At 32.3% G+C, this 144179-nt stretch overlaps 2 protein-coding genes across 3 annotated transcripts in view; one reads left to right on the forward strand and one right to left on the reverse strand.

Moving 5' to 3' along the window:
• The first annotated feature begins 12627 nt into the window (after positions 1 to 12627).
• LOC139525460 (amyloid-beta precursor-like protein) lies at positions 12628 to 65010 on the forward strand. 2 transcript variants are annotated; one of them, XM_071320810.1, is made up of 12 exons: positions 12628 to 12833; positions 23548 to 23715; positions 25550 to 25664; positions 40329 to 40550; positions 44379 to 44590; positions 49599 to 49694; positions 50809 to 50967; positions 54373 to 54601; positions 55827 to 55943; positions 57691 to 57857; positions 58884 to 59709; positions 60608 to 65010. In XM_071320810.1, the coding sequence occupies exons 1-11, from the start codon at positions 12780 to 12782 to the stop codon at positions 59154 to 59156; spliced, it is 1812 nt and encodes a 603-aa protein (XP_071176911.1). In that variant the 5' UTR covers positions 12628 to 12779; the 3' UTR covers positions 59157 to 59709; positions 60608 to 65010. The 2 variants fall into 2 exon arrangements, with proteins under 2 accessions (XP_071176911.1, XP_071176910.1); XM_071320809.1 differs by having other exon boundaries at positions 12642 to 12854.
• A 23126-nt stretch (positions 65011 to 88136) lies between these two features.
• The window catches only part of LOC139523878 (protein sel-1 homolog 3-like), a gene marked incomplete in the record, with an annotated part of 87896 nt that continues 31853 nt past the window's right edge, over positions 88137 to 144179 (reverse strand). The window contains 13 exon segments of the mRNA XM_071318248.1: positions 88137 to 89846; positions 94185 to 94287; positions 102085 to 102212; positions 109460 to 109566; positions 111734 to 111824; positions 115128 to 115218; positions 120702 to 120785; positions 127088 to 127212; positions 129422 to 129595; positions 133534 to 133596; positions 135223 to 135360; positions 139539 to 139720; positions 141737 to 141854. Of these exon segments, the coding sequence (XP_071174349.1) occupies positions 89742 to 89846; positions 94185 to 94287; positions 102085 to 102212; positions 109460 to 109566; positions 111734 to 111824; positions 115128 to 115218; positions 120702 to 120785; positions 127088 to 127212; positions 129422 to 129595; positions 133534 to 133596; positions 135223 to 135360; positions 139539 to 139720; positions 141737 to 141854 (1509 nt within the window).

Consider the following 144179-nt stretch of genomic DNA (forward strand, 5'->3'; position numbering starts at 1 on the left):
GTTCCATTATAGACTGTTCTAGAATCTTCCATGACAACTATATATATATAGACACTAAAGTTAAACACGTACTCTTGTACTTGGATCTAGACATCGATAGACATTAGTATTCACTTCATTTGGATTGACACTTTAATTCTACAAACAACATCATACTGGATTGTGACCGTAGTAGTGAACGTAATATTCAGATTGGATTCCTAGAAGATTTCCTGATACAAAAGTGAACAAAAATGTTATCTAGTAAAAATTCAAGGGCATATATAGTATCAAAGCATGTCCAATTAACATAGTTTTTTTGTTTATTGCTACTAAAAAATGACGCTTACTATAGTGTCTCGCCTACTTTTGCTATTAATCGCAGACTCAACAAAAAAATGAGGAAAAAATCAATAAAAATATTCCTCTTGATCTTATCTTTTGAATGAAAGAAGCTTCTGTCCAAGTTTGGTAGAATCTAGGATAGTTTAAGAAAATTATTAGAATTTCAAAAACTACAAAGTGAATATTTGTCGAAGTTATAAAAATTTCAAAAACCACATAGTGAATATTTGTGGACGCCGCAGACGACGACGACGGAATATAGATCGCTATGTCTCGCCTTTTCGACAAAAGTCGAAGGCTCGACAAAAAGCATCCAAACAGCTAAATGTATTAAAAAGAATAGGAAAAAGACCTCACTAAACTCGGAAATTAACAATTTATTATTCTTTCATAATGTCCAACTTTAATTACTGCATGCCCACTAGTTTGGCACGAACTTTTGTGGGGAGTTTAATACAAAAAAGATAGAGAGAAGAGAAGGAAGAGAGAGCACAAAGGTTTATCTATGAAGACTATATATATATATACAGTAAGTTATGAAGATCTACTCTGCAAATCGAAACAACCATCTTTAAAAATAAGAAAAATGCGTGCGACCCTTGGCTATTGAAGTTTTCAAATTTATCAATAAAGACTGTCCTGTATAGCTCCATGATTTAATACACTTACTCTTTTAGATACCAGAATACAACCGAGCAACCACATGTAAGAACAACGGCATACGGCTTTCAATCTTTAAGGTATGCGGGTGCTAGGCTTTGGAATGAGTACCAGATGAGCTACGTAAGCAATCATCTTTAAATCAATTCAAGAACTTGATAAATTCTTGGTCTGGTAGCCCATGCCAATGTTTTGCCTGCAAAACCAGTTAATTTCTGTTCATTATTTTTGGTTTAATCAGAGACATATAATACAATTGTATTATATGTCTAATTGTATTATATGTCTCTGGTTTATTGCATGACAAATATATTTTGTTATCTTTACTATAGTGCTTCTGCTGCTTTGTTCTAATTTTAGTAACTGGGTCATTATATAAAAAGGGTAAATTTCGAGGAGGTAATATTTTGAAAAATGATGTCATTGTTTAAAACATTTAAATGTGTCCCGCTATTCTATAGTATGGTAGCAACGATATTCAGAAATATGCAATGGGAAAAATGAAGAGTTCCTTCAATTTTAACAATTTTTGGTCAACATTTGATAGAATCGTGTCAATTGTGTTACCAATTTTAAGCATACATTTAGGTAATAAGTATTATTGTTTAACATCAAACAACTGTTCCAATTTGTTTAGGTTTAAATTACGACTTACCATATAGCTGTGCATTCTATTCAAACATAAATTTCAGAATACATTGTCGTAAAAAAGTTGGCTGTCCTATTATGGCCATTGTAAATACTAAAAAATACACTTAAACTGAATATATGTGAATTGTGTAAGATTAAATGATAATAATATACCTAATCCTTCGTACACGACCTAAAACACTTTCATTTATGAATAAAAAATTTTAAAAATGTCGCATTTTTATATAGTAACACCACTGACCCTTCAGTAACTTCAATGACACAAAAATATCACCATTGACATCACATTTCAAATTTTACCTTTATTAAGTACTGAACACAAAACCAAGAACACCGAGCAAAAGAAAAAGATGAAAAAATAATTCTTAGGCTAAAATATCTCAAATTATTCTCGACTCCTAGAGTCGAGATTAAGAATTGAACGATGGACAGTTAGGGCGTGAATTTTTCTTGCTACCTGATTGGAAGATATTACGAGACGTGAATAATCAAAATTTATTGATTGGTTAGGACAATCCAAACCAAGTAAATGTCCTTCAATCCCGTAGAGTATCGGATTTGTCCTCTCTATTTTAGCAATTAGATTTTACACAGGTAACCTTTATCTATAAATAGTCTAATCTTCTGGAGTAAACAACAAGTAATAGCTTTTCTAAATAGCTTGCCGTATTTTAGCTGATTATAGTGAGGGTTTAGAAGTATTATAGGTTTTGGTTTTTTTTTTGGAATATTGCACTCCAAGCAATATGAATGCATAGCGCTTTTTTCTACTAATTTGTGATTTTAGTTGTATTATTGGTGGACCAGAGTTATAATGGAAGGAGACTTAATAATAATTGAGAATGGAAATTGGGAATGATATTATAATAAAATGCATACTGTGTCTATAATCAACTTGATAAAAAAAAGCATTATAAAATACATGTACTTTTGAGGATTACAACTTGACAAAATGGACTTCTACAGAAGGTCTTTCAAATTTGAGAATGTTACATCTTACATGTATATCTTCATGTATAGAAGTGATTGATATCTTATCTGACTTTTGTCTTAGAAAATGCAATTAGTTTTGACTGTAAAAGTTAAGTGTTGTTATTACTAATTTTTAGATGTAATAATACTTGAAAAAGATGTTTTTATGGCTATTGGATTTGGAATGAAATGTTAATTGCAAATAATTTTCTTCAACATGTTGTAACCTGCCTTCATATATGTTTTAATATATCACTTTGTGATTTGTAATCTTGACAATTATTTTTTGAAGTTCCAGTGGCGGATTCAGGGGAGAGGGTCCGGGTTGGAAGTTCCCCTTTTTTCGGCCGATCAATGAATTTGAAATGGGGCATATAGTTGGAAGCCCTCCCCCTTTTGTCCTGGGTTGGAACCTCCCCTTTTTAAAATGGCCGAATCTGCCCCGAGACCTGAAAATGAGAGCTTCATATTAGTATTAGCCTTTTATAGTGCTTTATATTTGGTTGCACGTGTTATCAAGCTTTTGTGACATTGAATATTTATACTTTCATTTATAATGGCAAACATTTCATGTAATATATATTGTCAGGATTATTAGTTAGTTTTACTTGTTAATGTTTATTGTCATAATCGGAAAGTGAGTGGCAGATCCAGAAATTTTCACAAGTGGAGACAAGCTCTCACGTGTGTGGTAAAATTTGTTCATTGATGCACGTGGCTATTCTAGTAAATGAATTAATCTACAAAGCGAGAGCACTTTCCATTTTCATCAGCTAAGAGTCGAATAGCCCTTTTTGAAAGGCTAACGCTTGTATAACATAACATCAATAACTAAAAATGTCAATAGTGTTACCAAATAGTGTCATTGGTGTTAACAGCATACATCAGTTTGTGAAAACTTTGTATATTTAATACATGATATTGTTAAAACATTGTTAAATAAGTATTGTTGTTTCATAAATAATATGATGTTTCGCTTGTTAAAAGCATGAAAGAAACACAAAACAATGCTGATTGTCATGATATCTTCAGTTGTGTTACTTAACTGGTCAATGGTGTTATTTTTATCAAAATGGATTCACCATTGACAGTAACACCAATGATTTAAGGTGTATTTTAAGATTTGGTTACGAAATAAGTGCTCCATTCCCCTATTATATATGCTGTTACTGGTGCATATCTTGACTTACATCTAGAAATTGACAATGAGGGTCGGTTGAAAACAAAACTTTACGACAAAAGAGATGATTTCAGCTTCCCAATCGTGAACTTTCCATTTCTAAGTAGCAACATTCCAGCAGCACCTGCATACGGGGTATATATCTCCCAATTAATACAATATTCCCATGCTTGTATTTCCTATCATGATTTTCTTGATAGAGGGTTGCTGCTCACAAGGAAGCTATTAAACCAAGAGTTCCAAATGGTGAAGTTGAAATCATCCCTTCGTAAATTTTACGGACGCCATCACGAGTTGGTTGACCGTTATGGAATAACTGTTTCAAAAATGATATCGGATATGTTCCTTACCTCGTAACTACAATCCCCTTCCCTTTCATGAATGTGACTTACCGAATTAGACTATTTAGCGGATTTGTTATCACATAAGCAACACGACGGGTGCCACATGTGGAGCAGGATCTGCCAACCCTTCCGGAGCACCTGAGATCATCCCTTGTTTTTGGTGGGGTTCGTGTTGTTTATTCTTTAGTTTTCTATGTTGTGTCATGTGTACTATTGTTTGTCTGTTTGTCTTTTTTATTTTTAGCCATGGCGTTGTCAGTTTATTTTCGATTTATGAGTTTGACTGTCCCTTTGGTATCTTTCGTCCCTCTCTTCAATAATCAACATATTTCATAATTCAAAGTTCAGGAAATGTTTTCAAAAAATGATAATTATAAGGGTACACCATTTTCAATTATGATGTAGCTTTTACTTACTTTTGAGATTTTTTCACTAAATTTTCAACATAAATGTTTGTTTTCTTTTGCATAACATGCTTACAGGTAACATTGCTAAGACGAAACTATTGCAAATGCTGAAATCTTGAGAAAGATAACTTTTACCCTACCCATTTGTCTTTTGGTTACACCAGTGACTTTAAAAATGAGACATTTCCATTTGGTGATTTTTTTTTATCATAAAACCAACATATACCTCCCAAATCATTAAAAAATGTTTGTATGTATCAAAATGCAATAAAAAGTGATAAATCCTAATAACAAATGGTATAAATAATAGTCCTATTTCAGGTCTGAAAGGATTTAGAATGAAATTCAAAACAGTGTGGCTGTGGCCATTGATTGACACATTAAATTCATCCATGGACTGGGACAATTCACGTGAACATTTGTCTGTAACGACCACTGTTCGCGACGTACCTACGATAGACATTTAAACTGTGGGGTCACCAAAGGTTTCTTAACGCCTTTAATTATAAAATAACTCGAAAAATTAATCAGGAATAACCTTTATGTTTTGATTTATATAATTGATATAAATCAAAACATCGTGTTATTTCTGATTAATTTTTCGAATTACTTTATTAAGGTGTTGAGAACCTTTGGTGACCCCATAGTTTAAGTGTCTTTAAAAAGTACATAGTGAGCAGTGGTCGTTACATACAAACGTTCACATAAATTGTCCCAGTCAATGGATGAATTTAATTTGTCAATCAATGACCACAGCCACACTGTTTTGAATTTCATTCTATAGTAAAAAAATAACAGTTGATTCTGACTATATCCAAGGGTTTAAGAAAACATTAATACTAACAATGACCACTGCCCTTTCCTCGATCTTGATATCTATATCACTAACGTAACCCTAGTTACGACCCTGCTTTTGTTTTTAAATCTTTGCACATTTATGATTAATTATTGTTATCTATAATTGTTCATTCAATTACTAAATTAGTACCTTAAATATGTTTACCGCTTGGCATTAATTCTCGGTGTGGTAGGAAACGATTATTACATATAGATTATATTATTTGGATGAGGATTTGAGCTAGCCTAAAAAAACACATTAATTAGTTAACATACATTCGAGACCAAAGGATAATTCAATTCACTTTTACTCACATATTTTTTCTCTTATGATTTGTGCGTGCTTGTTTCTATAGGACAGTGTATGTATAGTCCAAAAATTAATCATAAAATCATAACTAACTAGAGGCTCTAAAGAGCCTGTGTCGCTCACCTTGGTCTATGTGAATATTAAACAATGGACACGGATGGATTCATGACAAAATTGTGTTTTGGTGATGATGATGTGTTCGTAGATCTTACTTTACTAAACATTCTTGCTGCTTACAATTATCTCTATCTATAATAGTACTTTCTGTGGAAAATCTTCAAATTTTAAGAAAATTGTTAAAAATTGACTATGAAGGGCAATAACTCCTTAGGGGGTCAATTGACTATTTTGGTCATACTGGCTTATTTTTAGTTCTTACTTTGCTGTACATTATTGCTGTTTACAGTTTATCTCTATCTATAATAATATTCAAGATAATAACAAAAAAACACCAAAATTTCCTCAAAATTACCAATTCAGGGGCAGCAACCTAACAACTAATTATCCGATTCATCTGAAAATTCCAGGGCAGTTAGATCGTGACCTGATCAACAATTTTAATTCCTGTCAGATTTGCTCTTGATGCTTTGGTTTTTGAGTTATAAGCCAAAAACTGCATTTTATCCCCATGTTCTATTTTTAGCCATGGCAGCCATCTTGGTTTGTTGGCCCAGTTACCGGACACATTTTTTTAACTAGATACCCCAATGATGATTATGGCTAAATTTGGTTAAATTTGGTTCAGTAGTTTCAGAGGAGAAGATTTTTCTAAAAGATTACTAAGATTTACGAAAAATGGTTAAAAATTGACTATAAAGGGCAATAACTCCTAAAGTGGTCAACTGACCATTTTGGTCATGTTGACTTATTTGTAGATCTTTCTTTGCTGAACATTATTGTTGTTTACAGTTTATCTCTATCTATAATAATATTCAAGATAATAACCAAAAACAGCAAAATTTCCTTAAAATTACCGATTCAGGGGCAGCAACCCAACAACGGGTTGTCCGATTCATCTGAAAATTTCAGGGCAGATAGATCTTAACCTGATCAACAATATTACCCCATTCAGATTTGCTCTAAATGCTTTGGTTTTTTAGTTATAAGCCAAAAACTGTATTTTACCCCTATGTTCTATTTTTAGCCATGGCGGCCATCTTGGTTGGTTGGCCGGGTCACCAGACACATTTTTTAAACTAGATACCCCAATGATGATTGTGGCCAAGTTTGGTTAAATTTGGCCCAGTAGTTTCAGAGGAGAAGATTTTTGTAAAAGTTAACGCAGGACGACGACGACGCCGGACGCCAAGTGATGAGAAAAGCTGACTTGGCCTTTTGGTCAGGTGAGCTAAAAATGTCTTGTTCGGAGAATGATAGTACTAACAGTGGTTCCAGTCTGTCAAGAGAGGCAGATTTTGATCGAGTATGGTCAATTAGGGTACGCACTAGAGCCAGAGTATACCGAAGAAGAGCTCCATGAAATGGAAGCTGCAGAAAGTTCCCGAAATCAAGATATCCTTAACAACCCTCGCCAGTTTAACACAGATTGGTGTTCGTGTACTAAATGCATAGTTTTGCCGTTATTGACGGAATGTCTTTGTTGCCACGAATTTACTCTCTTTGATGGTAATATTGAATTGGTGACAATATAGATTTTAGAACAGTTTGTCTGAACCCGGTTGTTCTTCAAACCAGCTATATTCAATTCAAAATATTTTATTCTTCAAGTATCAAATGTACATTTAAACAAAGGGATTGGACAAAAGGCAGCTATATAAGTTTTTTTTAGGTACAAGCGCCATATAGAAGGAGAGCTCCAGACGTACTAACTCACAGCCAAAGCCGACTAATGGCTTATCGTCAGTTTGTTTGTTGGGTCAGAAAAGGGCACTGAACGGTTCACACTTGGCAAGAGAAACAGAGTGACTATTCCAGCTTGTGTTGTTAACATTATTAGGGAAGCATTTCCGTCACAAGATGGTGTTTATGAAGGCTTCAAAGAATGTGAAAGTGACACGTCAGACTCGGAATAGTTGTAAAATAGACATGTTTGATTTGAGGCTCAAAGTATTCTTTTGTATATGTATAGATAAAATATATATGTCTGCTTTAATTCTTTCATGTTCACATTTAGTTGAATTATACAATATTCTTTTACTATTGTTCACTTTTGAAGGCCATACCGTGACTTATATAGCTGCTTAAGTCCACTTTATTTCGGTACGTGTCTCCCAAGAAAACAAACCACAACTTCTTATTTAATCAAATGACTTATCTTTTTGCGAAAGTTTGGTATGCAAAAGTACAAAGTTATAAATGAGTGTCTTGCAATATCGAAGTGATAATCTATTTGTCAGATCTCTTATATCTTTTGACGAAGGCACTGGCTACGGTTACATGGAAATGTAACCATAATAAAAAAATTCATTTGTTACATTGGAGACTAATTGCCGGAATGCAAAGTTGGGTAAGGAACCGATTAATTACGAATGTAATAATAATTATTGAGGCTACGGTTACATTGCGTTATTGTTACATGCAAAACAGCAATGTACGCTAGATTTATTAAACTTAAATCTTCTATAGAATTGTTGCTTAATTCTTTCATAGAATGAAATTCAAAACAGTGTGGCTGTGGCCATTGATTGACACATTAAATTCATCCATTGACTGGGACAATTTACGTGAACGTTTGTCTGTAACGACCACTGTTCACGACGTACCTACGATAGACATTTAAACTGTGGGGTTACCAAAGGTTTCTTAACGCCTTTAATTATAAAATAATTCGAAAAAATAATCAGGAATAACCTTTATGTTTTGATTTATATAATTGATATAAATCAAAACATCGTGTTATTTCTGATTAATTTTTCGAATTACTTTATTAAGGTGTTGAGAACCTTTGATGACCCCATAGTTTAAGTGTCTTTAAAAGGTACATAGTGAGCAGTGGTCGTTACATACAAACGTTCACGTAAATTGTCCCAGTCAATGGATGAATTTAATTTGTCAATCAATGACCACAGCCACACTGTTTTGAATTTCATTCTATATACATGTACTAAATAATACTTGTAATAATGATAAATAATAAATATTGTTATTCAACAAATGGTGTTTAAATAGTTTTACGTAGACGACCAAAGGAAAAAAGAAGAAGGTATTACAATAACTTTAAAAAAAAATTGGGCCAGTGAATATTTCCCCAGTTTTTGATGGGGTTCATGTTGCTTAGTCTTTAGTTTTCTATGTTGTGCTTGTTTGCTGTTATTTTTCTGTTTGTCTTTTTACTTTTTAGCCATGACGTTGTCAGTTTGAAAAATGGAAATAGAAATGGAAAATATTTCAACGGCACTATTTATTAATGCCTGATGAACTTTTGACAATTGACTTGCATTTTTATGATTTTTTTTCCCATGCAGCTATGCTAAGTTGGATACTGAAATCTTAGGTAAACCAAAAATCCCTAACCAACGGCAATGCGATCATAATAAAAGACGACATGAAACAACACCACATGCTTCCAACCAAAATTTTGGATGAGAATATCAACATTGTTAGAGTAATAAAGTATTTCTCACCAGAAGCATGGCAAACATTAAAGGTTGCCTTATCCCCTAAAAGGGATATTGCACAGTATGTGATATGGACGTTCACAGTACGGCATATATCACTGGCGTGAAAAGGCTGCTTGGAGTGGTTTCATCAAAAATGTGTCCAAAAACCACTTACTGGATATGTAGAAACTGTCATTGTAAATATAAAATAAATGACTTCAACTTTTATTATTTAGTACATGCATAATACGAGTCCCATCGTACATTACTGTTTTTCATGAAACAATAACGCAATGTAACCGTAGCCTCAATAATTATTGTTACATTCGTAATTAATCAGGTCCTTACCCAACCATGCATTCCGGTATTTAGTCTCCAATGTAACAATAATATTTTTATTATGGTTTCATTTCCATGTAACCGTAGCCAGTGCCTTTGACGAAATCAAACCATCATGGTATATTCTGCATTTGTATAGACTGAAGTGTACTAAATGATATTCATATTATACATGTTAAATAAATGAACAAATATTAAACCTATCTTTTTATTGTTTTCCGCCCATGTCTGCTCATCGCCAGAAATAAAGTATCTCGCACGAAAAAATGGTATTAATTCCAGAGTCAAAATTTAAAGAACTTATTTTCCATGTTTTCTGGTATTGTACGAAAAAGAATTGACCTAACAAAAGAATTGCTATCTCAGGCTGTTAGTAACACATGTAGAGCAGTGGGTCGTTGTTGGACATATTAATCTTAGAAAGTGTATCATCTGTTAAATTTGCAGGTCACTGAAAGAGGAAGTCCCATAAGGAATTAGGTGTTGAGGATGATTTTTTTTTATATCCAGTGACACATATTACATGCGTATTCTTGAACGTTTGATACATCATTTACTCTCAAATTGCAAAAACGAAAACTTCCACAAGAACTTTTGTATTTATAGTATTTGTATTTTTATCCATCTGACGAGTTAAGGTTTTTTCAACTGATTTGTATAGTTCGTTCATATGTTGTACTGTGACACCACTGTCCAAGGTTATGGGAGGGTTGGGATCCCACTAACATGTTTAACATGCCACATTATCTATGTATGTGCCTGTTCCAAGTCAGTGGTCTGTAATTCAGTGGTTGTCGTTTATTGATGTGTTACCTATTTGTTTTTCGTTCATTTTCTTTAAAATAAATTAGTTTTTTTTGTTTTTTTTTCGTTTAAATTGTTTTACATTGTCAATTAGCTGACTTTGCGGTAGGGGCTTTGCTTGTATTGGATGGTCGTACGGTGCAATTATATAATTTAAACACAAAAGACAACGAATTTAATGTCATCTTTCCCTATTTTTGAATGTAATGATAAGTCTGTTCAACTGGCAAGAATACCCCTAAAGCGGACAAGCAGTTTATTCTTTAAATTGCTGTCATTGAATATCAAGAACGAAAATAAATCCCAAAATTGATTTGAAACTTTAATACTCAATAGTTTTCCTAGAACATATTCACATCCCTTGCATACCCGTAGCCAGGGGGGTCCGAACCCCCCCCCCCTTGAAATTAAATAAGCACTGTTAAAGTCAACGTTTTGTTCAAATTGTGACTGTTAAAGTCGAGTTCAGGAGTCCAACGAACCCCCCCTTGGAAATTCCTGGCTACGGGCGGCTTGGGGACTATTATTGTACGTCCCGTTGCATATATATTACATGAATGTCGGAACAATTGTGATGATGACGAATTTCTTACTTTATTCGAGAACAATCTAATTGATATATAAAATCTGTTATTTTACTATGTTCATAACTTCGATGAACCAAAGCAAGTTATATATCGACCTGTATTTAAATCAAATTGGTTCTCATCTTCTTTTTCTTCTTCTTTTGGTATACAATAGTCTATCGAATTCGTTGATTACATACTGATGGCATACGTGGACTAGTCTATTTACACAACTTTTACCCCAATTTACACAAAATGTATGTTTCTTTCTTATGTTCAATGTATACATGTATATATTTTAAATTGCGCTATAGTTCCGTAACTTTCTATCCAGGCGTATAAACGAATCGTCGACAAGTGCGTACATTTTTTAAATAAATTTAAATATTTATGGTATGTCCCAATCTGTCCTTTACTATTGACAACGAGTATATATTACATTTTCCCAAATTAACCCTCGGAAAAAATATGTAAATAGATTTTTATTTCTTCAATTTTTCTTTTTTTTGGGGTATTATTTATATTTTTATAAAAATATTCTTTACACCAGAAATGTTATTTATAAACAAGCGTCACGGTATGAGTTAAGTAATGACTAGTGATTATATCACTTTCGGACACGCAAGACAGAGATGTATATTATACACCTGATAGTTCAAAATGGAAAGTTATAAGTTATCGGCCGTGTACACTGATCAATACCTACAGAAGTGAAACGATGCATGAACTTGCAAGCCCGACAGGAAATCGCTTGAATACCTGGACGTGTCACCTCACACCCCTCACAATACCTTTGGGAGTAATACCTTTAGCCATGCTGGTGACCAGATGAGGGACGATCCGAATTTATTTGAATAAAGTTTATTACAGTAAAGAATTATCAACCGGAATAAGATTTTCGAAAAAAAAATTCACGGAACACTTATTTAAGATTTGAACTTTGATTTTTTTTTTAACTAATTCCAATATTAACAGTTTAAAAATAACAGACTATGGTTATTTAAAAAACAATAAGAACATTTTCCGTATCAAGTTAATTAGTCAGATAAAACAACAGTACGATTGACAAGATTTCGACACGCAATTACGACTACATCGGTTACTGTAGTTTTAGTTCTTTGTGGTTTATAGACATATCGTGATTTTTAATCGTAGAAGATGACAAAATGGCGGAACGCAGAGAATTGATACTCAAAATTTAAAATCGATGGTGATCTGTTATCTAGCGGAATAAAACTTTAATATCTATAAATTTGAGAATTTTTATACAGAATGGACATAATAAAGTTTCCCTTTAATATCGATATTTCTTTTTTTAAAGTAGGGCGAACTAACCCAGGGTGAACGGACACAGGGCGAATATGTTATTAGGGCGAATGGACCCGATACCATGTCTTACCCGCGGAGGTGTGCCGAATATTTTTTATCTGTCCTTGATTTATTTACCTTTAGGTCTTTAGTGTAACCTGAGACTCAGGTGTAACACGGACTTACGTTCAGCACATATCGACCGTGAGACCCTCATTGATTAATTAATGTTCGAAAACAACACCCGTAGTAGAACACCAACCGATTGTATCGTTACTGGAGGGTATCGGAATCAGCAGAGGTTACTTAGATGAAAGTATTGGTACAATGTTTAACGATTTCGTTCTCAGTGTGTCGTTCGTCTGTCGGCAACTAGTTATGAAAATAAGATACAAAATTTAGACCAACCATAAGCACCTTTCCAGAATTAATGAATGAATGACGTCATGTCATCTACCAGACATATTTGTCATTGTTAGTAAAAATATCAGAGGAATTTATACATTTACCAGTGAAAATGCGGACTGTAAACGGTCAATCAGTGTTCATATTGTTCGTTGTACTTACAAAGGTCAGTCTTGCATACATTGAGGTAATTCTCTTTCGTTTTTATCCCTCAAATGACATGTCAAAATTATGCAGGATTTATGCTGCACTCTCAGGGTCCAGACAAGATTCTTATTGACCTGAAATACACGTTAACAGCGCAAGAAAATACCCGTTAATTGGCGGATTATACCTCAAATTATAATCCACCATTTGACATATAGTGCAGATAACCAATTTGTGGTAAAAAAAATGTCACAAAAGGTTTTTGAGTGATATTTTTGAGCATCTTATTGGAAATACATATACTACACCTAGCAGTGGCGGATCCAGAATTTTTCTTAAGGGGGGGGGGGGGGGGGGTGCTGACCGACCTAAGGGGAGCCCGCTCCAGTCATGCTTCAATGATTCCCTATATAATCAACCAAATTTTTCCCACGAAAGGGGATGCCCCGCCCCCTCCCCCTGGATCCACTTATAGCTAGCGCCTGTGACTAACAGTAACAGTAATATTGTTTAATAGTACCAGCAGAAACTACTTTCAGCAACAGCATGAAAACCAAGAAACATCAAGAGACAAGTTGTGTTCAGTCCTTAGGATAAGAATTGGATATTCATAAACAGTCAGGGGACTTACTTAAATGAGTGATTTTCTAAATCACTGATTCAAGTAACATTATTTCCACAAAGGTTGGAAGTGAGAGTTGTCTTTCTTTAATAATCACCTATTTAAGTAGTACAAATTGTAAATCACTAGAAGAAGTGATTTAATTACATTGTACATATGTAGCTTTAAATATAGAATGGTAATGGTCCAGGACTAATTATGTTTCTAAAATTATCAGAACCAACATCTGTGTTGATAGGATGACCAGGTCATTTCAGGTGATGACCTTGTACTGAATCTAGGATAATGACATAAAAATTACTTGTTTACATAGGCGGATCCAGGGGGGCCTTTCATGGGAAAAATTTGGTTGATTATATAGTGAATCATTGAAGCATGACTGGAGCGGTCCCCCCTTAGGTCAGTCAGTGCCCCCCCCTTAAGAAAAGTTCTGGATCAGCCACTGGTTAGGCCAAAAAAAAATATATGTCTGTTTCCTGTTTCCCGACCGACCCTGACTCAAAGCCCCCCGACCCTAGATCTATTTATTCAATTCTGGAAAAAAATCGTTTCATGTCCGGAAAAATTCGTTTCCGGTCCGATCCAGATGCATATTTTACTATACCCAAACAATCAAAATGGCTGCTCCCAGCACAAATGTGATACAATTAAGGTTAAAAAAATGTCGGCACTGGGAGGATTATTCAATTAAAGCTTTATTAAAGAGATTAAATGATTTTAGGGTACAGGACCCTAACTAACCATGACATTTAACCATCTGCAAATCTGACAGGGAGTGCAAAAAAAAAAAACAAAAAAAAAATCCTGACCTACCGACCCTGATTTTTTTGCCTTGGCAGCAGGAAACAGACATATATTTTTTTTTGGCCTTAAAGGCCTAAAAAAATAATCTTGTGTTTCCGATCACCCCCTTGAAATTTGAAGGGACTGTAGGTAGGTTTTTTTGTTTTTTTTTATAATATTATGCCTCATTGCTGTCTCGGTTTTGTTTAAAGGCATGGACACTAGTTTGGGATTTAATAGAAAGAGATTGATTACCTACTTTAAAAATCTCCTCGAGATACAATGTAACTTTTAGTTTACCCCTTTTAAAATCCCCCTGAAATAACTTTTAGTTTACCCCCTTTTAAAATACCCCTGAAAAAAAACTAAGTCCAAACCTAAAAAAAATTTGGGCAGCACTTCCCCTAGGAAATTAGCTTTTTAAACCCAATTCCCCTATTTCAGGACCAAAAGTTTGGGATTGTCAGAGAAAGAAATTGAGAAGATGTGGGGCAGATTCATTTATAGGAACATGAACCACACATCATCCCAAACCTACAGATAGACAAATATATTATATACACTGTACCTGGCAGGACACTTTCTTTTGGCAAAGCATCTGTGGCTTTTCATCAGAATGTCTAAAGCGTTGATTGGCTGACCAGTTTCAGATGGATTAATATCATGTACATTTTGAAGAAGGGTCTTGCATGAAAATTTGATAAATTTAATTCCAAAAGATTGCATTGTTCCAACAGTTGTGTTATTGTCATCAATCCCCAGTCATTTTTGCCAGTGGCCGAGCACAAAATTTGTGTTGTGTATTTTTTTCGATGTTAGACATTGGATGAATTTCATTGCTAATGTAAAAAAAGGTGTTACTTTCTGTAAAATTTAGAAATATTTTTTTCTCCGCGAAATGGTCATACTTTCCACGTTGAACATTGAATAGGGCGCGTTGTGTTGCCATGTTCAAACACTGACAAATGAAAATAACTACTGTGCATGCTCCCGCATATATAATTAGCCAAGAAGATTCCACTTTCAAGTACATTCTAAAAATAAGCCTCAAGTTTAAAATTAGCGTTGTTTTCTTTTGGGGCGATAAAAAGATCGAGGGACTTAGAATTTTTTATTTTCTTTCAGAAAAAACGGTCGGCAGGTATAAAAATTATTTTTATTCCCACATCAGCTTTAAAAACTTTTGAGTCGGGGGGGTCTGAAGGACGGTCGGTCGTGTGACCGAAAACACAACATTTTTTTTTTTAGGCCTAAGTATCATACATTTGTTCCTCAATTTACTTCCCAAATATCACTTCTTTAAGTATCATTATTTTAATAACCCCCACTAATTTCAACACCCCCCCGAAAACAGTGAAATTTTTATCAGCGAACAGGAGAATTTTATTACATAATCTGAAAGATGAAACCTTGAACTTAACAGGAAAAATACTGCCACTGCTGGGGAAAATCTGTTAGAAAAGTATCAGTTCATTATGTAAAGCCATTATTATAGCATTTTTATACGACCGCAAAAAATTTTATTTTTCGTCGTATATTGCTATCACGTTGGCGTCGTCGTCTGCATTGTCGTCGTCGTCCGAATACTTTTAGTTTTCGCACTCTAACTTTAGTAAAAGTGAATAGAAATCAATGACAAGGTTTATGACCACAAAAGGAAGGTTGGGATTGATTTTGGGAGTTGAGGTCCCAACAGTTTAGGAATTAGGGGCCAAAAAGGGGCCCAAATAAGCATTATTCTTGGTTTTCACACCATAACTTAAGTATAAGTAAATAGAAATCTATGAAATTTAAACACAAGGTTTATGACCATAAAAGGAAGGTTTGGTTTGATTTTGGGAATTTTGGTCTCAACAGTTTAGGAATAAGGGGCTCAAAGGGTCCAAAATTGAACTTTGTTTGATTTCATCAAAAATTGAATCATTGGGGTTCTTTGATATGCCAAATCTAACTGTGTATGTAGATTCTTAATTTTTGGTCCCGTTTTCCAATTGGTCTACATTAAGGTCCAAAGGGTCCAAAATTAAACTTAGTTTGATTTTAACAAAAATTGAATCCTTGGGGTTCTTTAATATTGAATCTAAAAATGCACTTAGATTTTTGATTATGGGCCCAGTTTTCAAGTTGGTCCAAATCAGGGTCCTAAATTAAACTTTGTTTGATTTCATCAAAAATTGAATAATTGGGGTTCTTTGATATGCCATTTCTAACTGTGTATGTAGATTCTTAATTTTTGGTCCCGTTTTCAAATTGGTCTACATTAAAGTCCAAAGGGTCCAAAATTAAACTAAATTTGATGTTAACAAAAATTGAATTCTTGGGCTTTTTTGATATGCTGAATCTAAACATGTACTTAGATTTTTGTTTATGGGCCCAGTTTTCAAGTTGGTTCAAATCAGGATCCAAAATGCAATAGCAAGAAATTTTCAATTGCACAGTATTCAGCAATAACAAGAAATCTTCAATTGCACAGTATTGTGCAATAGCAAGAAATTTTCAATTGCTCAATATTGCGCAATAGCAAGAAATCTTCAATTGCACAGTATTGTGCAATAGCAAATATTTTCAATTGCACAGTATTGCAAAATAGCCAGAAATATCTAATTGCACAATACTGTGCAATAGCAAGAAATTTTTCAATTGATTGGAGTTATCTTTTTTTGTCCAGAATAGTAGTTGAGTCAACTTAAATCATTGTTTTATACAATATACAATGTATATTCACTTTTACTACCAACTGATAAATTATAACAATCTTTACCATTCAGTGATAACAAGCACCTTTTGTTACATTTTAATATTTTATGATGTATTTAAATGAGTAGTTATTGTTGCAAACTCCATTAGAAATTTGAAATGAGATCAGTTTTGGAAAAAGGGAAAGGGGGATGTGAAAAAAAATGGGGGGGGGGGGGGGGGGTTAAATTTTTCTCATTTCAGATTTCATTAAATAAAAAGAAAATTTCTTCAAACATTTTTTTGAGAGGATTAATATTCAACAGCATCTAAGTGAATTGCTGAAAGGCAAAACAAATATTTTAAGTTCATTAGACCATGATAATACATTCATTCTGTGTCAGAAACCTATGCTGTGTCAACTATTTAATCACAATCCAAATTTAGAGCTGTATCCAGCTTGAATGTTGTGTCCATATACTTGCCCCAAACGTTCAGGGTTCAACCTCTGCGGTTGTATAAAGCTGTGCCCTGCGGAGCATCTGGTTTCAACTAAAATAGAATTTGCAGTTAAATGATAGCATTAAAGGCTTAAACCTTGCTACTTTTGAAAAAGAAGCAAAAAGGTCATTTTTAGCTCACCTGGCCCAACATGGGGGTAAAATGCAGTTTTTTGCTTATAACTCAAAAACCAAAGCATTTAGAGCAAATCTGACAGGGTAAAATTGTTTATCAGGTCAAGAACTATCTGCCCTGAAATTTTCAGATGAATCGGACAACTCGTTGTTGGGTTGCTGCCCCTAAATTGGTAATTTTAAGGAAATTTTACTGTTTTGGGTTATTATCTTGAATATTATTATAGATAGAGATAAACTGTTAACAGCAATAATGTACAGCAAAGTAAGATTTACAAATAATTCAACATGACTGAAATGGTCAATTGACCCCCTAAGGAGTTATTGTCCTTTAAAGTCAATTTTTAACAATTTTTATAAAATTTGTAAATTTTTACTAACATTTTCCACTGAAACTACTGGGCCAAGTTCATTATAGATAGAGATAACTGTAAGCAGCAAGAATGTTCAGTAAAGTAAGACTTACAAACGCATCACCATCACCAAAACACAATTTTGTCATGAATCCATCTGCTTCCTTTGTTTAATATTCACATAGACCAAGGTGAGCGCTAGTTTTTAATTATACTAATAAAAAGATATTATTTAAACCTGTGTTTAAAATTTTGGTAAAACTACAAAATCACAATTTGTGACAAAACTTTGAATTTGCTACTTAAATAAGTGATTTAAAAATCATTTATTTAAGTAAGTCCCCTGACTGATGAATATATAGTTATTTCATACCAACTTATTTAAATGCACTCAATATATGGTCTACGAAAGCTTTATTTCAGCCTATTGTTCTTTATAGACATCATGCTGCATACTAATGAAATAGACAGTAATCTAGTTTAAAATATCACAATTAAAAATATTTAAGCACAAAAATAAATATACGTCTGTTTGCAGTTACCTGACCTGTTTGCAGTTACCTGACCAACCCTTCTTTTAAGAGCTGACACTCAGCATGCTCAGTCATTATATTCTGTTGTAAAGTAAAAAATTAACTGAACTTGTGTCAAAAGCAAAGGTAGAATTGTCAATAAAATTAATTTATTGCTTAAGCTTGATATCATCAATGATCATACAATGTACATGTATATCTAAATATTCACAATTGCATGTGAATACGACACCTGTTAAGAATCTTCCAATACAAATGTATGTGTGATGATACAAAATTGAGAATGGAAGTGGGTAATATGTCAAAGAGACAACAACCCAACCAGAGAGCAAAAAACAGCCAAAGGCCTACAATGGGTCTTGAACCGCTAGAAAATTTCGCAATCAGAAGAGGGCTTCAGCTTGCCTCTAAACAATAAGTGCACTAGTTCATGGACCGCAAAAATTGAAAATTTTTTGGTCATATATTTGTATGACGTTGACGTCGTCGTCATCTTTGTCCAAAGACATTTGGTTTTCCCACTCTAACTTGAGTATAAGTAAATAGAAATCGGTGAAATTTAAACACAAGGGTTATGACCATGAAAGGAAGGTTGGGATTGATTTTGGGAGTTTTGGTCCCAACAGTTTAGGAATTAGGGGCCAAAATAAGCATTTTTCTTGGTTTTCGCACAATACATGTACCTTTAGTATAAGTAAACAGAAATCTATGTAATTTTAACATAAGGTTTATGACCACAAAAGGAAGGTTGGGAATGATTTTCAGGAGTTTTGGTCCCTACAGTTTAGGAATTAGGGGCCCAAAAAAAGGTCCTAGATAAGTATTTTTCTTGTTTTTTCTTCATCCAAAGACATTTGGTTTTCGCACTCTAACTTGAGTATAAGTAAATAGAAATCTATGAAATTTTAACTCAAGGTTTATGACCACAAAAGGAAGGTTGGGATTAATTTTAGGAGTTTTGGTCCCAACAGTTTAGGAATTAGGGGACAAAAGGGTCCAAAATTAAACTTTGTTTGATTTCATCAAATATTGAACTATTGGGGTTCTTTGATATGCCGAATCTAACCGTGTATTTAGATTCTTAATTTTTGGTTCTGTTTTCAAATTGGTCTACATTAAAATATAAGGTCCAAAGGGTCCAAAATTAAACTTAGTTTGATTTTGACAAAAAATGAACTCTTGGGGTTCTTTGATATGCTGAATCTAAACATGTACTTAGTTTTTTATACGACCGCAAAATTTTTCGTTGTATATTGCTATCATGTTGGCGTCGGCGTCGTCGTCGTCGTCGTCGTCGTCGTCCGGCGTCCGAATACTTTTAGTTTTCGCACTCTTAACTTTAGTAAAAGTGAATGGAAATCTATGAAATTTTAACACAAGGTTTATGACCACAAAAGGAAGGTTGGTATTGATTTTGGGAGTTTTGGTCCCAACATTTTAGGAATTAGGGGCCAAAAAGGGCCCAAAGAAGCATTTTCTTGGTTTTCGCACTATAACTTTAGTTTAAGTGAATAGAAATCTATGAAATTTTGACACAAGGTTTATGACCACAAAAGGAAGGTTGGGATTGATTTTGGGGGTTTTGGTTCCAACAGTTTAGGAATTAAGGGCCAAAAAAGGGCCCAAATAAGCATTATTCTTGGTTTTCGCACAATAACTTTAGTATAAGTAAATAGAAATCAATGAAATTTTAGCACAAGGTTTATGACCACAAAAGGAAGGTTGGGATTGATTTTTGGAGTTGAGGTCACAACAGTTTATGAATTAGGGGCCAAAAAGGGGCCCTATTAAGCATTATTTTTGGTTTTTGCACCATAACTTTAGTATGGGTTTGATTTTGGGAGTTTTGGTCCTAACAGTTTAGGAATAAGGGGCCCAAAGGGTCCAAAATTGAACTTTGTGTGATTTCATCAAAAATTGAATAATTGGGGTTCTTTGATATGCCGAATCTAACTATGTATGTAGATTCTTAATTTTTGGTCCCGTTTTCAAATTGGTCTACATTAAGGTCCAAAGGGTCCAAAATTAAACTTAGTTTGATTTTAACAAAAATTGAATCCTTGGGGTTCTTTGATATGCTGAATTTAAAAATGTACTTAGATTTTTAATTATTGGCCTAGTTTTCAAGTTGGTCCAAATGGGGGTCCAAAATTAAACTTTGTTTGATTTCTTCAAAAATTGAATAAATGGGTTCTTTGATATGCCAAATCTAACTGTGTATGTAGATTCTTAATTTTTGGTCCAGTTTTCAAATTGGTCTACATTAAGGTCCAAAGGGTCCAAATTAAACTAAGTTTGATTTTAACAAAAATTAAATTCTTGGGCTTATTTGATATGCTTTATCTAAATATGTACTTTGATTTTTGATTATGGGCCCAGTTTTCAAGTTGGTCCAAATCAGGATTCCATATCAAGTATTGTGCAATAGCAAGAAATTTTCAATTGCACAGTATTGCACAATAGCAAGAAATATCTAATTGCACAATATTGTGCAATAGCAATTAATTTTCAATTGGAGTTATCTTTCTTTGTATAGAATAGTAGTTGATAATATATGTTGGAAATTTGCCAGACATGACTATGATGTCATTTTCTATTTTTATTTGCCAATAACTTTATGTAAATAACTTCATTGGAAATTTGCCAATATAAAATGTTGCTGATGAAGCTTTTTTTCCTTATCTTATCTAAAATGTTTTAGATAATGTATGTTGGAAATTTGCCAGACATGACTATGATGTCATTTTCTATTTTTATTTGCCAATAACTTTATGTAAATAACTTCATTGGAAATTTGCCAATATAAAATGTTGCTGATGAAGTTTTTTTTATTGTTTTATACAATAAACAATGTATATTCACTTTTACTACCAACCAATCTTTACCATTCAGTGATAACAAGCACTTTATTTTACATTTTAATATTTTATGATGTATTTAAAAGAGTAGTTATTGTTGCAAACTCCATTAGAAATTTGAATTGATATCAGTTTTGGAAAAAGGGAAACGGGGATGTGAAAAAAAGGGGGGGGGGTTAAATTTTTCTCATTTCAGATTTCATAAATAAAAAGAAAATTTCTTCAAACATTTTTTTGAGAGGATTAATATTCAACAGCATAGTGAATTGCTCAAAGGCAAAAAAAAACTTTTAAGTTCATTAGACCACATTCATTCTGTGTCAGAAACCTATGCTGTGTCAACTATTTAATTTTAGATTTAAATAAGAAGAAATCTTTAATTGATTTGTAAAATCTTGACATTTGTTTTGTGTAAAAAAACCCATGTAATGTCAAAAATTTGATCACAATCCAAATTCAGAGCTGTATCACGCTTGAATGTTTTGTCCATCCTTGCCCCAACTGTTCAGGGTTCGACCTCTGCGGTCGTATAAAGCTGCGCCCTGCGGAGCACCTGGTTTTATTATGGGCCCAGTTTTCAAGTTGGTCCAAATAGGGGTCCAAAATTAAACTTTTTTTTGTTTCAATTTCAACAAAAAATTGAATATATGGGTTAATAGATATGACGAATCTAACCATGTATTTAGATTTATGATATTTGGGCTCGGTTATCAAATTGGTCCACAGTGAGGTCTAAAGGGTCCAAAATTGAACTTTATTTGATTTCATCAAAAATTGAATTCTTGGGGTTCTTTGATATGCTGAATCTAACCATGTATTTAGATTTTGGATATTGGAATACCACAAAGGGATGGTAAGAAGTGTCTTTGGGAGTTATGGCTCAAACTGTTAAGGAATAAGGTGCAAAAAAGGTGGGGAAAAGGGTTTCCAGGTTAATGTACATTTACTTAAGCACAAAAAATAATTTAAAAGCAGTGTTAGGTTGGAAATTGAAACTCATTAGAATATCTCACCTAAACTGCTGTTAAAGTATATTGGAAATTTGCCAAAAACTTTATTATTAATAAATTCCATTGGAAATTTGCCAATACATGTAACTTAGTTTAATGAACTTCATTGAACATTTGCCAATATAAATGGTTTTTTGTTTATCACCTTAAACCAACGCTTTATGAAATATTCTTTGAAAATTGGAGTTATCTTTCTTTGTCCAGAATAGTAGTTGAATCAACTTAAATCATTGCTTTATACAATATACAATGTATATTCACTTTAACTACCAACTAATAAATTAAAACAATCTTTACCATTCAGTGATTACATACACTTTTTTGACATTTTACTATTTTATGATCTGTTTAAATGAGTAGTTATTGTTGCAAACTCTATTAGAAATTTGAATTGAGATCAGTTTTGAAATAAGGGAAAGGGGGATGTGAAAAAAAATTGGGGGGGGGGGGGGGGGGTTCAATTTTTCTCAATTCAGATTTTAGAAATAAAAAGAAAGAGAGGATTAATATTCCACAGCAAAGTTAATTGCTCAAAGGCAAAATTTTTTTTTTTATTTTAAGTTCATTAGACCACCTTCATTCTGTGTCAGAAACCTATGCTGTGTCAACTGTTTAATCACAATCCAAATTTAGAGCTGAATCCAGCTTGAATGTTGTGTCCATACTTGCCCCAACTTTTCAGGGTTCAACCTCTGCGGTTGTATAAAGATGTGCCCTGCAGAGCATTTGGTTCTATGTTGAAACTTATACATGTTATATAATGTATTTAAATGGGTACTTTTTGTAACTATGGTTGCAAACTGCATTGGAAATTTGAATTGAGATATTTATGACCATATATTGTGTGAAAGAATTTTTTTCTGCAAAAAGGGAGGGGGGTGATTGTGTGGTTGTGGGACAATGTTTTCTCCTCAAGATTTCAGAAATTAGAAAGAAAATTTCTTTCATATTTTTTTTGGGCCAAAAAATTGGAGGAGGTGGTTAAACACTATTTTTTTTTTGGGGGGGGGGGTCAATTCACACTGAATTTGATGAAATTTACCTATGTATTACATACTGGTACAAAAATGATTGTGGTACTGTTCTGTTATTATTATTTTTTGCGAAAAAGATAATTTTTGACATAAATGTATAACTATGCACACTAAAACTTTCATCTAGGATATCTTGTTTTCCCAATTTTATTGGAAAACTCATAGATAATAAAAATACATGTTTGTTTATATTTTTAAAATTGATAATTTCTTTTTGTGAATCTTTCAGGCACTTGCAGCTAATATTGATAATGATATACCTGCATCAAAATTTGTTCCATCTGTTGCATTTAAATGTGGAAGACCAGCAATGCACAAAACAAGCACAGGGTGGCAGAAGGATATCAATACAGACTGTAAAGAGGATAAACTAGACATTCTTAAATACTGTCAAAGTGTGAGTAATGTTAATTACTTCCAGATCAAATGGAAAAATTATTTCTTCAATATGCCGATACAAGACAACTATCCCAAGAATGTACATGTTGATATGACTAATTTGTCTTGTGGTTTACAAATAACTGACAACTGCTATACTACACATTATCAAAATAAGGAGATATGGTATGATGCAAATGAATTGTTCACCAGAGCTGAAATGACAAAAGCAATTAAAGGTCACTGTACAGTTTCAACAATGAAAATTGTATAGTCATCAAACAAAAACTCACCCTACAAAACTCAACATAGGGATAATGATGCGGTGGCGGCGGTGTTAACTAGCTAACTTCTTAAAAACTTTAAAAATATTTAAGAAGGTGGAAGACCTGTATGCTTCATACTTTGTATATAGATGCCTCAAGTTACGAAGTTTCCGTCTGTCATATGTCCAGTGTCCTTGACCTCATTTTCATGGTTCAGTGACTATTTGAAAAAAATGTTAATTTCTCTCTTATTATGAGTAAAAGGAAAACTATATTTGGCATGTGCCTACCTTGCAAGGTCCTCATGTCCGTCAGATGATATTCTGCTGTACATGTCTGTCTGGCATGGTTCATCTGATCTTGACCTTATTTTCATTGTTCATTTGCCAATGTTTACGTGTAGTTTTCTTGGTTAAGTCTGTTTCTTAGAAACTATAAGCAGTAGCTATATAGGTCAACTATATTTAGAGTATTGAATGATTGTAAGGTGTTCATGTACATGCATTTTTTGTTTGGTTTATATCACCTTGACCTCATTTTCTTGGAGTTTATGTGATAGTTGTAGGTTGTAGTAAAGCTTTATCATGTTTATATTTAAAACTATCAACATAATATCAATGATTAGTAATGATTAGTAAGGAATGTGAGACATTTCAGCGTGTGCAATCTTGATAGTACAATCTAAAGTTTTTATTGTTTACTTACCAATGTACAAATGTGCTTTGATTGTTGAAATATACAATGTCATGTGGTAGCCTATCCAGAGAGGGACCATATAAATGATCCGAGAATCTTGATTACGAGGATATCCTATGGACACTTCCCAAAACTCACCAATATATGAGAGAATCCTTTAAAGGGGGAAAAACTGAAAATGTAGAAATATTACTCACAGTTATTTCTGTGTCAGATTTTTTGCTGTGCACTTGTTAGTTTAGATAAACTAATTCAAGTGCATCAGGTTAATCATGTTAATAGTAGGAAAAGAAGGGACCTCTCAATTTAAGGGTCAGATGGTCAATAGTCAAAAGTTACACATGCTAAGAAACATGAGGAAAACTAATAGGTGAGTCAACTGTTTTCTGGCTAAAAAATATCCAAGGTCTCAGAAGGAATTTTCTGTATTTCAAGACTATATATATATATATACTGGCAAATTTCACTCACATCAATTTCACATGAATTTAAATTCATTTGAATCTCACATAAAATTCACGTGAATTTCACCTCAACAATGCTCAAACAAACTGATACCTGAAACTCATGTAAAATCAATTTATGTGAGTTTCACGTGAATCTCATGTAAAACTCAAGTGAATTTTATGTGAAAATCACATGATGTTTTTTTTACGTGAAATTCACATGAAAATTTATAATAATGTAATTCAAATAACATCTTAATTTTTAAATTCAATTAAAATCATGAAAAAAACTCATTTATTTTTTTAAAAGATCATGTGAAAAATTTCATGTGAGATTCATAAGAATCTTGAATCTTGAATATCATTTCATGTGGAATTCACATTTAACATGTTTAACATCCCTCTACTGTTAATTAGATAATAAGTGTATTTTCAATTCTTGCAGGTGTTCAAAAATTTTTCTATAACTAACATTGTTGAAGATCATGAAGTTACAATTAATTGGCCAGACAAATTTGGGAAAACTGAGGAAATAGCAGTTACACCCTACAGATGTATAGGTAAGATATTTATCTCCTGAAAACTGTGATGACAATGCATTTTTGGAAAGAAGAAGAATGTTATATCCCATATCAAAGAGTGTTGAATATATTATAATCACCTTCTTTGTACAACACAAACATTTGGTCAGCAGCTTGAAAGTAATCAGTTCAGCACTTTTCTCAGACATTGCTTCTTGCTTGGCTAAACTGAATTTTTGAAAATATTTGTTGTATCAAAATGCTTTTTTTCATAGCTCTTGAGCTTCCTGTTCATGGAATACTTTTACAATTATGGACTTTTGACAAGATCAATACTTCAAATATTGACCTGTTCAGACTATATTGAATGAGGACAAAGTCCCAGTATAATATAACATTGACCATATTTAACTTATTGACTGAGTTAAAATCCTTAATTTTTATATTATATATATATATATATATATTATATATACAACTCGTCTTAACATCAACCCAACAATGTTAGATCTGTAAATTTGCTATTATAAGCCCAGGTGGTCGTGTGGTCTAGCGGGATGGCTGCAGTGCAGGCGATTTGGTGTCACGGTATCTCAGTAGCATGGGTTCGAATCCCGGCGAGGGAAGAACAAAAAATTTGCGAAAGCAAATTTACAGATCTAACATTGTTGGGTTGATGTTTAGACGAGTTGTATATACATTATGTACACAGCCATGTATCACCTTCATTGCTGGTGATCCGATGGATAAATCTGTTGTAGAGTTAACGTTGTCACTGACTCAGACGTACTTATAAATATAATTATTTTCTGTGACTGTATCTTACATTAATTTGTAGGATCCTTTACTATATATAATTGAGCTGATCTGTAACAATAACATCTCCATGCCTTGTATATCATGTACTGTAGTACGACGCTAGATTAAAACTGACGAGGAAAGGTAAAACACGGCCACCGAAAGCTTTATTATTGTGAAGCCCAGGTGGTCCTGTGGTCTAGCTGAAACGGCTACAGTGCAGGCGATTTGGTGTCACAGTATTTCAGTAGCATGGGTTCGAATCCCGGCGAGGGAAGAACAAAAAATTTGCGAAAGCAAATTTACAGATCTAACATTGTTGGGTTGATGTTTAGACGTATATATATATATATATATATATCAAACGTCTGAATAATAGTCAACGATTTTTCCCACGTGGGAGCTGGATCGTTACAAGTAACGATACATGTACACAATAAAATAAATTATATAAACGCCTAAAAAGTGTACATAACAACACCAATGATATAAAAAGGAACTATAAATGTAATTATTTATAAATATTTCGGATAACAGATATCCTTCGTCAGTCAGATTCTGATGTTAAATGAATCATCTTTAAGTCTTCTTAGATTAAACTTTTACTAAATCTTGAAATTTATACAATAAAAAAGGCAAACCGAACATCAGTTAAGACGCTTGCACCATTCTAAAAATTTGTTGAATATGACATAGGTTATATGACTAATTACATCAGAGAGTTCACATATATGCTTTAAATAAAAATAATAATGTGCGATGTGAACTAGCACAATTTTAAAGCTTTAACGGTGTCGATATTATGATGTTACAAGAAAGATTGCGTCAATAAGAATTCCAAATAAACAGCACTGAACGGTCTAAATTTCTAAATATTTCAGATTTGACAACTGTAGTGTAGTTACATTAGAGTCTGCGATGTTTAAAACAAACGGCCGTTAAAATATAATAACAAATTTTGACTAAAGTAAAATAGTTGGACGTGGCTTGGTACTTATACATCCCTCAAAAAATTAAGCAATTTAAATTGTTATATTCAACAGATTTATTTTAGAGATGAGTAAGGTAAAGAAATAGAAACGGAGACTGTAATAATAAGTAATATAACCCAGATGTGAAGCACTGCATGGTGTCGAACTACATCTTTTCATTTATCCCATTTGGTGCCAAAGTTGTTAATTTTCTAATCCAAAATCTTTCCCGAGTAAGTCTATCCTCCCTAGACCAAGCAGAGTTGTGGTCAATGATAGTAATGGTCAGTCGATTGAGATCTGCCTTAGTGTGGCCAGGGGATCTCAAATGTCGACTAAGAGGCTTGCATTGGTAGTCGCTACGATGACCGTTCATTCGTTTGTGAAACGGCTGTTCTGACTCGCCTACATACTGTTTACCACATTTACACTGTAGGAGATACACAACATTTGTAGTCTTGCAATTAACATTGCAAAATATGGTGTATTCTGTACCAGTGGAGTGACTGTTAAAAGTCTGGGTATCCAGTATTTGTTTGCAAGTCAGACATCGTTTGTTTCCACAACCCTTACAAGAGCCCACTGACGAAGAGCCTGCTTGAGAGGATAACTCAGCTCTCACCAGCAAGTCTTTAAGGCTTTTGGGCCTGCGGAAAGCCATTACAGGTGGCTCGGGAAAGATCTTGGATAGTTTAGGATGTTTTTCGATATCTTTCCAACTTTCGCGGATAAGGTGAGACAAGTTGTCAAATTTTGGATTGTAAGTCAACACAAAAGGCACCCTCCTGTTGACCTTTTTGACTTTATATTGTAAAAGTTCATCTCGGCTGATGTTGCTAGCACGAGAAAAACCTTTATCAATGTCTTTCCTTTTGTAGCCTCGATGTTTTAGGTGACCGCGAAGTTCTTGTAGTCGTTTTTTGGCAACATCGTTGGTGGAGCAAATCCTTTTTATTCGTATGGCCTGGCTGTAGGGAATGCTCTTGGTGCAATGTTTAGGGTGACAACTTGAAGGAGACAGATATTGATGTTTGTCTGTGGGCTTGCAATACAGATCTGTAAATATGTTTCCATCCCTCACTTGCGTTGTAGTGTCAAGAAATGTGATCTTAGAGTCAGAGATTTCATATGTGAATTTTATTGAGGGATGGGCATCGTTGGCATGTTGAATAAACAAATCTAGTGCTTGTTCAGTATTATCCCACTTCATGTCAATATCGTCAATAAATCGGAACCAAGAGAGGGGTTGATAAAGATAAGAATTGAGAATTCTCTGTTCTAATTTCCCCATAAAAATATTGGCATAAGACGGGGCCATGTTTGTTCCCATTGCTGTTCCATTAACTTGGAGAAAGTGTTCACCATTGAATGTGAAGTTATTGCATTTTAAAACCAAAGTTAGAAGCTGGATGAGACATTCAGTTGGTGGATGTAAGGTGTTACGAGAGTTCCAGACTTCCCTACAGGCTTCAATACCATCATCATGGGGGATATTAGTATAGAGGGAGGTAACATCAAGCGAGACAAGGATCGTTTCAGGTGGGAGAGGGTTCAAAGATTCCATTTTTTTAAGATAATGTGTTGTGTCTTGTATATATGATGGTAAATTTTCTACGTGTGGTCGGAGATGAAAGTCAATAAATTCTGATATTTTCTCTGTAGGGTGGTCATTGGCGGAAACAATTGGTCTACCTGGATTATTGACTTTATGTATTTTGGGCAGAAGATAGAAACGCCCCGGCTTTGATTTTTCCGGTTTTAGATATTTAAATGTGGTTTCATCAATATGTCCCTGTTCACACATGTTTTTCAGGTTTGTGGTGATCTCTTTGTTAAATTGAGGGGTGGGGTCAGAGTCTAATTTCTTATAGAATCTCTCATCAGAGAGTTGACGTTCCGCCTCTTGAATGTAGTCACATCTGTCCATGACGACAACAGCACTACCTTTATCTGCTGGTTTAATTATAATGTCGTCTCTGTTTTTAAGTAACCGCACAGCTTCGTTTTCTTCAGAAGATAAATTGTTGAATGTTTGGGAAGTAGTAGTGGACAGATGTGTTACGTCAGATTTAATTTTGTCAATAATATGTTCTAAAGTAGCACATTTACTGGGTTTAGGAATCCATGAACTTTTTTTCCTGAATCTGGGAATATCAACATCTTCTTGGTCGTCATCTGAGTCGAGATCACTTGTGTCACTATCAGTGGAACTTTTTGTGGTGTCCTTAGAAAAATATTCCTTGATTCTGAGGGATCTTGCTAACTTGTCTAGGTCATCTTCCAAAAGTATAGAATCTATTTTGCCCGGCGTGGGGCAAAAATTAAGACCTTTTGACAGTACCTTAGTTTCGGTCTCCGACAAAGCTACTGAAGACAAATTGACTACAGTGTTTGTAGAGTTCATGCAGCCTTGTTTTTTTCTCTTGAATCGGCAATTCCGGGATTTTTTCCCGGTTATGATGGTACGATTGAGAGTTAAGGTGGTCTGCTCTCTAACAACAGTGTCTAAAAGTACGCCGTCTCGTTTAAATTTATTAACTTGTTTTTTGTGTAATTTCCGGGATTCAATGCGCAAGATGTCATGGAGGCGCTCGTTGATGGTGAGCAATTCAGGACCGGAAAGTTCTTGGCATGCTTTATTGTAAAGATGGTTATAACTAGTTTGTAAATTTAAATGTTTATGAGACGCCTCAGCGTGTAATAGATCCATCAATTGCCTAGAATATATATATAAAATAAGCTAGAGTTAGAGGAGGGGATAAGGTCTCTGCGCAATGCTAGGGGGTGTTGTCGTAGAAATAAGAAATAAAAAGAACAGAATCAGATCTACTCTAACATCGTTAGGTTGATTTTCTAAGCACTAAATGTAATATATATATATATGTGTTGTGTACAAGATGTACAAGGGACTCCAACGAAATGATTCACACAGGCGTTGGCTCACCACAAGAAATTTAAGATGTAAGTTTGTACAAATTATAATTTGTACAGGGTTTTGTACAAGTTATAAGTTTTTTTACACCTACCTTCCTGCGACAGGTGATACAGGTGTATCTTATAAAATGTACCAGTGTAATGTTTTGAATTAAAAAAAAAATCAACCTAACATTTAATCCTATTCTCCTAGTCTTCAATCTTGAAATGAGGATACCTGAATGGTTTAAATTCTAATTTAATTGTTTTCCTTATACCATATTCATATCCATACAAAATCTTTGTGTGGTCTTATAATGTTTTTGTATCAATGCTCAGTATTAGACTGTATTATGTAGTTGTGAAAATATGACAGAAATATGCGAAGCAAAAGACTGTGTGCTTGCATCATCCATTTTTGTTCAGCAGATCATAAAAAACTGATAACTTGTACAAAAAATCTGTACAAATTATAATTTGTACAACATTACAATTTGTACACAACATATATATAAAAACGAAGGCTCGACAAAAATAAACAAACAAATAAATAAATAAGAGAAAACAGTTAAAGAAAAATAATACCCGACAATTGAAAAAACAATCCCAGACTTACTAACTCAAAGAAAGGTGTTTTTCAATGAAACATTTGGTTTAAAGCAAAAGTAGAAGAACATACAAGTCAAAGATATTGTGTTGTACAAGTTATTATCTTTTTCTCAACAAAAATTGTACAAGTAATTACTGGTACAATTATATTTGTACAGATAACAACTTGTATGATGGCATCATACAAGTAGTTAGTATTACTCATACATAGTTATTGTACAAGTAATAACCTGTACAAAATAATAAAATGTACACGACATATACATTATATACATTATCCAATTTATATATTAGCATGTGACACTTGTGGCATTCAGTATGTGGGAGAAACAATGGACAAATTCAATGTTCGGCTCAATAACCATCTTTTGTGGTACAAAACCAACAAAAACTATCCTCTCACAAGACATTTTTGTTCAAAGAAACATCCTTTTGATAATGTTACCTTCCAAATCATAAAAGTCAACACCTAGTGGGACACCACGTCGAGAAGGAGAAGAGAAAACTTTTGGATCCACCAGCTTCACACTTTAGAACCTAATGGTCATAACGAAAAAGACAAGAAAAGATACAGGAAAGATAAAGAACAATTTAATACCCAGCACCGTCCTTTTTGGGGAAAGACGGCTTCAAGCCGTCAATTCCCTAATGGGGTTGGCCAGAGTATCGTTCCCTCACGTCAATCATTTTGTTTTGATAGTTTGGAAACCCCCTCAAAATGTTATACTGAAATTGATGACAAGGAGAACAGATTGACTTTAAATACATTTTTTACACATTTCCCTTCTGTTTCTCATGAAATTATTGTATATTGAGCTTTCCCTTACACTATAAACGTTTCTTTTACAGTCCGGAAAAATCAGTATTACGAAATATTCGAAATATATCTAACCTAGTGACATCATTGTTGGAATGCCACACTACACAGGGATATCCTTTATTCAGAATCATTATAAAAATCATTCACAGTACTTGTATACTAATTTAAAATCCGTATTTGTTAAATATATAAAACCTGATGATGTTTGCTGTAGTGTAGATGATTCACACACCAACATGAAATGCTTGAATCTGATGCTATAATCAGATAATATGTAGGTCAACCATGGCGGTAAACAATGTCAGTGGGGATACATGAGATTGGGGAGAGAAACGGCAGTTTTCATTGTTTCTGTAAAGTTCTGTTTTTAGAATCTTCCTCCAATTCAGGAGCACCTCAATTGATGAGTAATTTTACACTAAAATCAAAGTAAATGTTTCTGAACATTTAAAATGTGACATTTAGTATATGATAAGTAGTCTTCTATATAAACAAAAATGTGTACCAACATAATTATTGAAATGGTTAAAAAAAAAAAAAAAAAAAAAAAAATGTTGCTTTTTGTCGTTATTGAGATTGGGGAGAGCAACTGCAGTTTTCATTCTTTCTGTAAAGTTATCTTTTTAGAATCTTTCTCCAATTAAGGAGCACCTCAATTGATGAGTAATTACCCACTAAAATGAAAGTTAATGTATATGAACACTAAAAATGTCACATTAAGTATATATATGATAAGTAGTCATCAATTATTAAAAATAATTTTGCATACCAACATAATTATTGTAATGGTCATTTTTTTTTCTCATTTTTTTTTTAAATATTGTTTTTTGTAGTTTAAAGCTATTTATCCATGAATTTTACAGATATATCAAAATGTGGGATCTGGAAACAAACTTCACACAGCTTTTATATCAATCATATTTGATTTTATAAGTACATGTATCCCTGTGATGAGAGTTGTAACTGGGAACTTTATCAATGGAAAATTAAAACTGAATAGATTTTTTAGTCCTCACTTTCTTGAGAATATTGTCACAACAAATTGAGAATAGTCTTAGCCTGCCCTTCAGTTGTTCATAATTAAAATTTTAAAATATAATGTAATAGTTGTTAAATTCAATTGAATTTTAGATAATTAACTCCCAACTTAAATCAAATGTTTTGATTTAGAAGGTGCAGATCTCATTGGTCCAAATTGTCTCTATAATGAATTCTTGACTAAGGAAATGAAATAACATTAAACAACAATTAGTTTCATTATTGTCAGCCTTTCTATATGTTCTAGCTGTTCTTTTGCTCATTCTTTGTATGTAGACTATCAAAAGATACCCCCCCTAAAAATTGGAACAATGGCCGTCTTTTCCCTTCAGAGCTCTTCAGCTCTTTGATTATCCTGTAATATTGGCTAATGGACGTTGCAAACTTCAACCACAAATTTTTTAAATTATCTTGAAATTCATCTAAATTTAGTATTATTTAAAAGGCAGCTAAATTCAAGTGCATCATGTACATTGAGCTTCAAAAGTTTCTTATCATCTACATCCAATTTTACCTGGATAGATGCAACCTTGATAAGGCTAGTTTGTCTAGCAAAATATTGGGTTTACTTTTATCATTATGTAAATATTTTAAACATTCTAATATTTTCATACTAAAAAGTGTGTTAAAATAACATTGTTAGGCAATCTACATATACATTGTGATATATGTAATTATTGCAATTAGAAAAATGGACTTTGTACATGTTGTACAATTGTAATTTAGCCAGATTTCCACTGCCTGTCAACTGTCACAGAGCTCTTCTAAGGCACTGGTGATAAATCCGTGTTTTACTTGCTCGGATTATTAATATTAGAAACAGTATTTTTGTATCTATTCTGTATTCTCAAAGCTACATATGTACAGTTGGACTACAAATCTGCAACTCCCAGTTTATGACTACACATGCTGATCTTATCTATAAAGGAGTGTGTATATTTTGCTGGTTGCGGGTTGCGATGAATAGTCAGTTGAACAATAACATGAATAAAGAGAGAGGAAAATAAATCACCAAAATATTAGTATATATAGATAAATATTCATATCTTCTGTATAAATTTCAAATGGTAGAGCAAAATATAAACACTTCCAGTTGTAAAGTTATATTGTCGGAGTTCAAGAGGTTAGATAGAATTGTAAAATCAGAGTGGACTAGTAACGAAAAAAATTATGTTTTTGTTCTAAAATCATCAAAGGAAAAACTGAAGCTCTTGACAGAAATAATGAAATTAGACGATATAATGGGGGAAGAATATGTATATGTAGACTTTAAGGAAAACAGAATTAAAGGAAAAGGTAAAAATTTAAAAACTCTTGGTTTATCAGTGTACCATGTCATATTAAAAGAGGTAGTTTGGCTTGTTAGAATGGACTGCGAAAAAGAAGATAAGGAAACTGTTTTGCTGTTCCTAAAAGGTATTGACGAAATGCTAAAACAATATTCCGATCAAAAAATAAATGAATTCAGACCTGCCTCAGGGTGGATGATGGATGAAGGAGGTGGTCTCCATTCAGCACTGGAAACCAAATATGGAGCAATTTACTGTCAGGACAAAGTTGTTACCTGCCAACTACATTTAAACATGTGCAGAAATAGACACACATCTTCTGTTTTTATAGGAAATGATGACAAAGAACAGAAAATAGTTGAATTATGAAAGAAGATAAATGACATGGTGCATTCAACAACTGTTAATCAGTACAATTCACAGTACAATGAGGTTAAAAGATTTATCACGGAAAACAATAAATCGTCTCTACTTAAATGGCTACAATGGTGGGACAAAAGGCGAAACCATGTTATGGATGCGTATAGGGATGTTTCAGCTCCCAATACCAACTTAGCCGAGGTGTCACATGCATCTACAACCAATTGTGGTGGTTCCAATCTTAATTTAATACAAACAGCAGTTTTTGATATATCAGATTGCTTTAAGTACGCACAGGCTGTGAAAGGTTACTTTTCAGGTGTAGTAAAAGCTGGATCTGGTCCATCATACCAGCGAAAACAAATGATTTTGGAGCAAAGGGCCGATAATCGCGCAGAAAGTCTTTTACATGAGCTAAATGGTCAGTTCAAAGGTGGTAAGGCTCCACAATTACCGAAAAATTCAACTTTCATGGCTGAACCAAGTGCATCGCACAGGGCAGACAAAAGTTCTGATAAAGACAAACGACCAATAGGAAAGACAAGGACTAATAATTCAAAAGAGTTTAACCTCAGAATAGAAAAAGCTAGGGCAATGGGAGATTATAGGTGCATTGAGGTAAATATTCATTCGCTAATGCAAGCTACTGTGAGCCTTGTTTCACCCGCAGGAGAAACATATTCAGTTTATTTTGACCAGAAAGCTACTTGTTCGTGTCCATTTTCCAAACTTCAGAGTACTGAAAAATTGAGGAAAGTGGCATGTAAACACAGACTCTTTATACTGATTTGCTTGGACTTTTCACAAACCTGCAACATGATAAAACAGTATAGCTACACTCTAACTGAAGTGGGGGATATAGTAATCAGACTTGATGCATTTGCCTTAGAACCAAACTTGTAAAAACTGAACATTCCTTCAACATCTAATTATTCAGATTTAAAAAAAACAGATATTGGCATTTAACTGCAAGTGACCCTTTTGAACTGACCTATCTTCATGGCATTATCTCTAAATGCTATGGTTGGGATAAAAAATACACAGATATAAACAGAAAAACCTCATTTGATGTAATAATAAAACATTTGGAAGTACGTCCTCGTTTCAATAAAGACAAAAAGGAGTGGTACATTTCAGCAAATAAAGAAAAGTCAAACGCTTATTATCATTTACAGACTGACTGTGTGCAAAAAGTGCATCCAAATTTTAAGGCTGGTGATATAATTATCACAAATGAATTGGAGACAAACATTGTCAGAAGAGCACATGCATTATCTCACAAATTTAGGAATTGAACTTTAGTGTGTGTTTTGCTTTTGCATACTAGTATGTTATTTCATCAGACGCATCCTTGTATATTACTTTACTGATAAATGTTTGCAATTTGCGCACTTGAAAGGACAAGAAACATTCTCTGCATTCTTTTCATTTTCATAGAATGAAATTCAAAACAGTGTGGCTGTGGCCATTGATTGACACATTAAATTCATCCATTGACTGGGACAATTTACATGAACATTTGTCTGTAACGACCACTGTTCACGACATACCTACGATAGACATTTAAACTGTGGGGTCACCAAAGGTTTCTTAACGCCTTTAATTATAAAATAATTCGAAAAATTAATCAGAAATAACCTTTATGTTTTGATTTATATAATTGATATAAATCAAAACATCGTGTTATTTCTGATTAATTTTTCGAATTACTTTATTAAGGTTGAGAACCTTTGGTGACCCCATAGTTTAAGTGTCATTAAAAAGTACATAGTGAGCAGTGGTCGTTACATACAAACGTTCACCTAAATTGTCCCAGTCAATGGATGAATTTAATGTGTCAATCAATGGCCACAGCCACACTGTTTTGAATTTCATTCTTCCCATATGTATTTGAAGAACAAACATTGTAGGTTCTGAATATTTTATTGCAAGTCAAATACTAATACTATCAAGACAAACTAAGAGATGCATGAATGTAGTTGTACTGTATTATTAAAATATAGATATGTTTGTTGATACTTTGAACTGACTTTGTCTTCCAAAGTAAAAGTTTTCGTTATGCTGAATAAAGTCAATTTATCATTATTAACAAAACTGTTATAAAAAGTTAGTATATTAAGCTATGGATTTATTCATTGTCAGATTAAAAATTAATGAGTATGTTTGTTGAGAAAATTCAAGATAGAGAAAAATGAGTAGCCCGCAACCCGCAGCCCGCAACCCGCAGCCCGCAACCCGCAACCCGCACCCCGCAAAATAGTGCTACTGTCTAATAAAGTCATGAATATTTATTAGCTATGTAGGTGTGTCAAAATTGTATCATACACGATAATGACCAGCCAGTACACTGTAATGATTTCATCAACCAGTATTAAAAAGATAAACATAACACTGGCTATAAAAACTAGTTTTCATATATGGACCATAATTTGGTATTCAGCCTTTGGTTTCTTTTTGTATCCTTTTTTATAAGTTCTAAACCTTTAACTTTTATTCTGTGGGTTGTGTTGGTGTTAGAATAGTATTAATGGAACAATTGAGTTTTTCAAGAAAAAATTAATACATTTTGATTCACTGTTTAAGTGACAGGAAACCAAACAGGAAACCAATCTTTATTTTCTTTATTTTGCACAATATATTTCAAAAGACATAAATGAACACCATTACTAGTGTTACTTGCTTCATGTTAATATTTAAAATCTATTTTCAATGTTGAATTAAAGTTTTTTTTAAACGCGACAGGAAACCATAAGAAACAGAAAGCATTTTTTTAGTTTTATTTTATTGCAAAATCTGCTTAAAATAATCTGAACAGTATACTTTTTCTTAAAATCCATCTTAAATGTAACAGTATTATAAAACTCCTAAATATGTGCTTGTTTTGAAAACAATTAGTACAATTTATTCAGAAATTTCAATATTTTCTTCATTGATACAGGATACCATAATCGTTGTATCTTGATGTTTTAGCCAAAAAAATGTATTTATATTTGGTTTTGAAATTCCAGTTATTTACAATTTATTCCAAATCATTGGCTATGTAAAATTCTTTAAATCCAGTAAAGAAAAAAACTTTTAACTTGGAATTAAAATCTTTAAAATAGGCACCATGTGATATTTGTGACCTGTACACCATCTACATGGTTTCCACATTTTAACCTACTTTAGTGGGCTAAAATCAATAAAGTACTTCCTTTCAAATCATGCATGGTAAAAGTTTACTTCTCCTTTGACAAGTTTATTGCAGTTTCTGAAAAGTGTTTGCAGAACATGAATAAAAAAAAATAATTAAAAATTGTGACAAAGAAACCAACTTTGTACATTCCAAGTGTAACGGTATATTAAGGTGGTATGGGAGTCTAAAATAAAAATAATAGAATTTGTTCATACTTTGCCAAAACGTAGTATCTATTGATATATGTTGAAATATATAATAAAAATAATAGGTCACCGTGCATTTTCTCAAGCTACAGGACGCGACAAAATGACACATTTTGTAAGGATTATACAGGAAAAAACACCATTTTGTGGTTAGAAACTAAACAAAATGATAGAATTGTTAAATACTTAAGGAAAAGATAGCTTTCAGACAATGCTTTGAGAATTTCAAAAGAAAAGATAGGGTCACCGTGAGTTTTTTCCGGCTAAAATACAAAAATGGAAAATTCCATGTAGAATCCTTCAGAAAATGCACTATTTTAGAGTTATCTCCCCTTAAAATGGCAATTTAAAAAAAATAAACAAACAAACAAAAATAATCAACATTTGCAAAAATATTAATATTTATAAGTTATATTCTTATAAATTGGTTCTTTTAAATTAAAATTCATATTAAATATCTGCATTCCTGCATCAAATTTTGCTAACTTGATAGAACATCTGGACCTTTGGTTCACTGTTTTTTACAATCCAAGATGGAGGAAGACACCCATACCACCTTAACATGTATTTTTTATTAAATTATCTTTATTCACCTAAAATATCCAGCAATATTTACTGCTGAAGCAAAATCAATCCAACAAGCATCGGCACAATGATAAGGGACGTAACTCGATTGAATTTTCAAAGGACCCTTTACATCTTTATCTGGAAAGGAAGTATGTTATAACGTCTGTCAAATCTGAAATCGATTTTGTCAAGTCATTGGGCATTTATTTTCACACAAGATCGTATGTAACATTATGCATATAGGAAAATTAATAGACCCCGGCGCAATCTCTTTGAATATTGTATTTTCCTTTTTTAAACATGACGAAACAAGTCTACAGATTATGTTTGCTAACAACCCATTGAAAACAAAACAATGTTTAGACCTAGTATTTCATATATCCGGCTGTAAGGGCGTGATCACATGTTAGTCACATGTTTGACGTATGACCGGAAATGATTAGAACTTAACGACAAAAACAATTTTAATAAAACATAAAAGGAAATAACTGGACTTCTGTTTCGTGTGAAATGTAACGCATAACGATAACGTCATTTTCTAACTTAATTATTACGAAGAACAAAACTAGAATGTAAATCATCACTGATTTACCTGTTTTAACATCTCGCGAGAGTTCATATTTGCTAGTGTTCTTACACCTGCTACAGAAATACTTATAGTTCTCGTCATTTTCTTCTTACTATTCTTATTGGTCGATGTTCTTTATTATTTGAAAGCAAAAGTTACAAATTTGCCGGTGACGATTATCTATAAATCAGTCAGCGTTATGCACTTCGGAAGCGAAAAGTAACGAGAGAAACGACACAAAAACATGGTCGTATAATTTTTGAAATTTGTTAATTTCAATTTTTTTTCTAGGGAAGAGTAGCATACACTTGTATGTTGATAAAAATAAAGGCATCTTTAGATGTAGTTACAACTTTTCTTACAGTAATACACATTTTTATCACTTTTCTATCGTTATAGGAAACGAGCCCAATAGCAAATTATGGTCCATATATATATACATATTTATTATGTACAAGTTCATATATATACACTTTCAATATATTACATTGTTCAATAAAGAGACACATCCATTCTCTATCACTAACTATATTCAACATGTTCAAGTTTCCCCACATCTCAATATTCACTCACTTTTATCATTGTAAAGGACTTTACTACTTTCATAACTTTCTCACACATTAAATCAATATTCATCTCCATATCACACAAGTATAGGTACAGAATATAAACAAACAGCAACATAAATTATGTGCTTCTAATTAGTAATGATTACAGTTAAATTAAAACACAGCTGCATCATGCATTAAATTTAACAGTCAATCAGACAGTCTGCTAAAGTTCATAAAAACAATAAATCTACAAATACTTAAAATTTTAAGCATGCTTGACCATAGTAAATTAATGTGGGCAATTATATACTGATCTGGAATAAGAAATAAATGTGCAAAGTTTCAGTCTATGTCACAACCAACATGGCAGACATGGCAAAAATGTTCAGCAAAGTAAGATTTACAAAAAATTTTATGACCAAAATTGTCAATTAAGGAGTTATTGCCCTTTAAGGACAATTTTACACAAGTTGTTTATTTTTTTTAGCTTTGAAAATCTTCTCCATTGAATCTAGTATAGATTTTGTATTTTATTTCCTTGTACATCAAGAAACATAGACAGTATATCTAAAATAGAACATATGGGTAAAATGCATTTATTTGCTTTTGAAGCAAATATGACAGATACATGAGATGCAATGAACATTTAAATGACATTTTTAAGCCACTCATTAATATATATTGAAAAGCAAAAAAGCTCATTGATGAAATTTAAACCAAAAAAAGATACAGGTGAGAGATTCAATTCAGGCTCTTGAGAGCCTCTTGTTTATATTCATAACAATAATTCTAATATTGATCAATAGACACATGACATGTATTTAAACTTTTTTCATAGTGGGACGTTTCGAGAGTGATGCTTTATTGGTACCTAGACACTGTAAATTTGAACATGAACATGGCTTACCTGTAGTATGTGAAGGCTATCAATATTGGGCAGATGTAGCAGACAAGAAATGCAAGGCACAAAATATGAAGAGAAATGATTTTGCAATGCTACTTGACTGTGATATTGGCAAATTCAATGGAGTTGAATATGTTTGCTGCCCCGATGAACAAGGTACATTTTTGTTTGATTTATAGACATGTCATTGTTTTCTTGTAAAAGTCTTAAGTTTGATTAAGGTCAGGAAAAGAAGAGTTCTTTGATTTCAGAATATAAGAGGGGCGACAGCTACCAGAGGGACAGCCAAAAAGGATGGGGGATATTTTTCAAATTAAATAGGTCAACTATATTTAGTGTATTGAATGATTGTAAGGTGTACATGTATTTCTTGGTTAATGGTTGGTTTATCTGACCTTGATCTCATTTTCTTGATCATGTTTTGTTTATGTGATATTGTAATAAAGGTTTATAGTTAGTAAAGAAGGCAAGACATTTCAATGTGTGATTTCTTGTATTTAAACTTGAAAAAAATTATGGTGACCCTATATTTTCTTTTGATATTCTCAAAGCATTTTTATGCCCCTGACTTGGTGGAGTTGGCATTAGGTTTTACCGTTGTCTCTCTGTTTGTAGGATCCTCCCAAAGTTGGTTTCCATTCTTTAGTTTGCCTCAACCAATTGTTTTAAAACTTATACACAATGCTAATTACTACTGTGTCACTTTAACCGTTCTAGAGTTATGCCCATTTACAATTAGAAAGTTGCTAACTTTTTATATGACCACAAAAATTGAAAAACTTTTTGGTCGTATATTGGTATCACGTTGGCGTCGTCGTCGTCCGAAGACATTTGGTTTTTGCATTTTAACTTTAATATAAGTAAAAAGAAATCTATGAAATTTTGACACAAGGTTTATGACCACAAAAGGAAGGTTGGGATTGATTTTGGGAGTTGAGGTCCCAACAGTTTAGGAATAAGGGGCCAAAAAGGGGCCCAAATAAGGTTTTTCTTGGTTTTTGCACCATAACTTTAATATTTATAAGTGAATAGAAATCAATGAAATTTAAACACAAGGTTTATGACCATAAAAGAAAGGTTGGGATTGATTTTGGGAGTTTTGGTCCCAACAGTTAGGAATAAGGGGCCCAAAGGGTCCAAAATTAAACTTTGTTTGATTTCATCAAAAATTGAATAATTTGGGTTCTTTGATATGCCGAATCTAACTGTGTATGTAGATTCTTAATTTTTGGTCCTTCGTCGTTAACTTTTACAAAAATCTTCTCCTCTGAAACTACTGGGCCAAATTAAACCAAACTTGGCCACTATCATCATTGGGGTATCTAGGTTAAAAAATGTGTGGCGTGACCCGGCCAACCAACCAAGATGGCCGCCATGCCTAAAAATAGAACATAGGGGTGAAATGCAGTTTTTGGCTTATAACTCAAAAACCAAAGCATTTAGAGCAAATCTGACAGGGGTAAAATTGTTTATCAGGTCAAGATCTATCTGCCCTCAAATTTTTAGATGAATCCGACAACCTGTTATTGGGTTGCTGCCCCTGAACGTAATTTTAGGGAATTTTTGCTGTTTTTGGCTATTATCTTGAATATTATTATAGATAGAGATAAACTGTAAACAGCAATAATGTACAGCAAAGTTAGAGTTACAAATAAGTCAACATGACCAAAATAGTCAATTGACCCCTTAAGGAGTTATTGCCCTTTATAGATAATTTTTAGCATTTTTCATAAATTTTTGTAAATTTTTAGAAAATATTTTCCACTGTAATTACTGGGCCAAGTTCATTATAGATAAAGATAATTGTAGCAACAAGAATGTTCAGTAAAGTAAGATCTACAAACACATCACCATCACCAAAACACAATTATGTCATGAATTTATCTGTGTCCATTGTTTAATATGCACATAGACCAAGGTGAACGACACAGGCTCTTGAGAGCCTCTAGTTATTTTTTGTCAACTTATTAATTAGTTTACTCATCTAAAGTCTGAAAAAAGTAATGAATACAACAAACTGTTTACTGTTGTCATTGAAATCTCTTGTAAATAGTCATTTACCAGGTAAAATGAGTCATATAATATGTGTATCAAAAATGGATAAGCTATTGATTTTCCTGTTTTATATCAGTGAACATGTTGTTTTGTATTCATCACTATATAGGCTCCAATATTGATTTCTGTCAATGTTAATTGATCCAGTATATGCTACAGTGCACATGGTCAACTCATGAGCTAATAGTTTAAGCTCACTTTTCTTGTTTCAATGTTTTTTATTAAGATATGTTTTTCATGATATATTAACCTTTAAGTTAGTATCAATTGACATCTGTACACATTCGTGTATTATTTTACACAACAAAAGTATAGAGGGATAAACAATTCATTTTTTGTCTCACCTAAAACAAAAGTTGTAGTCTGAAATATTATAAAGAGATAAGCATCCAACTGTGACAGCCTTATGAACTATTTCTATACTATAGCTATAAAGCTTTGAATTTTTATTTCAGAAGGAAGAATGCTTCATGCAGATGACTCATTTTACACATTTTTAGAGTGGTCTAGCACATCTTGCATAGTGTAAGGCGATTTGGTGCGACCATATCTCAGTAGCACAAATTCGAATCCTGGCCAGGGAAGAACAAAAAAATTGCTTCCGCTTTATTGGGCTGATATTTAGACATACTATATAAACAGAATGTGTTTTCAGCTTTGTTACTATAATCACCATCACTGGTGACCCAATGGAAAAAATATATTTAGTGTATTGAATGATTGTAAGGTGTACATGTATTTCTTTTATATGGTTTATATGACCTTGACCTCATTTATTTATCATTTTAAGTTTATGTGATAGATATATATTTTAGACTATTAACATAATATCAATGGTTAATAAAGAAGGCGAGACATTTCAGCAGGTGCACTCTTGTTTCATCATGCTTGAAGATATTGACTTAATATTTTTATGTTGTTTACACCATGACAAGTTATAGATCAAGTTAGAATTTCATTCTATACAATGAATTTTAACCAGTATGTATGTATTGCCATGCAATAGTCACAGAATGCTTGTCTTAAGGAAATTTTGCAGTTTTTAACAGGATTTTCGAAAATATCAGTTACTGATTGGGGGATGTAAGCAAGCGTGTCGGTGGATGGTCGGGTGGATTCTGCCAAACAGTGTCCCTTCAATAACATGAAAACCCTTTGACCAATTTTATCAAATTTAGATATGTTGAAGCTTGCTAATTAATATATGAAGGTCAAGTTCAATTTTCATGAGTTTCGCTCTTCTCGTTGTTGAGTTATTGCCCTTTATAATATCCAAAAGAGGTATTTATAATGTGATTGAGTCGTTTCTCTTTGTTTAGAAATGGTTAATTATATACTTAATCATTGATAAAGTTTGATTACACTAAGCCTTCATAAATAATGTCCAACTGTTATCAGTTTACTAAGCATATGGTTAATTTCTTATTTGACAATTATAATTGAAGCGACAGATTTATTTGAATATTTTCTGTTTCTAAGTGTTGGTGATGATAAACATGATATAGGATTTGTATAAATATAGTTATAAATTTACTGTTCATTATAAGGCATTTTTAAGATCTAGTTTAAAACCCACTTTGTAACCCAAAGTCAATGCTGAAACTCTGTCACATTCTACATCAGGATTTATCCTAATAACTTGTGTGTGATCATTCACTCTTGGGACAGCTGCTTATTTTGCAGTTATCATTGAAATACAGTCTGGCTGTTAAAGAATCAAGTCTCTTGGAACTCCTGTTGATCCTATAGCAATGATGCTGTCAAATTATTTCAAGGATGTAATAAGAACATGTATAATTATATTCCCTTTTGATATGATACTTCTACCATAAAATATCATACCATAAAACTTAATAAACTTTTTTTCAAAGAAAGGCAGTTAGTGAATTCTTTCTTTCAAGTAATGTTTTTTTTTCTTCTTTTTTTTAGCTGAAAAACCACTGGATGTGCCAGTAGAATTGACTCCAGTAAAGACGAAGCCACAAGAAATACTTCTTGGTGGAGATGACAACAAAGAAGATGCTTACATTGCATACCTCAGAGCTGATGACTCTTTCCTAAGTAAATATGAGAATGAACATGACAAATTTCTAGCTGCAGAAAGTGCAATGGATTCTCACCACCATGAAAGAATTACAAAGGTACGAACTTTATATGTAATTGTATAGTTATAAGCTACAGTCAATGCAATGACAGTACAGAAGTTAATACTGCTTGAATACTACTAGCCAAAAAAGTATCTGTTATTGATGTAAGTTAAATCTATCAAACATATTTATCAAAAAGGGTATGGCTATTTGTTTATTTGTAGGTAAAAAAAGGGGTTATTATGGTGGGGGCATTAAGTTTTTATACGACCGCAAAATTTGAAAAATTTTTCGTCGTATATTGCTATCACGTTGGCGTCGTCGTCGTCGTCCGAATACTTTTAGTTTTCGCACTCTAACTTTAGTAAAAGTGAATGGAAATCTATGAAATTTTAACACAAGGTTTATGACCACAAAAGGAAGGTTGGTATTGATTTTGGGAGTTTTGGTCCCAACATTTTAGGAATTAGGGGCCAAAAAGGGCCCAAATAAGCATTTTCTTGGTTTTCGCACTATAACTTTAGTTTAAGTTAATAGAAATCTATGAAATTTTGACACAAGGTTCATGACCACAAAAGAACGGTTGAGATTGATTTTGGGAGTTTTGGTTTCAACAGTTTAGGAATTAGGGGCCAAAAAAGGGCCCAAATAAGCATTATTCTTGGTTTTCGCACAATAACTTTAGTTTAAGTAAATAGAAATCAATGAAATTTAAACACAATGTTAATGACTACAAAAGGAAGGTTGGTATTGATTTTGGGAGTTTAGGTCCCAACAGTTTAGGAATTAGGGGCCAAAAAGGGACCCAAATAAGCATTTTTCTTGGTTTTCGCACCATAACGTTAGTATAAGTAAATAGAAATCTATGAAATTTAAACACAAGGTTTATGACCATAAAAGGAAGGTTGGTATTGATTTTGGGAGTTTTGGTTCCAACAGAATAAGGGGCCCAAAGGGTCCAAAATTAAACTTTGTTTGATTTCATCCAAATTGAATAATTGGGGTTCTTTGATATGCCGAATCTAACTGTCATGACTGTGTATGTAGATTCTTAACTTTTGGTCCCGTTTTCAAATTGGTCTACATTAAGGTCCAAAGGGTCCAAAATTAAACTTAGTTTGATTTTGACAAAAAATGAATCAGTTAGGTTCTTTGATATGCTGAATCTAAAAATGTACTTAGATTCTTGATTATTGGCCCAGTTTTCAAGTTGGTCCAAATCGGGGTCCAAAATTAAACTTTGTTTGATTTCATCAAAAATTGAATAAATGGGGTTCTTTGATATACCAAATCTAACTGTGTATGTAGATTCTTCATTTTTGGTCCTGTTTTCAAATTGGTCTACACTAAAGTCCAAAGGGTCCAAAATTAAACTTAGTCTGATTTTAACAAAAATTGAAATCTTGCATGGGTTCTTTGATATGCTGAATCCAAAAATGTACTTAGATTTTTTATTATGGGCCCAGTTTTCAAGTTGGTCCAAATCAGGATCTAAAATTATTATATTAAGTATTGTGCAATAGCAAGTCTTTTCAATTGCACAGTATTGCGCAATGGCAAGAAATATCTAATTGCACAATATTGTGAAATAGCAAATTTTTTTTTAATTAGAGTTATCTTTTTTTGTCCAGAATAGTAAGCAAGAAATATCTAATTGCAAAATATTGTGCAATAGCAAGATTTTTTTTTAATTGGAGTTATCTTTCTTTGTCCAGAATCAACTTAAATCTTTGTTATATACAATATACAATGTATATTCACTTTTTACTACCAACTGATAAATTAAAATAATCTTTACCATTCAGTGATAACAAGCAGTTTTTTTACATCTTAATATTTTATGATGTATTTAAATGAGTAGTTATTGTTGCAAACTCCATTAGAAATTTTAATTGAGATTAGTTTTGGAATAAGGGAAAGGGGGGTGTGATTAAAAAAATTGGGTTCAATTTTTCTCATTTGAAATTAATTTCATAAATAAAAAAGAAAATTTCTTCAAACATTTTTTTGAGAGGATTAATATTTAACAGCATAGTGAATTGCTCTAAGAGAAAACAAAAAATTTAAGTTCATTAGAACACATTCATTCTGTGTCAGAAACCTATGCTGTGTCAACTATTTAATCACAATCCAAATTTAGAGCTGAATCCAGCTTGAATGTTGTGTCCATACTTGCCCCAACCGTTCAGGGTTCAACCTCTGCGGTTGTATAAAGCTACGCCCTGCGGAGCATCTGGTTCTGTTGTTGGTTTGTATGTCTGTTTTTATGTCCTGAAATTGGTTTCCATTCTCTAACTGTAGTTGGCCTCAACCAAATGTTATGAAAAATTATATATATACAATGCTCTTTATACGCTCCTCATTATAGGATGTATTATGGTATACTGTTGTCCTTCCGTCCTCAACATGTCGGACATTAAATTAAAAAACGCTTTCACCAATTTGCATAAAACTTTGGTGAATTGTTTATAACTATTGATGTGAGCTCCCTTGTGAGTTTTATTAATTTTAGATTTGAGGTTTACGAGTTATGGGGTTTTATTCATTTAAAAAAAGGGTATTTTCCAGTTTTCAGACAAAAACTCTAAAATGCTTTCACCAATTTGCAAGAAATTTTGGTGAATTGTTTATATATATTGACATTAGCTCCCTTTTGATTTTTATAAATTTAAGATTATACTTTACTGAGTTACATGGTTTTATTCATTAAAAAAAGGTGAATTTTCCAGTTTTGGGATAGTAACTCTAAAAAGCTTTCTGCAGGTCTCATGGAACATTGTTGAATAGTTTATATCTATAAAGGTAAGCTCCCTTCATATTTTTATAAATTTTAGATGTTACCTTTCTCAGTTATGGGTTTCATTTATTAAGAAAGGGGTGATTTTTCAGTTTTCTGACAATAACTAAACTTGCTTAATTGTTTATATCTATTGATGTAAGCATCCTGTCGATTTTTGTAATTTTCTGATATGACGTTGAGAAAATATTCTTTGTAAACTTGACGGGCCTATCATGCGCTCATATTGCAGCTGTTTTTTTTACAGCAAAACAGATCAAGTTTGATGTGTCACTAGTACTTTTCAAGAGTTATGCCCGTTTCAAATGTTTTTTTTTTCATTGTACTTGAACAAAATGCTAACTTTATCTATAATTTCTCATAATTTAAACTATATAACAAGTCATTATATTCAAGCATGACAAAAAAATTGTGGAATTTGAGTGAATTTTCTAAGTCAAAGGACCATAACTCTGAACAAAATGATCAAACCTTAACAAAATTCGAACTTGATCTACATGTATCACTTGTCTCGATAAAACAATATAGCAATTATTGAATCAATATCTTCAAGACTAACAAAAAAAAGTGGAAAACTGATTAATTTGAGTGAATTTTTAAAGTCCAAGGACCATAACTCTGTACAAAATCATCAGACCGGAACAAAATTTTAACTTGATCTGTAACTTGTCATGATAAAACCAACCAAATATCAAATCAATATCTTCAAGCATGTAGAAAAACATGTGGAAAACTAATTTGCCATACTGACGGATGGACAGACCGAAGGATGGAGTGCAATTCTGAGTCCCTTTCGACTTTGTTGGAATGGGAGCTATTAATCAATTTTCAACATTTTTTGGCATGCATGAAGTTATTGACTTGTCACTTGGTATTTGTTATGTAGTTTAACTACACTTGATATGACAAGAAATAGATCAAGTTGGAATTTTGTTCCAATACAATGATTTTTTAACCAGTAGGGGACAATATTTTCTCGTGGGTTTGAACCCACCCCAACTGAAAAATGGTTCCAACAGTTTAGGAGTTAGGGGCCAAAAAAGGGCCCAAATAAGCATTATTCTTGGTTTTCATACAATAACTTTAGTATAAGTAAATAGAAATCAATGAAATTTAAACACAGAATAGTTTTATACAATATACAATGTATATACACTTTTACTACCAACTGATAAATTAAAATAATCTTTACCATTCAGTGATAACAAGCACTTTATTTTACATTTTAATATTTTATGATGTATTTAAATGAGTAGTTATTGTTGCAAACTCCATTAGGAATTTGAATTGAGATCAGTTTTGGAAAAAGGGAAAGGGGGATGTGAAAAAAAATGGGGGGGGGGGGGTTAATTTTTCTCATTTCAGATTTCATAAATAAAAAGAAAATTTCTTCAAACATTTTTTTGAGAGGAACAGCATAGTGAATTGCTCAAAGGCAAAAAAAATATTTTAAGTTCATTAGACCACATTCATTCTGTGTCAGAAACCTATGCTGTGTCAACTATTTAATCACAATCCAAATTTAGAGCTGAATCAAGCTTAAATGTTGTGTCCATGCTTGCCCCAACTGTTCAGTGTTCAACCTCTGCGGTGGTATATAGCTGCGCCCTGCGGAGCATCTGGTTACTGATTTCTGACAAAACGGTGACCTAGATTTTACAGACTAGATTCCTATTGGCCATCTTATACCTTGTTGTGTTCGTTCCTGTACCACGTATGCATTCATTTATGATAATAGTTTATACCTACAGTAACTTCCAGTTATGTAGTGGCCATCAAAAGATGCCCATCCCCACCTGATTTTGGCTACTTTTCACGTCTTTCCGATTTTAAACTCTTCAACGGCTTTTAAAGTGTCATATTTTCAGACACCTGAGAAGAGTTTATGGACCATGAACTGCTATTTGAAGTCCCTGCTGTCATGACAGTTCAGCTGGGCTAGTTAAAAAAAAAGTATGTAGAGTCATACGAGCCATCAAAGAATGATTGTCACCATTACGCCTGAAAGGGTTAAGAACTTTGTGGTAGGGGTGTTTGTTATTCTGTATAAATTAACTTTCCGAGTGCTATATATATAATTTTTGTTGATGTGTGTGCAAATTATAATTTTTATTTCATCCTGTTTAAGGCATCGGTGTACTTTGGACACATTCTTGTTAACTGCTGAGACCCTTTATTTTTAGTGGACCTTTGAATGTTTGATATGCCACCTTTTAGCTGTAGATGATACTCAGAAGCTGCAAAAAATATTGTTTCCATTTTCAGATGATGAAAGAATGGCAAGAAGCAAGAACCAATGTAAACAAATTAAAGGAGTCAAATCCAAAGGGTGCTGAAAAACTCAACAAAGATATTATGCAGGTATTTTAAATCATCTGTAAATTTATCATTTGAATCAGATAAATAAAACTAGAATCATGAATAATGAATGTTGAAGAAAAACAAATATATATTGGACTTGAAAATATAGAAAACAGTCATTTCCCATTCCCATTCTCTATTATCATAACTATGAAATATACACATTCAAATAAATTTTGGGGTGGTACAATGCTATCACTTTGTCAGCTTTGTCGTCATCATTGCCATGCAGTGTTTTCCATTCTTCATTTAAGCCGGTTGTGCCGACCACCTTTTTTTGAAAGCTGACCACTTTCCATTTTAGGAGGTGGATTTTTTTCTGTTCTGCACCATAAAAATTTAAATACTTATCACCTCTCGAAGATAAAAAACTTGGGAACAGGACTTTTAACTACTGTTCTGTGTGTCAAAAGCACTCAAGGGGAGGAAAAGGACAGAAACTTGTATCGATAGGCTATGCATTGGCAGGAGGAGGGAGTCCTGTAAAATCCATCTGCTAACTGAGATACATAAAATAGTGAATGAAAGAAGAGAAAAATCAAGAAAGGAATAAAATTATTGAAAAGAAATAAATCAGAATAGAATATTTGACAGTTTTTTCAATTCCATTAAATGTGAATACAATACTAATTCTTCTTTTTGTGACCCCCACCAACAGTAAAAAAAAACCAACCAGTTGGAAATGTTTTTTTTTTTTTAAACCACCTGGTTGCAAGTGTTTTTTTCAAAAATACCTCCTTACATTAGTGAAAAAAGGAGAATACTGTCATCTTTGTCGTCCAAAGACATTTAGTTTCCAGACAATAACTTAAGTTTAAGTGGTTGGATCTCTATGAAATTTAATCAAAAGGTTCAATACCACAAAAGTAAGGTTGGGAGGTTTTTTGGGGGGTTATGGTGATAGGAATTAGGGGCCAAAAAGGGGTCCAAAACAAGCATTTTTTAGTTTCAGAACAATAACTTGTGTACAAATTCAGACCTGTATCAAGCGCTAGTATTGTGTCTATTTACCCAACTGTTCAGTGTTGGACCTCTTCAGTTGTATCCAGATGCGATCAGCGAAGCAATTTATATGATATTGATTTCAATCTAATATATAGAAAAAAATATTCAGAGATTTCAGAGGTTGTACAGTGGATATGAGCAAGCTGACCAAGCTGAAAAGAAACAGTTAGTGGCCCTGCATATGCAACACAGACAAGCTGAATTGAATAAGAGAAAACGCATCAACTTGGAAAAGTATATGGCAGAATTACAGAAACAACCCCCAAAGGTAAGGTCATTATGCATCTTTTACTGTCTGAATTAATCATTTTGTTTCTTACCAATGCTCGAAGCCTTTAGTCACAGGGATAGGAGTGGAGTTACAGCCATATATTCTTTCATGAACTCAGATTATTCCAAAGATTTTTTGCATCATTTGATTTCATTTTTATGGCCCTGTCACTAAGTGGTCGGGGACATATAGTTTTACCCTTGTCTGAAATTCCGAAATTCCGTAATTCCATCATTCCGTCATTCCACAACAAACCATTATACGGAGTTTTTTCAAAACCGCTTCAGATATATGGAATGTGAGTTCTCCATGATGAGTTACAGATCAAGTTTAAGTTTCGTACCGCTCCGCTAATTTTAGCCTAGATTACGGGCTTTTGGACTTTGATAAATTGTTGAAAATCACAGTTATACAGACTTTTTTTCTAAACACTTCAGATATTGGGATGATTTTTGGCATGTAAGTTAACCAAGATGAGTTACAAGTCAAGTTTAAATTTTGTTCTGCTCAGCTAAATTTTGCCAAAATTACGGGCTTTGGACTTTGATAAATTGATGAAAATGTACTGAAATTAGAAAAACAAATCTTAATTTTAAATTTAAAGGCAAAACAAAAAAAACGTTACTCTGAATGATTTTAAAATTTTACAATATATATATAATTCATCGAAACATCAGCCGAACAATGTAAGATCTGAAAATTTGCATTTGTAAATTTTTTGTTTTTCCCTCGCCAGGATTCGAACTCACGCTACTGATATATCGTGACATCAAATCGCCTGCACTGTACTCGACTCGTAGGACCACCTTGGCTTCACAATAATAGAGCTTTCGGTATCCAGGTGTTACCATTCCTCATCAGTTTTAATCTAGCGTTGTAATACAGTACATGATATATAAGGCATGAAGATGGAATATATATGTTACAGGCATTTTCTAAATTTAGGCATTTTGTAAAATGACTGAAATTTTTAGGCATTTTCTAAAATGCCTGGATGATTTAGGCATTTTACAAATTGACTATTTTTTTCAGGCATTTTATAAAATGCCTGAAAAAATTGTAAGGCATTTTACAAAATGCCTAAAAGACTAAAACTGAATGGAATGTACTCAAAATTTAATGACTAGAAATATCAAATAAATAATTTTATTCTATCATTAGATATTGCATGAAACTTAAACAGTAAAAGTGTTATAATTGTAATTTAATCATTTACATAAACACTGAAGATGACAATTATTTGTTGCTACATGTAATGTTTGGATGACAGCGACTGTTACACATTTGTCCTGACTTTTTGCAAAGGCAACGTTTAGTGTTACATCTAGTCTTACCACTAGCACTACAGCTACATTTTGTGTAACCCTGACCATCACACAAAGAAACTTTACTGACAGCTTTTCTAAAGGATATTTCATTATCATAATTTACACAATGAATAGCAATAAAACTACTGTCAGATAGTTCAAACTGATTCCTGGTGTAAAGTCCACGTAGTATTCCATCTTTAATTCCAAGTTTATAACCATGCTCTTCCTTTCCAGTAACAACAGCCATAAGATTACGCGGGTCTCCTTTCCCTCGATCCACATGGGGAATTGCAAGTTATACATTTGCTCCAACATCCACCTCTGTTAAAACTCTTTCCGATAGATTTTTCATCCTGACAGCTTGTTTTGTCATTGAGTCTGATGCATGCTTTCTCTCATTTCTGATGACCTCTTCGTTTGAACACAGGTGACAAGTAATAGTATCAGATATGTTTCCTTTTGAACACAGCTCATGTTTGTACTGTGCACAAGTAGAACACTGGATATTCGAAAAATATTTTTCACACACAGCACACACATGAACATCTAATTCTGTTTCCTGAGTTTCAGATAGATTTAATGCTGCATTAAGCCGGCTTTCCTCGTCAAGTTCGTTTGGTTTATCAGAGCTTAACTCATTTGGCCTGACATTGCTTATCTCATCTGGCTTATCAGAGCTTTGAAAATGCTGAATCAGATCATCCTCAGTCTGTAAAGAACCAAGAATCTCTTGAGGTAGTGATGATGACGATAGTCCTATCTATTAGAATCAGAATTTTCAATTAATTGGTTTTTAAATCTTTGTTCTGGTGTAAGAACAACATACCCTTCTGCCATGATGAAAAGAAGATCATTAATGAAATACAGAGTGAGTACTTACTCAAAGTTGTTGCTCTAAGGAGTTTCTAATTATAGACACTAAAACTAGTAAAACATAAAAACTTAACCTGCAGACTAGATTTATTAAGAATAATCTTAAATTTATTTTAATCTACACTTTTTTGTAGGTTTACAATATATTTCTATCATCTAATTCATATATTGCATATTTACACAATTTGCCTGAAACAGGCCAGGCATTTTGTGTAATTTTCATTAAAAATTTCAGGCATTTTACAAAATGACTAAGGATTTTTAGGCATTTTACAAAATGCCTGTCAACTATAGGCATTTTAGAAAATGCCTAAAAATTCAGTCATTTTACAAAATGCCTAAATTTAGAAAATGCCTGTAACATATATATATAATAAACTGTGTCATTAGTAAATTTTATCAACTACAACATGCATCACTAAAATATATATTTAGAACTTAAAAGAAATGTCAAGAAATATAAAAGCTAGGAAATATAAAAACTCAACAAGTAAAATGTATTTTTATTCTGTAACATCAAAGGGTAATGCGATTTTATTTATACATGACACATAGATATTATACATGACACATAGATATAAGAAGATGTGGTAAGAGTGCCAATGATACAACTCTCCATCCAAGTCACACCTTGTATGGTCTTCAACACAGAGATTTGACTCACACCAAACAGGAAGATATAACATTCAGGGGTACTACTTGTACAATTATCTTTATTTACTTGAAGAAATAAAAAAAATATACTTATATATAGAAAATAATTCATGGTAAAATCCGTATCATATGCCGTATCATCCCGAGATACCAATATCAGCCAGAGGGCCTTTAGGCCCAAGAGATGATATTGGACGAGGGTGATACGGCATGTGATATGGATTTTGCCATGTTTTATACACTTTATCATATATTTCAACAGGAGAGTATATATGAAATGCTCTCTGATCCCTAGCACCTGGGTTACCTTCAATTTTGAGGGGGAAAAAATTTTAAAAAATTTAAGAAATTTAAGAAGAAAATTTTTTTTTTTAAAATGAGTAGGGGTGTGATAAAGGGTGCGATAAAGGGTAGGGGTGTGATAAAGAGTACACATCAAAGTTGCGCGATATTGATTAAACAGCAGGCTATTTATCAAATATTCTATACTTTTTTTATTGCCCTTGGATAGATAACATGTGTACAATATTTGAGACATTGGAACTCTGTTCTTTTAATATTTTAGGTTCACAAAGTAAAAAAATTCTTAGAAGCATATATCAGAGTAGAAGAAAAAGATCGTATGCACACACTGAACCATTTTACCCATGTAAGACGCAGTGATCCAGCTGAGGCCAAGCACATGCAAAAAGACACATCTGAACATTTGAAAGTCATTGATGAGAGAATAAAACAGAGTCTTGATATGCTGCATCATTACAAGAAAATTGAAAAAGAAATCCTTCCTGACATAAGTATGTTACTATGTTATTATGTGTGGTATTATAATTTCTTTGCAGTTTTATCATTATTGTTACCTGGTGTCGTATGGTAATGTTTGACCCCAACATTACCAAGTTATAATGGAAAATTAACCTGGGGTTCATTAATCATTCGACCTCAATATATTTGTATTCATGTGACCTTCAAATCCATTAGCTAGAGATTGTTTGTACATGCACAAGTCGTGTTCAGCCATTAAGGATGTCTGCTTGTCATGTTTTGGAGTTTTTGTCAGATTTTCGGAATCCTCTGGTTTTATCCATTTGAATGCCTTAAAAAATTTGCCCATGAACCCCCATTTTTCTTTTTATAAATCTGTTTACATGTATAATTATAAGTCATTTGTAAAAGTTTTATAGAATTTTATTTATTTTTTAATAGTATTTGAGAACTTTAACTGGTCAATGATAAAGCTATGAAAATTCAAGAGAGAGAACATTTTCCCGCCTAAACTCCAATGGCTAATATCTCGAAAAGAAGCACATTGACCCCTGTATTTTTTTTGATTTTTTGATTCCTTAATTTATTCCCTATCAATACATACTAGTTTTATGAAAAGTTATTTATTTTAAAACTGAGCAGCGAACATCCTCAAAAGGAAAAGAATGTCAACCATGAAAGTGAAACAAAGAGTGAACCATTGTGTTGACTTACACAGTTTCGATCCATTAAAAATCATTCTTATACAGGTTAAAAAGTTAATTAACTTCTTATTTTTTTACTTATAACATGAAATCAAACAGACTTATAATATTAAATATCATAAGGTCTTAATCTATTTATATATATGTTTATGGTTATATTGGGTTTGTGACTATCGGCAGTATGAAGAGGTCATCTCAATAGTTAATTAGATGGGGTCTAAACTTAAATTCACATGAAACTCTGATATATATTATAGATTTCTTAACTGGTTATTTCAGATTTATTGTAATTTGGATATACGTTTTAGTATGTTATAAATCAAATATAAAAATTTGAGTCAAATCAGTGAACATGAATTTGACAGCTTGTGCCCCTTTAATAGAATGCAAGTTTTATGAAATCAACTCCTAAAGTTTTCAATACAGATCTTTGATACTTGACAGAATTATTGCTCATATACATGATATAGTTTAGAAGTTGTGCACCAGCTATTATGGTATTGATTGAGTAATTTTTTTCAATTGGTTGATAGTTTGAATATTTTTATTACAGAAGATTTCCTGTCACACTACAAGTCCTTATCTGAGAGTGCCCTACATGTAATAATGAGACCATTCACACAAGAAGAATTAAGAAAATCAAAAACAGATGATGGCTTTGATAATTCAGGTAAAATTGATATTGATAAATATATAACAAGTTGACTATTAAGGGCATACGATACAGTTACAGGGAAGGTAATGACGTTGCTAACGTAAAAAGATGCATTTTTCGACTGATTTTTATCATTCAAACTGATTTAATTTGAAAACGAGTGCATGGACCCCTATTTTTTAAAACAGCAATTTGTTTCATTTTGCAAGGAGATTATGTGACCCAAATTTTATAAAACTGTAAATAGCGCAATTTTTTTAATTTCGATAAACATGCAGCAAAAAATGACGTTTTTTCCTCTATTTATGAACATTTGATAAATATAGAATTATTTCGGAATAAAAATTGCATAATTTTTAATGATACTTATAAAATACAGAAATTACCGATTATTTAACAAAAAACAATTTGTGTTTATCTTTTGAAACAAAAAAGTTATGTCTTTCTTTCGAAAAAGAAAATACGGACACAAATCTGAATTTTGAGCAAATATACCAAATTTCGACCTCATTTTACTAAAAAAGTAGCACATGAAGGTATATTTTTTATTACATATTTGATTTAATCAGGTAAAAAATAGCCTATATGTAAATTTTCATCATCTTGTAAATACAGGTTCAAAACTTTATCGTATGCCCTTAAAGCTAAGAGTGCATCAAATCAAAGACAAAAGGATCCATTGGTTTTTGGATGTGTACTGATTGATAATTTAATCTTAGATGCATGATTTTTTTTATTAGTTGTTAATAGCTTTTAACTAGCTGTCAGTAACTGTGAGAAATCTCAGTACTTAATGTTTTGTTTGTTTTTGGGATATACAAATACCAAGCCATGTTCACTCTGTGTTTTTGTTAGTTATATTTCTATTTGTATCCATCATATTATGCGCTAAGGGTGCAGCTGTTTATGAAAATATGTTAATATGGAGGCATCATCTGTGTCCCATAGACACATTCACTATTTATTTTATTATACCCCCGCTTTAAAAAAGGGGGGTATACTGTTTTACCTCTGTCTGTCAGTCCGTCCGTCCATCAGTCGTACCGTCCATCAGTCCGTCCGTCAGTCAGTCCGTCCCATGAAACTTTCGTCACATTTTTCTCAGGAACTACACATCCACCCTTTCTGTAATTTGGTATCAACATTTATATATGTCAGCCACACCGTGTGATGCGTTTTCAGATTCATCACTTGACAACTTCCTGTTTACCGAACACTTGTCTGATTTTACACATGATAGCCAAGTTGAAAATTTTTGTCACATTTTTCTCAGGAACTACAATACAAGGATTTCTGAAATTTGGTTTCAGGATTTATATAAGTCAGCTATACTGTGTGATGCGTTTTCAGATTCATCACTCGACAACTTCCTGTTTACCGAACACTTGCATATTTTTACACTATTAATATTATCCACTTGCGGCGGGGGTATCATCAGTGAGCAGTAGCTCGCAGTTTCACTTGTTTCTACAGTGATCCCAAGTCCCAAGCTCTCTTTTGATTTCAAAACTACCCATATATGTCACCTATTAACAAAAGATTCAGCTAGGCGTAAGAGCTATTGTGTTTAAAATATATTCTACTTTCTTATATGTTTTTTTTTTTAGCAGAAAATCCTGCTTTGATAACTGAAACAATCCACTTTAATCCAGAACAAATTGTCAGCTCATTTAAAACCTTAGCTCAAGTAAATTAGGCAACTGGTAATAAGCAATACACTTACACTGCTGCTGATCACTTTATGTCTACTTTTTTTTTTTAGAGTCTTGGGATAATGAAAAGATTCAAATTCCTCTGAACAACAAACAAGAAGTGATAATTGATCAACCGCTGGAAGAATCTCAGGATGATAATCAAGAAGATATGGAAAATGAACATCAGGGTTTTGCTGCTCAGCATCTCAGTGATCAACAAAATGTCAAGCATCAGGTAATGTTACATATAGACTATATATGTGTTCATGAGACACACATTTATATGTTTTAATTTTATAGTTCTTATATAAACACAAAGAACAGATTAAGTTTGAATTTTGGTGGCAATATTTATTCTGTTTAAGTGTACAACTACACTACAATGATTTCTGAAATGTTGTTTCAAGGTTTTAAGTAAATCGGCTATTCCTTGTGATGTGTTTTCAGATTCATCAATCAACAATCCCTGTTTACCGTCAAGTATTTGGGCAGGGGTATCATCAGTGAGCAGTAGCTCGCTGTTTCAATTGTTTTTTATGCCCCACCTACGATAGTAGAGCGGCATTATGTTTTCTGGTCTGTGCCTCCGTCCGTCTGTGCGTCCGTTTGTCCGTTCGCTTCAGGTTAAAGTTTTTAGTCACGGTAGTTTTTGAAGAAGTTGAAGTCTAATCAACTTGAAACTTAGTACACATGTTCCCTATGATATGATCTTTCTTATTTGAATTCCAAATTAAAGTTTTGACCCCAATTACACGGTCCACTGAACATAGAAAATAATAGTGCAAGTTTCAGGTTAAAGGTTTTGGTCAAGGTAGTTTTTGATGAAGTTGAAGTCCAATCAACTTCAAACTTAGTACACATGTTCCCTATGATATGATCTTTCTAATTTAATTGCCAAATAAGAGTTTTGACCCCAATTTCATGGTCTACTGAACATAGAAAATGATAATGCTAGTGGGGCATCCGTGTACTATGGACACATTCTTGTTTTTGGTTGGGGGAGAGGTATTTATCGAGCAGTGCTTACAGAATTTCAATTTGATCATTTAAAATCTTTTAAAGATTAAAACACCAGATGAAAGGGCGATAGGCGTATCATGGGCTCATGAAGCAGCTCTTTATTCATGTTGAATGGTCAGTGGAAGTGTAAACCATGTGAAATAATTCTAACTGACCAATCCGATTAAAGTATTTGTAGATATGCAAATCAAAAAAGATTTATCATAATGTAATATCTTTTGTTTTCTTTGATTTCTTTCAGGGTTTTGTTAACAATCCAGTACATCATATTGTAAATTCAACAGGAAGTGTTTTCAGTATTGCAATTGGCAGTGTTGCTGTTTTTGTGATTATTGTTGTGGCTGTGATCATGCTGAGAAGAAATAAATCACATCGACATCCTGTTACTCATGGTTTTGTTGAGGTAGACCCAGCAGCATCACCCGAAGAAAGACATGTAGCAAACATGCAAATGAATGGCTATGAGAATCCAACTTATAAATACTTTGAACTAAGTGGAGTAAAAAAATGCTAAAGAATGTAATGAAACATTATTCAACTATCTTTTCCAGGGATGAAATATTTAAAATGATTATTAGCTTGAAAATTCCAATTTATTTAGAACTGGAGCATATATGCATACAGCTGAAAAATTTGAATTGTTTCTGTCCTTTATTATACAGATTTTATGCTCTGTCTTTGGTGTCCCTATGAATTGTCAAATTCAACCATATTGCCTATTTTATATACTTATTTTTATGATATTTACTTTTATTTTACTGCAGTATATTTTGATTTCCATTTAAAACTCTTTATTTTTTGCATATGATAAAATATCCACTCATTCCTGAATTAAAAAGTTTAAACTTTTATAATTTATTTGACTCAATGCTTTTTATATTTTAAAACAGTTTTTGGACAATTATTTGTCAGTTTTATAGGGAATAGGGTTAAAGGATGATAATTAATTTGTTTCCAAAAGCAACTGGTCTATATAGGAAAAAAATTATTATTTGGGGATCTGAAAAAATGACTCCTACTTTAAGGGGAAAAAAAATTGATTAAAAAGTTTGGTAAAAAGACCAATCGTTTTTTACAGTAAAACCTGTATAAACCGGCCGGCTACCGGACTATGAAAAAGGGCCGGTTTGGACAGTGAGCCGGTTTATTCAGGTTTCCGTTTGGCCGGAAGTTAATGACTTGTGACGTTCGACATTTTGCATGTAAAAGTTCTCGCTGATTGTAAATCATATCTGATAAATTAAAATACTTTTACTTCGTTTTTCATTGTTTGCATTTGCATCATAATGGTCGCGTTGTTTTGATTAGAAGACGAGAGTTTCGATTTACTCCCATGACCAATAATTTGAAATGTTGGAATGGCCGATTAAAAAGCCAGAACATTATCAAACGTAATGTCATCACTTTCGAAACGTTGTCGTACAGTGTACAATATCCATTAATTGTTGTCATCCGGGTGTTTTTCATTATCAAGGTCATTTGTTTAGGGGTTCACAACAGGGAACCCAGGATTTCGAAATCACGATGTGAATTTCTTACTCCGCGATTATATTTTGTTTGTCCAAGTTAAAACGTAAGTTTCAATCCGAGATATATTCGGTGTGTCTTTTCGTTTAATTGACACGTTTATAATGTTTTAATAAATAATACAGCTCACTACTGTACGATTTTAGGTTCACAGTTTGACATCTGACTAATTGATTATCACGAAAAGCCATATTGTACAAACAAATATGTTTTGATTGCATATCGATCATTGAAATTAATTAGACAAACCGGTTTTGACAGGTAATAACAAATGTAATTAAGAGTATTGGGACTTCATGATTAGACCGGAATTCGGAATACACAGGGTCCGGTTTACAAAGGGTATTTTTACAAAGACTGTGAATGGAAAAATATGGGACTTTCATTTTCGGCCGGAATGGACAGGAAACCGGTTTATTCAGGGTCCGGTTTAATCAGGTTTGACTGTATAAATAGAATGTTTTCTTATTCATTTAAATGAAACTTTAAATGTACATTGCTTTTAAACTGTTAAAGAGTTGCATATTGGTCAATGAAATGTATTAGAAAGTTAAACATCATTTTGAATAAGGAAAGTTGTAATGCATTCATCTATCAATGTTTCCTGTTAGATCTGTAAACTTAATATTCTTATGTTTTATATGCAATTGATAGATGTTGGTCAAGAATTGAATCAGAAAATGAAAAACTAAGTAGCATCAAATATTGAGTGAATTAAAGATTGTCTTTAACTGCACTCTTCAAATCCAAATTCTAGGAGATAAGTAATATGTTATCTTGTTGGAGACAAAGCATATAAGCATTGCCAGTACTGGATTTGTAAACAATTAGTTTACCTTGATGTTTTTTTCTGATAAACTGAACAAAGTCATTACCAAAAAGAAAAAAACCATTTTCAACATTTGCACCATTCCATTGTTTTATATACTAGCTTTATATATCTCAGTTTGTAGTCAGACATTGTATCAAATAACATAAACTATTTCACCATCAATTGTAGCAATATTTTTCGATGTACTATTTGTATTTACCAACATTTTGATGATGTTATTACACCAGATTATGGTTGATCTAAAGCATTTCCATTTTATACTTAACAAGCAGAAGAGTTATTGTAAGGCTATGCTTGTCAGTTATATATATGCTGCTGGTGTTTATCAATTGTTAATGACAAAGTTGATAATCCAGCAAGCATACTTTCGTTATGTCCTAGTACAGCTTTAACTTAAGTATATAAATTACATGATTGAGAAAAAACACACAATATCATGTTTTATGCAAATGATTAAGTTATCGTAGCATGTTTATATTAGTAATGCTACAACCAGATAATGGATACTACTTGAAAATTGTCAGACTGCAAACTGGATTTAATACATTGTAAATAGATCATGTACATTTTATACTACATGTAAGTGTATTTAAATGTTAGTTAATTGTAATTTATCTGTCATGATAACAATTTCCTGAAGTTAATTTTTTTGAATTGTTTTTTTAACCTGTTATATATAATCTTAGTTATTTGGCACATCATCTGTAAATTGTTATTTTGATTTTGTAATTGCCAATAATGAGGAAATTTCAAATGTCAAAACTATCTTTTTGTAATGGTTTTAACCCTCGGAACTATATCTAGAATTAGAATAGAACCATGCAGTTTGAATATAATGCATTATGTAAATTGACTAAACATGAAATAGTGTTTTAAATAGGAGTTGTAAACAGGATTTGTTACACACATTTTAACAAATGTGTAGGGTTTAAATATTTTGTTATATAAACTTGTGAAGTTATATGAAAAAATTTAATTATGAATCTCGTTACAACCAAAAGCTTTATGCATATTTTGAGAGAGAAAAAAACCACTAGCGTTATTCATCTTGTTAAGTCAACCAGGTCAAATTGTATGTTGCTAGTGCATTCAAAATCTCTGTGCTTTCTACTCTGTCTATTCCATCTTAGATTAGCCTTTACTATTTTCAAAAAAGGATAAATATATATATACTGGTAGTATATAATTTTTCATAAAAAATATAGACATAATTATATATATATATATTTAGTACATTATTGTTAATACAAAATATATATATTTCTTTCAGTTATCATGTAAAGTGAAGTGTTTTGCTAATTCAAAAAGAAATAAGACTCAGAATATTAAAGGTAATATAAGGTGGAGTAGAATGGTTTTGACCTACATTATTGTTGTTGTCAAGCTGTAGACAAAACATTGTCAATGCCATTACTTTTGTTATGTTAATGGATCCTCGAAATCTAAATTCTTGATAAATTACCTTAAGGCACCAACACTATTTTTCATAAGTGCAACATGCATTGACTTTTATCAAATTTTGATTAATTTATTTATTGCATTCTTACTGTTGCCAAGATAAAATTGATTGATTATACAAATGTTTTTGAATCCAGATTTTTCTTTTTTTCTTTGAATTTATCTGAAAACCTCAACTGGCTTTTTTAATTAGAAAATTGTGAAAGCCAAAAGGGCAGAAAATCTTACTTTTGCATGGCACACAACTTTGGTAAAATTATATGAGGGTATTTTTGCATTGAGTTTATTCCAATAAAATTTATTTAATAAAATAGCATATTTTTAGTACCTCTTTATTTTTTGGGGAGCAGTGCTCAGTTGTGGTCAACTCTCAAAGTTTTTTTTCAGTCAGCCTTGTGTCCCCAACTTTAAAGATTCAAACTATTTAGACAGAATTTTATACCAGAGCAAGGCACAATTCTGTTCATATTTGCTATAAATATATGCTTGTTGAACTTTCCAATGAAAACAATTGGTCCATTTCATCATGCTGTGTCTGTTGTCTTTTTCTAAATTTTAGGAGAGAAGGTTGGATACCAGTCTTTCAATTATGTGAAATACAATTTATACATTAATGTTAACTGCTTTTAAATATACTGTTTGTAATATGATTTTTTTTAAATTCAAAAGCTTGTGATAATATTTGTTTTTTGTTGTATTTTCTTCATTATACACACAGATCAATTCTCATAATGAGCATACAAGCAATAATTCTTAAAGCATTTCTCCCAATTGGTATTTTAATTCTTGTATGAATAAGACTTGAAGAAAATTTTCATATTACTTTCCTTTATGTTTGAAACTGTAGAGCTTTCTGCCATTTACACAGCTTAATTCAACTTTTCTTAGTTTTACTTCTGATCATTCTTTTTTCATAGATGAACATTTTTATCAGACTGAAGATATCAATTTAGATATAGGAGGATAACTCTTTCAGTTGATAAACATTGCAGAAATGATTAAAATAATTTTGGTTGTGAATTATATTTAAGATTCAATGATTTGTTCTGGTTGTGTCATATGGAACTGTTTCTCATTTTCATTTTCCTATCTATTTTTTGCTACAAACGTCTTGTACCCTCTATGGAAGAAAATTGGATATGAGAATATAATTTCTTTAATCTTTACTTTGATATTAACAAATGTTTTTTTTTTTATCCTAAGTGTATATCAACTGTTTTAGCTTAATCATATTCATGATGTTGTGTAATGAGTGTACAAGTAAATTATGGAGTATCAGTACCTATATATACTGCTATTCCATAATCTGTCAGTTAAGGAGCCTTTTTATGAGGGGCATGGCCTCAACTAACATGGACAACTATAGATAAATGATACAATAATTTATTCAATAAATAAATATAACTTTCCTTTCTGAAATTGTAAAAAAATACATATTCTGTTCAAAAAGGTAATTATTAAAAGAATTATTTGTGTAAGAAAGTTGTTTATTAGATACAACAATTTACATGTACTCATACAATGAAGCTTAGGTTGTATAATGATAATTTGTGGTCATTTAATTTCATAACTCATTTTAAACCTGTTGTCTGAGCAGAGCAGTAGGTTTGCTATTGAAAGATTTTATCTTTAATACTACATTTTATTTGAGACCTTAATGTGATTTATTATTATTTAATTTAAGTAGGGTGTTTTTTTCTGAAGTCAAAGCTATGAATTACAAAAGAAAAAAAAACTTGTAATAGAACCAACCTCAATGAACATTTATTAAGACTTAATAGAAATTTAGAATTTTTCATTTTAGAAAAAAATATGCCTTTCAAAAGAACACAAAAAGCAAAAATTTTGGAATGTTGAATGAAAATCCATCTTATTGAATTCAAATATTTCTGAAGTTTGTAATTATATAATGATTTCATTATTTTAGAAGATTTATTATAAATTTCTAGATGTTGATTCATTAAAACAGTTATAAGCAGTTGTGTTCTCTCACATTAGAATTTTGAAGAGAAGCACACTATGTTTGGGTGATTTCATTTTTAAAATTAAAGATTCCTCTGACCTAAATATTACTTGTTTCAAACTTATAACCATTATTTTATATTGACAACTATTAAATTTCATGAACAGGATTTTCATTAATTTTGAATGATCATCTATTAAAGCTCAAATACTTGTTTTTTAAAATTAAAAAAATCCTTAAATAATTAAGTTATGACATTTGAAGCACAAATCAAGGGGATCCTTTCACACAAAGTATCTTATGAAAAAAAAAATGCATTGTTAAATTATACAGTAATGATCCAGACTTACCAGTATTTTTTCTCTTGAAGATTTTTTGGTGAAATGAGTTGCAGATGTGTAACACCTTGGTATCTATAAAGGTACCTTATTAACAAAGTCTATTGATGTGTTATTATTTTGTAGTCATTGACACTTTGAACTTTGTAATCTGCTTTTAACATTTTGTGTTCACATTCCTTAGTGGCCAGTTTAGTTCTACAAAATAAATGTTCATATAATTGTTTTAATAATAAAACTTGTACACTCAGTCTATCTTTTTTTCATTTGAGAAAAAATACATTTAAAAGGTAACATACAAAGCTTTCACAGGCAACTGGTACCCAGCAAAATCTACCACTTGTAGTACTTTTAAGTGTAAGCTGTCCAAATGAGATAAAATTTAACAATGAAGCAAAAACATAAAAGACTCTAAGGGTCAAATGTGCTATTCTACTCACTTTGTCCCATTGTCTGTCTACAGTTTTCTGTTAACTCTTACACAAATCGTTTCTTCAGAAACTGAACCAAACTTGACCATAATCATCATTGGGATAAATTGTTTAAGAATGTTTAGTTGATCCCACCTGTAAATGTACATTAATGTTGATGCGCATGCCAAAAGAAGAACATATGCTTGACCATATTGATCAAGTTCTCGGTTTCCTTCAGCGGGCATCAAACTATGTAGCCCATGGAAGGAACAATCTAAAGGCACAAAAAGTAATCAAAGTTACCAGGATTATAATTTAATATGCCAGACGCGCGTTTCGTCTACATAAAACTCATCAGTGACCCAAATACTCTACATGATAACTTTCAAGGCTCTAGTTATCAGTATGATCCAATTTACACATCTAATAAAAATCGACTAAGTCATAATAGAGGTCGAGGACAGTGGAGAAAATTTAGAGGTCATGATCATCTCTTTCGAGGCTACCCTGGACAAAGGCCCGGTAAAACACTATAATAGTATCTTTAGTACACTTTTTAGCTCACCTGGCCCGAAGGGCCAAGTGAGCTTTTCGCATCACTTTGTGCCGGGGTCGTTGTCGTTAACTTTTACAAAAATCTTCTCCTCTGAAACTACTGGGCCAAAATAAACCACAATCATCATTGGAGCATCTAGTTTAAAAAATGTGTCCGGTGACCCGGCCAACCAACCAAGATGGTCGCCATGGCTAAAAAAAGAACATAGGGGTAAAATGTAGATTTTGGCTTATATCTCTGAAACCAAAGCATGTAGAGCAAATCTCACAGAGTTAAATTGTTTATCAGGTCAAGATCTATCTGCTCTGATATTTTCAGATGAATCGAAGAACCCGTTGTTGGGTTGCTGCCCCTTAATTGTTAATTTTAAGGAAATTTTGCCGTTTTTTTGTTATTATCTTGAATATTATTATAGATAGAGGTAAACTGTGAACAGCAATAATGTTCAGCAAAGTAAGATCTACAAATAAGTCAACAAGATCAAAATGGTCAATTTACCCCTTTAAGAGTTATTGCCCTCTATAGTCAATTTTTAACAATTTGTTCGTAAATTTTTATACGACCGCAAAAATTTTAATTTTTTGGTCGTATATTGCTATCACGTTGGCGTCGTCGTCGTCGTTCTACTTCGTCTTGCGTCGTTGTCGTCGTAGTCGTCGTCCGAATACTTTTAGTTTTCGCACTCTAACTTTAGTAAAAGTGAATAGAAATCAATGAAATTTTAACACAAGCCGGTTTATGACCACAAAAGGAAGGTTTGGATTGATTTTGGGAGTTTTGGTCCCAACATTTTAGGAATTAGGGGCCAAAAAGGGCCCAAATAAGCATTTTCTTGGTTTTCACACTATAACTTTAGATTAAGTGAATAGGAATCTATGAAATTTTGACACAAGGTTTATGACCACAAAAGGACGGTTGGGATTGATTTTGGGAGTTTTGGTTCCAACAGTTTAGGAATTAAGGGCCAAAAAAGGGCCCAAATAAGCATTATTCTTGGTTTCGCACAATAACTTTAGTATAAGTAAATAGAAATCAATGAAATTTATACACAAGGTTTATGACCACAAAAGGAAGGTTGGGATTGATTTTTATACGACCGCAAAATTTGAAAAAATTTTCGTCGTATATTGCTATCACGTTGGCGTCGTCGTCCTGCGTCGTTGTCGTCGTCGTCGTCCGAATACTTTTAGTTTTCGCACTCTAACTTTAATAAAAGTGAATGGAAATCTATGAAATTTTAACACAAGGTTTATGACCACAAAAGGAAGGTTGGTATTGATTTTGGGAGTTTTGGTCCCAACATTTTAGGAATTAGGGGCCAAAAAGGGCCCAAATAAGCATTTTCTTGGTTTTCGCACTATAACTTTAGTTTAAGTTAATAGAAATCTATGAAATTTTGACACAAGGTTTATGACCACAAAAGAAAGGTTGGGATTGATTTTGGGAGTTTTGGTTTTAACAGTTTAGGAATTAGGGGCCAAAAAAGGGCCCATATAAGCATTATTCTTGGTTTTCGCACAATAACTTTAGTTTAAGTAAATAGAAATCAATGAAATTTAAACACAATGTTAATGACTACAAAAGGCAGGTTAGTATTGATTTTGGGAGTTTAGGTCCCAACAGTTTAGGAATTAGGGGCCAAAAAGAGACCCAAATAAGCATTTTTCTTGGTTTTCGCACCATAACGTTAGTATAAGTAAATAGAAATCTATGATATTTAAACACAAGGTTTATGACCATAAAAGGAAGGTTGGTATTGATTTTGGGAGTTTTGGTCCCAACAGAATAAGGGGCCCAAAGGGTCCAAAATTAAACTTTGTTTGATTTCATCAAAATTGAATAATTGGGGTTCTTTGATATGCCGAATCTAACTGTGTTTGTAGATTCTTAACTTTTGGTCCCGTTTTCAAATTGGTCTACATTAAGGTCCAAAGGGTCCAAAATTAAACTTAGTTTGATTTTGACAAAAAATGAATCAGTTAGGTTCTTTGATATGCTGAATCTAAAAATGTACTTAGATTCTTGATTATTGGCCCAGTTTTCAAGTTGGTCCAAATCGGGGTCCAAAATTAAACTTTGTTTGATTTCATCAAAAATTGAATAAATGGGGTTCTTTGATATACCAAATCTAACTGTGTATGTAGATTCTTCATTTTTGGTCCTGTTTTCAAATTGGTCTACACTAAAGTCTAAAGGGTCCAAAATTAAACTTAGTCTGATTTTAACAAAAATTAAAATCTTGGGGTTCTTTGATAGGCTGAATCCAAAAATGTACTTAGATTTTTTATTATGGGCCCAGTTTTCAAGTTGGTCCAAATCAGGATGTTAAATTATTATATTAAGTATTGTGCAATAGCAAGTCTTTTCAATTGCACAGTATTGCGCAATGGCAAGAAATATCTAATTGCACAATATTGTGAAATAGCAAATTTTTTTTTAATTAAAGTTATCTTTCTTTGTCCAGAATAGTAAGCAAGAAATATCTAATTGCAAAATATTGTGCAATAGCAAGAATTTTTTTTAATTGGAGTTATCTTTCTTTGTCCAGAATCAACTTAAATCTTTGTTATATACAATATACAATGTATATTCACTTTTTACTACCAACAGATAAATTAAAATAATCTTTACCATTCAGTGATAACAAGCAGTTTTTTAACATCTTAATATTTTATGATGTATTTAAATGAGTAGTTATTGTTGCAAACTCCTTTAGAAATTTTAATTGAGATTAGTTTTGGAATAAGGGAAAGGGGGATGTGATTAAAAAAATTGGGTTCAATTTTTCTCATTTGAAATTTCATAAATAAAAAAGAAAATTTCTTCAAACATTTTTTTGAGAGGATTAATATTCAACAGCATAGTGAATTGCTCTAAGAGAAAACACAAATTTTAAGTTCATTAGAACACATTCATTCTGTGTCAGAAACTTATGTTGTGTCAACTATTTAATCACAATCCAAATTTAGAGCTGAATCCAGCTTGAATGTTGTGTCCATACTTGCCCCAACTGTTCAGGATTCAACCTCTGCGGTCGTATAAAGCTACGCCCTGCGGAGCATCTGGTTGGAGTTGAGGTCACAACAGTTTATGAATTAGGGGCCAAAAAGGGGCCCAAATAAGCATTATTAACCTTAAAAGGAAGGTTGGGTTTGATTTTGGGAGTTTTGGTCCCAACAGTTTAGGAATAAGGGGCCCAAAGGGTCCAAAATTGAACTTTGTGTGATTTCATCAAAAATTGAATAATTGGGGTTCTTTGATATGCCAAATCTAATTATGTATGTAGATTCTTAATTTTTGGTCCCGTTTTTAAATTGGTCTACATTAAGGTCCAAAGGGTCCAAAATTAAACTTAGTTTGATTTTGACAAAAATTGAATCCTTGGGGTTCTTTGATATGCTGAATTTAAAAATGTACTTAGATTTTTAATTATTGGCCTAGTTTTCAAGTTGGTCCAAATGGGGTCCAAAATTAAACTTTGTTTGATTTCATCAAAAATTGAATAAATGGGTTTTTTGATATGCCAAATCTAACTGTGTATGTAGATTCTTAATTTTTGGTCCAGTTTTCTAATTGGTCGACATTAAGGTCCAAAGGGTCCAAAATTAAACTATGTTTGATTTTAACAAAAATTAAATTATTGGGCTTATTTGATATGCTTTATCTAATCATGTACTTTGATTTTTTTTATTATGGGCCCAGTTTTCAAGTTGGTCCAAATCAGGATTCCATATCAAGTATTGTGCAATAGCAAGAAATTTTCAATTGCACAATAGCAAGAAATATCTAATTGCACAATATTGTGCAATAGCAATTAATTTTCAATTGGAGTTATCTTTCTTTGTATAGAATAGTAGTTGATAATATATGTTGGAAATTTGCCAGACATGACTATGATGTCATTTTCTATTTTTATTTGCCAATAACTTTATGTAAATAACTTCATTGGAAATTTGCCAATATAAAATGTTGCTGATGAAGCTTTTTTTCCTTATCTTATCTAAAATGTTTTTAGATAATGTATGTGGGACATTTGCCAGACATGACTATGCAATAATGTTGAGCAAAGTAAGATCTACAAATAAGTCAAATGACCAAAATGTTTAGTTAACCCCTTCAGGAGTTATTGTCCTTTATAGTGATTTTAACCAATTTTTCTTAAATTTTTGTAAACTTTTAAAAAAATCTTCTCCTCTGAAATACTAAGACAAAATGTATTGAGTGATTAAGATGGCTGCCGAGCTGATGACACACTAATTTTCAGCCCCTACAATTTTTGCAAAAGTTAATGTTATTTAGATGTGGATTTACATATTTTTGTGAGAAATTGATACATATGAGAATGGACTTTACTTTGTGAAATTTTCATGTATGAAAATTTTGGTATTTATTAATTATTTGACCTAAAAGTTTTGTGATATTTTCAATAAAACAACTAGATAAAGAATGGAACAGAACTCACAACTGAGGTAAAGTAAAAGTATATTGACAATATGCCTGGAGGAAATAGTATTTCACATGGACCTTTTTGTCAGACAAAGCCAGTAAAAAGTGTTCAAACCCTGCTGCAAGCTAAAAAGGACAATAATAAAGAGAGTAGATTTAGTAGAGAACCCTCAGCAAAAAGAACTTACTCAGAAGTTTCAAATGAATACAACAGTAGTTTTGATATCAATGGTTTAATTAACTTTCAAAAAGATCTTGACGAGATCAAATTTGCATTGAGAGATGTAATAACCAAAGATGACCTTAATGAGGTCACAAAAGATCTGGTCAAGACCTCTGAATTAGAAAACATTGTAAGTGGTCTTGTGAAGAAATTATTCAGCAAAGGAGTAGGTCCAGTAAGACCCGTTTTTGGCCCCAAAATATAGCAGTTTTACAAAATCGATAAAGTGTAAACTTTTAGTAATTTATTGGACAGAAGAATGCTTCTGCTACATAAATATGGGCTGTTTTTGACAATACAATGTACATATATCGGGAAGTAGCACTATTAAGTCATGCTAAATTACTGAAATCTTCATAATTCTAGCATTTCAGTTAAATTTTAGACGGTTTCCTTGTAAAACGAAAGTGGCCGCATTCGTGTTCATCCTTAATATTGAAATGCTAGTTGTGTTTGATGATAACACATAACATATATAAAGGTTGAGGATGAACACGGATGCGGCCACTTTCATTTTTGATAAAATCCATCTGAAAAGTGACATTTTTCGGCATATTTGGTAGATTTTCATATTTAAGCTTGATTCGGATCGTTTTTAATGACTAAATCAGTTAAAATATGTCGCATAAACTAAGTGAATCAAATGAAATAGATACTTAAGTGTTTAAAAAGTGGTCAAAATCTTTCGTCAGATGAACCTGAAATTTGAGGCCAAAATCGGTCCTTACCGGACCTACTCCTTTGAATCATCTTTAGAAAAGAAAATGAATGATAAAATTTCCAAAATACAAAATGATATGGAAGAAAAAGTTAAATCATTGTCCATTGAGAATGAAGATTTGAAAAAAGTTTAAATTAAGTTCAAAAAAATTTTTAGCAATGAAAACTGACTTAGTTGAAACAGTGAAAGTTGCTAAACAATCAAACATCAGTAGTAACTATAATGAACAATATTCTAGAAAAAAACAATATTAAAATTTTTAATTTCCCAAGACGAGAAAAACAGGGCACTACTAAAATGCGCCCGGGAGCGCCCGGGTGAAGAAAAAGCGCCCGGGGAAAAGAAAAAGCGCCCGGAGAAGAAAATATAGCGCCCGGGGAAAATATATAGATATTTTATTGGCATGAGACAAATTTGTTAAGTTATGAACATTGATTTTTTTTTTTATTTTAGACAAGTAATTTGCAAATTCAGATAATAGACATTTGTAATAAAGCACAAAAACAAGTATGAATATTTCAATTTTAACAATAATATATGAATACTTTTCAAAAGATTGATATTAATGGATCACAGTTTATGTGGAAGATTTATAAAATCACGGCCGACACTCGGCTAACCGAGAGTTTGGTCGGTTAATCTATATTGAGTATGCGGCTATATCGGCGGTTGGTCTGTTAATCGGGTTGGTTATACGTCTGTTAAGAGTAAAACTCACAATTTAATGTTAAACTCTGTTAAATATACAGATTTTTGCCATATTATGAGAACCACATCAAAAAAAGAAAAGTGTCTGACAAAATGATATCTATCATAGAACATTTTCCACCAGTAAAAAAAATGCATAGCCGGCGCAGTTTTAAGTAAAACGAAAAGGCGTCTCGCAAGTATGTGGTTTTTATGCTTGTACGCATAGCAATATTTTGGATAAAAGGCTAAAAAACATTTTTATATATGATTTAAAAGACACAAAATAGTACTTTGGTTCTAAAAAAATAATTGTCATTGATAATTATTTCATAATTGTTATATAAGTTGAGTAATACCACATTTTAATGAATATTAGGGGAATACAGTCTGTTAATGGGTTGGACAATTTAAATCGTGTCAGTTAAGAGTTATTTAGCCACGACAATAGTCTTACTACCTTTAGTTTATATTTTCACATTGAAAAAAATGAGATGTACTTGTGACGAAAAAATTACAATACGGTGCAACAGTATCCTTATAGAAAGAGAACTTTTATTTTAATTTTATTTTTTTGCATTTCATTGAAGGGTATGTCACTTCAATATAGCGTTATATGGACTGATTGGCCGCTCGAATTCGCACGAATTTATTATTTACGCCAAGTTATCAATCAGCCTTTTTTTTTTTGTCTGTTCAAAGTCTGTTATATCTATGAATCTGTCATGTGTTGCAATGCAGCTGGTTAAATTCCATGCGTTTTCTTTGAAATACTAAGGCTTTTCTACCTCAGGAATTGATTACTTTATGCCGGCGTCACACATTGGCGTATAGACCGGCGTGCACCAAACGTACAGAGAAAATTGACAAAGTCGGTATACGTTAGTTGCATGCCATAGGAACGCTTAGGCAGCAACCATTTGATTTTCTGGGAGGGGGGGGGGGTATGGGTTTTTTTGGAAAAAAAAGTTTGTTTCCAGTTTTTGGAGAAAAAATAAAAAAAAATCAAATGGTTGCTGCCTTAGCAATCGTTCAAAGCGCGTTGCATAAGTTTGTAGTACGTCGAAATACAAAGGTAAAATTGAGAAAGGAAATGGGGAATGTTTCCAAGCGACAACAACCCGACCATAGAGCAGGCCAAGGCCACCAATGGGTCTTCAATGTAGAGAGAAACTCCCGCACCCGTCGGCGTCCTTCAGCTGGCCCCTTAAAAAATATGTATACTAGATCACACAAGACTAACAAAGGCCAGAGGCTCCTGACTTGGGACAGGCGCAAAATTGCGGCGGGGATAAACATGTTTATGAGATATCAACCCTCCCCCTATTCCTCTAGCCAATGAAGGAAAGTAAATACGCTTGATGAACGCTACAATCCCAGGAAATGTGTATGCAGCATAAAAAAACATACAACATACGCCAACATACGTTTCTAGTACGCCCAATACACGTTTAAATCTCGTTTTGCACACGTTACAAATATGATTGACAGGTTAAATGCACCCAAAATTACTAGCGTATTGGCAGCGTAAATGATTTTGAACACGCCAGTGCTATACGCTGATGTGTGACGCCGGTATTAGTTGTGTTTCCTCAATGCTTTTCAACTTCGTATTTTAATTGGCCTTTTAAACATTTTTTTCGTCACTGATGAGTTTTTCGTAGACGAAACGCGTGTCTGGCGTAAATATAAGGCGTAAATATAAAATTTCAATCCTGGTATCTATGAGGAGTTTATTTCCGGTATGTATTGTCTTTTGAAATTAATATTACTTTGATATTACACTTTTTGAAACCATTTCTATCAATTTTCAGATTCCATTGTCTAAATTTATGTTTCATTGTTCATGTGTTGTTTCCATATATTCTAGCCACTAATCTTGAGTCTATCCCTTTAAATCAGATAACACCCCATATAGCAATTATATTATGCTTGTAATGTCATTCATAACTCTTAACAGACTAATTAACAGACCGAGTTTTATACATCCGACCCATTAACAGACCACATTTTTATAAAAAAATGATTTATGTCACCAAAATACAGTTTTTCGTGTAGATTTTTTACATATTGATGTTAATATGGTAAACAAACATAATGCCTGTCTTTTTTCGATGTTCAAAATATTGCATTCAAGTAAACTCAACCAACTTGTCATTTTTGTGTACATTTTGTGTGTGTAAAATGTGTATAAATTTACTGATGAGTAACTCGCCTTTTCATTTTATAGATCGTTCATTGAAGCTAGAAAAAAAATAATTACACCACTGGATTCAGTACTCCAAATCGTTTTGTCAGACATGAATTGTTTTAATGATATAAATATAATTAAAAAGTTATACAATGAAACATACTGATCTTGCAATGATTTTCTCGATAACACCTGATTAACAGACTTTAGCCAACCCGATTAACAGACCAACCGCCGATATAGCCGCATACTCAATATGGATTAACCGACCAAACTCTCGGTTAGCCGAGTGTCGGCCGTGAAAATGTAAGACATCAAAAGACATGTTTTTCAAAAACGATATCAAAATGAGAAATGTATAAGACAACCCAAATTTCACAGATAAATATTAATTTAATCAAAATTAAAAGAGGTACACATAATAAATCAGCACATGAAAAAAGCAGTACTATACATGTACCGTAGTTAAATTTAAGTCTAATCATTAAAACCCTGATAAACATAGCCATTGAACATGTTGAAACAGTTTTAGTTTTATAAAATGATATAATAAATCTATCTCAGCATCTGTATAAAAAAGTGTTCACCATGCAGTTGCGAAAATATTAGACCTCAGGCCACGATTATTTTAAATAACAAAATATACATTTTGATCGAGGACAATATCTTTCATGATTCTTCTATATATACTCTTATTTATATTTATCTACTTACTTATATACAATTTTGAAATCTAAAATGTAAAAGTGCAACAACACTTTAGATGTAGCATCGTACATATCCCCATTTATATTAAGGACAAAACAAGCAATGATTAGTTATTTGTTAATGGAAAAAAATATTGTTATAAAATATTATTATTTTCTTCTCCCGGGCGTTAATTTTCTTCTCCGGGCGCTAATTTTCCTTCTCCGGGCGCTTTTTCTTTTCCCCGGGCGCTTTTTCTTTTCCCCGGGCGCTTTTTCTTTTCCCGGGCGCTCCCGGGCGCTTTTTAGTAGGACCGGAAAAACAGAACCTCCGTCAGAACTTCATTAACATGGTAAAAACTTATCTGAAGGTAACTTTGGAGGAAAGAGATGTGGTTGCCATACACCGACTCCCAGCAGAACACGAACCAAGTCCTATGATTTGTAAGAGAAAGGTTATGCGTGTGAGAAAAAAACTATCAGGCAAAGTGAAATTTGTTGATGATGTTAGCCAAAGGAATATGGAACTTATACATAGACTAGAAAAAAAAACCAACGTTTCGACCAGGTTTGGTATTTCAATTGTGGTGTTTATGGTAGAACTCCTAGTGGTTTCAGTTGAAAATTGGAATGTATGATATTAACCTGAGAATAAGACAGGGATATCAAACTTGCTGGTACGTTCGTCTATATTGTCATCCTATACATAGACTTTATAGTACGGCGGCTTCGTGAAAAATTGTGCACATCCTGCTACAAGCATGAAATTTGACATAGACCTTCCTCAACTATTTCTCTTTTATTTCAGATAGGGAGGCATTTGAAAAAAATGTCTCACTTCCGGTAAAATCCAAAATGGCGGACATCATACTTAAATTAGTCCAATATCGAAGGCTAGTATGTGAAAAGGTGTTATTAACATGCTACTATCATAATATTTGGTACACACCTTTGTTATGTACTACTTTTGGATATATGATATAGATTAGATGTCTTCAAAAACCCTACTTCCGGTAAAATCCAACATGGTGGACATTGTACTAAAATAAGTTTATTTTTAGGGAAGGTAATTGAAATGTGTTTTAAAGTATTGCTACTATCATTATATTGTGCAGGAACCGTTCTTTGGTGCTTCTCATGGATACAATGTATAAGACATATGTCTTTAAAATCCTTACGTCCGGTGATATCCAATATTGCGGACATAGAAATATTGATAATTTTTCATTTTAATATTAAACTTTTTTCAAAATGTAAAGAAAAAGTTTTTTTTGCTTGTCATTAAACTTTTGGCCTCAAAACCACTAATTCTGTGCAGCTTTAGATGTATAAATACAAAGTTAACACTTCCGGTAAAAAAAACCCCCAATATGGCGTAAATTACAAAGATGAGTCCTCAAACCATATCTTCAATATAGATTAAGTTTGTATAGATTGATTATAACAAAATAAAATCACTAAAGTTCTTAAACATCTTTAAAATGACTTATTTATGGCCGCAAATACATGTTTATTCACAATCGGAGAGCTTATTTTCCAAATTACAAAGATCGTGGTATTGTTTCTTACATCTATAATGTACAAGCTCCTGATAAGATGAAGAGGCCTCACAAAGAGTTGTCCAAAAGGGTTCTGATGGATCCCATTTCCCCCTTCGCCATTCATAAGCGATGGACGAGTTAGCATAGGAACCAATACCAAGCTTGTTACTCTTTCGCACCCGCCATGGTATATTGCACGTTTTACTTGCTGAAAAAGACTAGACCGAGTCGTGGGAATAGCCTCAATAAGTATTTCCTCTTCCAAAAGCACATGTTTTCTTGATTCGTTAACCCAATCTGATAAGTTTGTTCTATCTTACAAGAAAACCACGTATTGTTCTATCAATGACATTAGCAAATCCATATCTGGTGATGATGGCTGATCAATCATCATTTTAAATGATAGAGTCACATCTTTATACACCATCCATGTCACCAACGCAATTCCTTTTCTAGCAAAGGTGTAATCTCTCAATGCCTAGTGTATTTGAAAGGTCATGGATAGATATATATCTGAAGCTTTTCCCACTTCCAAATGAAAGCCAAAGTTCGTCTGCCCCTATGTCACCGAAAAGCGAAACAGAAATGACAGCAACATCAGTATCGACTGTTCGAGTCACGACTCAGTTAAGTCTGTGTTCAGACGCGTCATCTTGATTCAAGTGTCAGCCTCTTCGTGTGAACATGGTGCTAAGCTTGAAACATCATCATGTGGTGGATAACACAGAACATCCTGAGCAATTGTTGCTACAACTACCTTTCCCTCAAAATATATTGAGCAAGCTGTTGCGAATGAAAACTTCAAAGTTATTTCTTATTGTCGTTATCTCTGAGAAAACTTTGCCAATTTTGAGGTTTTTTGTTTTGACTCTGGATTCGTCTGTGTATTCTCTTTCCCCTAAATGTAGCTCTTGCTTCTTATAACAAATGCTCAGGATATTCTATCTTATCTACCTCGAGATGTATTTCAAGTTTATCACTATGTTCACATTAAGAGGCTGACAATAGAATCATGGTGCATGTGTCTGATGCAATGAAACACGAACTTGCACGAGTCATGATTCGAATATTCGTTACTGATGATGCTGTCATTACTGTTTCGCTATTCCGTGACAGGGGTAGACGAACTATGGATTGTGTTTGGGAGGGCAAAAAGCTTTGGATAAATATATATCAATGACCTTTCAAATGCACCAGGCAATGAGTGATTACACAGACTTATTGTGATCCATGTCTATACCAGTTGTGATATGGTTCTCTGATTGCTTGAAAAGGAAAAAAAGACTGCGTGGGAGACATTGATGGAATTTTAAGATGTGACTTTAACATAAAGAATGATGATTAATCAGCCTAAATCACCGAGGTTTAACTGTAAGATCTCACAAACTTATCAGATGGGGTTAATATGGTTAACGAATCAAGAAAATAACTATTTGCGCAAAAGGGAAGACTAATTGAGGCAGGTGTTTAGGGAGACGAGATTGGAAATGAATCTTATCCTACCCAGTTCAGGCGCTAATGGATGGCGAAGGGACATATATGATCACTTTTAAATAACTCTTTCTAAGGTCTCATCATTTTGTCAGAAGCTTGTACATTGAGGATGTACAGGGGAATGCGGTTCAATGCCAAAAAATGCTACATCCTAAGCACCAGAAACAAAAGCCATAAAATCTACAGTTTAAATGAACACATACTACAACAAGTCAAGCATAATCCGTACCTAGGCCTACAAATTTCGAAAGACCTCAAAATGGACCACCCACATATTAAACCTGGCAAAGAAAGCGAATTCAACACTAGGCTTTCAAAGAAGAAACTTGAAATACTGCCCACAAGATTGCAAAAAAAAAACCCAGCTTACATCTCGCTCGTTGATCAACGATGGAATATGGAGCCTACATAAATAAGTCAATAAATCTTATACCCTGTTTATTTTCAAATCCCCATACTTCACTTGAGTAGACAAGAATTGGAGTAATAAGTGAATCAAACAATTTTAATTGCAAATCTAATGGAATTGACAAATTTCTTATTTTCTGCAGTAATGCATACAATGCTTTATTTGCCTGATCCAATAATCAATATTTTCACCATAGATATTAAATACAATTTTTTGTTTAAATTTTCTCTAACTAAATATTACAATTTTTGTCTTGTTTGAATGAATACGAAGTTTCCATAAATTACAATATTGCTCAAAAGCTAACAAGGTCTGTTGAAGATCTTCTGTTTCAGACAGTAGTACAGTATCGTCTGCATACAAGATAATTAGGAATTTAAGAAGACAAGACAATTCTTCTTCACATTTTGCATAGACTTTTTGTAAACAATCGACATTGTTGTCTAACAAGAAACTTTCAAGGTCATTTAAAAATAACGAGAAGAGGAAAGGAGACAAATTCTCTCCCTGTTTTACTCCCACATCACAACTAGAGAAAAAGTGTTAGAAATTATAGACCAATGGTCACTTGTAGATACTTCCAGAGAATTTTTCAGAATTAAGAAGATACACCTAGCGAAAAAAAAACCAGCTTTTAAACAGTCTAGACTAGATTTTTTTCTAATTCCTGATTCTCTGTTATATAATTGATCAAATTGTAAAATAGAGTCTAGATACATTGTGGTTATAGAACTAGAATTTAACCCTTTTATACGTGGTCAAGGACTGTGGTAGTTCAACAATTCTCTACTATATGACAAGGAATATATTAATATCGTTAAAGAAAAGATTTTAGAAGTGAAAAAACAATATGGTGCATTGGTCTATAATTTTGAAAGTATACAGGAAATTTGTAATGATGATCTCCATTTAACTTTTGATAACCATTATTTCTTGAGATATTATTATTAGAAATTAGAGGTAAAACTATCTCGTATTCTAGTTACAAGAGAAAACAAAGGGATTTACTTTACTGGGAATTAATTTTGATGTAGATTTAGATAAAATTGTTGATATAAATTATGAGCAGAGACTTCTGGTCATAAAGAAATTAATTAAAACTTGGTCTAGAAGTAAACTTACTGTTATTGGTAAAATAACTGTGGTAAAAACTTTAATTCTACCTGTCTTAAAGCATTTAATAATCTCATTACCGAATCCTAGTGATGCGATTACAAAAAAAGATTAATGAAATTTGTTACACCTTTATTTGGGATTCACCTGTGCACAGGATAAAGAAAGAAATATTTCAAAAAAATATTGTGAGGGAGGTTTAAATAATAAAAATAAAATTATCTGTATCAATTTTCTTGCACCAGATGCGCATTTCGACATTACATGTCTCTTCAGTGATGCTCGTGGCCAAAATATTTGAAATCCAAAGCTTATATAAAAGATGAAGAGCTATATTCCAAAAGGTCCAAAAAGTATAGCCAAATCCGTGAAAGGAATCAGAGCTTTGCATGAGGGAGATATATTCCTTAATTTATAATAATTTCTATCATTTTGTAACAGCAAATTTTAATAACACAAAAAAATCCGTATCTACATGCCAGTACCGAAGTACTGGCTACTGGGCTGGTGATACCCTCGGGGACTAATAGTTTACCAGCAGAGGCATCGACCCAGTGATAGTAATAAAATTAACGGTATTAATTTTCTTGCACCAGATGCGCATTTCGACATTACATGTCTCTTCAGTGATGCTCGTGGCCAAAATATTTGAAATCCAAAGCTTATATAAAAGATGAAGAGCTATATTCCAAAAGGTCCAAAAAGTATAGCCAAATCCGTGAAAGGAATCAGAGCTTTGCATGAGGGAGATATATTCCTTAATTTATAATAATTTCTATCATTTTGTAACAGCAAATTTTAATAACACAAAAAAAATCCGTATCTACATGCCAGCACCGAATTACTGGCTACTGGGCTGGTGAACATTATCAATCTTAACGTATTTATCATAGCTTTGAGGTCAACAAGGGTTAGAAAACTTTTTCGTTCAGAATGTAAATGGAAAAAATGTATTTTTGTTAACAGTAAATAGAGATAGACTATCCAAATGTGGAAACGGATATTTATCCCAATTTAAAAATAATGTAAAAAACAAATTTTGGAAGGATGTTATTGATGCATGGGATATGATTATTACTAAAGAAGAAACCCATACATTGGATTATTTTTTGTCAAGTTCATTGTGGTTCAGTAGAGGTATAAAAATTGGTAATAAACCAGCTTTTTATGTAGAATGGTTTAACAAAGGTATTTGTTCCATAAATGACATTATGTCTGAAACTGGAAAATTTCTCTCCATTGCCCAGTTAAAGGAAAATTTTGATATTGAAGAAAATGCTATGAAATATAACAGTGTTATTTCTGCTATTAAAAAAGCAGCAAAAAATTATGTTGTTGATGATTATAAGTTATTGACTCCATTTATTCCATCCTTTTTGAAAATTCTGCTGAGAAGCTCAAGGGATTTATTGAAAACATCTTGCCCAAAATAAAAGAAGCAATAGATGCAAATTGTAACAACCGTAATGAGCTTAACTACAGAATTGAAAGTTCAATTGTTCGAAACATAAAACAGGGTCAAACTGTACACCAACAAATTGCTGCTTAAAGTTCAAAACCAACTACTGAAACCAATTGCATGCGAAGAATGTAATGATTGGCTACATTTTGAATGTGTAGGACTTACAAAAACCCAAGCCCAGAAAATAGATCATAGCATACCATATATATGCAGACAATGCATAGAGAACCAATTGTATCAACTTCCAAAAGACATGGATAGCACTATAAAATATAAATAGCAACAACAGAGCATCGAACAAGAACCGAATCAAGCTTCCACGCCCCAGTCAGCTCGGGTTTTCCAGAGGTACACTGGAACTGAGGATGACAACACAAACCTTCCCCCAATAGTTAATTCAATAACTGGTATTACGTCAAGTAAAACTACCACATCACAACTGGCACAGTCTTTTCCAAGATACACTGATTCTACAAATGATATTACTAATACAATAGCTATAGCGGTACAGAAGAAGACTGTAACAAACAGGTCTCCAATCAGTCAGCACGGGTTTATCTGAGCTATATTGTCACGACAACCTCTACAGAACAGCAAAGTGAGCAGATAGTACAGATAACCAACGCATCCAACTTTATGCCAAATGAACAACAAAACGTTACTGTTAAACAATCAAAAGCTACCAAGAATACTGGTCTTAATCAAAAGCAACTATGAAAAGAAGGGACCAAACATCACCCATGAACAACCAAGAACAGAATTATACAAACACCTTCCATGCAAACAATCACAATGGATGTAACTCAAACAACAACAGCTGCCAAATTCAACAAATTATGAACAATGTAAAAATGCTTGAGTTCCAGCTTACTTAACATATGTGCATGAATACAGCACTGACATTACAAATGACAATGCAACTACAGCAAAGTATACTCCTAAAACAGGCAATGCCACTGCCTGGACAATACCAGCCATACACTCATAGAATGTATACAGTGAAGATCAACAGGGACATATATTTCTACTTCATTTTATCTACCACCTCCAATGCTTCTTTCAGACCACAACAGTTTATGATCCAACAAATGGGGCAACCCACACCAACAGTATTGCAACAACCCCCGCCATTTCATTATCAGATACATGTACCATCCTTCATCCAACTTCCAAACCAACGATCTCAATATCAGATTAATAAGGTCAAGGTCAGATGAACAATTTCAGGCAGACATGTACAGCTAACAATTCTTCTATACAACAAATATAGTTGACCAATTGCTTATAGTTTAATAACCATCTGAGTGGTCTAGGAATACCACCACCAACATATTTGCAAAGTGGCTTCAATACAAGTCCAAATATACATTCAGACCAAGCTCAGAACAAAGCAACATCTGTACCTTTCCAATACTCTATGATCCCATCCCAACCAGAAAAAGATAACCATGAAGAACAGACCAGAACTAATATCAATATGCCACAATAAAATGACCTGGACACTCACAAGAAAAAATCGACAGAAGCTAACAACGGAGCAAGACCAAAGAAAATAAAAAAATAAATCTCCACAGCAAAGAAACAAAGGAAAGATTGCAACCAAAATAACTAGACTTAATGGAGGCCATCAAGCATATGAAGAACAAACAGTGGACCAAAATCGGCAACCGAATCATAAATTTTTAGAAATTCCAAGCCTAAAGAAAATTCCTCCAGTTCTAGACCCAATACAAATGGAAAACAACCTTACCAGGATATAGATGTCATAATATGTAACATCAAGAGTGTAAAGGCAAATATGAAATATCTAGAAAAGGTATCTCATAATCAAGCATTTATCTGTCTCAAGGAACATTGGCTTTGGACTTATGAAAAGGACTATATTGATGAACATACACTAGTACCAGATATGATGAATCATAGTCGATGTCATGATGTTAACGATCCAAAAATTAGAGGACGGAAACGAAAGAATAAAAGCCATAGAAATTAAAACTATTAACAAAGCTACCTGTCTAGTGAATGTGTACATGCCAACGAAAAAATCCAACTCTGACGTAGACTATCAAGCTCATTTAGACATTTTACAGGCTATTACGGGTGAATATGAAGAAACGCATACGATTGTGTTCTGTGGTGATGTGAATGGCACTTTAAAAAAGAAAAGAAACAACAGTCACGATAAGAAACTTGCTAAATTTATCAAAACCAACAAACTGAACGTACATCAGGAGATGATCACAAATTCAACGCCAACCTTTTATCATAACGACGGCAAATCAACTTCACAGTTAGATTATTTATTTTCAAACAACGATGTTATTAATACTGCCATTGAAATGCAACAAGCTCCAATAAACAAATCGTCACATCTGCCGGTCATAGCCAATTTAACAAAAAGATTAAAGACAGGAGTGAAAAAGGAAAGAAAAGCCACACAACTTACAAACTTTTATGGTAAAAAACTGACAAAAAAGGAATACAGAAACGTACTCAACCAGATGATAGCAACTTGTAACTGAAACGACTGTGCTGTACACGAAAAAGTAAACCAATGTACCTCCATTTTTCACAAAACAGCAGACAAAGTAGTACCAAAAAAACTCATTAAGATAACTGGATAAAAACAAAGCGAAATCAATCTTGTGTAAATGCTCCTGAAATTCTGATAGATGGCGTTAAAACAGCAAAAAATGCCTTCAAGTCAAAGAGAAACTTTTGCAGACTACTTCAAAAAGCTAGCTACTCCACAAGAAAATCCAAATTTCAAAGACGAATTACTTAAATTACTAGTAGCAGAAATAGGTGCAATTTAATTAAAGAGGTCTCCAAAAATATTACCAAAAAAAGAAAATACTAGTTACCCAACAAGAAATATTAAATGCTATTAAAAAACTTAAAAATGGAAAGTTACCTGATGAATATGGTATCACAGCTGAACATATCAAGTATGCAAGGAACAAAATAACCCATATATACCAAAACATTTTCAACCAGATATTTGAGGAAGGAAAAGTGGCAAGCAGCTTTAAAACAGGTGATCTAACTTAAGCTACAAATTACAGAGGCATAACAGTTACATATGATGATGGGAAAGTATATGAGTATGTGCTGATTGAAAAGGCAGGTTTAAAGATTATCAATCAATCAAACCTACAATTCGGTTTTACTGAAGGACTCTCACCTACACTTGCGTGCTGATATTATCAGAATTATACTCAGAAATCAATGGAAAAGATTTATTATTTATAACACACAGTCAATCATCAAATCTTGCCAGACAAACTCTACTATCTAGGAGTAGATATTGAATATTGGGATGTTATTGAGTATATGTTCAATGGTGCCACCTCAACTTTGAAATGACAAGGAGACACAAGTCTCTCGTTTATTATTGATCAGGGAGTAAGACAGAGTGGAACCTTATCTTCACATCTATATCATCCAGTTCATTTATTAGATTTTAGTGTGGTTCAACTAAATTTATACGATACATTTGGTTTACAGTTTGATTTAGAAGAAATGCCGACATAGCTAGATAATAAATTAATTATCTAATTACTACCACAATTTGATATTAATTAGTATTGTAAGTTTCATTGTTATTAATAAATGTTATATCAACAATACAAACCTAATCTTGAATTCTATCCTTATTCTATCCTATTTTTGGGAAATGTTTAGAAATTCAAATGTGATGTCACTTAAATTTGTGCGTTTATTGATTTGGCTAACGCGGCTGTGAACTTTTATATGCTGGTTTATGTTATTTATCTATCCGTTTTTACTTTGTAGTTAGTCACTGGTTTTATCATTCATATCTATTATATAGTCATTTTATAAAAATTTACTGTTTGTAAAAGTATGAATTTTTCTAAATAATAAGGATGTTTTTATCCCAGGTAGAAAACCCTAGTCTTATTGGGCACAACTTTTTGGAACATTTGGTCCTCAATGCTCCTCAACTTGACCTTTTTTTGGCTTTCGAACTTTTGTCATCAAATCGTCACTGGTTAGTCTTGCGTGGACGAAACGCGCGTCTGGCGTAATAAATTTTAAACCTGGCACATTTTTGTTAGCCAATATTCGTGTGTTTTTCTGTACTATTTACTTATATTGTAGTCCTATCATGTAATGTTGTCATTTTACATTGCCATAAAAGCGGGAGGGTTGGAATGCCACAAAACCAGGTTCAAGCCACCATTTATTTTTATTGAAATATCCTGTACCAAGTCAGGAAAATGGCCATTGTTAAATTATAGTTCGTTTCAGTGTGTGTTACATTTTAATGATGTGTTTCTGTTGTGTCGTAGTTCTCCTCTTATATTTGATGTGTTTCCCTCAGTTTTAGTTTGTTATCCGGATTTGTTTTTTTCTCAATCGATTTATGAATTTCGAACAGCGGTATACTACTGTTGCCTTTATCTATACAAACAATATTTATGAGTAACTCTAAGAACTAGAAGTTCAGAACATGGGAATATCTATAGGAAATACATATGCAGGGTGTCCTAGCTGTGCAGATGATATTGTACTGCTATCAAATGACCAACACAAAATGCTCAACACGGTGTATGATTACTCTAGCGATCAAAGATCCTTAATCCATCCAATAAAAAGCAATACAATAGTTAAAAGTGTCAACAAACGAACTAGTGAAAGAATACAGCAAACAACAGAAAATTTACTTTAGGCGATAACATAATGGAATTTAAATAAGAAACGTCTCATCTAGGTCTTAAAACATTTGAGGAAACTAAAGTTAATATCAATGACAGGATGTCACTTGCACGAAGAACACTATACTGGCGTTCATGGTACAAATGGACTCAACCTAAGAACCTCAAAATTTTTCTGACGTCAGACAAGCGAATCAATGAATGTGTTTGTAGATAGATGTTTTTGTTCTGTTAAATTCTTCCTTTTAAAATTGTTACACGATGATGACTGCTGTACCCATATTTTGACTATTTTATTTATTATGTCTGTTTAGTTCACGCATCATTGTAAATATAACGGAATTTGATGAGACTGTCATCAAAGTGAGAGGTTTAGCGCTATAAAACCAGGTTTAACATTTTCTACATTTGAAAATGCTTGTACTAAGTCAGGAATATGACAGTTCTTGTCCATTCGGTTTTGATGTGTTACATGTTATTTGATTTTGCCATGTGATTATGGACTTTCCGATGATCGAGATTTTCCTCTAAGTTCAGTATTTTTGTGATTTTACTTTTTTTTCATGCAAGATTTACCAAGTATACGTCATTCCACGTCTTTTATATGGTTTAGAAACCTTAAATCTCCAAAAACAAATACACAGTATCACTATGCAGTTTTCATCTTAGCACTCTGACGCATATCCAAATATAACAGCTACACCAACAGTCTACTTGCTTCTAGTAGCACTGTCAATAACTGCTGAGCTCCACAAAAGACAGCTGAGTCTGTTACACTCAAAAGCAATGATTCACAATAACTCAATATGAGAGATTGCATGGAGACAATATACAGCAGGTCGACCAAATAGCTTCTGCAAATAATGAAGCAACATTTCAACAAACTAGACTGGAAAAACATCGTAAGCACAGCTATTTCATCTCACTCAAAGCAGATTGTGAAGAATAATCAACACCAAATTGCTATAAAAAAGAAACCTAAATATTGGAAAAACTCACAACGTATGGGATACAATATCAAGCTCCGTTAAAGATGTCAGAAATGCAAAAACAAAAGTACGCATGTTAAGTTGGAGCATATACATGCTTCAAACCTTAAAAGTAAAATTCAATCAAGCTGAGATAGATCTTACCTGCCCAATATATAAACTTGAAGCTGAAGATCTTCAACACATTCTAACAATCTGCCAAGCGTAAAGACACATTCAAAATTCTCACTATCAACAGATAAACGAATATTGTGTTAGTAAAATTGGAAGTCATGAGAGTATGGACAATCAATTTCAAAAACAAAATGGCTACTAGTATCACGGAACTATTGATAGACTGTCAACGTTTTGTTGAAAGAAACATTCTCCCAAATGACAAAATGATACTTAGAACAATAGAAATGAAATCAAGGAACTACTGCCATCTAATCCACATGAAAAGAATGAACATTACTAATGTATAGCTAGTGCGTGGAATGAGGGGGTAAATCGCTGTGTATGGTCAAGTCAGTCTCATATTTTAAATCTCCAAAGTAGTATTCCATGAATTTATACTGGCTTCAATGAATTATTTCGATTCTGATAGGACAAATCCGGCCATTAAAAACTGAAGCAATGATGGGTATGCCGTATGTGTGGCTGTTCGATCTATTTTACCCACTGCTCGATAAATGTAAAATAATCTAACAAATCTGTAGCTTGCATAAATCATCTTTTAACTAACCGCTAGAAAATAATGTCATTGATTCTTTTTATTCTCAACCCCTACAATTGCCATTTTAATTTTCATTTTGTTCTCGTAAGCAACGGTCAAATTCACTGTTGACATTTGTAACCAAGGAGCCGCCATTTTGACTTGCTGAAATCAGTTAATGTGCGAATAATGCAATAGAATAGAAAAAAGAAACACCTTCCTCAAAACTTTATTTTAATGCAACTTTATCCGAGTTTAGAAAGTCAACTTAATGTAAAAACCTTCAGCTTTGACGTTTTCGTTTGTATGATATATTCCAGTTGATGTGAAAGATAATAGTCCATTTATATGTTTCAATTCAGCACAATCTTTTAATCAAACGGAAAAATATATTCGTCACTCTATAAGAACCCAAGCATTTCACACTGTATACATTACAATAACTCATGTTTATTTATTATTATTTAAAAAAAATAAAAAAATCTCATTAATTTTTTTTTTCTTCTTCTTTTACCCTTTTCATATTCATATATTTATTACAGAGCATGCCAGTATTTATATTTATTTATTGTTCAAAAAGTGTATTATTTTTGTAAAAGGAGACAGATTTGTAAAAGCAAATTGCTTGTTTCTGAATCCTTAATATTATTTCATTTGTATAATATCGTTTAATGTTGATTTATCTGAATAAATATTGTTTAAACTAAACGGCAAAAATTGAGCCCAGAAATTAAAAAAAAAAAAAAAAAAAAAAAAAAAAATGGAGTTGTAATACAAGACTGGTACCTTAATGGAATTTCACGGAATTTTAAATTATTTTGATTTTGTACATTTTTCCGTTCTCTATGTACATGATGTATAAATTCTATTTCTTATGCGTCAGAATATTCCGTATGTTTTTTTTTCAATTGTAATTTTTAACACAGCGAAATCCACATTGGTTACGATACATGTGGACTTACGTGGGAGGCATATTTTAACAGCCATTAATATGTACATCTCGGAGTCTGCGCTAAGTATAGATGTATCGAGAATTTTATCACGGTATTGTTTACAAAGCGAAAGAAGCACATCAAATTAGAATAAAATTTTAATCATATAGTTAAATAAAATAACAGTGCATGTGTAATAACAAAAGAACAGGTTTAAAATGGAATGTAGAATTAAATTATAAGAAATGACTGTAATATTTTTTCTGTCTATTCGAAACAACTTAAAAATGTGGTACACTCTTTTAAATAACCCGCTACGCGGGTTATTCAGTGTGCACCACATCTTTTATGTTATTACTTCATAGACAGAAAACATATAAAAGTCATGCCTTAAATATAAAAATTGTGTTATTTTTAGGTCAAATGATAGCTTATTGTACGCTGATTCCAAAATTATGCGATTTCTATGCATTTTTTCTAAATAAGAGAGATAACTTGTTACTTCCGGTTTGAAAATATAACTTCCGGTATTATTTGATAGGGTTACTTGACACTGATTCCAAAAAAGCTAGTAGATACATTGTCTATCAAAATAGAACCGGCATATAAGGACCGAAATGATGCTGCAAATATATGTGGATAATTTAATCAGCTTTAAAGAGATATATTGGCAGCGCGTTATCCCTACAATGGCTTCCATTTTTACGATTATGGAGAGATAATGTTGACAAAGTAGGATCATGACTGTATGAGTGCTATATTTCAAATAAAATAGATACACAAAATTATTTTCATTTACCTGTGAACATTATTCTATTGGCGGCATTCTGTTTAAGGTTATTGTTTTCTTTCTGAAATTGTTTAACATCTGTGTTTATATGACTTTTGATTGAGTTAAGACATTTCAATTGATATTTCATAGTGTGTCTTTCTATGTTTTGATGTTACACTATTGTTTCTGATAAGGGTAAAAGTTGGTACCTATTAAAACGTTTAAACCCGCTGCATTTGTTTGTACCTGTTCTAGTCAGGAACCTTATGTTCAGTAGTTGTCTGTTGTTGATGTGGTCCATAAGTGTTTCTCGTTCTCGTGTTTTATGCATAAATTAGACCGTTTAATGGCTTGACACTAGTCATTTTGGGGGCCCTTTATAGCTTGCTGTTTAGTGTGAGCCAAGACTCCGTGTTGAAGACCGTACTTTGACCTATAACGGTTTACTTTTACAAATTTTGACTTGAAGGGAGTCTCATAGGCACTCATACATCATCTTCTTATATCTTTATTTTCTTAAAATGAAAATCTTATTAATGTTATACTTTTCTGGAACTGCGATATTTTTTCTTATGAAAACATTTACGATAAAAGTTGCACATTGCATTTCAAGAAACCTCGGCATTTTTTCATGAAAGGGTCATGATAAATAACAAAAAAAGAAAAGATGGGGTATTATGATTGCCGAAGTAACAACTATTTAACATAGGCCAAAATAACGATATTTTAGCAATTGTAGGTCAATGAAAGACAGTAAACAATAAGCAAGATCTTCAACTATGAGCATAACCCATACCATGTACAGTCAGCAATCAATCTGCTTTATGATACTATATTGAATAATTATAATGGACAGCATTGGCGATATGCCTTTGAAACCTAGAAATCAACACGATAGTGATATAATAAGAATTATTAAGACATCCTAGTAAAATTAAGTAGAGAAAGCCTAAATCTATGAACAGATAATTTGTTATATCGTCGTTCTAAGTAATGCCCCAGTTCCTGCATTCGTATGTCGATAGATCATTACAACACTAAATATAGCCATGACTGAGACTACTACAAATCCAACAACCTGAAAAATATAAAGTAGAAAATTCATATACATTGTAGATACATGTCTAAAATCTATAATAAGAACATTGACGAAATTAATCCGATGTAACCTCAAGTATAGATGAACAACACAAACAACTCTAAAGGAGTTTCCCTATCTTTAAAGCTACAACCTAGATTTCGTAATTCATAAGTTATTTTTTATTCTACCATATAGTTACCGCCTTCAACAAATTGCAGACTATGCCACAGGAGGAAACTTAACACAAGACATAGATTGATTTATATATACAATTGTAAAAATAATAGGACAAATGAAAAAATGCTTTGTATAATTGTAATAAGTTTGATGTAATAGTTGAGTTAATATTGGTGCTTTGAAATTGAAGATTTGAAAGAGTCTACTGAAGTCAAATTTACAATGTTATCCGGTAGTTTGTTCCAGTCGGTATTAGTCCTTGGAAAATAGGATTCTTTTCTGTACTGTGTTTTGCAGGATATAATTTAGAAGCTGTTAGAATTAGAATGTCTTGTTTGTCTTTTTTGTGGGATTAATTTATTATTTTTAGGTATTGCAACCTTTTTGTGTTCAATTTTATAAGGCATTACCAATCTTGAGTCTTTTCTTCTGTCAGAGAGGCTGCGCTATTCAAAGTGTTGTAACATGTTACCAACGGTTTCTGTATTTGTTGGTAACAAAACTCGCAGCCCTCAATTCAAACATGTTTGTACTATTCAAAATTATAAGTAAATTATGTGTTCTACAAGGATAACCAGTATTTCACCTTTAAAAGAGACGCGAACGATACCAAAGAGACATTCAACCTGATACCATAATTATTAACATATATGCTAAATAGTATTAGATTTACACCTATGCGGAGACACTTTTTTGTTTTAAATATGACATTATGTGCTATTTTCTAGTATGTGTTTTTTTAGCCCCATTCTTCTTCTTCCTGGTACGGGAAAGACGCCGGTGCCGAAGTGTGGAATATCCAGGAACCGTGATGTACATGCAAATGGAGGTAGAAAATTGTGTTATAACAAAATAAAATATTTGCCACAGTTCAATTACAATTTAAAATAACACTAATTGTAGCTAAATTTTAAACATATTCACATTATGTACAGTGGCTTAAATACAATAATTAATTAGCAAGACAGAATCCTGCAAATGTTAAGGCGGACATACCACCATTGTAGGATTCTAGGGAGGGTGACATGCAAATTGCTTCTGGGAGATTGTTCCGGACAGCAATAGTGCTTGGGAAAAAATGACTTAAAAAAGTCTTTATTTGTATTAATTTGCCTAAATTTATGTTTTCCTCATGTACGCCTGTCAGATTGAGTCAGGACATTATTAGTGACTTCGACTAACCCCCCATTAATCGTATCAATCAAAACAAGTTTAGCTTTTGTTCTACGAGATTGCAAGTTTCCCCATTTTAGTTTGTTTAACATACCAGTGACAGCTCCTGGTGATCTATCATTATATTAATTAAACACATATCTTGCTGCCTTGCGTTGTATCTGCTCAAGTTTATTGATTTGGTTTTGTTTGTATGGATCCCAAACTAGTGAGGGGTACTCGACAGTCGGACGCACAAGTGATGTGTACGTATGTTTTTTAACCTTACGTGTACAGTTTTTCATGTTTCTGCGTAGAAAGCCTAGTGTTTTATTAGCCTTTTAAGTTATATCATTAATATTGGGCCCCCAGTCAAGATCATTGCTTATTGTAACTCCTAGATACTTACTGTCTTTGACAGATTCAAGTACATGATTATGTAATTTATATTGAAATAAGTAAGGTTTTTTTTTAATTCTTTTTGAATATTTATGACATAGCTCTTTTCATGATTAAATTTCATTCGCCATTCAGATTCCCATTTTTCAAGGTTTGATAGATCTTTTTGGAGTGCTTGAGACTCATTTATATTATTAGATATTTTATAAAGTAAACAGTCGTCAGCAAAAAGACGAACCTTACAGGAGACATGCTCAGGTATGTCATTTATGAATAACACAAATAAAGTTGGGCCTAATACTGTGCCCTGAGTAACACCAGAGTCAACAACTAAATGGAAGATTGCATACCGTTAAGTAGGACTTGCTGTTGCCTGTTTGACAAAAAATCTTTTATCCAAAGTAAATTATTTTTGCGTATACTATAGTAATTAAGTTTTGTTGTTAATCTTTCATGGGGGACCTTATTGAAAGCTTTAGAAAAAAGAATTGGATCAATCTGATGACCATTTGCCAAATATTTGGCTATGTCCTGTATTCTGAAAACAAGTTGTGCTTCACAGAAACGTTTACTCCTAAAGCCATGTTGGCAATTTTTCTAATATTGCTTGTTAAGACGTGTTATAATACCTTACAGCAAATAGCCGTTATTTAGTTAAGAGACTATACAAATTATATTACTTTAAAAGTTTTGTAAAAAATTCACAACCAGCACTATTTCCCTCCATTGTACATAATGGAAAAAGTGTAAATATCTAACTCAAAATTTCACAAATTTACTTAATTTTTTAAATTTTTAAATTTTAAATTTTTTTTTTTTAAATATGACGAATTTAAACCCCTACACATGCAATAGCAAGTTCCAGGTTCTCTCTTAGTATCTGTAGTTGAGTTTCCTAAGATTTTCTAGGACCTGCACATTTTTGACTTCCATTCACACGCACCTGCGCACACAGTCTGGTGTGTTACATCTTACAAATTTAATCCAAATTCCGCACAAGCCAGTGGCGTAGCTAGGTCATTTTTACGTGTACGCCCGAACCTTGTTGAGGGGCCTGAAGGCCCAAGCGGATCCAGGCCAAAGAACCTGTTGGTAGTAGATTAGCGAGGGTGAAGCCTCCGGAAGTTTATGCGTTATCGAGAATGACATATTACCATTCCTGTCAATGAAAACTCATCAATAACAACATTCTTTAGATTAAAAATTGTTTCTTTTTGATGTTTTATCTATTCATTGTGTTTACTTTCAAATATGATTAAAGCCTTAGGGGGCCGTGGGGTAAAGCACTCAATCAACGAAAACACATTTTCATGTGCAAATGTCGTAAATGAGTTGTTCAGGTGAAATATTAAAATTTGTAAAGGATTCTCTATGGAACCCTGGTTCTCGCCTGGGATTTCTCCAAGCGAAAAATAATTTATCAGTCCATTACAGGATTTAAACAAATCAAATATTTTCATTAGATATTTTGTCTTGGTCAGGAATATTAATTTCTGCACAAGTTTCATGACAAACTACGGAGGTTTATAAATCTATCACGAAAATTAACTCATCATAGATACCAACTTTGAAATTTTGTACTTGCGCCAGACGCTCGTATCGTCTACAAAAGACACATCAATGTCGCTCGAAACAAACGTGACAAAAATTCCAGATCGTCTGATTTAAATAGCGTAAAGATATTAAAGTCTGTCTGTCATTATAACAGTTACACAGAAAAATTGAACGAAAAAAAGTTTGCTTCTGAAATTAACCATAAAAAAAACTTCAATAAAGTTTCATTAAATTCGACGAATGTTTAACAAAGTAATTGACATGTAACACATTTTAATCTCAGACTGTAAATGCAAAATGAATTCCTTTTATCCATAAATTACGAGAAAACTCATCATATATAATTTCGTCATTATACTCTGGATACTCTATTGACCATCAACAGTTTTTGTCCAGCTACCGTAAAATTTTACGAAGGTTTGACAATTAAAGTTATTAATATCTTAAAACTTTAACAACATACTGAACCTTAATGTACATAGTTATAATATCGGCACCGCTGGCAAAATTTAGGATCGAAATGTCTCGCTTTTGCGACATAAATGGCAATGGCTCGACAAAAAATGAAAACCGCATATCGAATCTTAGCACATAATGAATTGCTTTAAGAAAAGAAAAGGAAAGTGAGTATAGAATTCACGGTATATTAAGACTTTGACAGAAAATGAACAAAAATATCATATGATAAAAATGTTTGTCTCTTTTATTCGCAATTACAAGCCATTGAAGAAAGACATAGAAGGTTGATGTACTATTATTTAATTCTTTTAATTTTATTGAGATGATTTTTTTTTTGCCAAATTCAAGTGTACGCCCGGGCGTTTTGACGTAAACGTAGCTACGCGCATGCAAGCCGGTGCTAGGGACCGTCTAACCCTTGCAGTGAGGTGAGAGTTTTTTTTTTAGTTCCGCGTTGCAGGCATCATTGTGACTTTGAGATGATCAATAAAAGCGCTGTTCATTCACTTATTGTGTTTTTTATTTGCTGTGCATGAACTGATTTTGTGTCATGGATGGATACCCTTTATTCCATGTTTTTCTATTAAAAGTTACCTGTAAAATGAATTTGTATTTCAACCACTGTTCTAAAATCAAAATCCTATACAACGCAACGGTACATGGTATATAAGCTTCTGTATGCTTCGATTCTTGACACCTGTAAACATATTTAGTAAAATGAACACACACATATATATGGAATTACTTATAACGTCTTCTAAACATATCTTTTTTTTTGTCTGTGGATTAAGTACATCACAAAAAAACCTAATAAGTTTATATATATATTAGTAAATGTATGTAGTGTGACGTTTCGTTATTGTTGTGCATGAATTGCGTTCTTCATTTACCTATCTAGCTTCTATTTGAATGTCTTAATACAGTTTTTGTGGACACGTACTCTTGCAGTAAGTTTTCCAGTTTGTCGCCAAGATGGTAAAAAACAAAGAACGCTATTTATTTAGAACAATAACGTAACATTACACTACCCCGTGATAAAAGGTACTTAGTTACATATCTTGATAAGTCCCGTGAAGGATGAAAAAGTTTTAACGCTGCAAGAATTTTATTATCTACCTACCTGATTTTTGTGTTTTTTTGATAAATATATATGCTGTGTACAAACAGTTATGTTTTTTTGGGTACAAATTGTCAGTGTTTATTAAAACTGCTTAACACAAGCGAATGATGCAAGCACACAGTCTTCGCATATTTCTGTCATATTTCCATGACTACAAGATACCTTTTAATATTGAGCATTGATACTAATAAACATTATAAGAACACATTATTGTATATAGCTATATATGATTTTCGTATAAGGAGAACACATAAAAATAGAATTTAAACCATCAAGGTGTCATTATTTCCAGTTTGAAGACCAGGAGAATAGCACTCAATATATTCATGGTATATGTTAGGTTGAAGTATATAAGTTTGAATTTTAAAACATTATACTGATTCAGATAAACTTAAATGTTTAATCACCTGGTGCAAAACGGTATGTGTCAAAAAACGTATCATTTGTATAAAAACCCTGTACCAATTAAAATTTGTACAAACTTACATCTTGTACACAACATATACATACGGCTTGGAAATACTATGGAAGAGAAGGTAAATACTGAGATATCCTTGTACAGTTACATAAACCTGCCGATGGTGGAATTTAAATCTTTATCATCATCTGATAAAAAAAAGCTAGCTCCGAAAAAACCCCAGGAGCTATCAACAACTTAGATTACTTATATAAGGTGTACACTTATCAACAATATAAATTATGATTAATGTGGAAATGAATTTTTTTTCAACAAGTTAGAACTGCCGAGTTCAAATGGTACACAAATAGTCCCGTCAGTCTAGCATATATTGACCCTAACCTGAAAGTAATTGCAACAGAAGATTTTTAAGTTTTAAGCAATCTTTAGCATTATACCCCAAACATACACAGAAAAAAGTCCCACAAAATCTAACTTGAGGAAGACTAAAAAAAATCACCATTTAAAATTCCAATGGAGATTTGTATTGGAAAGGGAGATAACTCTTGCAAAAAGGCAGAAATATCAATAAAAATTGATACAAAATTATAACTTTACCGCTTATATTCATCAGAACCCTGTATACCACATTGCCTCACATTCTCATTAAGAAAAAATTCACACACCTAATTAAATGGGCATTCAAAAAATCAGAATGTGAATATATATGTTCAAACTCCTTTAGGTCATTTTTTAGTAGCAATAAACAAAAAAACTATGTTAATTGGACATGCTTTGATACTATATATGCCCTTGAATTTTTACTAGATAACATTTTTGTTCGCTTTGGGGATTCCGTATATCGTCAGATTATCGGAATTCCAATGGGGACTAACTGTGCACCACTTATTGCGGATCTGTTTTTGTATTGTTATGAGTTACAATTTATGACAAAAATAAGCAAAGACCCATCAAAACAACATCTGATAAACAAATTTAATAATACTTTTAGATATTTGGATGATATTTTGGCTCTCAATAATGACGACTTCAGTATGTATATTAATGAAATTTATCCTGCTGAACTTACTTTAAATAAAGCTAATACTAACAATGACCACTGCCCTTTCCTCGATCTTGATATCTATATCACTAACGGAAAGCTGAATACTAAAATTTATGATAAAAGGGATGATTTTTCATTTCCTATCGTTAATTATCCGTTTTTAGATGGTGACGTTCCCTTGTCACCATCTTACGGTGTTTATATTTCTCAACTTGTACGATTCGCTCGTGTATGTAACAATGTTTTAGATTTTAACGAGAGAAATTTATGTATTACTGAAAAATTATTACACCAGGGTTTTCGATATCACAAACTAGTCAAAACATTTACTAAATTTTATCATCGGTATAAAGACATCATTCGTAAATATAGCTCAACATGCAGACTTCTTATACGTTCAGGTATTTCACATCCAATTTTTTATGGAAATATTCTTTATAAAGCACAAAGGTGTCAGTATTCACCTCAGAAACTTAAAAAAACCTTTGAATAGACTTATTAAGAAGGGATATAATTACGATACTGTTGTCAAGTCATTAAAGATTGCATATTTTGGCGTTAATATTGAGTCACTGATAAGGTCTTTGCGTCGGAACACATTTATTCTAAAAACAGTTGTTGGCATGACACGGGTTATGTTCTTCTCATATATGTTATGATGGTATGATACTAAACCCCTAACGGGAAGGATTGTGCCTGATGTACATATGATGAAATCATAATCTTTCAGTCAGTTTAATTGAAGTCTGGAGCTGGCATGTCAGTTAACTGCTAGTAGTCTGTTGTTATTTATGTATTATTGTCATTTTGTTTATTTTCTTTGGTTACATCTTCTGACATCAGACTCGGACTTCTCTTGAACTGAATTTTAATGTGCGTATTGTTATGCGTTTACTTTTCTACATTGGTTAGAGGTATAGGGGGAGGGTTGAGATCTCACAAACATGTTTAACCCCGCCGCATTTTTGCGCCTGTCCCAAGTCAGGAGCCTCTGGCCTTTGTTAGTCTTGTATTATTTTAATTTTAGTTTCTTGTGTACAATTTAGAAATTAGTATGGCGTTCATTATCACTGAACTAGTATATATTTGTTTAGGTGCCAGTTGAAGGACGCCTCCGGGTGCGGGAATTTCTCGCTACATTGAAGACCTGTTGGTGACCTTCTGCTGTTGTTTTTTATTTGGTCGGGTTGTTGTCTCTTTGACACATTCCCCATTTCCATTCTCAATTTTATGATTCTTGATTTTTTAGCGGTCTTTACAGTGTAACAAACAACACTAAAGGTGTGTTCATATATTTTATCAAGCTATAATCTAGATTTCGTACTTTATTAGTTGACCATTTATTGAATTTTTCAATATGTCAAGGTAAAGAATCTCAAATTTAATAAAAACAATTATGAATGTATTCTTCTTTTTGTGGTTTAAAGTTTCTTTAGATATGTAAGTTGCTGAAATAATATAACATACAGATATAAACATTTCCAAATGTTCACATTATTTTTCCAAAATGGTTACAAAGCTTCAAATTTGCAATTTCTTTAATGAAAAATGCATGAAAAAAATAAAACTACCCATACATTTCATGAGCAGAAGATTATATAATTCAGTCAAATACAAACTTATAACCTACTCAAAGTATCACACTTTAAATAAATTTCAAGAAAACAACCAAAAACTGACCAAAAAAGACTTATTTTTGTAAGAGTTATCTCTCCTTCCAATGTTAATTTCCATAGAAAATAAAAAATGCTGATTTTGAGTTTTCCTCAAGTTAGATTTCATGGGACTTTTTTCTGTGTATATAAGGGGCATAATGCTATAGATTAGAACTAAAACATTTTCTGTTGCAATTAGTTTGAGGTTAAATCTTAGTTTGACTGGACTAAAAGTAATACAAATCAGATGTAAAATCTCGTCACTTAAACAAGGCTTTCATTTGGTACCCCTTACGAACATTTTTTTGTTTACACATAAGTTACCATATCGCTCGAAACAAAACAAAACAAAACACATTAGTTTGCGGGATTTGGAGGGAAATAACAGATATAACAACAATTAAAAAGCATGAAAAGTATAATCACAAAAAACTGAACTTAGAGGAAAGTCTAATCGGAAAGTCCATAATCACATTGCAAAATCAAATAACAAAACACATCAAAAACGAATGGACCAGAACTGTCATATTCCTGACTTGGTACAGGCATTTTCAAATGTAGAAAATGGTGGATTAAACCTGATTTTATAGCGCTAACCCTCTCACTTTGAAGACAGTCTCATCAAATTCCGTTATATTTACAATGATGCGTGAACTAAACAGACATAATAAAAAAAAGTCAAAATATGGGTACAGTAGTAATCACTGTGCTACAATTTTAAAAGGAACAATTTAACATAACACAAAAACATCTATCTACAAACACATTCATTGATTTGCGTGTCTGACGTCAGAAATTTTTATACGTCACATATATTTGTCGTTCAATGTATATACAAACAATTTTACATAGGCAATGTTAGCATACAGGGTTAAAAGATCAAAAACATGTAAGAATTAGTTACAGAAATAAAAGTTTAAGCAAATTAGATGTCACTACATGACAAAGAGTTGAATATTTAAAATTATATGATAGCTTCTTATGCAGCTTGAGCATTTTTAAGTATGGTATTTTTAATTAAAATCGTAACTGAATGAAAGGTTCTTAACCCTATATTTTACTCATAATTGTGCCATACGTAAGGCACCGACCATTCATTTTTTTTTGGTTGTTACTAGGTTATTTTTTTTCTCCCGAGACAAAAATACATAGATATATTTTGTTAAGTCTAATAATTCAGGATTAATTACAAAAAAGAAGATGTGGTATAATTACCAATTAGACATCTCTTCACAAATGACCAAATTGACACAAAAAATAGTTATATATATATATATCACCGTACGGTCTTCAATAATGAGCAAAGCCAATATCACATAGTCAGCTATTAAAGGCCCCGAAATGACAAATGTAAAACAATTCAAATGTCAAAACTAACGGCCCAATTAATGCACAAAAAATTAACGAAAAACAAATAAGTAACACAGCAACCAACGACAACCACTCATCTGTATTACAGGCTCCTGACTTGGGACAGCCACATACACACATAATATAGCGGGGTGAAACAAGTTAGCGGGATCCCAACCGCCCTAACCTGGGACAGTGATTTAACAGGAGAACACAAACACGAACTATAAAAAAAAAACAGTTGAGAAAGGCTTAACTCATCAGACGAATACTAATGGAAAGACATCATAAACAGTCTGAGAAAAACATGACATTGTGCAATGCCAAAGAACTAGGTATCGACAGATTGTAGATCCCTTAAATTGCATATGTATATAACAATAGTATTTAGTCTGCTTTTAAATTACCGATAAAACAATCAATATTATTAATACCAATAATAATTCACAGATCTAATCACAGTGTTGATTTGGTAACCTTTATAATAAGTTTATTTAAAGGATCGATATTTTAGAAGGATCGTTTCTAAATTTCCGGGCACGGTAAACAGCATTGAGGATGTGCCTTCCCGTTTGAAATAGGTTTTTTTACAGGTAAAACCAAACTTCAAAACCAAATATTTATGTCTATGGAAGCACTTTGTAAAGGTTTTAAGTCATTTATGGCAACGAAATTCCTGACTTAATAATTTACCGGTAATACAAAGATAACGTTCATAAAATCGAAAACATCACAATAAAAACGGGCACAGCGAATAAGTTGTGAAGTATAAACACCGTAATAACATCACTAGCCCTAAAAAAAAGAAATTTAACAATAGGAACCAAAAATCGTACCTTTTTTCTCTCGATAATATTAGTTTTGAGTTTCCCGTGTAAAACTTAAATATCTAAATACAGGAAAGGACAGTTATTTTCGTTTTCCTTTGATTCATTTAAATTAACTGCATGTGAGTGCCATCAAATGAGTGCAATTAGGAATATTTACAATCTGTCGATAAACTTTGTTGCCGAAACGTACATAAATATTATCGAGGAGAAAAAATTGACAACTTCAATCAGCTCATCACACCTCAAGTAAGTATATATAGCATATGTACCTTTCTTATTCGTGAAGAAGGCTTTAAATGAGTTGCAGCAAATATATTTGTATTCAGATTTACTAAACGACCATTTAATTATATAAAAAAAAATTTGATAAGATTATGTAGGTGTAAAGAGTGGAAAACTCTGTCAACAGAACCAAAAAGACCGCAAAAGCACGTAATTTATCTAAAACATCCAAAGAATGTTTACACTCCAAAAATATTTAATTACACTACTTTCCTATATTTTATTTAAAAAATGTATGATAAGTTCTTTGATAGGGAACCAAAAATCGTACCTTTTTTCTCTCGATAATATTAGTTTTGAGTTTCCCGTGTAAAACTTAAATATCTAAATACAGGAAAGGACAGTTATTATCGTTTCCTTTGATTCATTTAAATTAACTGCATGTGAGTGCCATCAAATGAGTGCAATTAGTGCCCATAGGAATATTTACAATCTGTCGATAAACTTTGTTGCCGAAACGTACATAAATATTATCGAGGAGAAAAAATTGACAACTTCTATCAGCTCATCACACCTCAAGTAAGTATATATAGCATATGTACCTTTCTTATTAGTGAAGAAGGCTTTAAATGAGTTGCAGCAAATATATTTGTATTCAGATTTACTAAACGACCATTTAATTATATATAAAAAAAATTGATAAGATTGTGTGGGTGTAAAGAGTGGAAAACTCTGTCAACAGAACCAAAAAGACCACAAAAGCACGTATTTTATCTAAAACATCCAAAGAATGTTTACACTCCAAAAATATTTAATTACACTACTTTCCTATATTTTATTTAAAAAATGTATGATAAGTTCTTTGATCCTAAATATTGTGCTACAGATGAAATCTAACTGACATATGTCTCCCAAGTGAGAAACTCTGCTTCCTTTAGTTTATAAATATAATGGCCCGAACATCTCTGAAATGTTGCAGTAAATGTTATTGCTGCAAATTATCAATACCTCTGGTGACTAACTTTTGTCTCCGAATTTTGTATCAGTCTTGTAGCCAGCACTAATTTACTGTCATGAAAATATGGATATTGTTTTATTAACATTCACTTCTATAAAAAATTTTGAATTGAGGGATATATCTCCTTCGTACATACTTCTGTTTCTTTGTGCGGTTTTAACTTTTACTATTGGTCCTGTTTGGTTTTATTGGTTTTTTAGCGTTTTGGTTTTTAAATATTTTAGCCTCGATCATCCTTGCAGGGACATTTGTTTTATGTCCATGGTGTAATGATGACGTATTAATATGTTTAAATAAACGGAACTACAAACAAATGTGATGCAAGTGGGAATTTTAGCCTGCCTAAACTCAGTTTGAAAGATTAAATATCTAACGATGGTTCTTTAAAATTTTTAGAAACAGCAAACCTTATCATTAACATTTAATTCCTAAATCAATAGGCAGCGTATTTTCAATCAAAATTAACCAAACAATGGTAACTCAAGTTATCCTTTGGAAATAGATATACATCGTTTCATTGATATTTAGACATACACCAGTCCTTCCCTTTTTTTATTTTATCCTTCTAAGTTAATAAAAAAAATCACCAATGTTACTCAAACTTCTATCCGTATCTTCTGTGGTATCTTTCGTCCTTTTTTCTATCCGTTATTATTTGTTTTGAACCTCGTAACGTACAGACAAAGTAACGACTTTCTCGAATATTTGTTTTTCTGTCAACATAATAAGCATTCATACAAAATATGAAAGTAAGCCCTTCTATAAGTTATTCAAATATCTAATTCAAATATTCTAGTATAAGAGACCAGAAAGAAAATTAGAAAAATCAAATATACCTTGTATAAAGTGACTTTAGCAGCCGGTTTCTTTCTATTCTGTCCTTAAGAGGTATTTTTAGTTTTATCCAAAAGTCGTCTGTAAGCTTTGAGTCTTCTTCAATCATAAAACCAAGGTTAAAGAGAGCCTGTAAAGATACAATCATTTATGTTATAATCATTTGAAACGAGTTTATGGTGATGATAATGTTTATGAAACGTTTGAATCAATACATCAGGCGAGGTTTTGTAAATAGACTATGAAATAACAGGTAAATAAACTCATCATAGATACCAGGGGTCGTATGCATAAAACATCTTAACTTAAGTAGTCCTTAAACTTAGATTTCACTAAGAATTTCCTTAGTTAAGTAAAATTCTTAAGTGGTATGCATAAACTTACTTAAGTCTTCACTTAACTAAGAAATACTTAAATCGGAACCTTTCTCTATTTACCGTATGATATATACTAGCTCATCACATGTACTCATCCGTGTAAAAGTTTGTTATGATTATTTAAATTTATTGATCAATGCATGCTTTTATTTTAAAGAGCTGGGATTAAATTGATATTGGTATGTAAAACAATTCAATAGAACGTAACATGATAGTTGATAGTATAATGATGAACAATTGCCCCATATAAGACAACGTTTAAGGTTGATGTTTTGACGGATGAGCATAGGAAGAAAAATATTTCGGTAATCCAAGACTTTCCTCTACTTAATCTTAAACCATCTTTTAATGGGTGTTATATTTTCTAGATACAACAATATGTTTAAACTCTAACAAAACATGATCAAGGTTTCAGTGGCGTAGCACAAGACTAAGGGCAACATTGTAAGCAAATCATTTTACAAAACAAATCATGTTACAAAACACTTTTTTCAATAAAATGTTTACTAATAGTTCAGCTTATTATGCGTTGACATCTCCCTTTCCAGACCCCTTACTTACATTTACTTATGGTTTGAAAATCTATTTTGATGTGAAATTAACATTTTTATCACTTATTTTGATACGAGTAATGTATCATAAATACCTCATATGATCTTATATAAACTTCGATTTCCATGGGGTGTAGCAGTGGGGAAGATTGCCGCAACAGTGATTCCATAAACAATCAACGATTGTTTCAACAAAATGGAGGTACAAGTCCACCCTCTCCCCCCTTTATGAAAGAAATCCACCTCTTGGTATGTCTTAAAACTTTTAGATTTTGTCCCTGTAAGTGAATACAAGTTTAGGGTATGCCCTACATCTTTTAAATAAAATTAAATTGAAAATTCAAATGATCCCCCCCCCCCAAAAAAAAACCCGTACAGAGTAAACAAAAGAAAAATAGAACCATGAATTACATGAGTATAAAAACTGAGTATACTTTTCGGTATACACACGAGAAATGGGAAATCGTAAACTACCCACTGTTATCTCTTGATTTTTTTATTATACGTGATTTGAAGAAAATTACGATGGTCGTTAATATTTAGCAATAAATAAACGAATAATTAGTATTTTATTACTGATATAGTTATTAATCAATTTAATTGTAGGTTACCTATTAATGTTCTGCAAAAAACGCATACTTTCGATTGATTTTTAACTATTATTGAAAATTTAAGGAAGCTCTATTGGTACCTTAGACGTAAGTGTTATCTTAGACGTTTCCTTAGTATAAGGAGTTTTATGCATATCACTTAAGTTTTGTGGGCGTGACTTAAAAAAAACTAAGATTTTACTTAGGAAATACTTAGTTTAAGAATTTTTATGCATACCACTTAGATAAAAAGTGTTTACTAAGGAAAATCTTAACTTTAGTAGCTTTATGCATACGGGCCCAGGATTTAAATTTTGTACTTACGCCAGACGTGCGTTTCGTCTACAAAAGACTCATCAGTGACGCTCGAATCCCAAAGAGTTACAAAGGCCAAATAAAGTACGAAGTTGAAGAGTATTGAGGACCAAAATTCCTAAAAGTTTGGCTTAATACGGTAATCTATTCCTGAGGTAGAAAAGCCTTTGTATTTCAAAAATTCAAAGTAAATGATTGTGTATTATTATTTATATTTCTGAATCGGATAAAACTAACTTTTCCTAGTTTATTTACTTCTCTTAATCACGGTGTTTCATCTGCATTTCTGCTTTGTGATTATACAAACCTTCCATGTGGTACGAAATGGTAAACATACAAATCTTTCATAAGGTACGAAATGGCATATATATGAATCTTCCATGATGTGGGAAATGGTGTACATATAAGTCTTCTATAAGTTACGAAATGGCGATGAATATAACTCCGTGAAACATAATAAGATGTTGGTCAGCATGAGAAAAAAAATACATAATCACAATGCTTCTAAGATTTGGGATCCTTCGTTAGGAAAATTGGAAAAAAATATTTTTATAATCGGATAGAATAAATAGGGATTAAACTGTAAAATAAGAATTATAAGGAGATAGATATGATGTGGTATAAGTGTCAATTTGTGAAAAGTAAGCCACTATAGGTCAAAGTACGCCCTTCAACACAGAGCCTTGGTTTACACACAGGAATATATCAAATGGTAAAATTTAAACACATTAATCTAATGTAAAACAACCGTCATATACCTCATGGTACATGCATTTCCTCATGCAGAAAATGGTGGATTAAATCTGCAGATATTCTTCGTTTTTCAATTATTTTTCATTTTTCATTTATTTGTACTTTGTTTCTTAAGTATCGATGTTATACATAGATAATACATAATAAATGTACATCGTTTTTGAGAGTCGAAATTTCACCGCATAGAACACCACAACTCTTCAGTAAAGTTATCAAAATTTCATTTTTGAGAAGTGTTAGCACCACATTATGTATTACACTGAAGAAACTTTTCCGTTATTTATTTCAAAAGAACACACTTTAAAAAATATATACTTTTATGCATGTACATGTACTCCCAAAATCAATATGTTTTGCTATTTTTTTTTTGCCTTATGAAAAACAAGGCGATCCGATTTAAATACTAATCTAAGTTCAAGAGTAGCAATTTGACGATGAAAATGGAATTCTTTATTATAGCAGAATGAAAATAGTAATATTGGCATAAATCTGTTTCTCAAATAATTAAAACTTGCATCTCTTTACCGGGTATTTTTTTAAAAAAAGAAGAAGCTCATCATGCATCCGGAACAAATCAATAGAACCGTATGGTATATAATCTTTTTATATTTACTTCTAGGCTATTTCTCCATTCCTTAATTTAGAATACTTTTTAAAGCTGACTATGATCGAGGTATTATTTTTCGTACGCTTGCCGCACGGTGACATTTAGTTGTCAATTTCTTTGTCATTCGGTCCCTGGTGTAGAGTTGTCTCGTTGGCAATTATATCAATTCTTGATTTTACATTACAGGCGATTTTGAATTACAAACTATTAGATACAGTTAGAATTATTGACAAACACCTATTCTCGATTTAACTAATGTTAAGACATAAAATATAACACCTCGAACTACATATTACATTACGACGAAAAAAAATAAACAACAAATTGCTGGCATTTGGCTAAATTCTATAGGAAATCATTTCTAAATAATCATACAGGGAACATCGCTAATAGTAGTTTTATCTTATACTGACACTTAATATGTTAGTATTTATGAATATGGTTTTGTTCCATCGTTTAATATATGATTTGGTGCTAACAATTAACAAAAAGAGAAATATTGATACTTTTACTTACCTTGATAATTTTTGCTCCGCTTCAAAACCGAACCCTGTGTCAAACATAGCCATCACCCAGCATTTAGAGTTCTACACGGTGAATTTACTGATGAATTATGACAAGTAAAGAACTGTGGTCATGTTTGATTAGCATAAATGAGTTATAGACATGTTCACCATAAGCCGATACCGACACAAAAAATAGTAGACCGGCAAATGGTGAATGTTTATAATGTTTAACTATCTCTACCCTTTTATTAGAGTTTAAATACACTAGATGGAGTATTTCTTCAATTCAACAACTTACATGAATCTTATAAAAAAAAAGGAAAGAATATTCAAAGAGAATTTAATACACTAATACAAGTAATAGACATTTTAAGGTGTATATTAACCATGAATGAAGTTTCTTCGAAAAGAAAGAACTAACTACCTGGCAAAATATACTTTTAATGGTTTTCATTTTTTTTTTTATGTTTCCCTTCATTTGAACAAATGGCTTTGATGTCAGCAAAACTTTAGGTCACAAAGCTATCATGAAATTTTGCATAATCTTCATCAAACTTTCAGATCAATGGTAAAATGGAATTCAGTTGAAGAATAGGAATCTATAACGGGTTATTGGCCAGAATTGGAAGAAGCATTTGGATCTTATGATGGCAGCTCCCATAGAATAAATCGTCCAAGCGGAAACCAGGCATTGTTTTATAGTGAACATCGTCATATACATTGTATTCATACGCAAGTCTTATAAGTAAGGGGTCGTCTCAAAAATAAAAATTGAAAATAATACTATGCATCACTAAGAGATTGAATGCTTGAAATTTGTTTGATTGATAATGATATATCTTTCCAACAGAGTAAAATGGCATGGGTTTTTAAAACTAGAAGGAAAAAACAAAGAACAACTTACAGTACGGTTAGAAAAAAAAACAGAAGAAAAAAACAGATAAAAAAAAACAAACAGAAGAAACAGCGATCTCTGATCGACTAAAAAGAAATCAAATTAGAAGGCAAAGCATAATTTCCAAAAAAGGCCGTACACAGTATCAACATTTTCAGGACTTGGTTCAGGCGCACAAAAAATGAAACGGGGTTTTACTAATCTAATTAGATAAAAAAAAACTCCCTTATGCACGGTCATAGACGAAATTTAAAAAGAATCATTATTACGTAAAAAAACAGAATTAAAAGATTATAAAACCGGCAAAGATTTGCCACGGAAAAAAGAAACAATTGCTGACCTATTGACAACAAAATAAAATATAGCAATGACAGTGTAACATATAAAATCAACGACACTTGATCAACGCGGACCCCATTAAACTCTATTGCTAAGCAATTCCCGCTTCTTGCAAAAAACTCGGAGGTAATTTTCGAGAACTGAGGCTCTACGATAAAAAGGACAACGTCTGTTGTTTTTTCGGAACACGGGCAATCATATTGGTTAATCAGTTCGTGAGGACGACCATATAATTAAATGAGGGAAAAATGTCATTGGACTCCCAACCCCTGCTTAGCACTATCCAAAAAGAATTTACAATGACAATTTTAAGCTCTATAGTAACTAGTACGCTGAATTATAAATTCCACACGTAGGTATGTACTGCTTAAATGTTGATACATCCCCCTTATTCGAGAAGGAAATACACCACCTTTAACAAGGTATCTTGATCTTTCCCTTCGACCTTTGAAATCAATATGTTTTTACCCCTCCCAAAATGGAATATGTACATCGGGTAAGGTTCAGATCATTTACAAAAGTCTCGACCGTGTTTACAAGTGTGATAACAGACCAACGAACAGTCCAGTAATAATATTTCAGAAATTCTCAGAAATTTTCAGAAAATCTTTCACAGATACACATTTATTCTTATTGGCATACGGCATAATTATAAAGTTGAAGAGAAAGATGATAAGGATGCGGAATGATTGCATAATCAATTCAACGTGAAATTTCGTGTAATACATGTAATAAGAATATTGTATGATAGAGAAATATTTTTATTTACTTTTTATATTATTTATATCTTCTGTGGATATATATAACCGCCAAACCGAATTTATGTTTCCTTATGATAGTCAGACGTTTTTTTGTCTTTGAGACAACCCCTCCATTTTACCTGCAAACTGTAGGTGTCATTAATCGGTTTCGAGAGTTGTTGAAAAAGGTTTATTAGACATAAGAAAGAAATAAGATAAATCAAATCTGGTGTCTTATGTCATAACAATGACGCAATGACTTACAAATTGATGGATGCGATCGGGCTACACGAGATACTACCTTTTCCTCGGGATGGTTACCTACTTGGCAATACCATATATTCATATGAACATCCTATTTCAACACTATAAACTGAAAGGCAGCTACGCAATCAGAATGCACTAATCCGCAAGCAACGAAAAGATTCGTGCAAGAAGAGTCCATAAGACGAATAAAAAATTTATAAAATACTAGGTTCCCTGTATAGACATAGTCGGAACGATATTGCACCTATTGTAGAACTATGTGAATCTCTTTCCCTACAACGAAACCTATTTCATGATAAATATTCATATAGACATAGTCGGAACGATATTGCACCTATTGTAGAACTATGGGAATCTCTTTCCCTACAACGAAACCTGCTTCATGATTAATATTCACCATAAATCAATTGTATCAAAATCGTAAATTATATATTACTTGCATTAGTATATTTAATAATGGTTTATTTAACTTTGATTTTGATAGATTCACGTGAATTGATATACTGAAGTTATACTCCATCTAGTGTATTCAAATTTTTAACAATATAATGGAGTAAAAGAGTTGAGTTGAGTTGAGTGTTCTAAGCATTAACTATTTACCTCTCTACTATTTTTGGTTTCAGTATCGGTTTCGGTTTCGGTATCGGCTTATGGTGAACATGTCTAATATGAGCAAATGTGTCATTTTATCGGTACGAGTTCATATGTTACTAAATAATATACCCGGAGGAGGATGTATTTCTTGACTTTCGTTCTTTCGTCTATCAGTCCAAAAGAGTTAGGGTAATATTTTTCTCTTTTTAAGCTTTTTATATATGTTCAAAGCTTATTAAGTTACTGCCTTCCGAATTTTCTAACGGGGTATCATAGAAATTGTTTATTATTGTATACGAAAGAGAAGTCTTATTCAAGATTTGATGTTAGACTAGATTTTACTCAAATTCTCATAATTAATTTTTAACCATGTAAACATTTTCCAAATTGATATGTATGTTAACAAACACTAGAGAGTTTGTCATAATGTATTTACAACTTCCGAGGTCTAAGGTCGGTCGTTTTTACTCAAATTCTCATAATTAATTTTTAACCATGTAAACATTTTCCAAATTGATATGTATGTTAACAAACACTAGAGAGTTTGTCATAATGTATTTACAACTTCCGAGGTCTAAGGTCGGTCGTTTTGTCTGTCTATTTGTTATTTTCAGCGGGGCACACAGAGATGGCTTCCATCTCAATGACGTCTAGTTATCCGCCGGTTGTGTTCTAAACTACAGGATAAATGAAGAAGACAGAAGCTTTAGATTGGTGAATTTTTAAATTGGCTAATCGTAATTAACTATTGAGTTTGCTTTCTTATTGGTTATATTTTGTATTCTTATAAAAAAAGTTACCATAATTTGTTTTCCATTTTAATGACATTTTTGCTTAACTCACATGTGGGTCACCTTTAAGAGCAGCCTGTGTATAATACTCTGCTGCTTTTTCTATGTTTTGTTTCTTTCCACAGCCATACCAGTAGAAATCTCCCATTTTAATTAAAGCTGTAGATTAGAATATTGAATATTATTCTTATAAGCAACATGATAACATAATTAATTACCAATTAGTTTTTTTGATAAATAAATAAATCTTGTTGCACAGAACAATATCACTTTCATTTCATCAGTTTAACTAAAACATCGTATTTGCATTATGAATTCAGAAGTTCATGAAATATTAAAATATCATCAAAGGGATATATTGATGTCCAGAAAGGTCAGCTTCATATGTTCATATAAAGTATTTAACTTATCAGGTATATAGTGTTCTTAAATCTTCATTTTATCCTATGAACCAGTAAAGAAAAGCATACTAACTGATACGGCATTATAATAAATTTTGAACTTAGAAAGCTATCAGTACAAAAATTGTATGATCAAGAGTCCTGAACATTAATGTTAATTGAAATAACCGTATATTCATATTTTTTTAAACTGAAAGACTGCGTTTGCAATCCATTGTTTAAACTGGTTATTTCTTAACGTCCAATTCAATCTTATATAAGTCATAAAACGTTTGTTCTAATTCTCATATCAGACTATTTTTTTACCTTGAAAGCCAATGAGAAACATTATTTGTGGTGACGTTTTAGCTCCCCTGGCCTGAAAAGCCAAGTGAGCTTTTCTCATCACTTGGCGTCCGTCGGCCGTTAACTTTTACGAAAATCTTCTCTTCTGAAACTACTCGGTCAAATTTAACCAAACTTGGCAACAATCAATATTAAGGTCTCTATATAATAAAAAGTCCCACATGGCCGCCGTTGCTTAAAAAGAACATAGAGGCAAAATGCAGTTTTTGGCTTATATCTCTTAAACTATAGTCTTTAGAGCAAATCTGACATAGTGTAAAACTGTTATCAGATTGAAATCTATCAACCCTGCATTTGTCAGACGAATCAGACAACCTGTTGTTGGATTTCTGCCCTTGATTTGGTAATTTTTAGGAAATTTTGCAGTTTTTGGTTATTATCTTGAATATTATAATAGAAAGAAATAAACTGTAACCAGCAAAGTCAGATCTACAAAGTATCCAAACAAGACCAAAATTGTCAATTGATCCCTTAAGAAGTAATTGCCCTTTATAGCCAATATTTAACAATTTTTCGTAACTTTAATCTTATACAAAAAGCATCTCTTCTGAAACTACTAAGATAAATTTAACCAAAATATGCCACACTAATCATAGGAATATCTAGTTTTAAAAATATGTCTGATGACCCAGTCTGCTAAACATAGGACATGGAAGTAAAATGCCATTTTTGGCTTAAATCTCTGGAACTAAAGCCAAAGTATGGTGGCTGCAATTTTTCATATATCAATGTAAACACAAAGGTCAGGTGAGCAACACATAATGTTGTTATTACGATTTTGTCACTAGATTTGTCGAATAAATATGTGACTTCTCTGGTATCTAAGATGAATTAATTTACAACCACTGGATCGGTGCCACTGCTGGTGGAATTTTAATTCCCCGAGGGTATTACCGGCTCAGTAGTCAGCACTTCGTGCTGACATGAATTATCATTGATATGGTAATATTTATTAATTAAATGTTAACAAAACTTTTGAATTTTTGAAATACTAAGGCTTTTCTACTTCAGGAATATATTACCTTAGTTGTATTTGGCAAAACTTTGTAGACGAAACGCGCGTCTGGTGTAAATACAAAATTTAATCCTGGTATATATGATGAGTTTATTCTCAACGGGTATTATCAGAACATTGTAAAAGAAAATAGCTGTTGATTGTCCCAAAATATCATTCATTGTGGTATGTAAGAGGACAGACATTCCGTCGTCCTTTCCGACAGTGATTCTGATTTAAAATTTTTAGATTTGTTATTATCTTCCTATTCATTATGCAAAGCACCAATTGCTCTGATGAATTGGTATATAACGGAATCGAACGGAAACAGACAACTATGTAAAAGACGATATGATAATGCCGTTGACAAGTCACATTTATTTGAAAAATGAAAAATCTTAATAACAACATTAACTACAGGCTCCCATGACCTGTGGCATTCACCTGGTTTTTGTGTTTACACAGATGCATGAAATATGCAACCATTATACTTTTGCTTAAGGATCAGAGATTTAAGCTATAAACTGCATTTTACCCCTATGTCCTACTACATGTATAACGGAATGTTAAAGGTGCAAGTACTTACAATAAGCATGAACGAATTGTTTCTCTCTCAGAGTTGATAAGTTATAATTTCGCCATTGACAATCTTTCTCTATAACTGTTGCCATTCCATCCTATAAAATTTACTTCATCATAAGTTACCATGCATTGCTAGAAGTTTTTGCATATTTTCCATAATACAATATCTGAATGAAATAAGACAGATGAGAATAGGTATCAAACATGTGAAGCATCATTAAGCAATATGAAACTTTCCGCAGAGAGTGCATTTGCAGTTATATAAACTGCTCCCTAAAGAGTGTGAGTAGGCTTTGAGTGATATTATCTTTACAAGGATTTAAGATCGTCATTATGTCTTGGTCTATTGTTTTCAGCTGACTTAGCCATACATGCAGACATTCTAAAATTAAAGTATTCACAATTAATGTCTTATCCTATTTGAAATTGAAAACTAGTCCTTTAACTATTTGTTTTATTCACACACCAACTGAGTTGCTATTGATGTGTCTTATCATTTTATCACTGCATGCATTATAATTCTTTTTGGTATTAATTTTCATATAATAAACATTAGCTCGTCATAATCATGTTCACTGGTTCGACTCAAAATCCCATATTTTGTTTAAAACATACTCAAATTCTATCCAAATTACAAAAAAAGTCCTAAAGAAAATCTAACTCAACATTTCGTGTGTATTTTAAGATAAACGTCATCTAGTGCTGTTACAATAGTGTTAAAAGTCGTCAAAATATTCGACACACGACTAAAATTTGTCTGGACTTAAAGACAAATATATCTTCTTTATTTTCCACCCTGTTGTAAGAATTTCGTCATTTTATGGTTATATTTTTCGAAATCATTAAAAAGACTGCTCTTCCGAATGATATATTGTTAATGTGTGGGTTCGGTTTGGATATTAGATTAAAAAAAATGCTCTCAGTCACCGCACTTATCTAATTATGAACCATGGAGGCGACCTTCGACGAATTTCGGAGGTCACAATGACATGATGTAAACATAAATATAAATACAAATACACAACTTTCACGTTGCCCTTTTATCTATAAAGTTCCAGAATACTATTTCGTATTCACTCAAAACAAAGTTTCTGGTTACCCCAGTGGAGCAAATGACATGGAAGGTAAAAGAATTTATAAATCCTTAGAAAATCCATGTAGTAATAACGTCGACGTCATATCACCACAACATGTCTGTCATATTAACACAACATTTATATCATACCATCTAGCGTACTTATCTTAATCTAACAGGAAATTGTGATAATATAAAAAAAAAGCCTGACACGAATGAAAAAAAACCGAGTGTTGAAATCTTCAGACGTTGATTAGAAACTTTATTTGGGTAATTTGATGCAAACATACGATCTGTATTGTTTCTTATACTGTTAGAGATATATAATGTTTAACAACCATATTATAATATAGTGCTATGAACTGGCTGTTTCTGTATTGGCCCGGTTATAGATTCGAGTTTAGCAGTATTTGCCCCGTGACTTGTAGAGTCGAAGGCCAATACAGCTGATCGATAATCTATAACAGGACCAGGACAAAAACAGCCAGTTCATAAAACTCTAAAGAAAATTCTGATTTTTCGTCCAATCACTTAATATTTGCTATTATAATTCATTTCATATAGAAAGTATAAAGCAGCTAGGAATAATAATTAAGTCAGCTATCCAATACTCCTGAATCATCTGCGTTCTTATGATTAATCAACGTAAATTAAATAGTGATATTATTGAAAGTTTCAAAACGTTTCTTAGCACGGAACATTATTCAAACTTTTTATTTATGTTATCTAGAGTTATTTTACTTATATACAAGTGAGGGGTTTTGCTAGTTGTTATCCTGTCGTTTGATGAGTTTGCCATTTGATTAAGGACTTTCCTTTTTGAATTTTCCTGTGCTTTTTTTGTGCTTTTACTTTTTTGTATGAAAATGTATCTTACGAATAACAACCCTTTTCAAAATGTTGCCGATAATTTGTTAAAAATTCAAAAACTAGGCTTGTGATACCCCCGGGGAAATAAATCTCCACCAGCAGTGGCATCGACCCAGTGGTTGTAAATAAACTCATCATAGATACCAGGACTAAATTTTGTATATACGCCAGACGCGCGTTTCTTCTACAAAAGACTCATCAGTGACGCTCGAATCCAAAAAAGTAAAAAAAAAAACCACCAAATAAAGTACAAAGTTGAAGAGCATTGAGATCCAAAATTCCTAAAAGTGTCTCATTATTTAAAAAAATAATATGCCACCAAAAAACTCAGCTTTAGTTATGTTTTTTTCATTTACATGTAGAATATTAAGTTCCGTAATAAAAATCTTTTTCGATTCTCCCGCTTTGTAACTTACTAAAGAATGCATTGTTAAACCATTAAAACTTTCATGTTGGGGAAGCCATTTTTGTTCTGGTAAGACTAAATGAAGTATTTGCTAACTAAGAAATATCATGGCTTGCATGATGTCCCGAATGCAGCGTTTGTAAAATAGAAGCTTTAACCCTCCAACATATTGGAGGCCAAAGAAGGATCATTCTATAAAGTAAATACACTCGTCATAGATACCAGGATTGAAATTTTATATTAACGCCAGACATGAGTTTCGTCTACAAAAGACTAAACAGTGACGCTCGAATAAAAAAATGTTAAAATGGCCAAATAAAGTACGAAGTTGAAGAGCATTGAGGACCAAAAATTCCTAAAAGTTTTGCCAAATTCAGCCAAATGAGTCTAACTAAAGCCGGACACTATATTAAACAATTATGCAGATGAATTATACGCCAGTTTAATAAACTTACACAAAAAAAAAAAATAATAATCTTAATAAAAGGTGTAGTGAATAGTATCACCAGCCCAGTAGTCAACACTTCGGTGTTGACATGAGTGTTGACATGAATATCAATAATGAGGTCATTTTAATAAATTTCCTGTTTACAAAACTTTGAATTGTTCGAAAAACTAAGGATGTTCTTATCCCAGGCATAGATTACCTTAGCCGTATTAGGCACAACTTTTTGGAATTTTGGACCCTCGATGCTCTTCAACTTTGTACTTGTTTGGCTTTATAAATATTTTGATATGCACGTCACTGATGAGTCTTATGTAGACGAAACGCGCGTCTGGCGTACTAAATTATAATCCTGGTACCTTTGATAACTATCTTAACTAATTTGCAAGAAAAAAGTAAGTTCCCAAAAATACAGAGGAAAACCAAAACGGAAATTCCCTAATCATATGGCAAAATCAAAAGTTCAAACACATCAAACGAATGGATAACAACTTTCATATTCCTGATTTGTTACAGGCAATTTCTTATTCAGATAAGGAAATGGTTCAAAACATATGTCACCTCCTAGAAAAAACTGCACACACGTTGTTAACATCCCTTACCTGACTGCTCTCGCACAGGTAAGCACTATTAAATGAGGCTACCTCCAATCCTGCATCCGAAGCCATCAAGTAATAGAAAAGCGATGACTGTCTGAAAATGTAATATTATTATATATCATGAATAATAATTATAGGCTTTCTGACGAGTAAAAAATGGATAGCGCTTGATATCAAACTGTATCTTATTCTCAAGAGTTTAAAAACTGAATCCTCTTACGGTAAAAACTATGGTTATTTACAGAAGGAAATTCAGCGCTACATTTTTCTTGTCTTTTGCGACCTTGCAGTGTTATTGAATAACACCAGACACTTTGTTGTGGAATCTCAGTAAAATCCCTACCTTGTTTACGGTACACATTCAACATTATTATGTTGTCAACACAGACACTTAAGTCTGATAAAGTATAATTTAAGGTAATTGTTTTCAGATAATTGCCGTGTTTCTTTGTGACCTTTTTTTCGTCAAAGATATGACCATAAAAGAGAAGTATGCAGGAAAAAAATAGAAATAAAAGTGGCAAAAATTTACAAGGAATGCACACAAACAAAAATCTTTCAAACGAGATTTCGCACGAGAATTTTTGAAAGAAAAGAGGGGTTGGTTTATGTCAGGGTCATCTAAAACAATCTAATTTTCACTGTATGGTAGCATAAGGATGAAGTTCGGTGAAATATAAAATTGATACTTTAAGTCTGAAGAGCATTTGTAATTTTTAAAAAAAGCTAGAAATATCGAGTTATGAAATTCCTTTTGTGATTTTTGATTTTTCGATATTTTTTTACCTTATATTCAGCATTGTCATTTTTCTGTTCTCAAATCAAAAGAAAAAAAAATAAGAATCTGCTTAACTTTTGGTAATGACATTTTTATAAGCTATTGAATACTTCTATGAGAAGAAAAGTGGGTGATAGGGAAATAATTGATTTACCCTGTATCATCTGATAAAAATTCAAAAACCTGATCCGAGTACATCCTTAATGTGTGTATGTGGAATGAAAGAGGCTCTAGCCGAATTGTGTGACGTATTTCTAAATATGTAATAAAATGTAAATGCTGACAGATGACAAAAAACAGAGATTATGTTAGATTTCGGTTAGTTAAAAGACATTATCGTCAAAATGTAAAGGTAGAACTTCTTCAACCAAAATGTATATTAATTGTAAGCAAAGATCTGTCTTGTATTTCATTATATTTACTTTGATGTAACATTTTACGAAACATGCTAAATTTGTGATATTGAAAACGCTCGTAATATATTTGGAAGAATAATCATCAAATAGTGTATCTGTTTAATGCAAGGCTCATTCAAAAATGTTGGGATGATTCGTCTGTAGTGAACTCGAAATTGAATAAAGTGGTTGAATTTATTTCAATACAATGTAATAATATTAACTTCAGTTTCCATGTTACATGTAGTTCAGCACAATACAAAGTCTTAAAACATTCTTCATATCCTGTTATTGTCTGTATCATAGATATTCATAAACAAATAACGTATCATCACTGGTCACATAATTATAGAAAGAATTTCCTCATTGTTTACAAATGAATTTCTGCTCATAGCATTAACGATCCTTCTTATTAGCTAATTCAAAATTTTCATCGTGATATTCATACAACGAATTGTTTTTGATTACGTTTTTGTGCTAAAAATTTACTATTAATACAAATGTTTATTCCCGATACGGTCAACCTACTTTTCATATTTTGTTATATAATAGACTTATTCAGAAGGAATAACATAATAATACTGTTGTCAGGTCATTAAACATAGCATTATTATTTTGTTTAATTGGTTCTGTTACCAATTCTGACATCAAACTTGGACTTTCAAAACGACTTTAACTGTTAGTCTTGTATAGCTTTTTTTAAAGTTTAGTTTATTCGTCTGTTTCGAGTTTAGTTGACCTTCATTTTCACTGAAATTATATACATTTCTGTTATGGGGCAGCTTAATCTCCTCGTCGTGCAGGATTTTCTCACTGTGATGTGGACCCGTTGGTAGCCTTGTGGTGTTTTTCTGCACTTTTGTCTGGTTGTTGACTCTTTAACGCATTCCCAATTTCCTTTTTCAATAATTTTAAATAGTAACAATCAACAAAGCGGCAAATCGCAGGATTTAAATTGTCCATAACCCTATTCGACCTGTTTCAACGTTGCTTTCAGATTTGTCGCAGTGAATTCCCGCCAATTCAAATTTCAAAAATACGATGACACTACGTTTTTATTTTCTTATATTGTGCTATAACAACAATGCGCATTTCATTAAAACTTGTAGTTTATCAGTTAAACAGCGGGAGAATTAGTAGCAACTTATCGTTTTCATTTGTCCCTCAGAATATGATGATATCAATTATAAGATTTCCAATTACAACAAGATTTACGACGCAAACATTTTTTTTTCAAAGTGACGTGACTTTTTATCAAATATTACATTGATACATGTAATAACGACAAGTCGTGATTTTTCCAAATGTCATGAAAAAGATTGCGTTTCAACGAGGTCTTTCGTTCGCGTTAGTTGAAATATATGTTTTATTCAACGATATTAAAGCACACTTTGCCCGATGTAATTGGAACGTGATAATATCCATTTTTTTCAATTGTGAAATAAAGACACTACAGCAATCAAAACGTCTGAAAAGACTATTATGTATCGGAATTTGAATAAATGTTCACTCGACATTTTCTTTTTGTATGAAATGTTTGTAAAAAATGATGTCTGAATATGTCTTGACATATTTTTGACATTTTTAATGGTGTCTGAATAAGTCTTGACATATCCTTGACATTCTAACGGCTGTCTGAATACGTCTTAAAGCGGTCTGAATATATCTTATATATAGTCTTGACACTATCTCACTAGTATACATTTCCCTCGCATTGTGTATAGACACATTCCTTACTGTTTAAACACTTTATTTTCCTGTTTTATTCGCATTTCTATTATTGCTAAACTTAACTTAGAAGACTTAGGAAACAATAATCCATTGTTTGTTATAAAAAGCAAAAAAAATGTTTTTACCATATAAACATTAATTATTATGCATGAAAAAGAAATATGTCTACAGTTTATTTTTTTCAATCATTTAGCAATTATTTATTAGATTTATTAAAAGATGTGTAATTATTTACAAACCCACATTTAAACTGGTGATCAGCATAATCGCAAATTTATATTTGTGAAAATTTTCATACCCATATTGGTATTCATAAAAATATTTATATACCCACATTTTTAACTATAAAAACAAAGCATGTAGAGAACCTGTTAGCAAATGTCAAGACATTATTCAAATGTCGATAATATGTTTTGAACATCGGTATACTACTGTTGCCTTTACTTATATGTAAAGAATTTAAAGACCATGTTCAGAATGTCAAGAATATGTCGAGTAAATTTCATACACATTTAACATAAATCAGAAATTGTTAAAAAAATTTGCGGTCGTTTATTGGTATCACGTCGTCGTCGTCGTCAGCGTCGTCCAAAGACATTTGGTTTCCTGTCAATAACTGTAGTATAAATGAAAAGAAATCTATGAAATTTAAAGACAAGTTTTATACCCACAGATGGAAGGTTGAGATTGATTTTAGGGGTTATGGTCGTAACAGTTTAGGAATAAAGGGCCACAAAGGGGCCCAAATAAGTATTTTTCTAGTTTCCATACATTAACGTGTGGAACGGTGTATAGATCTCCCTGAAACTATACTACAAGTTTCCATACTACAACGGGATTGTTAGGATTTGCTTTTTAGGGGGGATTATGGCTCAAACCATTAAGGATTTAGGGTTAAAAATCGGGGAAAACAAGGGTTTCCTGGTTAATGGACAATTACTTAAGACAATTTAAAAGCATGTAATACAAAAATAATGTTTGATTACCCCCCTTACACTGCTTTTAAATTATATATAAATAAATGTTGTATTGCCTTGAGATGTTTAGCTGTCAATTTACTTTTAGAAGTTACAATTAAATGCGGATTTAGGAATATTACTTTTAGCCATGATTATGTATGTCATCTTCTATTTTAGACTTTTATGATGTATTTAAATGGGTAATTATGGTTGCAAACTCCATTGGAAATTTTAATTGAGATTATATTATCTTGAGGACAAGAATAATTATTTTTTGGAAATGGGCGGGTGTAGGTTAATAAACAATTGTTTTTTTTCAGGGGGGGGGGGGCAAATTGCGTGGAAGGAGCATTTTTTTCTAATTTCATATTTCAGAAATTATAAGTAATTCTTCCAAAAAATATTTTTATGCAAAAGAAAGGGAGGGGGTTGGTGGTACAAAACATTTTTTTGGGGGGAGGGGGTAAATTCGCGAAAACATAGTGTATTGCACAAAAGCAGAAAGTTTAATGTATATTCAAATCATATAACATATTCTATGTTCTTTGATTATTCTATGTAAGAAACCTATTATGTGTCAAATATTAAATTACAATCCAAATTCATACCTGTAACAAGCGCGAATATTGTGTCTATTTGTTGCCCCAACAGTTCAGGGTTGAACCTGTGCGGTCGTGCCCTTCTTCGCTCGTCGTAGCAATTTATTGGAGAATGTCGAGTAATTGGTCATGTAAATTGAGACAAAAATTGGTCTTTTCTAACTTTTCGACTTTTGTAGTGAGAACACACAGATTTTTATAAGTCATACCCTGACTACTGATCTGATGTTGACTTTATTTACTTAGAATACACATGCAGTAGTATTGATCCCGTTCTATTACATGATGATTACACTTCTCAAGAATTTATGGGATTCCCCGATCAAATCGCTTTTCGGGATTAAACTTCATGAGGAACATGCGAATCAAAACCATTTGAAAGCCAAGTATGTTAAAAAAAATATTTAAACTTGCTGGATTTTTTATGGTGAGGATTTTCTTTTTTATTGGTTTGCATAGTTTTTATCAATAAATGAATTTTCAAATATAGTTCCAAAAACTTTTGTACATACATTTAGCAGATTTTCAATAATGTGAATCAATTTTGGATAGATGTATTGTAACTTATCACATTTGTATACATATGTGTTCAAAGTCGTTATAGTAAAAAAGTCGTCCTTTCAATTCCATAATCTTTCGATCAGTATTTAGTTTTCTGCAACAGATGCACGTGTTGTTCCACAATTAATTCTCTTCAGTTATGCTCGAGGCCGAAACATATAAAATACTTCATAAACCAAAAAAGACAAAAAAGTATGGCTTAAGTCATTTAAGGAATCTTTTTTTTTCTATTAATTTGTAATAATTTCTAAAATTACGTAATAATAAATGTCAATACCAAAATATCTGTATTTTAATGCCATTTATATCTGCTTGTAAAATTACACAATGAAAGCTAACGACGAATCAAGGAATCTTGCGCAATGACTTATGTAAATGAAACAATAATGTGTTCGGTAACAAATTTCAAGCCTAGTGAATGAGTTTTTAGTGTTTGCGTCTTGTTTTTGCAATTTTAGAAGTGATTAAACAGGCACACTGTCCATAAATTGACAACAAACGACATTTATAACTATGTTTCCTTCGTGAGGTCTAATTTGCTTTATTTCACTTACAGGTCTAAGTTTCTGTAGGCTTTGAGTGCTTTTCTAAGAACCAACCCCAATGCTGGATTCTTCTCTGCAATGAATCTAGCCCATCTGTAAAGAAACATAAAAAAATTTGACTAATATCCTCCTATAAAATATATGAGAAAAACATAACCCGTGTCATGCCAACAACTGTTTTTTGAATAAATGTGTTTAGTTCCGATGCAAAGACCCTATAAGTGAATCAATATTAAATCCAAAATATGCAATCTTTAATGACCTGACAACAGTATCGTAACTATATTCCTTCTTAATAAGTCTGTTTAAAGGTTTTGTAAGCTTTTGAGGTGAATACTGTTTTTGTGCTGTGTAAAGAATATTACCATAAAAGATTGGATGTGAAATACCTGAACGTATAAGATGTCTGCATGTTGAGTAATGTTTACGAATTATTTCCTTATACCGATGATAAAATTTAGTAAATGTTTTGACTAGTTTGTGATATCGAAAACCCTGGTGTATTAATTTTTCAGTAATACATAAATTTCTCTTGCTAAAATGTAATACTTTGTTACATACACGAGCGAATCGTGCAAGTTGAGATATATAAACACCATAAGATGGTGACAAGGGAACGTCACCATCTAAAAATGGATAATTATCGATAGGTAATGAAAAATCATCTCTTTTATCATAATTTGTTTTAATTTTTTTTAATTTAAGTATATATGCTGTTTCTCGATAAACATCATGTTTGCAAAGTTCTAACTTTTTAAATTCAACGTATTTAAACTTAATGTAGTTCTTATAAATAAAGGTAACAGTAGTAAACAGGTATTCAAAAGTCATACATCGATTGAGAGAAATCAAAGCTTGGTTGCAAACCAAAACCGAGAAAAACACATTATTTATAGAGGAAAACAAAGGACAAATAGGAACAGAGAAATGCACAAACAAATAACATAATAGTCGATACAACATGCAAACCACAGAATAACAACGAATATATTTCATCAACACAAAATACAATAGGTAGGATATCAAAAACAGTGAGGCGCGAATGTAACTAACATGCAATCTCGAACTTTATACAATTATTTTCACAATTCGTTCAAACAATTCTCATCACAATGGAATAGAAAGGCAATTTTATAATTATTTGAACTACAAATGATAAGACTTAAAAGAGGGACAGTCAAACTCATAAATCGAAAACAAACTGACAATGCCATGGCCAAAAATGAAAAAGACTAACAGACAAAAAACACTGCACATGACACAACATAGAAAACTAAAGAATCAGCAACACGAACCCCACCAAAAACTTGGGGTAATCTCAGGTGCTCTGGAAGGGTAAGGAGATCCTGCTCCACATGTGGCACCCGTCGTGTTGCTCATGTTATAACAAATCCGGTAAATAGTCTAATTAGTTAGGTAATATTCATGAAAGGGCAGGGGATTGTAGTAACGATGTAAGGAACATATCCAATATCTTTTGTGAAACGGTTATTCCATATCAAAGCATCCAACCGAAACCATAACAGAAACATCTAAAATAAAAACAGAAATGTTGGATGAACAAAATACCGAAACACGCCGCACTGCAATATAAATTCAAAACTCAGTATTATATTTAAAATTTTCATGGAATATTTGAGAATATGACAATATTGGTATTGAAAGTCAAATTTATAATCATTTGGATAACAAACGATACGACAAATACATTATTCAACCGAAACAATAAAAAAAAACAAAAACAAACTACACGATAGTTGGTTTTACAAATACCGAGAAAAGTCATATAGCTATGTAACTGAACTCTGTGTATAACAGGAACATTGGGGATTAGATCACATACAGTACTTATCAGACAGACGACAAAGATGTTTAATCGTAATCTAAGACGTGGTGAAAATGATGTGAGAAAGTCCATGCAAAAAGGTAAAACAATTATAAAATTGCCTACCGTAAAGTTAGGTCGACCTTACTTTTTTACATATGGTCAATATCAATAAGAATTGAGAGTAATATATGGAAATATACTTGAAGATAAAATTTATCGAATTTTCAGATCATCGCATTATCATGTATACTCTTTCAAGAAAAAAAACTTAATCCGCGTGAATTTATAATTATATCTTGTACACACTTTTTACAATTCAAATTTTCGGACTATTTTTCTCAAAATCTTGTACGAAATAACAGCATGAAGTCTGTAAATACCCATTCTATGTCCTTTCCGTTTAAACAATCATTTCAAACTGTATGCAAAGCACAACATAGCCAACAGTATGCAAAGCACAACATAGAAAACCAAGACTAAGCAACACGAACCCAACCACAAAAAACAAACAACACGGGTGTGACAATGCAACATACGAGATATAGATCAATTTGTGAAAATAATACTAAATGTAATAAAGATAAATGACTAGTATGATAGTTAAATGTTGTTTTCTTCTTTTAAATACATACATTGTAGCTGTCTTTAAGCTTAATACTTCAATCAACATATTGTTTAAAATTTAGAGTTTGCGTGCTACATACATTACAAATGAATAATTGTGACGATAAACAGTTGTGTTTGAGATTTATAAATCAAAAGATCGGCTGTGTTTTTATTTCTGATTATCTTGATTTGTTTTATCAAGTATATTGATTGTTTAATTTTTTTTGTCGAGCCGAACTCGGACTCGGCGGCAGCGGCGTTAACACACTTCTTAAAAGCTTAAAATGGTTGAAGGTAGAAGATCTGGATCTTTCATACTATGTATATGGTTGTCTTATGTATTGAAGTTTCCGTTTGTCATGTTTTCATTATTATTGACCTCATATGCATGGTTCAGTTATAACAGAAAAAAGTTCAGATTTTTAGAATTTTTTATTCATCTCTTACTATGAGTAATAAGATGACTTTAATTAGTATCTGCGCACCTTGATAGGTCCTCATGCCCGGCAGACAGTTTTCACCTGACCTCGACCTCGATTTCATAGATCAGTGAACAAGGTTATGTTTTTATGTTTACGTACTATAAGCAACCGGTCTTATATATTTGATTGTAAGGTGTACATATCCAACATGAACGTGTCATCTGACTGTGATCTCATTTCCAAGGTCCGTGGCTTAAGTAAAGTTTTTTTGTTTTGGTCTGTTTTTCTTATACTGTATGCAACAAGCCAACTATATTTGGTGTATGAAAAATCATAAACAATGTACATGTCAGTCTATCATATTTAATTTGAACTTGATTCCCTTTTTACGGTTGATTGTTCAATGTTAACGTTTAATTACATTTGAAATGTAATTGTCAAGGAATTAATTACCTGTAATGTAATTGTGATGTTATAAATTACATTTAAAAATCAATGAAATTGAAATGCAATTGATTACTTTTTCATGTCGGGACCTTTTATAGCCGATTACAGCGCGTCTCGCGTATTGAATTATAGTCCTGGTATTACTATTGACAGCCACTTTATTTAAACTTTGATGGATAGTTGTGTCATTGGCAATCCTACGCCGTTTCTTTATTTTCATATTTAAAATAAGTTATGTTTTGGGATTTCCCGCCGAAAACATTTGGGATTTCCCCCTATAATACTTAAAAATAAACGATTGATTTTGTGACAAACCGTTAAAAAATTCGTTTGACGTTTTTGGAATGTTTTATTTACAAGATTTGCATATGATTCGTACGTTTTTTTTTAAAGGGGGAGGTCCGAATGGTAGAATTTGGAGTTTGTATCATGTAAATTTAGAATCCTTTCAGTTAAACATAGATGCAGAAATTGATCTTGTTAGTTGTGTTCCAACAAACTTGAAAAGTACCAGACAAAAATCGCGAGAACGTTTAACTTTAAGCATAATTACAGAAAATGATTCGTAGGACACAAGACCTGACACACTTATGATAGAATACAACACATCTGATAAACGATGAAAAAAAGAAAAGTACCTGTTAACAGGTTTCAAATACAGATTACTTACAGCCAAGAATAAAAATTCTTTACTCAGGCTGCTAGTGTAAACGATAACGTTCCTCAATGGACATTTGTGTTGACGTGTTGAAAACACCGAGCAATTATTCATTCGATTACTTTGTACTCAAAAGAAAATCGAAACAACTAACAGTGAAGTTGGTATTTTGGATACTATTCATTATTATACGGAACGCCATGTAGGTTTCCTAACCTGGAACTGTTACACACAAACCAAAATAGATATGCAGTTATACTTATTCATTTATAATTGGCTCAGTTTTTGTGGATCACGCAAATTTGATGTTGTGATATGGTAATATTTTTGTATAATTTTTTCTTATATGATTTCTATATATGCCATTTTGTTTTTGTTTTTGATATATTTTGTTTATAGTGATTAAAATATTAATACAATGTTGACTGTTGTACCCATATTTTTTGACATTTTAACCTATTGTGTATGTTTGTTTTGTTAACACATTGTTGTCATTATAATAAAGTTTTATGCGACGGTCATGTAAGTGAGAGAATTATCTAGCTTATTAACCAGGTTTAATCTATTTTCTAGATAAGGAAATGCCTCTACCAAGTCAGGAATATTGCAGTTGTTTTCCTATAGCTTTTAATTTTTGCCATTTGATACTGGACCTTCCCGTTTGAATTTTCCTTACAATTCGATATGTTTGTTATTTTACTTTTTATTACTTTTTATGCTTACAAATATTGAAATGTGGCTGTCTGTATTTTACATGATCGGTCAAAAAACCTTAATCTCAATTGTTTCCTTCTGTTTTTGGTTCACTCTGAATTTTCTTATAAATGTGGCCGATCATCAGTTAAGAATCCGTATATGTTCAACAACATTTAAATCTTTTAGAATTATAAATATTTCATTTTTTAATATTCTAACTTTTACTTCAATAAAACCGTATATATCTAGAATTATACATGTATCAACTTTCTAAATGTAATTTTCAATCATCGTGTAAAGTCTTGTAAGTGAAACATGATGTTGAGGAAGCATCTTTCATCTGAAAATACTATTCAGCACAACTACCCTTCAACTGAGTCGCAAGCTCATGCAATTTATGTTTTCACTCAGATTAGGTTTTTTCCTAGTTGATTTGAAGAAACCCACAATAAATGCACTATTTTGTCAAATTAGGACTAGTTTTCTATAAATTGTAGAGGGTGAATAGGTGTTACAATTTTTAATTTAACATGTTAACTTTATGAATAGTCAACATGAATAAATGTATTAACATTTGAAATTATTTATTTTAAAGATTTACAGGGAACAATTTGTCATTCATGCAATATCTTTTTAAAGCCTATTTGTCTCGCCAGCGACTACAGAACTTGTTTCTATGAAAGAAGTCCATACGGTTATTACAATTGGCCATGATAGTCAGACAGTTTTAGTTTATATGATTTATAAATATTTGCGGTGAGGTTGTGATGTTAACTCTCGCCTTTAACTGAGAGATGTATATTTAATAATTGACTTCTTAGAATTGTTGATAAATACGACTTTTTACATTGGAAAAATGACGTCTTAAGATTGGAAAAACTTGGAAAACATTTCTTTCAGAAGCTTCATTAGTGGTGTATTTACTTGATAAATCATCAACACTGTACTATAAAATTAAGGAATGATTTACTGATTAATGATAAGTGAGAAAATAGAAATCTATGCACTTAGTTTAAATTATATAACATTATATACAGAGGTGAAAGACATATATGATGTGAAGAAGTTATTTCCTATATTGAATAATATGTAACTTAACTTAGCTTTATTGTTAATTTGAAAAAGAAAATAAAATGCATGTAAAACGTAAAGCAGAAAAATACTGAACTCCGAGGGAAATTCAAAATGGAAAGTCCCTAACCAAATGGCAAAAAATAAAAAGCCCAAACTCATCAAACGAATGAATAACAACTGTCATATTCCTACCGTGTTACAGGTATTTTCTTATGTTCAAAATGATTTTATAGCTTACTTAACCTCTAATTTGTGTGACAGACGCCGAAAATCGTTAATCAGATGACAAAAATAATTATGTAATGTGTGTGTCCAGTTGCACCCCCTTTTCTTCTCCATAGCAAATGCTATTTCTATACCAATATCGTAAAGTGTCTGCCTCAAACAGACTTGGATCTTTGTTTTCCACCAAATCAAACCCTAATAGTGCAACAGTATGTCCTTTTTCATGAAATGTACAAATTTCAAACTGGATTATCCGAAGTAAGTCATGAAGGTATATTCTTTTTAATCATCTTTTGAAGGTTTATTACAAAACTGACTTTGGGTCAAACTTTTAAGGAAAATCAACGACAGTTCCTATCTATATAATATGCCTTAAATGTGTATGATTGTTGTGTTTGTAATAATCTCTATCAATACCAAATTAATGAAAACTACATACTCGACGCCTATCTGTATATGTCTTCGATGTCTTGAAGTTCCTTTCATATTCAAAGAAGCAACTTGTATTCCGGCATCAATTTGGTTTCTAGCTCCAGCAAAGTTAAAGTATGCCAATGCTTTATCCTAATAAATATAAAGGTTTACGCCTTCACAGTTTTAATGGTGTGTATCAAACAGTCTCAGTTTAAAATAACCAATAATAATTCAAATAATATTTATACCTGAGTGCGTATGATATGTGTTTCGGTAAAATATCCTTCATTAATAACCAACTGCTCGGAAGCCAAACACGTAATACTAGTACATGCAGAAACATTTGATACAAAAATCCCTGAAGAGTTAAAGACGTCAAAAAGATTTTAAATTGATTTGTTTTAAATTAGGTCGTTAGTTTTCACCATTGAATTCATATTGTGCTCATGTCGAGGCCTTTTGTTGCCGACTATATATATATATATGTATATACAACTCGTCTAAACATCAACCCAACAATGTTAGATCTGTAAATTTGCTTTCGCAAATTTTTGGTTCTTCCCTCGCCGGGATTCGAACCCATGCTACTGTGATATCGTGACACCAAATCGCCTGCACTGCAGCCGTCCCGCTAGACCACACGACCACCTGGGCTCTCGATCATAAAAAGAGCTTTCGGTGGGCATGTGTTACCTTTCCACGTCAGTTTTAATCTAGCGGCGTACTGCAGTACATGATATATAAGGCATGAAGATGTTATTGTTACAGATCAGCTATATATATATATATATATGCGGTATGGGTTTTTGTCATTGTTAAACGCCGAACGGTTGCCTATGATTGCTTGAATCCATTTTATTTGAACTTTCTTGAATACTTCTCTCATTGGAAATCATACCACATCTCCTTTTTAGCTCATCGGTGCCTTCGTGGTCGTCAATCGTCTGTCGTCTTCGTGTATCGTCGTCGTCGTAAACCAATTAAAGAATCTTCTCCTTTGAAATTCCTGGACCAAATATCTCCAAACTTTAAATTATGTTTCTTAGGGTGTCTAGTTAATAAATTGTATCAGAAGTTTTGATCTATCAACAAACATGACAAAAAAAGCAACTAAGGGTTAACAAAAAAAGTAGAATAGCAAAAAATCCGAACTCAATACGAAAAATCAAAAGGCAAAATCAAAAGCTCAAAGAAATCAAACGAAAGGATAAAAACTGTCATACTCATGACTTTGCATTTTCTTATGCAGAAAATGGTGGATTAAACCTACTTTTATAGCTGGTCATATATCTGAAAAACTAAAGCATTTTCAGCAAATCTGACATGGTATAAAATTGTTCAATAGGTCGAAATCTACAAGCATTTTAATTTACAGATGAACCGAACAACCCGTTGTTGGTTTGCTGCCACTACATTCGAAATTTTAACGAAATGTGGCAGTGTTTTGTTAGTATCTTGAATATTATTATAGATAGAGATAAACTGTCGCGCAAAAAAAATGTTCAACAAAGTAAGATCTTCAAATAACTTAATTTGATAAAAAAAAATTGACTCCTTAAGGAGTTATTGCCCTTTAAAGACAGTTTTACGTAATTTGTTCATCTAAATTGCTTACTTTGAAAATCCTCTCTGCTGAATCAATTCTGACAAACTTGGGCTGAATGAGTTTCAGGTTATCTAGTATAAATTTTGTATTTTATTTCCTTGTACGTCAAGAAACATAGCGACTGTGACTAAAATGTAACATAGGAGTATACTGCATTTCTTTATGTTTTTGGCAGATACAAAGAACATTAAAATGGCATTTTAGAGCCACTCATTGATATAGATTGAAAAGCCAAAATAATCATTGATGAAAGATTTAAGCAAAAAAGTATGCTACAGGTGACCGATGAATCGGGTTGTTGAGTGCCACTTGTTTTTTTTTCATTTCTCATTTCTAAAAAAAAAATATTTCACATTTGCTTTGCTCGAAACTAAGCATTAAAATTTCACAGCATTGTCAAAGCACAATGAACTCAAAATAAGACCAAAAACATGAGGAAAAAAATATTTCAAACTTCTAGAACAACGGAGTTCAACACTGTTTTTGTTGTGTTCGTGTTGCATAACTTGATTGCTTAGTTGCTCTCCTGAGCATATTCCATATAAGCCAATTGCATCAGAGCCATTATAAAAAGATAGGAATTAAATCAGAATAGAAGGGATTGCAAATTGACTAAATATAGAACGGTTAAGTTAATTTTGTGAAGACTTAAGTGATACTAATACTGTTTAATTCAAAATGTGTTCCCTTGTTAAGTTGACATGAATATGCTGGTCGCCATGACAAATAATTATAAAATCAAACTTTACTTACAGCATCAACAGTTTTACCAGGAAATCCTCCCGTTAAATGAAGTATACCTAAATTATACGCTGCATCAGGACATCCCAATGAATATGCTTCCTCAAAATATTTTACCGCTTCTGTAGTATTTCGATCATAATTTAATGCGTACCATCCTAAGGCATTCAATGCAGAAGGATTTTTCTAGAATAAAAACATTTCCATATATTCATAACCAACAAATCCTTATATATCTTTTTTCAAATTTGATAAATACTGTAAAATATTTTTTTTCAAAATGAACAGTTAAAATACATGCATAAAGTTATAGGATAGCACAATAATTTTACAATAAAATCAATTCAACATTATTTTCTTTATAATTTTAATTTTACTGTATAGTTCTTGTCAATCATGAAACGTTGTTTGGTTGCCGCCCCTTGATTGGTAATGTTAAGGCAATTTTGCACACAATTTTCAAGTCCCATACCGACTCTGTCTGTCTGTCTGTCTGTCCCGCAAATCAGTTTTCCAGACTTTTTTTTCCATGCTTATAGATACTGATTAGATATTTGGTGTACTGTTTGATCATGACAAGTTAGAGGTCAGGTTCAATTTTCACGATTTTAGCTTTTGTTCAGTTATAGCCCTTTCTCTAGACTTAAAATTTTGACTAAATACTTATTAAGTACTTGATTATCGTTCAAAGGTAAATAACACATTTTAAAAAAGATATTGTCACAGATATTTTCATTAATGATAAATGACATTTTGGTGTTGTTCCCTTTTCTTTGGTAAATTGTTTTAAAGAATATAGTGGTAGGTTTGTTTGTTATTGATTCTGTATAAACTTATTTTCCAAATGCTTTATATTTTAAAAAACTTTTTTGTTTAGATAATAATATATTTTTGATAAAGGTTTTACATTTTATTAAGAAATACTTCATGGAGGCCATAATTTTGTTGGAAAATTACACATTGCCTCGGTCATAATATTCAAATTTATCCTGAGTGTGAGCGAGTGATAAAATTGACTAAAATAATCAGTTTCGACTCTGTGTTTTTGTCATTCTTTAAGATATTGATTTGATAATCATTATGTAGTGTTATCTTGACAAGTTGTAGATCAAGTTTGAATTTTGTTCCGGTCTGATGATTTTGTGCAGAGTTATGGTCATTGGACATATAAAATTCACTTAAATAATTAAGGGGTAATTGTCCTTTAAAGTCAATTTTTAATAATATTTCGTAAATTTTTGTTATCTTTTACAAAAATTTCTCCTCTAAAATTACTGAAACAAGGTTAACCAAACTTGGTCATACTCAGCATTAGTGTATTTAGTTTTAAAATGTGTCCAATGAGCCCGCTTATCACCCACCATAGTAAAGTAGAACGTTGGTGTCAAATAAAATTGAGAATGGAAATGGGGAATGTGTCAAAGAGACAACAACCCGACTATAGAAAAAAAAACAACAGCAGAAGATCACCAACAGGTCTTCATTGTAGCGAGAAATTCCCGCACCTGGAGGCGTCCTTCAGCTTGCCCCTCAACAAATATATACTAGTTCAGTGATAATGAACGCCATACTGAACTCCAAATTGTACACAAGAAGCTAAAATTAAAATAATACAAGACTAACAAAGGCCAGAGGCTCCTGACTTGGTGTTTTTGGTTAATATCTCCGAAACTAAAGCAATGTATTATGGTTGCACTATTTCAAGCATCAATTGTAAACAGAAAGGTGAGCTACAGAGCCTCTAGTTTTTTTTCCCAAAACGACGTTTTCATGAACAAACATGTGTTTTTTCATTAACAATCTAAGTAAATTTAGGCAATTTCAACGACTCATATCTTGAAAAGCAGCAGGGTGACCCATCCTTTTTATTATATTCTTGAAAAGAGTATAGTGAAATCGTCAATTTTGGCAAAGTATAAGAAAATTCTATCTCGGGAAACATATACCGATGAGCTACCTTAAAACCACCTTTATTAGTCCATTCAAACTAATACGGAGATCTAAGAGCGGTTTATGGAAGTGTGATGTCATCTATATAATTTTCTGCTAAGATAATCGAAGCAAATAGTTCCAGCTTAATTAGTTCATTTTTACTTGCTTTTGCAATATGTTCTTTTGGTGATAATTTCCAGAGAAACTGGATCAATCTTTACTTTTTGTAGTTTGAAGATGAACACTGTTTACTAGTCTGGAAGGAAGCACATTCAATTACTTCAAACATAATTGGTACAAGTTTCAATCTTTGGTCCCGTTCTGCTGCCTTAATTAAAAGTTTGACTTTAAAAACTATATGTCAAAAACATTAACAACGGAAGTATCCTCTAAAACATCGGAACTGAGGTTGGTCGATTTCTGTCCTAAGGTCACCACAGGTATTTAGCATTGATACACTGAACGAGACATGCTTTCCCTAACCAAAGAGGAAAGCCTTTAATCGAACTATTGGAGAGGGTGACAATTCGATGTCTGGTTCTCGAGTTGGATAGCCATTACACGATTTTCTCATGGTTCCTACATAAAAAAAGGGCATTGGGTACATGTACCGGAAAATCGAAATAACAAAGCTTTTTTCTACATTTGCAATATTAGAAAAAGGGGGTGGTTTTCATTTAAAAAAATATGTATTTTACCAACTTTTGTCAACGATAAATCGATCAACTGGTTAAACCTCTGAAGGAGCGAATATCAAATACCAAAACGCTAACTGGTTTACCTGACCATTAAAAAAAGAATATTTTGGTATTTTGATTTGTTTAAATCTGTTTCCATGGGATTTAAAAGTTTAATGGATGTGCTTATTTAGTATTTTATACATCTTATGTATGTGTTTTTGCTTACATTATTGTATAAAATTGTGAGATATTCTTAAAATTTTGTTTGATAGACAAAATTTCACAAAGCAGTCGACTGTGGTAGGTGCAAAAATATGTTATTCATTTTTGTGCACAGGCATAAATTTCGCCGAAAAAAATCACCACAAGATAACAGATTTATCTTTTTTTAACATCAATATGCAACTCTGCTCCTAATGACCGTTTTAGGCGAACCAATTTAAAACCAATGGGCAATGTTTGCATACAAAACAGGAAGTTGAGTACACCTTTTAATGTTCAGGTTGTGTTTGAGTTGACTATTCTTCAAATCTCAAATTTCAGGTTCATCTAACGAAAAATGTTGGACACTTTTTAAACACTTAAGTGTCTATTTCAATTGATTCAATTAGTTTATGTGAAAGATTTTAACTGATTTAGTCATTAAAAACGCTCCGATTCAAGCATAAATATAAAAAATCTATTAAATATGCCAAAAAACGTCACTTTTCAGATGGTTTTTGTCAAAAATTAAAGTGGCCGCATCCGCGTTCATCCTCAACCTTTATATATGTTATGTATTATCATCAAATACAACTTACATTTAAATATTATGAATGAACACGAATGCGGCCACTTTCATTTATGACGGAAACCGTCTATAATTTTAACTAAAATGCTAAAATTGTGAAGATTTCAGTAATTTAGCATGACTCAATGATACTAGTACCCGATATTTGTGCAGTGTATTGTCAAAAACAGCCCATATTCATTTGTAATGATATTCTTTAAAACATTAGCGTTATGTTTACTTTAGTGTCATACATGTGACCACAGGATTTAGAAAAATCATTGCTTTCGACAAAATGCTTTATAACGGAGAGAAGGAATTCTAATGTAATTGGAAAATATCATTTTTTTTTTAAATTTCATCTATTTAACTGAACTTGAAAAAGAGAATACAGCACATCCTGATCAATGTGTCAATTTGTACATTATTATTTACGATAAGAGTTCGATGAAAGTGAACTGAAAGTTATGACAAAAGAGATGACATCAGTTTCCATGGTGAGCATTCTTTGTTTATTGGGAAAAACTGCAATAGCATTTATTTAGTTATCCCCTTGTTGTGAATAGGCTATATCAGATATTGCAGCCCGTGTAAAAATTTCTTAAAAAGGAGCTAGCAAACTAAGGGACACAAAATCATCTATCTATCTAACCTTGATTTGTTTCAGGGTAGAGGTAGTATAGATACTTGTAAAACTAAAATCGTTTATTTATATTCACAACTTCTATATGAGCATAGCTTACCTTTTCTGCAGACTTTTTAATGTGCGTCATAGCCTCAGTCTCATTTACAGATGTGCCATGTCCCTATAAATACACCAGCATACAAATGGACCAATATGACTTCGTCTATTATAGTTTATTTTCGTTATTAGAAAAAAATCAGTATGACTTAGGTGTGAGACCACCAATTTATTCCCTCCAATTTAGAATGTATGTTAAAGTAGCCCTACTCTAACATAAAATAGTGCCTTTGAAGTTATTGTTTACTTAAACTAAACAACAAAGCTTTTTGAATAGTAATTTTCTCCCAAAAGGCAGTAGAAACATGTATACATGGTTGCAAATTGGCATTTTGAAAGTTGATACATGTACAATGCAGGATGTGCCTGTTTTCTATGAAGTTAAATGTAAAATATTGAAAAAGCTGGGAAAATTGCAAAATTTGGCTGAATATATAGAGATTTTGAATTGGTGATCTGACACCTTTAAAACGGAAAACGATAGAACCAAAAACTAAGATAACAATTGACTTGTTTTGTCTTAACTGATCATTTGAAATGCTAGTCACATTTATTCTTTTTAAAGTGGAAAGACCTAATTAAAAATGAAAGCCGAATACTATACGTCACGAAAGTCTTTAGAATTATGATGACATGAAGTGTTTTGTATATATTCTGCTGCACAATCTGCTATACTAAAAAAACGTTTGTTATTATCGTATCGGGAGGGAAGAAAATTCGTTCGAACAGTACTAGTGGAGAAATCAATTTCACTTTATATATATATTTGGTTTCTTAAAGGGGCACTAGCTGTGAAATTCATGTTCACCGATTTTAATCATATTGTCGTATTTGATTTATAACAATGTAAAACATTTATCCAAACTATTAAAAGTCTAAAATAAACAATTAACAGGGCACTGGCATAAAACTCGTTTCGTGTGTATTTTATTCTAAACGACATCTAATTTATTATCGAGTTGACATCTAAAGTCATCTGATGCACATATAAGCGATTTTAACATAAATATAGATATACATAGATTAAGCAAATTCGTGCCGTTGGATTATTTTAGGTCTATATAATTTCATAGCATAGATGAAAAATAAATGTTTATCATCGTTTTTACCTGTATAATAATGTTTTTTTGTGGATCGAATCAGTCACTAAATACAAATGATTTACCTTTGTTTCACTTTCAATGTTGACATTATTTTCCTTAAATTTTTTTTTACACATACAATTCACGTGCTATCCGTCTCAAACTAAGGGGTTAAATTGAAGTTCAGATGAATACGGATTCAATGAGGTCGAATTATTCACTTGCAAGTGAATAATTCATAATCAATTTTCTTTAGCTTATTTAAACAAAAATGAACCACACTGGCTGCTTAAAGTGAATTATTATTTCACTATTTGCATTTCATTAATGGTTGAGCAAAAAAAAATTATATTAGATTTTTCATATATCTCGTAGCTAGTGCCCCTTTAAATCCAATACCTTTCATTAAAAAAAAGCATAAGGGACATTTGGAAGTTACTGTACTTCTTCAAAAAACAAGTTATAGATTAAATGCCAAGGTATTTGTTACAACTATGTATATTAAGTTTACAAATTATTTATTTAGGCCTGCACGCATTCATTTCTGAAAAAATAATGTGTTGCACACACCTTGTGCCGAAATAGGTTTTGCAGTAAACATGTCTTACCCTTAGCAGAATGATACCGTAGTCATACATGGACTGAGCATCCTCTGTTTCGGCACTCATCCGCAAGTATTGCAAGGCTGTATGAATATTACGCTTTAACCCTTGTGAACCCCAAAATAAAGCTCTGCCAATGTTTTGCTGCAATGAAGAAGATTCCCATTTCAAAATTATATAAGATTAGAAGATGTGGTATGATCGCCAACTAGACAACTATAAAAATAAACCTAAAAAACAACCATACCGAAGGCCAATAACACTTTAAAAGGACAAGTTCATTCAAAATGACTTAACGAAACCGATGTTATTCAACGGATAGCTGAACCTCCCACTTTTAGTGGAAAAATTCATAACGGAAAGTCCCTCATCAAACGACAAAATCAAACGTTCAAACACATCAAACGAATGGATAACAACTGTCATATTCCTGAAATGGTACAGGCATTTTCTTATGTAGAAAATGGTGGATTAAACCTTGTTAAAGCTAGCTAAATAAAGGAAACAGAAGTATACCGCTGTTCGAAAGTCATAACTCGATTGAGAGGAAACAAATCCAGGTTACAAACTAAAACCGAGGGAAACACATCAGCTATAAGATGAAAACAACGAAACAAGAAACGCAACAAAAATCAAAAGACAATGCAACACACACAGAAACGAACTAAACATAAACTGCAATTCTACTGACTTTTTTATTTTTAATTTATACTTTGGCAAACAGTAAATTTTTTCGGTACTTAAACATCTTCGGATTTCAAATGTTTGGCTTTGAGCGTTCCTGATGAAGGTAAATCCAGAAAAGCGCTTCGGACGCAATACATTATTAAACGTGTTGTTTTATATTTTTACATCACTGGGTCGATACCTCTGCTGGTGGACTATCAGTCCCCGAGGGTATCATCAGCTCAGTAGTCAGTGCTTCGGTACTGACATGATTAAACAAACTTTACTAAAATTGTCCGTTTATAAATTTTGAAATTATTATGAAACTAAGGTTTCAACTCCCTCAGGCAAAGTTGGCTTTAGATGAATTTGGCTATTTATTTTAGGTATTTTTAACATATAGCTCTTCAACGATTTTCGGTACTTATACATCTTCGGATTTCAAATGTTTGGCTTTTAGCGTTCCTGATGAAGGTAAATCCAGAAAAGCGCTTCGGACGCAATAAATTATTAAACGTGTTGTTTTATATTTTTATAAAAATGACCATACTATTGATTTTATAATTTTGTGCAATAGTTAACATTTTTGAATTTTAAAATCTTAACAGTTTTCACGGCGAAATATTCAAATCAACTGTTTTCTCTCAAAAAGTTCTGTAATGACCCTGTGCATCTTTTCTGTCTTTTAAGCTACAATCCTTATTTGTTTGCAATGAGAACCAATAAGAAAATATGAATGAAATGAACACGATTAATTAACGTAATAATTTTCTTAGCACAGTATGTCAATTGTGTTCCTTCACGTGCTAATGTGATACAATATTACTGTTGATCGTTTCTATATTTCAGGGACAATTTGCTCCGTGTATGATTAGTTATTTCTAAATGACCAAACGCTAACCTATTCGCGGTGTGTTCGTGTTATAGCATGGAAATCAAAGAGAAATGTGCAATCAATCATTAATTACTATGATTGATCTTTATTATGATATCTCTTTTACAAGTAACTACGACATTGTCAGGATAATAACCTAGGATATTATTTATCCCGTCAGTGTGTAAAAATATCGTGTATTTAAGGTAGATCATAAGTAAATATTTTTTGAGACAGAATTTTCTTATACTTAGCCAAAATGAAGATTTTACTATGTTCTTTTCAAAAATATTATAAAAAGTATGGGTCACCGTGCTATTTTTCAAGCTATGATTCGTTGAAAATTGCCTAACTTTGGTTAGATTGTCCATGGAAAAACACATTTGTGTGCATAAAAAAAAATCTTTGATATAGAATTTTTAAATAAATTGTGAAAAGATATGTTTTGTAACAGAAAATAAAAAGAAAAAATGGTGTCACTGAACTTGTTTTCTTGCTACAAGCAAAAAGAAAAAAATTCCCTATCAGTTCAGTATAAATTTTTTACTAAAAGAGTTATCTTCCCTTAAATGACTCATTTGAAAAAAAATGATTCTAAAAACAAAAAAATGATATTTGTTTGAATATTTTGCATTATACAATAAATTACCAAGTTTTCTTTATATTCTTAAACAGTCTAACCTTTATATTGCAAATCGGTCTCCATATTTGCAGATTTAGGCAAATAACTAGACCGATTTTTTTACTGTGATTGTACAATACAAGGTGGCGGTATACCATGTGTCTACCTTAACCGTATAAAAGTGGTACATGTATTTATCCTTTAGGTTTTTTTACCAGAAATGGCTATAGTTGCGATGATACAAAATGTAACTAATCATTGTGATATTAACAGTATTGTAAAAAGATATAATACTTTAAAAGTTGTATTGCCTAAAGAATGGACAGAAATTATTCATAAAAATATTCATAGGAGAAATGTTTCTCGCTCTATAAATATTTAATGTCATTTTCAAAGATAAATTGTCAGAGTTTTCTATGTGCTCGACAAAAGAATTGTATTTATTACTTACTAGTAAACTATGTCAGCATCCTATTTGCTATAAAAAGTGGACGGAAGTTTTTGAGATTGAAGAGAATGATCTTTGTAAAGTATGGAAAAACGTTAATTTTTATTGGAAACCATCTATATTAATGAATCTAGATTTCAAAATAGCACAGTATTGTATTTTCACAAATTCTAAACTTATGACTATGAAACTTATAAATTACAATGTATGTGATGTATGTGAAAAGGAAGTAGAAAATATCACTCATTTATTTCTATTATGTTCTGAATTAGTAGAATTTCATCTGTTTATGCAACAAAAGTTGTCAGTTTTATTTGATAATGTTGACTCTGACAAAATTGATAATTTAGTGTATGAAGAGGTATTTATGTTTGGTTTATTTAGATCTATCAAAGGCGTAAATGTAAGTTTTGTCAATTTCATGTTATCTGTAGCAAGATATTGTATCTTAAGAAGAAGGAATTTACTTAAAAATTTAAACAGTAATGTTGATCTTATTAGACTATTTAAATACACTGTAAAACATTATATAACTTACCTGTATGAATATTTGTGTGATGCAAGATGTATGAGAAATGTTTTTGAGAAACACTTTTTAAAGAATAATATTCTGGTACAAGAAACCGAAGGTGTCATAACATTTAATTTCTAATTATTGTGCTGATTATATATGTAATTATACTTAAAAACATTGCCTTGTGATATTTTTGTGTAATATGTAATATATCTGTTGTATATATATGTTGAAGAATTGAATAAAGATAAAATAAAAAAAAAATATCCTTTAATCTTCTATTTTTCATTATCATGCGGTACATAATAATTGTGTAGCTGGGTGCATACAGTATAATAAAATTGAGAACGGAAATTGGGAATGTGTCAAAGTGACAACAACCTAAGGCCACCAAATGGGTCTTCAATGTAGTGAGAAACTCCCGCACCCGGAGGCGTCCTTAAGCTGGCCCCTAAACAAATATTTATACTAGTTCAGTGATAATGGACGTCCGTCTAAACTCCAAATTATACACAAGAAACTCAAATAAAAATCATACAAGACCGACAAAGGCCAGAGGCTCCTGACTTGGGCCAGGCGCATAATTGCGGCGGGGTAAAACATGTTTTTTGAGATCTCAACTCTCCCCCTATACCCCTAGTACATGCATTACTAAATAAAAGATATCACAATTATAATATATCGACCAAACTATTGAAAATCACACCATCACAATTCTTTTGACCAAGGATTAGCATAGTAAACTAAACTATAAAAATCTTTGTTTTTACGTTCGTAGTAACATAGTAATTTCCATTGTCGGTCACCGGTTTTAATTCTCGTGCATGCTATGATTGTTGTTGTTTTGGATTTTTTGGCCGTTATAAGTTTGTGATAGCCAGAATGTTATCAATGAATTACCAAACGCGTAACTTGACTACAGTTCAGTGTAGTTATACGAAGACTGGTTTGAATGTAATTTTGTGCATTTATGAAAACAAAATAGTGCTCACTACTGTTAATATGTTTGCAATGTTATTTACTTAACAGGTATATGTAGAGAGAATATAGTTGCAGTGGTTAGCGAATCGTAGTTCAATGAATGCTTCGTCAGCCAAAAATTATCATTTAAAAAAAAATAACATACATTTGAGCTATGTGCATGTTATCTACCACAGGTCCTGCCATACTTGATCCGGGTACCACAAATTCATATTACCTGGGCAGACAGCACACCTTTCTTTGCTTGGAACTTAAGCCAATGAAATATGTCTCCATCTTCATCCGTCTGCTGTTTTATTTGATCCTCATCAGTTAGTCTGATTGATTCTGTGTAAACGTCAGTGTTTTTATATATTTCTTTGTCCTCCCTGGTTGTATCAGCAACATACTTAAGGTACGCTAAAAGATATATTTATCAATTTATTTAATAACAAATATTTAAGAATCTGCAGAAATTTTAACGAAACTCTTAAATTAAATATTTTGAATATTATATATTTATTAAATTGTAACAAACAAATAATTCATGAGATTTACAACTACAATTTTAATTATTTTTACCCCTCTGTTACTTGCTGTTGGGGATGGATGTGGTGGAATGTAGTAAACAGTCTACAATAAGGACTACATTAGTAGACAATGAAAAAATCAAAAGGGGACTATTGTGGTCTTGGGATGTCAAAAATACACATCCGTGTCTACTTTGTATTTTTATATAAACATACGCATTTAAATTTTAAAATGAACCCGAGGGAAAATATGATACAGTCCAAACGAAAAAATATAAAAAAGACTAAATTGAAAACAACGTTCAAACATATGAGTGCGTGGAATAAAAACCACAATTTGTATACTTGTGCATGTAAAACAAATTTCGTGGTAGAGGGGTCTAAATACAGCACACACAACTTTTTCCAAAAGACCAAAAAAGTGAAAAAGTATATTTTAACAAAACACATTTGACTGACATGTCGAACAACTGATGTTCTTAAATCCTGCTGACTGCCATTGACGATTGCAAAATAAATTGATCACAAGATGTAAAAAATGGATCTTTATATTAGATTTTTACCAAACAGAAAACAATAAAATTTGCAAGAACCACAAACATGAGGTCCACAAATGAGGTGTATAATACATACATTTTCAACATTCTATAATAACTGGACAGGCACTTGTCTCAGACAAAATCCTATACATCTTAATATAACACGAGGTACTTAACTAAATATTATGAAAAATGTCACCGGACGCGAACTTCCGTTTTATTTCGATTTCTCATTTGCCAGCCAAAGAACCCAAAACATAATTCCGAGATGAACAAGGATGGGGTGTTATTTACATCGGGGTAATTAACCAATCAAATAAGTAAGTCAAGTAGGATCAAATATCCGTAGTTTGTAGCCAGGATAATATTACATGGTAGAACAAAATGTACTGCGGCCACTATCACCTACATATGCAGGTTGAAAACAATGTTTATGTTATATGTTCATATTGTATGAATGTATTCAGCTTTAAAAGACCAGCATTCTAAGCTGAGGCATAAAGTTCTATCTTTTTAATATTATCCTGGCTACAAGCTACTCCTACATGTATTTGATTCCATTCTTAAGTTCAGTGTGTATAGCGGATAGCATGGTACCTATAGGCGAATTCAGGATTGCTATAACAACGTATAATATTTATACCTGAACTTCGATATTGCACCTTATAATCAGCTTGACTTCCAAATGACAATACGACTTCTCAAAATCCAGGCTAAGAACATGGCGTGTCTTCTTTAATTCAGGTACGTATACGGACCTACGAAATCGCGGGTATGGTCTAATCTCGATAACGACATCCATAACATTATTTTGATTCCTAACTTATGCTCTTTCGACTTAAAGTATCATTTTTTTTTAATTGTAGATTTTTTTTAATTCCACCTTCATGTAGAAGGTACATAATAGTTTTTTAAAAGTTTACCTTTTCAATAGATGCAAAATCTAAAGAAAAAATATCAGGATACTGTTATTTCATGTGATGTACAATTTGTTAAAAACGCCTTTTCTTTATTTGTAACGAAGAAAGATCATAACCAGAACTGTGTTTCTTGTTTTAAAATGAAATCTCAACTTATGAGAAATTTACATTGTTGTTGAATTTAATCGCTTACAACTATTTGCGTATTGGTTAATTTTATATATTATATTTTGAGGTAACAGTGACTGTTCATTTCATTTTGTACTTTTTAAATTATTTTTTTTAATTATTTCAAATTTTTCTTCCGTTTAGCACTTCACAGGTACCCATCTCTTTAATTTACGACCATCCGCTTACCACCAGTGACTTACGGTACATGTATATGCTACAACGAAAAAGTTATAACTAACTTCTTTTTTATGCATTATAGTTGAAATTTGCACTTACGGTAAGCTTGCTCCTTATCTACTGGCACTCCATCTAAACCATACATATGTTTGTGACCAAGACTAAGTGATGAAAGACGATGTTGGCCTCTTGCAGAGAGGAGAAGGTATGCCTGACTCTAAAAACAGAAAACGCACGAATTAGAATCAATAAATTTTGAAAATTACCTCATGAAACTGAATTATAAATATAAATTGCTTGCAAATACTTTTAACAGAGACCTCATCTATAATACTAAAATAACGAGGTCAAATTTGTCAGCCGTCATGGGGTAAAAAAGACAAATCAAAGAATTCAATGAATGTAAATTCTAGGCTAGTGTACTACACAAGTAAGTAGTTGCATACACAGGTTGGGGATTTCGTTCACATATGGGTCCAATCAGATGTCAAAATTGTTGTCACCTCACTTGACGGCATCCAATCAAAGTAGGGAAAATATTCATTTTTCTGTAAACAAAAATAACTTGAGATTTTGATGGTAAGGATAGGTTCGGACAAGGCTCTAATTAACTAAATATCCTTTATCTCTTGAAGTTTGCCAAAAACTCTTGTCGCCAGGATTCTGCAGGTTGTAGTTGAGAAACAGATTGGTATCAGAGCATCAAATTTTTTGCCTTATTTGCAATGCATTTAAGAATTTTAAAATCTCCATGCTGGTCAGACACCCAAATTTAAAGGTTTTCTGTATATTTACATAAGCACGCACACATCTTAGTTCCTTGAAACCATACATTTTATTTGTATATGAGCTTGAATGAATTTTCAAGAAAATGAAATCATAAATCTATGAAATTCTTAAGATTTATTGTAAAATAACTGGTTTCTGGCCACCTTATCTGTACGTTCCGCATCTGACAGGCGCACCACCAAACGGTGTATTTCGGATTTTGCTTTATACACGGGTTAAATCACAGGGTTGACACTACAAAATTCAATTATTGTCACATTTTTCCCTATTGTAGTATTTTAATCAGTACGACTGTCTAAGATGACAATACGAATATTAAAAATCTGGATTTAAAATAAGGCGTATAGGTACAGTTTTCCATTTGTTAGCCGGAATGACGTAAAACAGAGAATCAAAGAATTCAACTTTATTTATAACTCATAAAGGACAATGCTGTTAATTAAAACATACTCCATTGCAGGCCCTTTTGTTTTTCAAAAAATCAATATTACCAATAAGTGATAAGTTCCAGGTCGACGGGTTCAAACAGAAAGATTTTGAAAGCAGAGAAAACTGTACATCTTATACTCGGCATGACTTTATCATATGACAATACCAATACTAAAATAACTAAACTAAATAATCGCCTATCAATATATACTAGTGTTATGAAAAGCTTGTTTTGTGAAACTGAGTAGCGAACCTCCTTAACACATTATCATTGATCATCTCAACTCTATTGCTTTTCTCGCTTTCGCCTTATCGACTCAATCGAAAATCAGTCTCGTTGAGATGACCAACAATAATCTATAATTATCAAAAACATTTGATTTAAGGAGGATATTTTATACTAAGAATACATCATTTAAATCATTACAGTACCGAATAACTAGCTTACTCGGAGGATTATATTCCTAGGTATTGACGGTTCACTACCATCGAAACTGACTTATTGGTACAAAATATAATAATATTCACATATGCATGACTGATACACCATATTCTGTCTTACCTATTGTATGATACAGACCTCAGTTTTCACATCTTTCTGTAACAACCTTCTTGATTTCAATAACTAAGAACTTTATACTACCACAAAAGAAGTCAGTCGTCAGTCATCGACTAAAGATGGCTTTTGACGTTTTGTGTCGTCCGATAGATGTTTCACAGAGAACGTTAATAGCTATTGGATTCGAAAGCTTTGAACATATAACTATACCCCGCTTATAAACAGTGGATGTATACTGTTTTACTGCTGTCTGTCCCGTCCATTCGTCCGTCCGCCCGTCCGTCAGTCCATCCATCCATCCATCCATCCATCCGTCCGTCCATCTGTCTTTCCGTCCCATGATTTTTTTCATCACATCTTTCTCATAATAATATCTAAAATTTGGTTTCAGGGTTTAAATAAGTCAGCTATACCGTGTGATGCATTTACAGATTTAGCACCCAACAACTATCTGTTTACCGAACACTTGTATCATTTAACACATTATAGCAAAGTAGAAAATGTTCGTCGCATATTTCTCATGAACTACAATACAAAGATGATCGAAATTTCGTTTCATGGTTTATATTAGCTGGGAACACTGATATAAGTCATCTATACTGTGTTATGCATTTACAAATTCATCACTCAACAACTTTGTATTTACCGTAGTATTTGGAGGGGGTTTCATCAGTGAGCAGTATCTCACTTTCGCTTGTTATTTACTAAAACAGACTGATAATTTAAAACCAAAACTAAGAGAAAGATCGACTTTAAAAATGACCC

Source organism: Mytilus edulis, chromosome 5 (assembly GCF_963676685.1).
Source record: "Mytilus edulis chromosome 5, xbMytEdul2.2, whole genome shotgun sequence".
NCBI lineage: Eukaryota > Metazoa > Mollusca > Bivalvia > Mytilida > Mytilidae > Mytilus > Mytilus edulis.

Coding starts and splice junctions, on each gene's coding strand:
- LOC139525460 (XM_071320809.1), top strand. CDS start 12,780: ATGCGGACTGTAAACGGTCAATCAGTGTTCATATTGTTCGTTGTACTT. Junction 40,551..44,378: donor TTGCTGCCCCGATGAACAAG/GTACATTTTTGT, acceptor TCTTTTTTTTAG/CTGAAAAACCACTGGATGTG. Junction 54,602..55,826: donor AGAAATCCTTCCTGACATAA/GTATGTTACTAT, acceptor TTTTTATTACAG/AAGATTTCCTGTCACACTAC.